Source organism: Cryptomeria japonica, chromosome 3, assembly GCF_030272615.1.
Source record: "Cryptomeria japonica chromosome 3, Sugi_1.0, whole genome shotgun sequence".
NCBI classification, from domain to species: Eukaryota; Viridiplantae; Streptophyta; class Pinopsida; order Cupressales; family Cupressaceae; genus Cryptomeria; species Cryptomeria japonica.
This window is the reverse complement of record NC_081407.1, coordinates 399338612-399482790: the sequence shown is the minus strand read 5'-3', so window position 1 is coordinate 399482790 and position 144179 is coordinate 399338612. Positions and strand designations below refer to the sequence as shown.

The 144179-nt window shown below is 36.3% G+C and overlaps 1 protein-coding gene across 1 annotated transcript; it reads left to right on the top strand.

Moving 5' to 3' along the window:
- The first annotated feature begins 58123 nt into the window (after positions 1-58123).
- On the top strand, positions 58124-125636 carry LOC131047877 (uncharacterized). Its single transcript, XM_057981685.2, has 7 exons — positions 58124-58342; positions 61782-62122; positions 62442-62596; positions 76742-76850; positions 120660-121229; positions 124617-124954; positions 125130-125636. Exons 2-7 carry the CDS (start codon positions 61966-61968, stop codon positions 125352-125354), a joined length of 1554 nt encoding a protein of 517 aa, XP_057837668.2. The 5' UTR covers positions 58124-58342; positions 61782-61965; the 3' UTR covers positions 125355-125636.
- Positions 125637-144179: the final 18543 nt, after the last annotated feature.

Here is a 144179-nt window from a genome sequence, read left to right as displayed (position 1 = left end):
CCCCAGTATCCTTGAGATACGTAAAGCCTTCGTTCTAAAGGTTGGGAAGCCTCCTGAGGGAGTTTATCACTAACGGCCAAACAAGAAGCTTGATTATGAACCTTAGCATAGAAACTTTGAGCCGAGTCAGTAACCAGACATTTTTTAATATCATAGTGCAAGGGTGGGGAAGAATTCGCCCCCAAGATCGCTCACCATATATCTCCCAAGATAACTACTCAATTGTGAAGTAATTCACTTTGAGTTAATTTCTAGCAAAAGGCAAAAAAATGGGCGCCCTCTAGGGGGTGACACAGTTGTTTGAGCTGACGGAGTATCGAGACTAGTGGGCTATGGTATTACTTATGACCCTTGAATAAAGAGTCTTTTTGAAGTGTATTCTTTGTAACCAAACCTGTTGAAACATTGGGGATTTGAACACATCCTCGCAGAACATACACTTATTGTTTAGATTAGACAAAAATGGTTATGTATTTGGTGGTGTGTCTTTATTTGTTACTTTAAAAAATCATCCATCAACATTAAAATCTTAAAGCAAAACACCAAAATCGCATAAAACAATCAAACTAGGGCAGTTTTAGTGTGTAAGAGCAACATCTTAGCATGTATCAACCATATCTTAGCGCATCAAATCTTATCCTTAGCACGTAAAGTATGCACAGTAGCGCTTCACCAAAATTTAAAAACAGTAGTAGCAGTTAGCGCGTTCTGAATACAGCTTAGCGCGTCAAAGCATCAGCTTAACGCATGAAGGTCAATTCTTAGCACGTAGAGTATAAACATTAGCGCGTCAGTGGCTCATATTAGCACATGATATTTTGAGACCAGATCTGAAACAAAATTTACTATCAGAAACAGTTAGTGCGTAGACCGGGGCAGTGTAGCGCGTGGGGTCTTTTCCTTAGCACTTTGAGAAAATTTTGTAGCCCATAGGGTCTCTGTTTTAGTGCATGGTCAAAACCAGAAAAACAGGGGGCAAAACAGAGGTAAATTTAGAAAATTTTGAAAACATTTTTGGAAACCTCCTTTCATTAGCTTGAACTTCGTCAAACCAGAATACTAAAAATAGAGTATTGAAAGCTATTTCTAAAGCAAGTTTCTAATCAAACAAAAGTTGTCTAGAATCTGAAAACTAGGCACACGATAAACATATCTATCCTATTAAAATTAGGGAACATTATCACAAGTGGCAAATAGGTCCTTCTTACCTCGTGGATTTTATCCCAAAAACACACTTGTTTTAAAACTCCAAGTTGTCAAATCAATTTTTCATATCAGGAAAGCTCTATTCCATATTAGTTGACGCACTTTGTCGTGAGGGGGCATCTAAACCTTCACTTTGATAAAGTAAAACTTGAGTTTCCAAAACAAGGTAAACTGAATCTAAAACAACTCAAAAGGAAACCATTGATCACTTGTGCATGACTAATCCTCATATTCTGAGAAGACAGAATATTTATCGTAGCACTAAGTTGAAGAAACAACAACCAAGTTCTTCAAAATTTGCCAAAAGAAATACATTTTTATACATCAATCGTCAACTCTTCAAATCTCATCGAACATTCCTTCATCACGTACGGCTCTATATTCAGAACAAATCAAACGAATTTGACAAGGAACCTTTGAAGACTAGAGCATTCTGTCAAAAAACCGCGTTCAATCAAAAAATCAATCATGGAGGAAAGATAAATCCAACATTCTTTCTTGACGAGTGCATCACTTACAACATACCCTGATTTGAACCACCAACCCCTGAGCAACGTATCAAAGAGGATTTTATCCCCTTTGTCATAGAAAGTTTCTACTAGATGCCTACTGTTACTCCCTCTCAACAAAACAAACAAAGTGAAGCACCACCGGAATCAAGCATGAATCGAAGGTTATCTAATCCCTTTGAAGGTCTGCATCTAGAGGACACTGAGATTTCTGAAGAACTTCTTCAAGAATGTCAAGAAAGTGCTTCATTTCTAAAACTTGTGCAAAGACTCAAGGAAAATGACAAAGAGAAATATTTGCTCATGCTCACAAGCAAAGGAGTTAAAATTCCAGAGGACTTAGACACAAACATTTTTAGAACTGTCTCTCGACACTATGAATATCAAGAATGACAAAGAGAAGAAGAAGCACGTGACCCTGAGCAAGATATCCCAAAGAAAAACATCCCCGAGCAAAACATATCATTCCATACACCATTTCAACCTAGGATTAATGCAAGGGAAGAAATCTTCCCTTGGCAAAATAATGCACCTTTGGTTGCCCTTACTCAACAAATGCAAATGTTACAAAGACAAATGCAAGACATGCAACAAGGGACAACAGTACGGTATTCATTAAATGAAATTTGTCCTTATCCATTTGACAGAAGATTGCACATGGTGCCCTTTCCTCCAAACTCAGACCTTCCCAAATTTGACAAGTACGATGGGAAAAGTGATCCCCGTGATCATGTTCGAGAATTCTGCACAATGAGTCTCGAATTTTCTCATGATGACACCTATTTAATGAGGTTATTCCCAAGAAGCTTGGGGGGACAAACAATGGAATGGTTATCCAAAATCACACCTCCTGTTAGATCATTTGATGAACTCGTCAACAAATTCATAACTCAATATTCCTATAACATTCAACATGCTATCACCATGTTAGACATTTATAACACCAAACAAAAAAACAATGAAGCATTCATGGTATTCCTTCAACGTTGGCGATGTATGGTTTCAAGATATCCCCGTGATATCCCTGAAAAGGAGAAAATGGAAATTTTCATCGACAACTTGAATGGTGAGATGAGTTACAGGCTCAAAATCTAATGCATACCATCTTTCACTAAATTAATTGAGAACGACATTCAAGTAGAAGAAGCATGTGTCAAGAAAGGAATGCTAAAATTCTTCAAAGAAGGAACAAGTTCATCAAATTACAATTACCAAAATAACAACAACCTGGACAAAACCAGATTCTGGAGCAGAAACAAAAACAATGGAAACAAAGGAGGCAATGAATCACATGATCCAAAATCTAAGTAGCCTGTGCTTGTATTATTAGGAAATCCTTAAGCTACAAAGAACCCCAAAGGTGCTAACCCAGACACTAACACTTATGCACCGAATACCAATCAAGGTCAACCCAACACCAACAACACCAATAATGCTCAAAAAAATCACACAAATCGAGGACCTAATAACAATTCACAAGGTCACACCAACAATTTTCAAAAACACGTCTACACACCACTAGGTCAATCACTGGAGTCAGCATTCAGAGAACTCCTAGCAAACAAAATAATCTCTTTACCAACCATCAGCAACTATGAACCACAAATCAAACCACCTTGGTGGAATGACTCGCACTTTTGTGATTTTCATCCAACAAAGGTCATCAAACAAATGATCGCATGAGACTGAAAAACATTGTTCAGGACATGATTGATAGAGGTGATTTAATGGTGGATGGTCTCAAGACAAACAGTGACCATGGAGCTTTTAAGAATCCTCTTCCAAACTACAACAAAGATGGAGCTTCAACCTCAAACGATACACGTGGGGCTCGTATCAATCACATCTACAATAACACCATTAATCATATATCAGTTGTAGACAATCATGTAAACATCATCACAATCCGAGATCAGCATAATCATGAATCTATCAACGTAACAACCAAAGCTCAAAAATATGTCTTGAAGGGACATACGTCAACAACAAGCACCATACCCAAAATACAATATGATTTAGTCAGCCAACTGCACAAAACTCCTACTCAAATATCTATACTAGAGTTACTAAAACTTTCGCCAAAACACAAAGACATATTAGAACAAGCGCTATTAGAAACAAATGTACCTCAAGATCTTAATGCTAATAAATTCCAAGCCATGGTTGCTCATATGACAGGACCTCATAATCTCACTTTTTCGGAGCATGATAATATCTCATTAAGTCGTCCACATAACACTTCTCTCCATATTGAAGTCATTGTCTATAAACACGGAGTAAAACGAGTATTGATAGATGGAGGAGCTGGACTTAATATATGTACCTTAAAACTTATCTGTGCATTAGGCTTCTCAGAGGAGTCTATTGATCCACGCAAAAAGATTACTATAAAGGCATATGATGATGAGGAAAGATCCTCTAAGGGAACAGTGATGTTACTGATTCAAGTTGGACTGATACAAAGAGATACTATGTGCCAGGTCTTAGACATAGACCTCACATACAATATTTTATTAGGTCGACCCTAGATACATGAAATGCAAGCAGTACCTTCTACGTATCACCAGTGTGTTAAATTTCCCTATAATGGGCAAGAGGTTTCTATATCTGTTATTCACAATCCATTTCAACATTATAATGCAATGGGGGCAGCCCAGGACAGTTTGGTTCCACATAATAGAGAGAAACAAAATTCCTCAGCACCAGATCTTCAACAATAAAAGTCTAACTCATTACCTGGAGATTTCAAGCAGAAAATGAAGATCAGAGAATAAGGCATGGGGGAATACTCTTTGGAACCCATGTGTTTGGCTAACTTACCAACATCACCTAAATCTCATGGATTACCTATAGCATCAACACAACAAGCAACTCGGCCCATCACCAAGTTTGATGGTACATTCATCCAACTTGGCACTCTAGCACATGAATCAGAGGAAAAGGACATCCTTAGCTAGTTATAAAAAGATGAAGAAGAAGATAGTAGAGAAGTTGCTATCGAAATAGTTATACCAACACACCTATATGGAAAAGGCTACTTAATCATGCAACAAATTGGATATAATGGCAAAGGACCTATTGGAAAGTGTAAAGAAGGTGTCACCGAACCAATAGACCTTCATTCACAGTTTAGTAGAGACAAAATAGGATTGGGCTTTGAACTCACTCTCCTACCAAGAAGGACACCACGCAAATATCCAAAACCTCAGTGGAAAGCAAAGAAAAAGTACAAGGGAGAATCCTGGCAAGAAGCACTATTTGAGTCAACAGAGACAATTTGTAAGGAACGTGAACATCAAGAAAAGAAGCAACATCATGGGGAGCCCATCATTCACAAGAAGGAAACATCCACAAAAGTAGATCATATTCAAGCACCAATATCTAAAAAAGCAGAATCATCTCTTGATAACATCATTCCTCCTCAAGGAGGGACAGTATATGAACAAATACAAAAGGTAGAAGCAGGATCTGACACAGAATCAGAGAAAACTATCAGACTTGTATCCATCATTAAAAACCTATTCTCACCATACAATATACCAGTTTACAGCACTAATAGAATCTGGGAGGATACCTCTGAGACTGATTCCAATGAATATGAATGGGGCAGCTGCTCTAATGCTACTGAAGATGTTGCTAAAAATAACAGCCATGCACCCATTTCTCAAGAAGCACGCAACACAGAATATAGAACACTTGAATTTGAGCCACAAAATATCTATGACGCCACAGAAAATGAGCAACGACATTATGAGCAAGTCTATACGGAAAATGATACCATCGAAGACCTCGATAAAATCCTTGACTTTTTTAACACCAAAACCAATCACGATGAAACCTCCATCCTGACACTTATAGTAGCAGAACTTGATCTGCCAAACGACTCCTTACCACTTGTCTTTCCCAACCTCATAGACTGGGACGAACCCAAAATACATGATATACCATTTTTCCTGAATGATGCATCTATTATCCACTACCTATGTACCGTTAACCTGGAAACAGACTCTACCAGTGAACAAAGTAACAACATCTACAACCTAGGGAGTGCCAAGTCTCTCAGTCACAAAAATGAATCAGATAAAGGATCTATAGCTGAAAACCAGTCAATGGCAACAATAGATCACAAAAAAGTAAAAATAAAGGACGCATTTGAAGGTGAAAACTTTTTTAAGGCACCTAAAGATGGGAGACTTGACACTCTTCCAGAACATTACCATGAGCGATCACCCATATTGATTGAGCCCATTCAATCCATCAACATTGGTACTACAGAAGCATCCAAAAACATACATCTGGCAGAATCTCTAACAGAGGAAGAAAGATTAGAATTTATAAAAAATTTCAAAGAAAAGCAAATCAACTTTGCTTAGTCATACGCAAATATACCTGAAATTGATCCCCAATTAATCATGCATCACTTGTCCATTACTCCAGGAGCTAAGCCAGTTAAGCAAAAACTGCGAAAGATGAATCCACATGTGGCACTCATGGTCAAAGCTGAACTAAAGAAACTACTAGATGTCAGATTTATTCGACCTATCGACTATGCTGAATGGATTTCCAACATAGTACCAGTGTCAAAACCTGATGGCAATATTAGAATATGCATGGATTTTCAAGATGTCAACAAAGCTTGTCCAAAGGATGACTTTCCTTTGCCCAGTATCGACATAATTGTAGACCTCACAGTAGGACATGCAATGTTATCCCTAATGGATGGTTTTTCAGGCTATAATCAAATCAAGATAGCCCCAAAAGATCAAGATAGAACAGCGTTTACCTGTCCTTGGGGAACGTATTGTTGGAATGTTATGCCCTTTGGCTTAAAGAATGCAAGAGCTACTTATCAACGAGCAATGACAACAATCTTTCATGACATGATGCATACCTTCATGGAAGACTATGTGGATGATTTACTAGCTAAATCCAACACCAGAGTAGAACACCTAAGCATCTTAGCAAAGATTTTTGATCGATTGGAGGAATTCCAAGTCAAGCTCAACCCTAAGAAGTGTGTCTTTGGGGTTACATCAGGAAAGTTACTAGGCTACATAGTCTCAGCTAAAGGTATTGAAATCGATCCAACAAAGGTACAAGCCATTATGAAGATGCCACCACCAAAGAATATCAGTCAGCTCAGATCTCTACAAGGATGACTCCAATCAATCAGGTGATTCATCGCTCAACTCGTAGACAAAAGTCTACCATTCAATCATCTGCTACATAAGAATGTACCGTTCAAATGGGAAACCAAATGTGCAGAATCTTTTTATCAAATCAAACAATACCTAATGAACCCACCGGTTCTAGTACCACCAATAGCAGGAAAGCCACTCATTCTATACATTTCAACAACAGATATATCACTGGGGGCACTATTGGCACAAGAAGATCAACAAGGAAAAGAATGGGCTATATACTACATCAGCAGGACATTGAACGGATATGAACTCAACTATACATTCATTGAGAAGGCTTATCTAATAGTAGTATTCGCATCTCAAAAGTTTTGACATTATATGCTAGCGCACACCATTAAGCTAGTTGCAAAAATTGATCCCCTCAAATATCTACTCAGCAAGGCAACTCTTACAGGCAGATTGGCTAAATGGGTCATGATTCTCAGTGAATTTGATATCCACTACATAGAACGAAGAACTATCAAAGGACAAGCAATTGCAGATCAACTGGCTGAAGCACCACTACCAGGAGAATAAACTATGCAGATTGAATTTCCAGATAGGGATGTTCTTGCTATCTCTACCAAACAATGGACCCTATACTTTGACGGATCCTACACACAACATGGCTCAGGTGCTAGCATTCTATTCATCACTCATGAAGGACACACTATACCAAGATCATATAGACTTATGTTTCCTTGCACAAATAATGTGGTTGAATATGAGGCGTTAGTTATAGGCATCAAAATGGTCATAGAATGGAAAATCACAGAGTTAAAGGTCTACGGAAACTCCTAACTAGTCGTCAATCAAATCAACAACGACTATTAGACAAAGGATGACAAGCTACTACCCTACAAGCAAATGGTGGATGACTTCAAACAATATTTTATACACATCACCTTCGAGCAAATACCAAGGTTGAACAACAAAGCAATCGATGCAATGGCTACTATCACTTCATTACTACAAATTCCAGAGCAATAGAGTCGTTACGAGTTTCTGGTAGAGCAATTGTTCTCCCCAACCTATGACCACTCTGAATCCCATGTTATCTATGCCTTGACTGGTTCGGATTCTTCTCTATATGGACCAATATATGATTATCTTAAGAACAACATCCTACCCATTGACCTATCCCGAAACCAAAAACGTAATTTTATCCAACAAGCCGCCCGTTATATACTTACTGCTAATACTTTGTACCGTCGAGATCTAAATGGTACTCTTCTTCGTTGCCTTGATCGTAATGAATCTGACTCCGCTTTACATGAGCTTCATGAAGGTATTTGTGGCACACATTCAAGTGGGACTACTCTTGCTAAAAAGCTTCTCAGAATGGGATATTATTGGTTGACAATGGAAAAAGACTCTTATCACTTTGCAAAAAAGTGTCCTAATTGCCAGATCCATGGCAATCTTATACATGCACTAGCACAGGAACTGCAACCATTCACAACATCCTGGCCCTTTTGTCAGTGGGGACTTGACTTGGTCAGAAAGATTCATCCTTCATCTTCAAATGGACATAAGTTCATTATAACTGCAACAGAATACTTTACCAAGTGGATAGAAGCAGTCCCCATGACCACAGTGACTGGGAAACAAATTGCCTCTTTTATCCTTAATTATCTAATCTGCAAATATGGTATTTTGAGTTCCATCATCACAGATAATGGATGACCTTTTAAGAACCAAGATGTACAAGAACTATGTGAAAAATTCAAAATCCAACATCGTTTCTCTACGCCTTACTACCCACAGGGGAATGGTCAAGCAGAAGCATCCAACAAGACAATATTGAAAATCCTAAAGAAAACAGGGAATGATGCAGGCAAAGATTGGCATATACAGCTTAATCCAGCACTTTGGGCATACAGAACGAGCATCCGCACACCTACAGGAGCTACACCATATTCATTGGTATATGGATCATAAGCTATTTTACCCTTAGAGGTAGAAATTCCATCTCTCAGAGTCTCTCTGAAAGGTTTAATTCCCGATGAAGAGTATTGAGTTAAACAACTACAAGAACTTGAATTGCTAGATGAAAGATGCCAACATGCCTACACTCATCTCAAAGCATATCAACAACACATGTGCAAAACCTACACTCACAAGGTCATTCCCATAAATTTTAAAGTTGGTGACCTAGTACTCAAGGAAAATCCTAAAAATCAGCAAGATTGGGAAAAGAAAGGGAAATTTGAACCTAACTGGTTAGGTCCCTATGTCATCATATCAGCCTATGGATCAGGTGCTTATCAACTAACAACTTTAGAAGGAGATGTGCTCGACGAACCAACTAACAACATCCATCTGAAGAAATACTACACTTGAAGAGTCTAATGCACGAAAAAAATCAAAAAATCAAAAAATCAAGAAAAAGAAAATAAAAAGGGCACAATAAAAGCAACTGGTGAAAACCTGGCAACAGGCGCTATTGTGAGAGGACAACTCCTCTATCTATATCCATATCATTATATCCACATTAAAGCACTATCGGCAATCGCCCGACATTTTTATCCCAAAATCCATTCAGGACATACTTAGCGTAGTCACTATCCTGGTTTATCCGTATATTCCTCCACCATATCTCACCATGGCTTGGTAATCACTGTACATATCCACATCGAGAGGTACACTTAGCTAGGGGCAATAATCATCAAAAACTTGCAGCATGTTCAAACCGTCAAGACTAGTTGCAAACTCAGAACATCATATCCAACAACCAAAAGCTCACACAAATCAAAAAGGATTCACAAAATACGATGGATGATTTTCTGAAGTATCAAATGTTGCATTTTGCATAAAGTTTTGACTATTTTTGCACTTGAACTTTTTGAATTGTTGGATTCTCTAAATTTTCTCCACAATGCTTCAAAGCTAGAGAACATCAGAAAACTCCAATATTTTCTTAGTCTTCTGTCTGTGAGGCGATCATTTGTATTGTGTAGATGCTTGTCTCGAGACGTGATTCACATCACTAAAGATATGATTCCACTTTACGCATACAAATGGTTTAATCTTGTCTGTTTATATGAAATCTGCAATCAGGTCGTCCTAGTTCAATTATACTTTGACGCTTGTGCTATCTTGCAAAATCAAACATCATATAAATTTTTCTCAGGTCATCATGGTTCAATTATACCATTATGCTTGTATAAATTTTCAACATATCCCAAAACAAATCAATGCTCAATGATGATACATATATCAAAAGCAAATAACATGTGGCTATATCGGGATGACAAATGCAGAATGAAGATGCTCGAAAATAATTAGTTGCATATCATTTAACAATTAGTTGCATACCATTTACAATTAGTTGCATATCACCTTACAATTAGTTGCATATCATATCATACATCTCATTTTCAAGATACATCTCATAGCATATCATATCATACATCTCATTTTCAAGATACATCTCATAACATCATACATTATTACATCCTATTCATTACATATCACATCACATGCATCTATCTAAGCATTACATCATCATAGAATAAACAAAAGCATATAGAAAGCATAATCCATAACACATCACATGAGGATCAAAGAAAATGGTGTCATATATATATATATATATATATATCTCAAAAAAATGATCAATGTACAAAATATGTCGTGGTTGTGCCAAAACCAAAACAATGATCAAAATACAATTGAGACAATGTCTCTCAAGTATGACTATCTCCTAAAGGAGACGGTCTCACAGTAGATGTCCCAGCACCTGGATCTCCAGGTGGATCATGTCTAGAAGTCCCTGTCACGCCTCTACTCTCTGACTACGACCCAGTCTCTCGGGATCAACTAGATCTCGACTGTGTGAAGCTCTGCACTCGATGCTCCCTGGGCACCACATCCTCATAATGTCTCCTATAATACTTCGCCTCCCTGATTCTCAAAGCTAGCTCTCTCAAGGTGTCTCTCATCGGACCACCTGTCACTGCTCTCTCCAAAACCTCTACTCGAGCCTCGGCTCAACCCAACCGCTCCAAAGCAGTATCTCGCTCTGTAGTTAGCTGTGTAATCTAACGCTGCTGCGCCAACATCTGTGCCTCCAAATGTTGCACTGACAGCTGCAGCGACCTGATCTGTGCATCCTCCACATGCGTAGGAATCCGCATCTGCAAGGGTACATGTGAAGGGGTACCCCCTGTCCCCCTACCTGTCCTCGGTGCTGGTGGGGGTAACACATCTGACCTCCTCCTTTGGGCTGGTCATCACACATCCTCATAACCTCCCACCGCCGCTATCACCTCCCCTACATGATCCTCTCCTCTAGCTCTAATCGCCAACCCTCCTCTCCCTCTATCTACGATTACTCACCACACAACTCTCTCTCCCCGTATCCCCCTATCTCCACCCTTATCTCCTCTCCTCCCCACCTCCAATCTCCCTCTCAATCCTCACCGACCTCGGTCACCTCCTCTATCATCTCCTCCATCTCCTCCTCCACCATCATCCCCTCCCTCATCTACCTCCTCCTCATCATCAAATGTTGGAATCATCTCAGCTGGATCAGATATACTGGCTACTGCCCATGTTGCGAAGAGTTCTGCAAACTTGTGATTCATCCCTGCATCCATGATCTCAGGGGCATAATCCCAAATCTGCCCAGCTAACTGAAAGAACTCCTCTACCGTCATCGCGTTGTCAATCATAGGACCCCAATCTGGGATATCCTATCTCCGTCGAGCATAAAAGCATGCTCCCTATGGTATGCCCTACTGTCGACCATACTGCTGCAGCACCCGACTATGCAAAAACCTCTCTATAACAAAGGGTGTCTGCCCTATCAGATACCTTGAATTGAAAATGTGAGGCATCTCCATCCCATCCTCAGCCCATACCTCACACCCTGTATATGGTCATCAGACAACCGTATCAATGTCATCCAGCACTCTCCTCCAATGCTCTAGTTAGCCCAGCTTACGCTGGACAACTATCCCCCTGTATCCATACGCATACGTGCCTCCAACAGGCCTATCTCTATTTGCCAGTGGCCTAGTCGCAAGGATATGGTCCCATGCCCACACCTGTAGCAGTGTCACTCTAGTCGATAAACTGTTGTATCCCAAGTACACTACCTCATGCAAATCCCTATATAAATGAGCTAGCATCGCTGACCCCCATGCAAACCGCTGACCCTGCATCACCATGTCCTCCAACACCAATCCCCATCCCACGGATAGTCCCTTCGACCTACGGTCGGGACATAGAAAACCACCAATGAAACCTGCTAGAACTAATGGCAGAAGAGCGTAATCCAAATCCAAGAACTCCTACCATGGGATCTCATACCCACAAATAGTGTCATCCTGGAATATCCGACATAGAGCCTCAGTCCCACCCTCCTTTGTTTGCTCATATGGTAGTAGTGCACCTACTACAGGAATCCGTAGAATTCGATAGCAATCCTCTGGGGTCACTATCATCTCCCCTGTAGCCAAGTGAAAGGTGTTCATGTCACTATGCCACCTCTCTGCCAATGTTGTCAATAAACCCCGGTTTACGATAAACCGAGGCATCTCTAGCAAAGAGGTCAAACCACATCTGTCAATAATATCCTTGTCTCCTTGTGTCAATCGTGGTATCAATGACCACGGTCTCGGAAATCACTCACGCGACTGCACTACACCAAGATGCTCCTGCCAAAAACAACGCAAGACCAATATCAGTTCCCTCATCAACACATGGATATCAAAATCAAAATCATCTCAAAAACTTGAAAACTTTGAACAAATCTAAATCAAGTTTCACATCATATCAATCCATCAAATCATATCAACTTGTAATACAACTCAAGTTTCAAAATCATATCAACTTGTAAAACAACTCAAATTTTACAAACGTATCAACTTGTAACACAACTCAAGTTCCATATCAACTTGTAAAACAACTCAAAGTTCCATATCAGCTTGTAACACAACTCAAGCTCCACAAATTCATATTAATCATATTCATATCTAAAACTTGAAAAACTTTGAATAAATTTAAATCAAGTTCCACAAAATATCCAAAATTACATCAACATCACTATCAACTTGAAACATTGCAAAACAAATCAAGTTATATCAGAACTCATATTGGACACACTTATCACATCAATGAAAACAAACTCAAAGACTGGCAACAATTCACTTATCCCCACAAACCTGACATCAACCCACAAAATTTTCTCATTCACAAAATCCCACTTTACCATCAAAATTTTTCTATATGTGCTAACCTATCCTATCTAGGCGCCAAACTGCATCTCACGTGCTACCCTGTTTTGTCGACGTGCCACCCGACCAACCCTATGCGCTAAACAAACCCTATGCGCTATCCTTTTCTTCAAATGCGCCCTCTAAAATACCCTATGCGCTAAGACCCTCTATGCGCTAAGACCCTATATGCGTTATTCTATTCCCTCCACACGCTGTGAATTTAACTCTATGTGCTAGGTTACATCTACGCGCTATCTAACCCTACCCATGCGACCTCCTACAAGCCCTATGCGCTATGTTTACCCTACGCGCTACCCATTTTACCCTCTGCGCTAGCCTATACACCCAGTGCGCTAACCTAACCTGACGCGCTACCCTAACCTAACTATGCACTAGACTAAAAAATTTGGACGCTACCCTATTCGTTAAACCCTACGCGCTACGAAATTTTTCGTATGCGCTACCCTTTCGACGTGACGCGCCAAAACGTAAAATCCGCATACAAAATTCAAAAAATGACCCAAAACGACAAAACCAAAAATCACACAGGGGTCAAAAAGGTTGACTTACCAATGGTCCATATGCGGTAAGCCTCTGATACCTCCTAACGGGCTCGAATCGATGAGAAGAATATGGAATCGACATGCTGACTTCTCTCCAAATGTCACTATCTCCAAAGTCAACAAGCACAAATGAGACAAAAGAAATTACCTTTTCCCCTTTTATAAGGTAAATCAAAATTAGGGTTACACAGAGGAACGTGAAAATCGCTCGTAGGGCCTCATACCAACCTGCCCAACATCATTATCAGGAGATGAATCAATATATGCATTCAACATAGACCAAAATTTACAATGCTATCAAAATTATCCAAATCAAATCAAATTTTCACAATTTTTTATTCATCTCCCGAGGGGGCATTATCAACATCATTTTATCAAATCTGGGGCATGACATATCTCAAAATGACATAAAAATTGATCATAATCAGGACGACACATCATTTTCTTTGAATCAACATGTGCACACATGTCACTTCAGAGAGGGGCAAAATGTAGACACCTAAAAGTTGCACAATCAATTAAGTGAATTTTATTCATTTAATTATTCTTAATTCTTCCTATTAATTAAATTAAGATTTAATTAATATACCATTCTTCTATCTAAGACATTTAATTAAATCCCCCTTCTAACCCATTTAATTAAATTTACATTTAATTTAAATCCCCCTTCTAAGCCATTTAATTAAATTTACATTTAATTAAAATTACCCTTCTTCTATCTAAGCCATTTAATTAAATTTACATTTAATTAAAATTCTCCTTCTAGCCCATTTAATTAAATTTACATTTAATTAAATAGTGTCCCCCCAAATTGAATAAATCTAATTTATTCAAATTACCAAGTTGCAACCAAATTTAAAATAAAACAATTAAATCTTATTATTCCTCACCCACTTGCATTTTCCTACATCTCCCACTTGTCTCCTAAACCCCCTTCCTAAATTCTTCTAGAACCTATCTAATCCTAATCAATTAGCCTAAACCTTTCAATCATTCCTTTTCCCTAAATTTGAGGATGTCACTTCTCAAATTTGGAGGAAAGTCTTCCAAATGCATTAAAGCCTTTATCCATTCAACAAGATAACTTGTTGAATGCTCCCAAATTTGAAAGGACTCTTACAAATTTGTCCCCAAAGTCTTCAAACCATTAATGGTCAACTAACTCTTAGTGGCATGGTTAGAGACTTTTTGCCTAACTTAACCTCCATCTAACCCAAGGGTCTCATCAAGCATTTATTGCTTTGACCATGGTTATCCCTTTAACCTTTGCACAAGAGTTTATCCTTTGGGTAAAAGCTTTATCCAATGGATAACTTTAACCTAACCTTAACCCTTACCCCCTAAGGTAACCATGAGGTCTTCTCAAGCATTTAATGCTTCTTACATCTCCTCTCAACCAACCTTATGTTGCCAACTGTCACCATTTCATTGGTGAAAATTGCGAACATGGATTGAGCAAACTTTCAAACTCAACCCTTGATTAACTCTTTCAATCCTGGCCATCCATTGCCCTATTTTTGCTATAAATAGAGCTCTCATTCCTCCATTTTCATATATGCAAGCTCCTAGTATCACACTTATGCTCAATTTTTAGCACATCTAGTCTCTCTTTGCAATAAGAATTAATCTAATAATCATTTTAGACTACTTCTTTCATCAATAACTTAATCATATAACTAGTATATCATATTAAGATAGTATCACTACTAATCTTGTCATCTTATAATCTAGTTCATTGCATTTGTAGGATCATGCATAGATAGGTTCTATTCTCATGTTAAAATCAATCAAAAGCATCCCTCGTTCTTGCATTTGTCATCCCTAAACCACTTTGCTCAGTGATCTGAGAGCAAAGACATTGGTTTGAGGGACCTTGTGAGATAGAGAACTATGGAACCAACCTTGGGAAGCTGTCATCCTTCATGACTCCATAGATTGCACCAAGAAGTCCTGTGGGTGTGTGGACAAGTCTCTTTGGGCTTCACTTTTCGCATTTTAAGTTCTATTGACCCACTTTTCCTGCATACAATAGTCATGACTGATGAAACTAAGACTATGTTGAATGAGGTGGAAGTGTTGCTTGGGGAAAATCATAACTATCATGTGCATTTGGAAAAAGTAGTAGGAATGTTTAACAAATTGCAAGGTGCACAACTGCCTGCATTTGTAAATGATAATAGAGAGGAAAAGACTGAGCAGGAGTGGGAACATGAAGCTAGGAAACTCCTCATGTTTCATGTTATAGACAAAGTGTTCAACAATGTAGACAAGCTTGAGGAGAGTTTGTTGAATTGATTTGAAGAGTTTTCATAGCTGGAGTTTCATGTTAGGATTGTGAAAAAACAAAATCCAACTATAGCCAATCAAAAATTATGAAGCTCATCTTAGGGCTTGTGAGGAATTCTTCAAGAAGGACAAGTAGTATGCTAAAGATGGCCATATAATAGGAGGGATAGCCAATGTCCTGTTGCATATCAATTGATAAAATAAGGGCCTTGCGAGATCCATATTGATCATGGGTGCCTTACACTAAGTTAAAAGAGACTGAATGTACTTTGGACATTGATCTTTCAGTCACGTGATATTTGCATTCCTTGGTATTCATGTTGATTTGGTTTTCAGTTTCTATTAGTTTCTCCTTCTCTGCTTATATGCTTTATACATCGTTGTTGGTCATGTGGTTTCCAATCAACAAATTTTGTCCCAAAGGAAATTGGTTATCAAGGTGGTGTGATACATCAACACTTTTAATAAACAATATCATGAAATGTTAGTATGAGGGATAAAGAAATTATATTCACCTCTTCCTCTAAGAATGTGGTTACTTTTTGAATGTGTAAAGGTGCCTATGCATATTCTATCCTAGAGGAGTCATATTTCAAATGACATGTGTATATTTGGCCCGAAGCTTGTTTGCTCCTTCATTCTTTGTAAGAAGGAATTCAAGGCCATCATCTATATTGGTTCTGAAAATTTATCTTGGATGAGTAGATTGTATAGGTACTAATATTTTTGGGTTATAAAGGAAGATTGCAAAATTTTTGTTGTTTTACAAAGAATTGTATACACAATCAAATTGAAAGTAATGAATATAATCAACTCAAAATTGTCTCCTATTTTGTGTATCTTTTGTGTATGAATTGATATATATATAGGATATATTAATTTGTCTTTGCAATTACTTATTCACGTGTATTGTGAATTATAGGTTTCTATCAACTTACTTTTGACAACGAGGGTTTCGAATTACCTCTCAATTCACTGCAGAGGGCATCCCCAAATTTGACTTCATTGCAGAGGGCCTTGCTAACTTGAAATTCATTGTAGTAAACTCCAAATTCCTTGTCCACCTTTTAAAAAATCTCCAAGTCCTCTCCAAACTATTTTTATCACCCATGCAAGTACCAACAATACTTATATGCCAAAACATTTTTTTAGGCACATGCATCGAATAGAGTAAATTGTGTCCATGACAATAACAAACATTAACAACATTTCAATTCCATTCCCATACCAACAATTATATATTTTACAAGTTGTCTGACTTAAAAATATAGACAAGTTATGTAAATCACTAGATAAATAGCATTTAGAAGAAATACTAAACAATTTATCAAGATTAGACTTCGAAACCCCAATTAAATCATTTATACATAGAAACATTTCATAGTAACTCTTGGTGGGTTTGTTTATTAGGGTATAGGTTTAATCCACTGTTCTAAGAAAAGGTTTCTATAGTTCTTCAAGTGTTTGTTGATTTTAGTCACTATTCTTCAAACTTCAATGGCAATTTTAAAAAAGAGTTGTGATTGTCTTTCAGAGTTCACTATCCTTGAAGGATCATGACTATTAATAGTGATATACAAAAATAATAGTGATTGTTCAAAGCTCAAAACCATGATATATGTTTGTATTGATATTTGCAATAAAGGAAAGGAAAGTGATCAAATAGTGGTCGAGAGTGTTTTTCAAAGAATAGTTATATGAAATGGATAAGCATCAATTTCTAATGTACAATAGTGATTTTATCCCAACGCCTAATCGAAGACTTGATTCTACTCATAGCATGCATACTTGTCATATTTATGACCTTGCACTTCTTTTTCCCCTTAATTTTGGGTGCCTAATTGGTTAGGAATAGGGCTTAGCGCTCTGGTCCTCCCAATTAGGACCCATTTTTGGGCCCCTTAAAGGTCACAACATTTTAGTAGGATTCCTGACCCCATGTCGGCTCATGTCAGAAAATTAAGTTGTTTCTCGATGGGAAAGTATAAAAGGAGCTATAGCCCTCTCATTTTGATATACATTTGAATACACACACATCAATTTAATTTGACATAGAGCAATCAAGCATTCAAGTTCAAGTGAGCAAGCAATCCATATTCTTTCAAGCATTGGAGCAGAGATAGGTCAAGATTCAAGGATTGGAGTTGACATTCATATTCTATGGTATTGAAGACTTCATGAAACCCTAATTCTATGTGGAGACAAACAAAACTTCGCAAGGAGATATAGCATTTGTGTTTTAGTCATTATTCAACATCTCCCTCAAAAGGAAGACATTTCCATTACTACAATTCAATCATATTTCATTTCTATTTCATGGTTAATTCCAAAACTGGGGTTTGACATAAGGAAAACCCCAATTCCCAACCTATTTCCCTTCTCTACTATTTGCAGGAACAAGTACGAAGTTGCGATCTTCAGAATTGGCTTTATTTACAGTGACGAATCGATCCCCCATTTGAGTGCAAAAAGTGTGGAGGACCAGGGTGACCACCACCATGGCCTTGACAAATCAGGAGCTCCTTTTGGGAACATATTTGAATACATTTACATTTATAAATACATGTTCTTGGCTCGATCCAATGACTATAGCTCACTATTCATGTGTTTTTACATCAATTCCTGCACATTTACCCTAATTTTAGCATTTTCACAATTCAGCTTAAAAGAGGGAAATCAAATCAAATCCAGTAAATCTAATATAATTCTCAGCACTTATCCTTGCTAATCTGTGTCTATATCCATTGGATTTACCCCCCTCTTTAATGTATTGGTCTCTAAGCAAAAATTAGCAGTTTTCATCCTTCTTGTGGTGGAAACCCTAATTTTTCACCAATACATTTTGGTGAACTTGACTCCTTACACCTATAATTTTGATTCATGTTCTTAAATTTGAGTGTTTATTCATTTCAAATTCAAATTTATATTTAAAAGTTTAAACTTTCATTAAGTTTTAAAAATTTAGAGGTTAAATTCACAAAAATCCTAATTTTTAATTCTGAAATTGAGCTTGTGGGTTGTTTAATTTGGATTTATTATTTCAGATCTGATTGTTCATTTAATTTAAAATCCAAATTTTCCCTTCTAGATCTCATTTTCAAATTGCATTAAATAATTTAGTGGTTGAATTTACAAAAACCCTAATTTATAATTCAAAGATTTATCATGTGGATTGCATAATTTATTTTCAAATTAATTTTCAGATACGATCTTTATGAATGTTATGATATGATCTAGATGCATTTATCTTTCAAAATCACAAATCAATTTTTTTAATTAATTGGTTAATCAATCATTTTTCGCAAAAAAATTATATTGCTTAATCACAAGTTTCAAATTCCAATTCAAATTTCCCTCCTCTGTGCATGAGTTTTACTACTATTACTCCTACCTATAATATTCTCATGAGAAGAATTTGTAGAATTAAGGCTTCCCAAGGTTTAATTACTAAGGATATGGATCCTAATTTGGATAACATATTTCATGAGAATGCGGGTGGTTCTTCTATTCCAATAATTGATGTTATGTATCCCCATTCCTTGTATAATTCTCATGATGAGGGTGAATCACTAACTACGTTTTTTGTTGACCAATTGGAGAAGATTGACAATGAATTTAAAAATCTTCAACAATGGATGAGTCAACAATACTTGGAAATTGAAGCATTCCCATTGATTAAAGGATTAAAAAGAATGGTTCATAGTGATAAAGTTGGGGTTGATTTGTTGTGTGGCCTTTCTCATATTGTTGACACTAATATGATGCCTATGAAAAGTTGTGTTGAAGTCCTTGGTTACACTAAACCTCCTAGTCAAGTTAATCATTCTATTTTTATGACTAGTGTGCCTACTTTGGCATTGTTGGTTCCCAAATCAACAAAATATTAAAACCTAAAAACTAGCCAAGTTTTATAATTAGCTTTAACACTGGACTTGGCCAATTGACATGAATTACTCAAGAAATGAGTAATTCTCCTACACTTCAGGCTCTGCAGGACCTAGGGGCGACCCTTTGCAATATTTATGAAAATAACACAATTTATTACAAATATTGCATACAATGGATAACTCTCAATATGTTTGGCCAGAGTACATAAAACTTCATCCAAATTTGGCTCTATTCTAGTTATATATCATTCATGCATATCTGAGAGTGAAGTCCCTTCTCTAATTCTACTCCTACAAACATGAAAGGTAAAATAATTTGAATAATATGATTGTTTTTGGAAATATATAAAACCTTTGATAGACAAGTGTCCAATCCCGAGTAATAGAGTCAAACATGAAACCAAAGTAGGAACCATATGAACAAGTGAAACTCAACTAGTGGATTTCAAGATGTTAATGACTAACATTAACAAATTCTTTCATCTTGTCATTTTAACTCTTCTTACAAATCCAATTTGTGCATCAAAACCACTTATATTTACTCAAAGTTTTTACCTCTTCCCTTCGAAGAGACCTATGAATAAACATCACTATCACAGAAAATACTATAAAAACAACTGAAAAATACCCTTGATATTTTAAAATTATATGGATCTGAATATAAAGCTTGAGATCATAACTGTCTAAACAAAGAGATTTAACTCTTTCCTTGAAAGAGACCAGTGAACAAACAATACGTCTACAACAGACCTTCAAAGTTGAATCAAAACTCCTTAAAGTATTCAATTCGTATGACCAAAAGTGTACAAATCTGGAGACAGTTCCATGATAATATCACTGCAATTTTACACATTGATTCACACCTGTTCATAAAATCAGATTACTTTATTAACATATCTTATCTGTAGCTTAAAATTAAACACTACCCGATTTACATTTTCCAAAAATGAAAAAAAAATGGAACCTACACCAAGACAAAGAAAGGAGAATAAAAATAAGAAGAAGAAGAATAAGCTTCCAGAGTTGATCATTTACTAACAACTATTCTTTTCTCCCATATGTGATATGCATTTGCCACTTGTTAAAATATTTTCCTCCCCTTTTCAAAATAACTAATTTGCAACTCACTATGTCTTATTTCCCCTCTTTGAAAAAAATAGTACTCCACCTTCATTTGTAATTAAGTATATTCCTTATTTCTACACTCTGTCTTTCATGTGAATGTATTTCACCCTTTATGAAAACAGAATTGCTCACCTTTTGAGTTAAGAGAATTAATTGCAACACCCTTTGTTTGCAATTGAATATACTTCCTTTTGTCTTATGTTCTTGTGAAGTAATATTTCACCTTATAAAAATAGTTTGTGCTACATTTTGCATCTTTAGTCTGCATTCACTCAGTCAAAATTCCTTGGTGAAGAGACTTTAACCTTGAGTGAAAACTCACCAAACTATTTACCCTTCTTGGGAAAATATTTTCACTTTACTCCTGCCACTTTATTCTAAATTTTATTTAAAATGAAAGCATTTTTATTTTAAGTAACTACCATTTTTCTTTGGTGCAAATCAATATTCCCCTTAAGTTTTCATCCTTTTGTCAATAAAATTTTACATGCCTGAGACTGTATTTTTATCCAGTCAATATCCTCTGTGAAAATGTTTCCACCATTTACTTTTCACATGCTTACATTCGTAACAAGTGAAATCTTATCAATTTGGCATTTTCATTGAGAGGTTTCAACTGATAAAATAATTTGGCTTGTTTCTGAGTAAAAATAAAACCCCGCCATTTTATCATTTTTACCTTACAGTGAAAACATTTTCCCACTCTTCCATGCTCACACCAATCATAATAATATTCAATTGCACACCATCCCTCTCCTATTCATTTGTTGCACATTTTTTCCATTATTGTTATCATAAAATGTTTAAAATATGTCCACACTATACATGGATCATTCACTGATACAGTGAAAACCATATCCATTAATTATCATTCCCTATCTCAGTCATATATGCACGCTATGACAACATTGTATTCACAAGCTGGATCATTGGATTTTATTTCAAGTATTTTTTATTCAATCTATGAAATTGATCCTCCACATAATCACTACTATTGGTCCAAGGTGTAAATATTTTGCAATCTGCATTCCATGATATGATATTTCTTCTTGAGGCATTCTAGTAGGAAATTTTGTAAGCTACCAATGCCTGTGCTCTTGAAATTCTCTATAAAAAAATTTCAAATCTATTTTGCACACATATTGCAAACATTGCATTTCATGAGACTACATTTCTTTGAGGCATTTGTGAACAGTTTACGTCCCTTAGTTGTGATTCCATATTTAACGTGTATTCCCACTAGGGCACTTGCAACTACAACACAAGAACCCTTATCCTTTATACTTTGATGGATGTTTTTACCATGTTCCAAGCCTCCCATTTTGAAATGGGAATGCTTGGAAATATCATGGAGTTTACCTCTACAATTATCACTGCATCTGCTTCTGAGTTTCTTGAGCCTTTTCAACAAATGTATTCTATGTATACCATGTGTTCATTGCAACCATGAGATGACATCTCTTTGAGGCATTTTGCTAAAATTTCATGCACCTGACCTTTAGGATTTTGATGGATGTCAATGCCCTGCTCCAAAGCTCTCATATTGGTGCAGGCAAGGAAGGATATGGGCAATGACATGGAGTTTGGATTTACTCTTGCCTATCACATTTGCTTGGAAACTTTTACAACTGTATCCAAAAATCCATTCTATTCTTATTCTCCTATCATCGCCTCCCATGAGATGACATCTCTCTAAATCATCTGTGAAACAGTTCATGTGCCATTGCATTGCATGCATGTTATGGCGTTTCCAACTATAATGTTTGATTGACTTCATTTATACATTAATGGATGTCGATACCCTCTTTCACAACTCGTAGGTGAAGGGAGTGCTGACAAAGGTCGTGGTAAATGGATTTATACCCGTCATTTGTATTTGTTATAAAGTTTCTAAAGCCTATTCAACAAATACATTTTTTATGCAAACCCTATAATCATGGCAATCATAAAGCCACATTTCTGTGGAGCAATAAAACAATTCACATGCTTTGTACATATTTCCATATGTTGCATATGTGCCAGGGCAATTTGCAACTAACAATATTCCTCTATTCTTTGATGAACACACATACCCTGCAATAAAACTTTGATTCATGACTTGCACAAACAACGAAGGCACTACCAAAAGTTGGAGGATTCGGCTATACATTTGTCAATTGCATTGGCTCAGAAAGTTTTTTAAAAATATTTTCACCGAATGTATTTTGTGCAGATTATGCCCTCATGAGACCACATTTCTTTCAAACACTGCACAAACCCTAGCCCTCTTCCCATGCAAACAAACTTAGGGCATATCCATCATTCACTTGAAGCTTTCCCAAATTCCAAAATGCTCTCAACGAGCCTTTGAGGGAATAAAACATGAGTCAAGGAGATTAAATGCCAATGGGCCCCACAAGTAAGCACTTCATGATATTTTATAATTATTCAAACTCATTACAACTTGGGCACTTACTAAAGTCTAATTTTTGCTTCACCAACAGACAAATGCTTCCTTGGTTCGTTGGATCAACTCTTCAAGCTTTGGTGTTTTATGCCATCTGTATCTTTGAGTTCAATTGTTTGTCTTTGTTTGCTATCTGATTTTTTTTTAGTAGTGTCATTGGGGTCACTCATGCAGATTGTTGTCTTATGTATCTTCGATAGACAAATGTTTTGTCGGGTAGTGTCGTCAGGGGCACTCATATAGATTATTGATCTTGATCATCATCTTGGCTTTTGAGGGGGTTCTTTGTTCACCATTATGGCATTGTCCACATTTTTCTTGATCTCAAAGGACATTCTTATGCACTTCATATAGTTACATCTCTTGTAATTTTGAGGGGGGTTTTATTCCCATTGGGTTTTCCCTCTTTCCTCTTTCCTTTCCTTAGGCTTTAGTCTCCTTAGTTAGACTTAAGGGGGGGTGTTAGTGCACAAAAATCAGCTTTTCCTTCGTGTTTTATGGGATTATTATTGTGGATTTCTATTTTAATCCATGAGCTAGATAAAACCATTTTTTGCTTGGTTGTTAGGCTAACTAAGGAATATCTCTGTTTTTTTCAATTTTATTCCTGTTTTTCCTCCTTTTTTGTTTTAACGGAGGCTCTATTTATTTTTTAATTCCTTCATTTGTAAATCAATCAATTAAATGAAAATACAATACAATCCTTATAAAAGGATATTAGCAACCCTAAAGGTGTGCAACCCTAAAGAAACCCTAAAGGGATAATGTGTATTTAATAATTGGAATAATTATTAAATACCTTCAATATTATTAAATGCCTAAGTTTAGCTTAAGTGTAGAGTATAATAGACTAATAATTAAATAAACAGTTATTAGCTAATACAAGATAACTCTAACAACCCCCCTTAAGATGAACTTAGGGAGTAGCTAAAAAATGAAATGCATGAAAGCAAAATGCAACTACATGAAGAAGGCAAATTTGGGTCCCGACAACAACCCTGGTGAGGTACCCAATCACAACCAAATTTCTATGAAGTAGAGAAATAAAGAAAACCACGTGGGAAAAAACTCCTCAAAAAAGAGATGGAATACAAGAGAATCATTGAAGCATGAAGAACCTGCAAAAACTGTCGATCTGAAGAACGTCTACTGAATAGAAGATCATCAGGTAGAGAAGATTGTAATCTGCATGAGCACCCTTAAATAACACTACTCGAATCAAATGGCAAACAAAGAAAAACAACTAAACTCGAAGATACAGATGACATAAACACCAAAGCCCGAAGAGCTGATCCAATGAACCAAGGAAGAATTAGAACAATAGGAGAAACCCCCCATAATGTGGACAAGGGTGAGGGATAGGTTCACTAAAAAGGAGGGCCAACAAGAACTACATGACAAAGAACCAGGAACATTGAAGGTGTAGAGAAAGTACATAGTGTCGTGGAAGGAACACTCACTTGACACACATCATGAGGCTAATGTCGTGAAAGGAACACTCATGTGACAAAGGTAGATGGCAAAAAAAGGCAAACATCAACCCCTCATGGCACATTATAATGTAGTGCATGTACAATAAGGCACAAGATGTGCAAGATCCCAAGTATACAATGCATAGTGTCACTTTATCTCAGTGCATTTGCATAAAGAAAATGCTTACAAAAAATAGTCTATAATGATCAGAAGAGACATAAGGCTAGAAATACAGAAAGAACAACCAAAGATGAGACATCTTACTCAAAGAAAGAGATCCTAGGACCTAAAACATCCAAGATATTCACTAGAGTGCTAAAAAGCAAAAAACTTAATAAAATATACCTGGAGGAGAATCTGGAAAGAAAACTCATATGAATGGAAAGAACATAGAACGAGATTTTCAATGATATAAAGTTTTTGAAAAACGGAGTTCGGATGCTCAAGTTATGTCTCCCGGAGTGCATAAAGGAACTTCTAGCTTTGACAGCAAAAAACACCATCAAAAAAGAAAAATCAAAAGATCAAACCTCCAAATCTAAAGAGAGCTCGACAAGAGCTTACCGACGATATAAAGTTTTTGAAAAAGCGCCTCCGTATGACCAAGTTATGACCAAAAGTAAAAACCCCTCTTTTAGGGCATAAAAAGGGTTTATATATATATATATATATATATTGATGAAAATTTTATGACGCATATACAGGTACAGGCGTATGATTTTTTGTGCCTCGTAAAGCATGTCAATGAAAAAATCATGGCCCAGATACCTTTGTCACCGAAATAGGTCGAATTATATGTCAAAATAATTGGAAATGCCCTTTAGAAGCCAGCGATGAGGTCTTTTTTGACCCAAACTGCTCTTAAAAAAATTAATGATTTTTTTGACGAATTTCTCGAAATTCATGCCAAAAAAAGGTAAAACAAAAAAAAAAATTTAGAACCCAAATTTGTCGAAATTTGACAAATTTATATAGAAATGGGGGGTTTTGGGCGTTTTGAGCTCAACGATGAGATTTGTTTGAGCCCAAAATGATCAAAAACAAAACAGCTACCCCATATCCAATAAAAAAGTTATGAAAAAAAGCTTGAAACCCTCCTCTAAAAAATCTTCAGAAAAATCAAGAACAAGTAGCAGCAGATGTAGGCTCTGATACCATGAAGAAGTTGAGAAAATACAAGTTCAAATATCCCAAGAACACCTATTAGCAAAATACCTGTCAAAAGAGAAGATTGGAGGCAAAAACACAATAATGGCTCTAAAGAAGAAGATTATCATTCAGAGAGGGAATCAATTAAATGAAAAAATACAATACAATCCTTATAAAAGGATATAGCAACCCTAAAGGTGTGCAACCCTAAATATGTGCAACCCTAAAGAAACCCTAAAGGGATAATGTGTATTTAATAATTAGAATAATTATTAAATACCTACAATATTATTAAATGCCTAAGTTTAGCTTAAGTGTAGGGTATAATACACTAATAATTAAATAAATAGTTATTAGCTAATACAAGATAACTCCAATAGTTACTCCTCCATCCCAATCCAACATGTCTGATTTCAACCCATCCACCAAACCAACCATGTCATCCTTGCAACAAAAAATTGCTTCCATGAACCAATCCAAGTTTAATGTGTCTGCATTCGATGTAGCAAGCCCATTATCTAATGACATTGTTTGTGTTGTCCTCCCTAAACATATAGAAGTCCCTCAATTAGAGCTTTATAATGGAAAAGGTGATCCCTTGACTCATGTAAAAACATTTCAAAATTTGTGTAGTGATTTTGCTCATGGTCAAAGACTTTTAGCTAAATTGTTTTCTAGAACATTAAGAGATAAAGATTGCAATGGTATTGTTCTTTGCCTCCTTATTATATTACATCATTTCAACAATTGGATAATGCTTTCATTCAACAATTTCACAATAATATTAGTCCTAAGATTACTTTGACTAATTTGATTCATTGTAAGTAAGGTTTTAAAGAAAAAGTGACTGATTTTATTGGTAGATATAAGCATTTGTATTCTCAAATTTCTTATCATATGCCTGATCAAGATTTCCAAAGAACTTTTATTTCTAATTTGCAAAAATACATTAGGGATAAGCTTCTCTTTTATGAGTTTACTTCCTTGACGTAGTTGTGTACAATACTTCATAACTATCAACTTCAAGTGGGTCAATTTGAACATTCTTCTTCAATGGCTTTGAATGATAAGAATGAAAGTGCTCAATAACCTTTTCCAAAGTTTAAATGGAACAAGGGATTCATCAAGTTCAATGACAACAATAATACACAGGTAGCAACTACAACAAGAGGTGTGCCTATCTAAGTGTTTTAGAAAAGAATTCACTCCTCTTTTTGAATCTTTGCATAGCATTATGACATAATTATTGAACAAAAATGTGTTGAAAATTTCTCCCATCAAACCAATTGACACATCCAAACCTTTGCCATCTTATCATGATTCCAAATCCTTTTGCCAATATCATCATCAACTCGGTCATGGCACTAAAAAGTGTTATTTCCTAAGGAGTAGAATTCAAGACCTTGTTGATAACGATACCATATTTGTAGCTGGTGTGAATGATAAATTAAATAAATCCGTAGCTCCTCCAAATGTTTACTAATCCTTTGCCATCTCATTCTACTAATGTGATTGAGTTTGAGCATCTTGCCTTTTCTCCTAATGATCTTGGCCTCGAGTCTAATAATGTGGTGAATCTTATTGATAAACCTACACCTCCTAAGTACCTATGCATTACCTTTGATCCTAGTGAGACTATTGAAGTGCATGATGGACCACCATATATCACTACAAAGATCAAGGACATACTCACACGAGGGGTGCTCATTGATCCAACGTGTATGGTAAATGTGATAAATGAAGAATACATTTATACCTTACAATTGCATCAAGTAACATATGACAAAACCAATGTGGTGATTAAGATCTTTGATTGTTTCTCTTGTCCTGCTATTGGCTCTATTACTCTTCCCATTGATGTTGGTACTAAGTGTTTAGACATTATTTTTTCTATGATTCCTACAGCGCATCAATTTCGTGTGAAGTTTGGACGTCCTTGGCTCTCTTCCATTTAAGAGATTTCTTCTACTGTTCATAAGTGTTTGAAATTCCCTCTTGATGCCCAAATCATAACAATTAATCATAGCATGTACCAACCCACGATGAAGTGTGGCAATGTTAATCTTGATTACTTTTGGTTTAAACAATTTGAACTGCATAAGCCTCACAATGATGCTCTATTTCAATCCTAACAAAAGTTGAAGAATGAGATGATCTTATCTTTGAGTAAACTCAGAGATCCTAAACCCATTTCTCTTCTTCAAGATAGACTTATTCTACCTCCTCATGATAGACCTAGTCTCCTTCCTACGCCCTTTATTACTCCTTTATATGTTGCAGTTCAACCTCCTACATCTTACAAAGGGAAGCACCCAATATCTCCTATCTTTCAACCTAAAAAACCTTCTATCGTGCATCCTTCTCTAAAGGAAGAAAAGAAGACTATTCCTATTGATCCTAAACCTTCACAACCCTTAGCTAAAACTAAAAGAAACCATTGTGTGAGAGAATGCTGCCAGAGACATCGTGCCAAGGCTCTTGAACTTGCTTCTCAACCCATTTCCTCCCCAAAGACTCCAAATGTTGATATGATACCATTTGTCCAGCCTTCGCCTAACCCAAGGGAGGAAGTTCAACCTAAATCTCCAAGACATAAAATGCTTGAGAAAAATGATGGTTCATGTTTCATTCGAATTAAAGAGCCTATTTTTATTAGTATTGATGAAGAAATGGATGAAAATGATGTTCATTAAAATAATATTGATGATAATTATGATAAATATGCACATGTTGATGTTAACAATGATTTATCTAAACAATTTTCACAAGAATTAATCCTAGATCCTAGTAACAGACAAATTGATCCATAATTAAAGCATGGTTCTTGTTTGGAACTTGTGGTACCTTCATCTACCGTGCTCGAATTTTCTCCTCTTGCATATTGTCCACCTTCCCCAAAAAATGTTGAGCAAGATTGGGAGGTGGATGACTTGCTTGATTAGCTTCATTCGTGTCATAGATCATCTCTTTCTCTCCTCTCTTGCGTATTTGTAACCTTCTTCTATTTGTTTCTCAGTTCCTCTATTTGTTGTCCCTAGTGTTGTCTACTCAAGGACGATGCAAAGCATTGAGATCCCTTTTGGTCTCTCCCATGCTGACTCAAAAGACACATGTTCCATTATTCCATTGTGGTTCTACTTTCTTTGGGGGATGAATACAATTCAATGCAAATAAATACATGATATACATTATTTATCATAAAATCATATTGACCCCAAAGTTAAGTAGAACCCTTTTGTGTTTTGTGATCATTTTCGTTTGATTTGTCCTTTCTTGGGGGTATATCATTGTGGTAACATGCTTGTCTTTTGGATGCATGCTACCTTAAAGTAATTTCTCTCATTTAGGCATACATATCACTTTAACATGGGGGCATACACTCCATTCAATATTTGTCTCATTGCATATCTTAATGCTCAAGTTACTTTGCAAACTTAGTCTTTTGCTTTGTAATTTAGGTATTTTTGTTTTCATGACTCATGGTAATTAAAACTTACTAGGCTATATTAATCATGGTTCTCTTTATCCTTCTCCTATGATGTCCCTTTTATCTTGGTCTTGAAGTTGTTAGATACCTAAAGTCCACTAGGGGTTTGGTGTGTCTTGCCTCTTTGACATCTTGATGAAAGCTTTCCAATGTGAACCTTTGTACTTTACCGATAGAATGCTTAGCCTCATACTCCTATTAAAGTGGGGGCTAAATGTAGCATCCTAAATTGTACTCCCTTATAATTTTGTCCTTATTTGGGCCCTTATCTTTGCATTCATGTCTCAAGGCCTGATTGGAGACTCGGTTATGCTCATACCATGCATACTTGTCATGTTTGTGACCCTACACTTCATTTTACCCTTAATTTTTGTACCTGGTTGGTTAGGACTAGGGCGCCCAGCACATCGGCCCTCCCAATTAGGACCCATTTTTGGGCCCCTTAACGGTCACAACATTTGAGCGAGAATCTTGACCCCGTATCAGCTCATGTCTAAAAATTAAGTTTTTTTTCAACGGGCAAGTATAAAAGGAGGTTTGTCACTCTCATTTTGATATATATTTGAATACACACACATCAATTTAATTTTATATCAAGCATTCAAGTTAAAGTGAGCCAGCAATAAATCTTCTTTCAAGCATTGGAGCATAGATAAGGTCAAGATTCAAGCATTGGAGTTGACATTCATATTCTATGTTATAGAAGACTTTATGAAACCCTAATCCATGTGGAGACAAACAAAAATTCACAAGGAGGTATAACGTTTGTGTTTTAGTCATTATTCAACATCTCCCTGAAAAGGAGAACATTTCCATTACTGCAATTCAATCATATTTTATTTCTATTTCATGTTTAATTCCAAAATCGGGGTTTGACCTAAGGTAAACCCTTATTCCCAACCTATTTCCCTTCTCTACTATGTGCAGGAACATGTACGGAGTTGCGATCTTTAGAATTGGCTTTATTTATAGTGATGAATTAATCCCCCATTGGAGTGCGAAAAGTGCAAAGGACTAGGGCGACCACCACCATGGTCCTAAAAAATCAAGAGCTCCTTGTAGGAATAGATTCAAATACATTTACATTCCTCAAATATGGGTTCGTGGCTCTATCCGACGATTTTAGCTCATTGTTCAGGCATTTTTACATCAATTCCTACACATTTACCCTAATTTTAGAATTTTCACAATTCAAATTAAAAGAGGGCAATCAAATCAAATCTAGCAAATCCAATATAATTATTAGCCCTTATCCTTGCTTATTTGTAGCTAGATCCATTGGATTTACCCCCCTCTTTAATGTATTAGTCCCCAAGCAAAAAAAAATGGTTTTCATCCTTCTTCTGGTGGAAACCCTAATTTTTCACCCATACAAAAATATCAAATTCATGCATAGAAGCGACAGTGTTCTCATGGAAGTAGTAGATCCAGGCAAAAGAATAGTCAATTCAAGGCAGAGGACAACGAAATCATGCAAGGAAGGCATTGAGATAGATGGAAAAAGAAAGAGTAAAGGCAAAAAGATAGGAATACAATCAATGAACAACAATTTCAAGTTGAGAACAACATATTGGTGTTTAAGAGCAAAGTTTTAATTCTGAATTTCTAAGGGTTGAGACAATAGCTATTAAATCTTTTAAAATTTTGAATTCCCTTCATAAAACTTTTGATGACTTATCAACAAATCAAGAGCAATGCATACCACATAAAGAATATTAGGTATGCTCTTTGTAACAGTGAATGAAATGTAACTCATGGATGATGCATATGTCCCTAGTACAATAAAAATCCCTTCAACAATGTGTTAATAACAAAGCAACAATCTGATGCATTACCTATATGCATTTGGAATGGAAACCCTACCTCTTCTCAGAAACTTTGTATAAAACTATTGTCTAAACATAAATCCAATGTTTCCTTGGGTGAATCCACTACTCCCTTCCTCAAAAATGCGTTATTTCTCATCTCCATTGTTATTCCTAGGGAAATATCTATTCTAATGTCCCATGATCTACTATTTCTTCATGCGCTTATGTTCACTTTGTTCACTTCATGGAAACGTTGCCCTTTCTCAATAAAGTGCATGCCTATTCTAGCAGATATTTGGCATTGAAATCAAAAGAAAACTTAAAATGCTTTTCCCTCCAACAATATGAAAGATAAAAGTATTGACTTTGTCAACGTGAGGATTGTGCTCATTTGAACCATTTTTAATTTTTTATTTAATGTATTATTTATAAATTTTAATGCAAACTTCTAGACAATTAAGTCAACTAGACCTTCAAAAGTATTGATAGGAATTGCCTTATAAATATTTGTGATTCATTCCTCATTTGAACCCCCTTTTTATAAAAAAATTAATGTGTTATTTGTAAATTTTAATGGAAAGTATTAGACTATTAAGTCAATTAAACCTCTAAAAGTATTGATAGAATTTGTCTTATAAATATTTGTGATTTTGAATAAGATGTTTTATTGTCATAACTTTATTCCCTTCTTGGATTTTATCAATACATTTTTGCAAAAAAAAAAACATTATATTGAGATATAAAACATTTGATAATTCACAAATAAGCATTCGATAAATATCTATAAGAAACTAGAAAATGACAATAGGAGATAGTCATTTATTTAGTCATTTTCACTTTTGTGACTAATAGTATATATGAGTAATGATGAATACTAGGAGGGGGGGTGAATTAGTATTCCAAAAAATATTGTACTTAAACACTTAAATAGTCTAGCAATAAACCGGTAAAATAGTTTCACAAACAAACCGGTTAACACACATGCAAACCACATAGCAAATAAGGCATTCACCCATAGAAGCACAATCACTATAACACAAGAGATTTTGACGTGGAAACCCAAATGGGAAAAACCAAGGTGAGATGAAACTCACAAGTAATTATCTGCAGAATAGTAACCAGACCGGTTAAGGTCAGACCGATTAAGCTCATACAATGTTCTTTACCAGAACAGATCCTATTAGGAATCTCAATCTCTGTTAGGAGATAAGTCCGATTAAAGACTACCTTGTGAGAGGATTTCAGATCCACAGATGTGAACCACCTTGTTAGAGGATTTACAAAGGCTTTTCTGGGCCTACCCGGTTAAGGGTTTCTAACTTTTCAAAGATGTGAATAATCAACAAGTGAATGATCTAGCAAATGGCACAGTCTGCTTGATTAGATCCATGGTAGCTCATTACTAGTGCATTTCAGCATTACTTCAGTCTTCAGTAAATCCACACTTTTTTAGAGCACACAAACTTGATCTTCTTAGTTAAGATCGCACATACAAGAACTTCGTCAACCACCAAAGAACCTAACAACTACACACATGCAAAACCCTAGACATGATGTCCTTAAAAGGAATTTGATTTCATGACGGTCCAATAGGATTACATTGCAAGTTCCTAGGTTCATTGTATTTAGACACATTTGGTAACACGACACAAAATCACCATCAAAGTGTCGATGGATGGTAACTCATCACAAAAAATATATCGGTTGGTAACTCATCACAAAGTATTATCGGTTTATACAACTTTACCGGTTACCGGTTGGTAACTCAGAGTAATACCAGTTTAATTATAAAACAGATTACCAGTCAAAAATGAAGACTGGGAAAATGATAACTGCTGCTTCTAGCTCCTTTGCTCCGCTCCGCTTGAGATCCTCAAACCGCTTGAGCTCTTCATATCGCTTGGGTCTTCATACCGCTTGAGATCGGTAAACACTTTCTGCTTAGCATCGATAGTCTAAAGACTACAACATAATGCCGGTTTGGAACAAATACCAGTTGAGCATAATTCATACATTCAAAAAGTGATCTCATAGCAAGTGTGTGTCCATCAATGACAACCATAGCATAATCATAAAAAATGCCAACAAGTAATAGTCATTTCTTTAGTCATTTTTATTTGTGTGACTAATTTTTTAGTTATATTTTTCACAAGATGATCAAATTAGTCATTTATAGCCGGGTTGCAAAAAATTAGTATAATTTAGTCATATTTAGTTGTCGTGACTAAAAGTTTTAGTCACTTAGCCATTTATTTGCAAAAATCTACTAGTGATTCCTCCTTCACCTAAGACGTACAATTTACACCATCCTTTCTATCATGCAGAGGAATATTTATATTGAGAGACCACTACCCTTAGGATTGTTGTTGTCTGTCGCCTCTTCTTTGGGAATGATTCCTTGCTAAAAATAATTACTGGATCAAAGGCTCGCTCATGCGAAAAGGTTTGGCCATCTATAAAATTAGGCCTTCACTAATCTTATGATCATTTTAAATTGGGTAATTAGTGAAGTTTTTAGCAGAGTGAGAACTTGTCATAGTAATTTGAGATGGATACTTCGATGAGGCTGATAATGACTAATGTTAAGAGGGCCTTTCCAGACAAAATTAACAACACACACCTTGAGAGTTTGCTAAATACTAATATTGACTTGATCATTGCAGCAGTGAAATGGGTTCTAGGAAAATCCTTCCTTGCCGACAAGGATAGGTACTGGGTAGACACAGACATTTAGTCTCTCTTTGTAGGGTCGTCATTGAATTTGGGTGGATTATTACCTAATATAACGAGGATAACATGTGGCATGTTTGAAGATGATCTCATTAGTAGATTGCACTAGGTTCTAGAGTTGGCACGATATGGAGTTTGTCTTCATGCAACCACTAACTTAAATGCCTTTGTGTAAAAGGACGTGGTCATGCCATGGATTCCCTTCATTAGTAATTTTCGTACCATGTGCATCGAGGAGCACTAGGACCATTCCGGCCTTGCATGTGATTTTCTGAGGAGGATTATGTGAGACAAACCAACACTAGATTTAGAGTGGATATAGGAATTTAGGGCAATGGTTTTTTTACTAGAACCTAGATTCAGAAGCAGACGAGTGGCCAGACAACTATGAGGATGAGGACAAGGATGATAGCGAAAATTCATCCAATTGACTTGGGCTCTTACTTCTCTTACTTTGTGCTACGGGTTCTAACCACAAACGACAACCATCCTTTTGTAATTTTGCCTCTTTTTGACAACAACACATACAATTTTATAAATACCAAATGAATAATATATAAAAATCCTTTATAACCTTTTATCAAATCATTATATGTGTCTTATTTTCTTTCCTCTCTTTGCCTTCTTTATGATGAATGCATAGAAATTGTAACTAAATTAACGCATAAGGCAATTTTTTCTTTACAACGTGTTGTTGTCTTCTTTTTTTTCATTTAAAATAAATAATTAAGATAAGGGCCACCATTCATTGTATACAATGACCAGTGAATCGAAAGAAACACCTATTTTGTGTGATACATTTTCTAACGTTGACGCTTTCTGAGTCAATTTGTGGGATTTTTGTGCTTTTGTAATGTCACTTCCATTTTTTTAAGAGAAACTTAAGGCACCTCAGGACGACGCCTAATATTGTCTTGGGAAACCACATCCATCTCCGACAAGAGAAAAACATGTGCACAAAGCACTTAGGGAAAAAAAAGTTTGTATATAATCGACCCTAAAAGGGTGGCAAATGCATAGTAGCACTTTTGGAAAGCAGTAACAACTAACCTAAACCTATGTCTAGCCTAAGCAAATACCAAGCTAAACAAATCCATTGACTAGATTCTGAAAGCAACTTCCATTTCTTCCTAATTTATGTGGCTTTCATGCTTATGGGTATGCGTTTGATAGGGGAGGGGTGATAGGTACTTTCTATACTTCAGATCTTCACATCTACTAGAAAATAAAAAAATTAACACTTGAGGAGACACTGATACCTAGGATTGAAAAGGCAGAGGAGCTTACCTCTAGAGAGTGACTTTCGTGCTTGAAGAGGGTAAAAAACAAGGACATCTTATCAACTTGTTGCATAGAATATCTAATGGGGCACCCATAAGGGATCCGTATGTCAGTCATGCAACATGAATAATGATCTTTCAGGGCCCATCCTTCCTTAGAGATGAGGTCCTAAGGCTTTGTGGTTTTTTCTTCATTGGGACAACTTATTTCAAGTTGAGAAGTTTTTCTTTTGTAGGTTTGCACCCCATTTCTAGTAATGAGTAGAAAAGTTCAAACTCATCCCAAAATTGAGCCTCATCTGCGTCACTTCATCTTGGTCTAGTTTTTGCATTTTATTTTTCTTTGTTTGATGATTGGGGCCTTTGACATGAGATCCTTTGTGTCTTTGAAAAGGCTCATCTTCTCAGACTATGGAGATGCGGACCCTTTGTGTTTCAATTAGTCCATTGCCATCTTCTACATTTCATTTCTTTGAATTTATGTTTGGTTGTGAGATATCTTCCCTCTACTAATCGTACTAGTTTTAGTTCCAAACATTGGTCTACCTTTGAAAAGCAAAATTACTTATGGATGCGAAATTTGGAGGGAAGGATTTTATCCTAGAGCGGGAGGGACTTTTCACCTTTTCTCAAAATGGTTGCCTCAAGGGTGGGCTTAGGCTCTTCTTGGTATTGGGAAAACCATTAATTCTTTAATGTCATCACTCAAGACACCTATGACTGAGTTTTCATTTGTCTTTCCTATTTTGCCTGCTATACTTGTGCATGATGAGCGAGCAACCTCTAGTATTGTAGCTTCTCAATTTTGATCACCTCTAGTTGTCTTTGAAAAATCACATAATATGTCACTTGCCCTTGGGCCATTAGACTCCCCAAATCTTGATGCAACAAACGAATTCATTAGGTACATTAGGAAATATTTGTGGGGACAAAGCTTCCAAAAATTTACTTGTCAAGTGCTTGGAATGCTTCTAGAAGCAGCAAATCATAGAGTGCACTATTTCTCTGAGAATCATAAATTTTTGGGTCCCACCAAGAATACCCGAAAATAAACCGTTGATAGCCAAAAAGGGTCATGCCTTTTGAAGGGCAGTCGAGAAGTTTCACGAGTGTGGGAACCCAATGCGACCTATGGAACTACCTCTGAGATTTTAGAAGATGGCTCTTTGTTCTCTAAAGAAGGGGTTTGGAAAGGGGGAAGAATGATTAAAGTCCAAACATAAAGATCTCGAAGAAATGAAAATAAACCTTTAATGAATGCAAAGCTTTTAGAACATTTTAAACATTTTGTGGGCAACATGTTACATAAGCTACTTATTTTGCGAATTAGGCATAATATGCCACATACTCTTCATTTTTTGGAAAGGAGAATAGAACACACAAATTAATGTAGACATAAGGTGTAATATTTTAATCCTAACCTGAAGAACATAAATGGACACTGAGAGGGGGGGGTGAATAAGTGTATTTTAAATTTTTTAACTATGTGTCCAAGGATTGAAACTGCAAATTAATCAAGAACATACACATACACACCCACACAAACTAAACCACAACACCAGATTTACAAGGAAAACCCAATGTGGGAAAAACCTCGGTGAGAATAGTTGTTGGAGTCTACTGCTCCAATCCAGCCTCATAGTAAATAACAGTTTACAATGTTTAGGGCACCAACCTAAGGAGAACCAACCCCTCAAACATTAGGGCACTAACCCAAGGAGCACCAACACCTGATTTTATGAACACCTACTCAAAGAAGCACCTATCCCTTCTCTAAGCACCCACTCAAAGATTTACAGTCATTGTTCAAGTTTACAATTGCATTGATAAAGCCTTGTTAAAAATGAGTTTTGTAACACTTACAAATTTCCCATATCATGAGAATGACTTTCTATGCCTGCTGAAAGTTTTCCTCAGTTTCTCCTCCTTCCTCTAGTTATCTTCTTCTCTCTGATACATCATTACTCTCCAGAATTCTTTGTTCTTACTCTATGCTGACACTATCTACTTCTGTAAATTTTCTTTGTTTTCTCTTGGCAGCTACACACTCTATCTCTTTCTCAACAACACACACCTTAGTTCTACTCGTTGAGATATATCATTGTTTTCCACCTCCATATCTATCTTGACAACCACACCAACCAAAATAAAATCTCATTTACAACTATGCTAGAATACATCAACTTTGTACACATCAGATTTTACTTCTACTGCAATCTTGAATATTTTATTCAAGCGAGTTGTCTTGGAGGTTTGTAACTCGAGAGATTTTATTCTTTGTCTTGAATAAGATCTCAGATCAGTTGCCTGAATTAAATGCATCTTGTCTATCTTCAAATCTTTCTACATACTTGGATTACTGAGTTTTATAATCTTCCTCTACCTAAAATAATCTGCAATCCTTCCTCTAGCCACACAACCTGCCTGCATCTCGGTCGCTATTAATGCATCTTTCATCCTCTATCGACCTATTTTAAAAAGGTTGACAACTACCACACTAGAATCCCTCATCACCAACTTTTGTGTATCTAATTCATTATGTGTTCATCAGAGAGCCTTGTGTCTTCTTATTCTTAATCTAGATCAGATGGTCAAGGTCGGTTGACCTCCATGTATATCATTTTGCCTATCGGCATGCAAACATCTTCTTATTCAACATCCAAGTCACTTGGACAATCCTAGTCAATTGTCCACTTGGACCTCTGAGTCTATCAATTGGCATACATAACCGCAAAGTCGGTTACAATCTTCAATTTTGTCAGAAAAATACCCTTTCATCCTTTCCACAAGTGTCCTCTAACTCACTCCGTACATGGCATGTTGTCAGGTCAAACTTGGTCAATGCCCATGTGGATTATCAAGCTACTCAGATCCATTGAACTTCATATTTTGGCTAACCTTTGTGTTATACGCTTTGCATGTATGTTCCGGGAAAAGCTTTTCTTCATGGCATGCTTTCACTTGTTAGCCCGCGCAACATTTTGTGTGCCTCTTTACCCACCTGGGATAAGGTCACACACTCTCTTTTCTTCGCTTTCTTTATCCTTTATACTCTTATCTCGCAACAATTTTCTTATTGTTGTGAACCCTCGCAGAATAAGGAATTCCTTAGTATCCTTCACTTTTTCTTATACCGCAGGCTTCTTCACATCCCTTCTTGGCCACTTGAGATAAGCAAGCCCTTCACTTCCTTTTTTTTTTCTTATCCCGTGGGCCCACCGACATCATCCTTGTCTCGTGTGGGATAAGCATCTTCAAGCAATCTCCCTTTGATTTCTTATTCCGCAAGACCATTTCTCTCCAAGTTTCACCACGCTGGATAAGGAGGCGCCTTTACTTTTGTTATCCCACATGACATTGTGTGAGCTTCTTAACCTGTGTGGGATAAGGGAATCCACAATCTTCCCCTCAGTTTCCTATCTCGTGAAATTTTCACTACCAGCTAATATGATGCGGGATAAGAGAAACAACCTTGTTCATCAAACTTAAGTTATCTCGTGCGATGTTCGTTGGTCATTTTTGACACTGTGGGACAAGAGGAAACATCTCTTTGCTTTGATCTCTTTTGACTATCTTATCCCAAACAACCATCGTTGATCACATTTGACAATGTGGGATAAGAGGGACCACCTTGTTCAACAAATTTAAGTTATCTTGCACGCTCTCTTCCCTGCTCATGAACACAACATGGAACCCATAGATACATGTGAACCAGACAACTACTACCACATGGGAATCATGACATACCAACCACAACATGTGACTCGATGACTGTTGCTGACATGACTGATATGTGAAGGCGATGAATTTGGTCGAAACCTCGATGATGAATCCGGTCGAAACCCCTACAACATAACATGACGTGTTATGCACTACTGCTGCCTGCATCATTGCAACCTCCCTTGACATCCTTATGTGCAACTGTTGCCTGCATCACTGCAACCTCCCTTGACATCCTTTTGACATTAATAACAATAATGCCAACAATATCCCCCTTTGACATTGATGTCAACACACTTGCAAAATCATTCATAGACCATTTCTCTAATCATTTCTCCCCCGTTGACAACAATGGAAAAGGGTGTTGCAACAAACTATCAATTGTGCATGATATTCCTCTTTAATTGTCTATAGCACCGATGCAATACATTAAAATTTTCCTTTACAACTTCATTTTGATGAACCATTATTACAATATAAAAAGCAGGGCCAATAATGCTTACAAAAATTCAGATCTCCCCCCAAGACTGTACATGAGGTTCAAGGCGGTAAGTGTGGAAACTATGCTCCCCTTGAACCCTAGACCTCAACTCAACATTCTAAAAATAGAAGGAGGGTGAGACAACACCCAATTTTTGTCTCAAGTACTCAAAGTTATCCTTGGGTAGTGGCTTAGTAAAGATATCAGCTATTTACTCACCAATACAAACGTATTCAACTTTCACTTCTTTCTCTGCAACCTTTTCCCTAAGAAAATGATATTTGATTGCAATGTGCTTTGTCCTAGACTGCATGACATTATTCTTTGATATATTGATTGCACTTGAGTTGTCACACATAATAGCAATAGGATCTAAAAATGATACCCGAATGTCCTTTAAGGTCTGTTTCATCCATAGAACCTGTGAGCAACATGTGGCAGCTACAATATACTCAGCTTCAGTAGTTGATAGTGAAATGGACTCTTGATTCTTTCTATGCCATGATGCCAATCTATCTCTGAGGAAGAAAGATCCACCACTGGTTCTCTTCCCATCATCTACACATCCTGCCCAATCAGCATTAGTAAAGGTTTGTCAAGTGAAATCTCTTTTCTTTGGATACCATAAGCCATAAGTGAGTGTGCCCTGCAGATACTTGAATATCCTCCTTACAACATTGACATGTGATTTCTTAAGAGATTCTTGAAATCTTGCAACCATACACACAACTTGAACTATATTAGGCCTTGAAGCTGTAAGATACAACAAGCTTCCAATCATGGCTCTATACAAGGTTTGATCAACAATAGGTGACTCATCATATTTTCTCAACTTGCATCCTATCACCATGGGGGTACTAACCAATTTGCCGACTTCCATCTGAAATTTCTTCAACATTTTTTTAGCATACTTGGTTTGAGAAATGAATATGCCCTTATTCTGTTGTGATATTTGCAAACCAATAAAATATGATAACTATCCAAGCATGGACATTTCAAACTTTGACTGCATCTAATCGACAAATTCTTTGCATAGAACATCTTTGTTACCTCCAAAGATGATGTCATCTACATGTACTACAATGATGATCATGTGGTCTCCATCTACCTTGATATATAAATTGTTGTCAGTGTATCTTTTTCTGAAACCTTGCTAATGGAGATACTTATCCAACCTAGAATACCATGCTTTAGGTGCCTGCTTTAGACCATATAATGTTTTATTCAATCTACAAACAAAGTTCTCATCTTTATGCAACCGAAAACCTTCAGGTGGCTCAATGTAGACCTCTTCTTCAAGATTGTCATTCAAGAATGCAGATTTGACATCCATTTGATATAATTTGTATCCTTTATGGGCTGAGAATGCCAAGAACATTTTGATTGCTTTAAGTCTTGCAACTGGTGCAAATGTTTCTTCAAAATCTATCTCTTCAACCTAAGCATGTCCCTTGCACACAAATATTGCTTTGTTCCTTATCACTTTGCCTTCTTCATTCGTCTTGTTCCTATAGACCCATTTAGTCCCCATGACATTTTTGTTTGCAGGTCTAAGAACCAATTCCCATGTTTTGTTCTTTACTATCTACTGCAACTCTTCTTCCATTGCCTTCATCCAATCTTCACTCTTGTCGACTTCATCAAATATCCTGGGTTCTGTCTCTTTCATAAGGCATAAATTTACTTGCTCAATGTTCCTAGATTTCCTTCTAATTTGCACACCATCATTTTTATTTCCAATAATTTGATCCTTAGGGTGATTCTTTTGCACATGTTTATTTGGGGCTTTGCTAGATGTTTCTTCTTCGCATTCACTCTCAAATTGATCTTCATCTTCAACATATGGTTCTTTAGTCTGAGTAATTGAGTTTTGCCTTCCTTTATGTATATTTTCATCTACTTTCACATGTACACTCTCAATTTCCTTATTTAGTCTTTTGTTGAAACACTTGTAGGCCTTGCTATGAGTAGAGTACCCCAAGAAGATGCCTTCATCACTTCTTGATTCAAAGCTTCCTAATCCATATTCATCTCTTTTGATGAAGCACTTGCTACAAAACACCTTGAAATACTTGACTGATGGTTTCCTACCAGACTATAACTCATAAAGTATCATTATGTTGTTCACTCTCAGTTGAACTCTATTTAATGTGTATACAACAGTATGGACTGCTTGTTTCCAGTATACATCAGACAAATTAGGTTCATTCAACATTGTCCTTGCCATCTCCTTGACTATTTTGTTCTTCTTTTCCACAACACCTTATTTTTGTGGTGTCCCAAGGGCTGACTATTAACTTCTGATTCCATGTCTTTCATGGTAGTCTTCAAATTTATTTGATGTAAACTCACCTCTGTGATCTGATCTTAAACACTTTAGTTTGTATCCACTTTCCTTCTCAACCATCTTCCTAAAGATTTTGAATCTTCCATGGGCTTGAGACTTGTCTTGCAGGAAGGTGACCCATGTCATCTTAGAGAAATCATCAATAAGTAGAATAAAGTATCTTTCTCCATTTAGGGCTATTGTTCTTGTAGGCCCACACAAATTAGTATGCACAAGCTCTAAAGACCTTGTAGTTGAGTACTCCTTGGTCTTGAAACTCTCTTTAGTTTTTTTTCCTCTTTGACACTCATCACAGAAAGTGATTGTTGGTTTGATAATTTGAGGTATGTGCCTAACATATCCTTTCTTGCTTACCTTGACAAGGTTATCAAAATTGATGTGACCTAGTCTTCTATGCCATAACCAACTCTCATCAACTTGTCCCGTCATACATTGAGACTCAAAGCATTCCTTAAGATTATATACATTGCCATATGTCCTTTTTCCTTCAACAACAAGTTGTCCATTTCTTTCTTTTCTGATTTGACATCCTTTTGAATCAAATGTAAACTTATATTCTTCGTCACACATTTGACTCACACTGAGCAGATTGTGTTTCAGACCTTCCACATAATATACATTATGAGCTTTCAACTTGTCATCTATGTTTAGAGTACCTTTACCCTTGATTTTGATTGATGTATTGTCTCCAAACCTCACTGAGCCACCATTCCAATCTTCAAGCTCAATGAATTTCTTCTTATCACCAGTCATGTGATTGGAGAAGCCACTATCTACTACCCAAAAGTTTCTCCTTTCAGCATGTAGGGCAGTTTGAACAATCAAACTCGACTCATCCTTATCTTTATCCTTTTCTGCCCAAACTTGTTTGGTTTCTTGAATCTTTTTTATTGTCCCATTCGGTTTTGATTTTGTATTGGGTTCAGAGGTTGACACTGTCTTCTTTTTCTTGGATGTCCTAAGCTTACAATGTTTTGCAATGTGTCCCAAGTTTTGACAATGATAGCAATTAACATTTACATTGAATGATGCATTTTAAAAACTATTGTAGAATTGAGGTATATTTTTGCTACACTCATAACTCCTATGACCGTATCCATTACAATGATAACAGGTAATAGTCATATCTCTAAGAGCAACAAATTGATTTCTACTTTAAAAACTAGGTGGAGATCTACACATGTCTACATTCTGCAATTCTATGACCATAAGCATTGCATTTATAACAGTAGACATGGAACTAAGGTACGTACCAATCATTATTGAAGTTGTTTCTCATTTGTCTTCTTGGAGTAGCTTAGTTTAGTCTTCTTGAGATTACCCTTCATGTATCCTTGACCTTTGTGAAGTCTCCATTATCAACATTGGCTTTTCTTTTAAGATCAACATGTTGGTTCCTTGACTGATTCTTTGTAGCAACAACATATGTCTTCTTCTCATTGGGCTTGTTGTCTGTAAAGGTTTGTTTGACTTCACTTTCACTTGAAGAGGTGAAGAGTATCTCCTTGTCTAATGAACCTTTACTGTTAGAACATTCTCCATTTTCAAATACAACACCATTTACATCCTTGTTGTGCTTCTTCTTACTTAATATTTTATCTAATTCTTTAGTGTTGTCTCAATTTTTAATTCTCATATTGAGTTCATCGTTGCACTTTTCAAGCTCCTTTATGAGATACACAATTTCTTCCTCCATCTTTTGATATTCTTTCTCTTTATTTTCTAAATCTGATTTAGTCACTTCATACATACTTCTAGCTTCATCCAACTAAGTGGTTAAAGCAACAAGATTGCTTTTTGATTCTTCAATATTCTTGTTTAGTAAGTCATGCTCCCTTATGACAGACATTGTATTTCTTGAACTCTTTTCTTACTTTGTCAAGTTCTTCAAGAGCACAAACCAATTCTCCTTTAAGGTCAACCACAACATCTGCATCTTCTTCCTCACTGTCATCTAAATTTTTCAGATTGACCACCACTATGTTTCTCATTAAGGATCTCTTGAGCCACGAAGACATTAATTTGTTTTTCATCTTCACTGTATTCCTCAACTGGTTCACTTTCATCATTAGAGACATCACTATCAATTGAGTAAAGAACTCTCTTCTTTTGAAAGTTTATTTTTCTTTGTTTAAAAAACCTTTTACCCTTATCCTTGACATCATCCACATAATTATCTTCCTTCTTCTTATAGGGACACTTAGCAACAAAATGTCTTATTTTACCATAGTCAAAGCATTTGAAAGGTAGCTTTCCTCTACACTTGTCTAATCCTTTCTTGAGCTTTCTAACAAAGTTAGCTTCAACAACATTTGATTCATCTTCTTCCTCATTGGTAGCTTGTTCTCTCCCTTTCTTTGTGGAAGTAAATGTAGCCTCTCTCTTTTAAGATTAAATGCCTACTATCCTCATTTCATATGCTGATAAGGAATCGAATAATTCATCCATAAAGAAGGTTTTTAAATCTTTAGCTTCCTCAATAGCAGAGACCTTTGTGTCATACTTTGCATTGAGAGATCTGAGTATTTTTTTGACAATAACTTCATCTTTGACTTCTTCTCCGAGTCCTTTTATAATATTAACAGTCTCATCTACTCTTTGGAAATAATTTGCAATCTTCTCTTCTTCCTTCATTTTCAGACCTTCAAACTAAGCTCTAAGATTTGCAACTTAGCTTCCTTCACTTTGACACCTCCTCCATATATTTTTTGTAGCTTGTCCCAAGTTTCTTTGGCAAATTTGTAGTGCATGACTTTAACAAATTATATTTCTAAAAGACCACTAAGAATAACATTGTTTGCTTTGGAATTGTATTCATATTCCTTCTTGGCATCTGGATTGGTAGAAGGATTTGTTGGAACAGTGTATCCATTTACCACAGACATCTAGACATCAAATCCAAGGGAAGACAAATAGGTCTCCATTATTCTACTCCATAAGGCATAATTGGTGCCATCAAATTTTGGTGTATTAACAGAGGATTCATTCCTAGCCATTGTGTTCACAAAGCAAGATCTACCCAAGTTAGAGAAAGCTTTTACTATGAGGGAACCTAGAGCTCTGATACCAATTGAAGAACATTAATGAGCACTAAGACGGGCGGGGGGGGTGAATCTGTGTATTTTAAAACTTTTAACTATGTGTGCAAGGACTGTAACTACAAATTAATCAAGAACATACACAACCACATAAACTAAATCACAACACCAGATTTATGAGGAAAACCCAAAGTGGGAAAAACCTCGATGATAATAGCTACTGGAGTCTACTGCTCCAATCCAACCTCACAATAAATAACAATTTACAATGTTTAGGGCACAAACCCAAGGGGCACCGAACCTTGAAACTTTAGGGCACCAACCCAAGGAGCACCAACCCCTGATTTTATGAGCACCCACTCAAAGGAGCACCTACCCCTACTCTAAGCACCCACTCAGAGATTTACAATGATTGTTCAAGTTTACAATTGAAATGAAAAAGCCTTGTTACAAATGAGCTTTGTAACACTTACAAATTTCCCATGTCATGAGAATGACTTTCTCTGCCTGCTAAAAGTTTTCCTTTGTTTCTCCTCCTTCCTCTAGTTATCTTCTTCTCTCTGATACAACATTACTCTCCAGAATTCTTTGTTCTTGCTTTGTGCTGACACTATCTACTTTTGTAAATTTTCTTTGTTTTCTCTTGGCAGCTACACTCTCTATCTATTTCTCAACAATACACACCTCAATTCCACTCATTGAGATATATCATTATTCTCCACCTCCATCTCTATCTTGATAGCCACACTAACCAAAATAAAATCTCATTTACAGCTATGCTAGAATAGATCAACTCTGTACACATCATATTTTACTTCTATTGCAATCTTGAATATTTTATTCAAGTCAGTTGTCTTGGAAGTCTATAACTCAAGATATTTTATTCTTTGTCCTTAATAAGTTCTTAGATCAGCTACCTGAATTAAATGCATCATGTTTGTCTTCAAATCTTTCTATGTACTTGGATTACTAAGTTTAGTAGTCTTCCACTGCCCAAAACGATCTCCAATCCTTCCTCGAGCCACACAACCTGCCTGCAACTCAGTCACCATTAATGCGTCTTTCATCCTCTGTCGACCTATTGTGAAAAGGTCGACAACTATCACACTAGAATCCTTCATCATCGACTACTGCATATCTGATTCATTCTCTATTCATCAAAGAGCCTTATGTTTTCATATTTTTTGTCCAGATTAGATGGTCAAGGTCGATTGACCTCCATGTATATCATTTTGCCTATCAACATGCATACATCTTCTTATTCAACATCTAAGTCACTTGGTCAATCCTGGTCAATCGTCCATGTGGACCTCTGAGTCTATCGACTTACAGATATGGCTGCAAAGTCAGTTACAATTTTTAATTTTATCGACAAAATACCCTTTCACCATTTCGTCAAGTGTCCTCTGATTCGCTCTGTACATGCTACGTCGTCAGGTCAAACTTGGTCAACGTCCATGTGGATAATCGGGCTGCTCAGATCCATTGAACTTCATACCATGGCTAACCTTCATGTTATACGCCTCGCATGTATGTTATACTCGTGCGGGATAAGCTTTTCGTCATGGCATGCTTTCACTTGTTATCCTGTGCAACATTTTGTGTGCCTCTTAACCCACGCGGGATAAGGTCTCACACTCTCTTCTCTTCGCTTTCTTTATCCTTTATACTCCTATCCTGCAACAATTTTCTTACTGTTGTGAACCCTTGCGGGAGATAGAATTCCTTAGTATCCTTCGCTTTTTCTTATCCTGCGGGCTTCTTCACATCCCATCTTGGTCACATGGGATAAGCAGGCCCTTCACTTCCTTTTGTTTTCTTATCCCGCAGGCCCATTGACATCATCCTCGTCTCGTGCGGGATAAGCATCTTCAAGCAATCTCCCTTTGATTTCTTATCCCACGAGACCATTTATCTCCAAGTTTCACCACACAAGATAAGGAGGCGCCTTTACTTTTGTTATCACGCATGACATCATGTGATATTCTTAACCTGTGCAGGACAAGGGAATCCACAATCTTCCCTTCAGTTTCTTATCCCGTGCGACTTTTTACTGCCGGCTAATATGATACGGGATAAGAGAAACAACCTTGTTCATCAAACTTAAGTTATCCCATGTGATGCACGTTGGTCACTTTTGACATCGCATGACAAGAGGAAATGTCTCTCCGCTTTGACCTCTTTTGACTATCTTATCCCGGACAACCATCGTTGATCACATTTGACAACACGAGATAAGAGGGACCACCTTGTTCAACAAATTTAAGTTATCTCGCACGATCTCTTCCTTTCTCATGAACACAACATGGAACCCACAAATACACATGAACCAAATAGTTGTTGTCACGTGGAAATCACAACATACCAACCACAACACGTGACTCGATGACTGTTGCCGACATGACCAACATGTGAAGGCGATGAATTTGGTCGAAACGTCGATGATGAATCTGGTCGAAACACCGATGATGAATCTAGTTGAAACCCCTACACGACTGTTGCTTGCATCACTACAACCTCCCTTGACATCCGTATGTGCCACTGTTACTTGCATCACTGCAACCTCCCTTGACATCCTTTTGACATCAATGATAATAATGCCAACATAACCCTAGGGCATCCGTAAAGGCCAAGCAAAATTGATAACTCAATTATTACAAAGATAATCCTTTCCACATTTTTGGTGAGGATGGTATAATTTATAACCTATCTTTATAAAATATGAAGGAGTAGATATAATATATGATCCATACTTCATAAACAAGGGAAGTAGAAAAAAAAAACACAAATTGAATAATAACCATGCATTCACTGATGGCACTAAGCATTACCCATAATAACACCAAAGGTGGCAAATAATAACCATGCATTCATTAATCGAATAATTAAGAGACTTTGATGGTTCCTTCATGTGATCCTGACATGTTGTGTGTCATCGCGACTCCTCTGAAAGAGTTCACTAAATGTCGTTCCAATTCTTTGCAATGCTGACACATGATGGGCTAACAGGAATCCTCGTCGAGCTAGTTTAAACCTTTGAAGGGAACGTGATCGACGTCCATGTGGTAGCAAAACCCACCATTGGATGCAATCAGTGAAAGATTGCTACTAACTTCAAATTTTTAAAGTCAAGAAATTGACTACAGTAGAGAAAGCTACAATTTTTAATTTTAAAATTTAATTTAAATAAGGTAATCTCTATAGAATAACTCATTGATTTTATTATCTATATTTTGAGAAATTTAAAAATTATTAATATATATATATATAGAAAAGTCAATTTATTTCCAATATTATAAATACAAAAATGAGAAAAAAAAATATTTAGAATAAACAATTCTTTTTTAAATATAAAGAAATCCCAAAAAACCTAAAAAATCTACCATTCTCAGAAATTTGCTCTTATAACACCAATTTTTTTAACCCAATCATGATGTAGATAAATAATTTTAAAATATATTATGTTTAAAATTTTAAATCTCAACTTTATAAAAACCTAGTTTAATTTGAAAACAAAAATAATAATAACTTTTGATGGTGTAAAACAATTGATTAATTCTGCTTCAATGAATGCGAGTACTAATAACAAAATCTTTTAAATGGAAACATGCCATGCTTTCCACTTTATATAGTGGAAATTAAAAATAAATTAAATCTAATGTGAAATTTGAAATCCAATTTCTACTTTATGTATAAGAAATTAGAAATAAATGAAATTCAATGTGAAATTCAATGTTTAAATACAAACATGCCCATATTATCTACTTTCTTTATTGTTGTTTTTTTGTTTTTCTTACATGTGAAATTAGAAACAAAAGAAAAACACATAGTAATTGTAGACGAGCGTCAATTTTAATCAAGGGAGATCTAATCCATTATGTTTTTTATTATTAGAAGCAACAAAACAAGGGCGTTGACCTTGTATACAAACAACCCATAGGCGACATAAAAGAAAAGGCAATAAAACAAGGGCATTGACCCTATACAAGCTTAGGTCAAGCAAGCCATTAATAGTAGGTCAGAAGATCACTGTTGAAAGGCTTGTCGAACCATCAACAACGCAATAGCAAAAAGCTAGGATCCCAACTCAAGAGTGGGAAGAATCACCCACAACACGGATCAAAAGATTTTTATGGGGGAAGACTTACCTTTTCGCCTATGACAAACAACCGTCCAAGCAATACTATTATTAGGAACATCATTTCAAGTGAGATCAAGCGAGCAAATCCCCTTAGAGTGTCTACCAACATATGGAGTAGACTATTGTTGATGACTAGGAGCATACTGTTGTTGTACAATAAGAGCAACAAGAGTAAAAACTTCAAAGCTAGAGGAGGCCACACTAGGAGGAGTAGGATCTAGGGGGAAACAAAGGCCACAACAATAGTAAGAGGGACCTCATCCTCAGAGGAGTCATCATCAACATGTGAAGAGTCATCATAATTAGAAGTGTCAATAGTTAAATGATCAACAATCCCATCTTTCCATCGAGTTGTAGTACCTTCACAACACAAGAGAGAGCAATCAGTAGCTAAGTAACTAGATGAGAAGCATCTACGACAATGAAAGGGGAGGCCCTCATAATCCAAAAATTGAGTCCATGGCCTATCCCCAGCCATAAGAACCACATCCTCAGGGAGACATAGATATGTCAATATCGATTAGAATGTGAGCAAATATAAGATGATCTATGAAGGATGTGGTATCATCCACCTTCAAGAAGTGTTTGATAGAGTTGCCAATGGCCTCATAACAAGAATTCTCCCAAAAATGAAGAAGAAGATTGAGAACATGAACCCAGACTAGACGTACATTGAGTGGTTCAATAAGAGGTTTTAAAGAATCTATCTGGGGTTTGATCAAGAGAGAGTTAACTCCCCGAGTCCACAAATTTCCCAACACCAAGTCATGATCATCAAAGGAAACAATAAAACAATGATACTTACAACCAAAGGCTTCCAAGAATTACTCACCCGACGATATAGATCCGGGACAAAAGGCCAAAACTTGATAAATCTGCACACCAACGCACAACGTTGGTAGAAGCCAACATTTTCTACCACATCTTAGCTGCAAACCACAATAGGGGAGGTCTTGGGACAAGGAAGAGGACAAGATTTCCCCTTGGGAGGAAGAGTAGCAACAGATTTGGTAACACAAGCAAAGCTCCATGCACTAGTAGAATAAAAAGGCTTGGGGGGGGCTAACACCTGCACAAGCCTTGGTCGAACCACCGATAACAACACCAGACCCACCCACAACTAGGGGGTGAGAGGAGGCACACAAACATGAGAGGCAGGAGAACCCACAGGTGTAGGAGAAGGGGCACACACACCATTAGTTGGATCCATAACCCACTCAACGTGAGAAAACCCCACAAAGGAGTGCACAGGCAAAGGTGAAATGCCCATATGCACGACAAGAACAAAGGGCGAAGTAGGGGCGAAAGGATCCTTGTTCAAAATGGACAAGGGACCAAGAATCATAGCCATTGCCAGAGCGAGATTCATAGTCGTTGCCATCGCTCATATTACAAATTTCAATCCATTATGTTTTGATTAATATGAAAAATAGGTTTTAAGGACCCGAAACCTTTAACATAGGAGAATAAGATAGTTCAGCATAGAGCATCCAGACCAACATAGAAACAACTTACAAAAGACTAGTAAAAAGGCCAGTAAACCGAACAGACAACAAAGAAAAAAACCAGAAAAAAAGACCTAAATAACAAACAACAACTACAAAGACTTGAGAAGATCAGCCGCCTTACTGACTAGCAGGTCATAGTTTACCGAAACAACTTTGAGTTCTTCAATTTCCTTGTTTCGCTTCTTCTCCTTCTTCTTGCCTCTGGTCCTCATTCTAGGTCCTTGCACCTCTCCCATACCTTTAGCGTCGGGTTCTAGCTCCAGGGAATCCTTCTCATTCTCCCATTTGTTGATCAGAATTTTGGTATTGTCAGCCGAGTCCTTCAAAATGTTATGGCTTTGTTCAACAATGCTTTTGAGGCATTTTTCAATTTTGTTGAATTTGTTGTCAGTTTCCACCATTCTCTGGTCCGTAGCATTGTCATTGGTTTTTATCTCTGCCAGGGCCTTCTCAAATTGCTCAAACCTAGGGTTGAAGGCGTCTCTAATCTCTTCAGCTCTAGCAACAGTTTTACTCAAATCCTCAACATATTCAGCCATAGATTTACCTTCACCAATATTGATTGTCTCCAGAATTTGAACCTCGTGACTCAGCTTCTTATTATCCTCTACAACTTTCTTGTGACTATTAATTAACCAATCGAGGGTGTCCACAAACCCTTTCAAACCCTCTGTAGGATGATTTGAAGGGGGGATTTTCTCACCAACATTGTCCTGTTCATTAATGGGAACATCTTCACTAGTGATCTATTCGACAATTCCACCAACCCTTTGATCAAAACCTTCCCCTATGATCTCCTCCACTTTTTGGTTGACGTCAGGATCCTTTCTTTGCACTTTATCCTCCAATTCCATTTCATAATTGTCCTGCCTTTTCTGTTTGTTCCATATCTGAATGAAAGTTTTAGTTTTCTTTTTCTTAGGGGACTGGGGTTCATCCTTCTCAGAGTCCTCAGAGACCTCCTCCTCCAAGGAGGAGTGAATCTAGAAAAGGTAGCATTAGTCTTGTCATTAATGGTACAGACACAATGATAATTAGTAATAGCCCTCCAATTAATACTTTTAATCATTATTTTGTCCATTTATGATCTTTGGGGTGCAGTTATATTGATCCATGAAAATGATCGATCTGATGTCATCGAGGAGACCCTTCTCACCCTTCCAGGTAATCATATTGTTGTGAGTGACTGTCACGTTGGCTGCCCAGTTAGCAGGGCCATTTGCTTCACGATAAATGTGGAAAATAAAACATTTATTGAAGGTGTTGATGAGATCTTTGGTAGCCTTTATAATGTTGTTGATAGTCCATGAAGGCTTAGAAATTTCTTTTAGGCATTTGATGATGTTTTTAGAGTCCCCCTCGATCCATAGATAGGGACAATTCCATCTTTTAGCTAGGAGAATGCCCTGGAGAGCAGCCATAGCTTCTACCTTGTGGTTAGTTTGGCAACCTATAGGGACATCAATCATTTCCTTACAACTACCATTTTCATCTCTGAGAATTGCACCACATCCTGTTGAGCCAGGATTGCCTTTGGCAGCTCCGTTGAAGTTGATTTTGAGCCAACCACAAGGGGGAGAGTGCCATCTAGCTTCAAGTCTCTTGCTTTGTTTAGAATTAGTACTAACAACACTCTTTAGATTCTAGGAGTTGAGAATGTGAGTTTCCATGGGGTTGATAGAATTGCATGGTTCTAAAATGATCCTAATGTTCTCCACAATAGCCCTTTGAATTTTCTGTAAAACAATAGCCCGAGTGAGAGAAGTATCCTTGAAGATGCGGTTGTTTCTTTCTTTCCAGATCCCCCACAGGATGTGAGGGAGTGAGAGCTGACACAAAGATCTCAAAGTGGGGTTAGACCAATGATAACTCCAAGAATGGAACAAATCTTGGACAAAGTTACGAAACACCCATTCCATACAAAAATTCTTAAGAAAACTTTCCCAAATTGAAGCAGTGAAGGAATAGTGGATAGCCAAATGGTCCACATAATCTTCCTCCTCGAGACATAAAGCACACCTTTTTGGGAAGATAAAGCCTCTAACCTTAAGATCGTCTAAGGTCAAAATTTTATTTTGGAGGATGGTCTAGTAGAAAATATTGATCTTTGCGATAAGACCCTTTATCCAGGCTTTAGACTAGAAGGGGATCTTTGAGGGCGTTGGAGATAGAACTCCATACATTGAAGAAACAATAATGTTGCCTTTGGGTTCAAATTTCCAAATAAGAGTATCTTCCTCATTGTTCAACCAAGCAAAAGACAAGTGTTTCTTGAGATTGATGAGGTCGGGGTGAATACCTTCAATGTTTTGCCATTTATCACCTATCCAATACCCCTCAACCAAGGAGCCGAAGACTCTTTTACAGGGGGCAGCAAAAGGAGCCCAATCAGGGATTTCCATCGAAGGCTTATCAAGCAGCCATGGATCCTCCCAAAATCTAACTTTCCTACAATTACCAACTCTCCATTCCACCCCTTTAGCAATGTTGGCTTTACACTTAGAGGCATGATTCCAAATGTGAGACCCGTTAATACTGAAATCAAAATTGATGAAAGAGAAAAGAGAAGAAGACAAAAGAGGATACTCACTTCTCCAAATTTTACACCACTCACTGTCATAGTGGAACAATCTCCAAACCTGTTTAGACAAAAGAGCTTCATTGAGGGTCCAGATTCTCCTCAAGCCCAGACCACCTTTACTTTTTGATCTACAAACCTTGTCCCAAGCCACTAAAGCCATTATTTTCTTTTCCTCTACCCCAGACCAAATAATTTTTTTTTGAATTTTTTCAATAGCATCATCATACTTAATTGGAAATCTAAAGAGGCTGAGGGCATAAATAGGAATTCTTTGAAGGAATGTTTTAAGAAGTTGTAGCTTTCCAGCCTAACTTAAGAGAGCACCTTTCCAACCATCAAGATTTCTTTGAAATTTATCCACCAAAGAACTCCAAAAGGAATCAAGTGGAGAAATGCCCAGGGGGAGGCCTAGGTAGGTAGCAGGGAGATCAACAATCCGACATTCCAAAATTCAGTTGATTCTATGTTGCCTTCTCTCATGATAGTTGATGAAAAACACTTCAATTTTAACCCAGTTGATAAGATGGCCAGAAGCAAATGCAAACTTACAAAGGGTGTCCTTCAGGATTCTGGCTTCCAAAATTCTTGAGTCCCCCATAACGATGGTGTCATCCACAAATTGCTAGTGGGAGCAAGTATGATTTGCAGAGGAGGGTTGGAGACCTTTAAAAAACACCTCTATTCACCATGCTTTCCATGGACCTACCAGAACATTCAACCATAATTATGAAGAGGATAGGGGAGATGGGGTCCCCTTGCCCCAGTCCTCTGGAGGCTTTAAAGAAGGAGGAGGGAGATCCGTTAACAAGAACAACAAAGGAGGAAGAGGAGATAAGCTACTTGAAGAGGTCCACACATTTGTTAGAGAAGCCAAAAGCCAAAAGGACCTTCATGAGGAAAGACCAATCAACCTGGTCATAGGCCTTAGATAGATCAAGCTTGAGAATAAAACCTTGTTTCTTAGCCATAACAAGGGAATGGATGTTCTCATGGACAGTTATGATGGAATCAAGAATTTGCCTTCCTGTCACAAAACCATTTTGCTGATGAATGATCAAAGATGGAAGGACTTTCAAGAGTCTGGAGGTTAGGACCTTGGAAATTATCTTATAAAAAGAGTTGCATAAGCTGATTGGCCTGAACTTATCCATAGAGTCAACACCTTGAATTTTGGGGATTAAAGCAATGAAGGTGCCATTAATTTCTTTCAGAAGTTTTCTAGCCCCAAAAAATTCTTTAACCTCACCGGAGACATCTTTCCCAACAATATCCCAGAACTCTTGGAAAAAGAACATATGGAAGCCATCAAGTCCAGAGGCTTTGTTTTTGATTAATGAAAAAGCAGGTTTTGAAGGGGCCCCGAAACCCTTTACAAGCAAGACTACGACAACAAAGCCACGAACAAAGAGAAACATAACGAAAGGAAAAAAAACAATGAAAAACAAAGGAAAACCCACAAAAGCCCCTAAAAGCCAGCAGAACATCCAGGAATCAGATTTTATCCAGGGTGCTGCTAATTTCCTGCAGCTCTTTGATGTTGTCTTTGAGGTTGGGAGGGTCCTTGGCCGCAACAGCCACAACTTTCTTGATACTGGCCTTGGTTCTCTTCGCAGTTCCGCCCGCCGGGGTAGCATCACCACCACTTCCAATCTGGATGGTCTCCTCTTCCAGGTCAAGATCCACAACCGGTTTAGGAGTATGGTCAAATACCTTGGCAATGTCTTCCAGGTTTTTGGTGACAGCAGTGAGGATACTTGGGATAATTCCCAATAGATTTTTCATTGCTTCTTTTCCCTCTTCCAGTGATTTTACCTTATTCTCCATTTCCTACTTCCAATTAATATGCTCTTTGTTTTCATCCTCCCTCTTTTTATCTGAATTTATCCCTTGCTTCTCCAGGTTTTTCAGGGTTTCGTAAGTCCAGGGGCTTTGTTACCTTCAAAAGAAAAGACAACATTTATGATCTTCAAATTCGAAGGGATTAAAGTTAGGAAGACATTCTTCTGCTCATTAATAAGGCAAGGAATGTTCTGAAGGAAGGAGTTTTGAACATCATCATCCAGGCTTTGATCCCTACAAAGAAGATCAATGAAGAAACTTTTGGCCTCATTTCTTATCTCCTCCTTCTTAACCAACTCCACATTGTCCACCATCATTTTTTTTATCCTATTAGCTGCTTTATGTTTGATTGTCGACATATGGAAGAATCTGGTATTCTTATCTCCTTCCTTCAACCAAATACATCTAGACCTCTGCTTCCTTCTTCTTTAGCAATGATTTCATGGTATCTTTTGAGGATCTCATTTTCTTCAACAATAGTCACGGTAGAGAATCCATCCTTCTGGATTTGGACCTGTATTTTATTGAGGTCTTCCTGAATTTTTCCTTTGGCCTTAAAAATATTCCCAAAGTTGGATTTATTCCAAGTCCTTATGTTGTATTTTATGCTTTTAAGTTTCTTCATAACTCTATACATGGCAGTACCCTACCTTGAATGTTCCACCATTCCTGAATTTTATGGGTTAGATCCAGATGTAAAGTCCACATTTTTTCAATCCATTATGTTAATACATCTCTCAACGTAATTATTATAATCACATTATGATATTGTAATTAATATTAAAATATTATTAAGATATGATTATATTTTTTATGTTTTAATATATTATTATTTTTAAATTATCAAATTATTATTATAATATTTTTATTTTTTATTCTTTCTTATCCTTATTCTCGAGAGAAAAGCAGACTTTATGTAGGGACACTTTCAATCTCCCATAGTTAATAATATTTAGATTGGGATAATTACTAAGTTAACCAGTTGCATGATGGAGATAAACAAATTGATTAGTTAAAACCAAAGTGATGATTGAGAGGTGGAAGTGAAGATATAATTAGTATTAAAATTAAAAATTAGTTAATCGAGGGCATGGAAGGAGAAAATAAAATAAAATAAATTAAAAAATAATATGAAAATATATTTTTTCACTTTTCATCACAAACATGTCAAAATAAAATAAATTAAAAAATAATATTAAAATGTTTTTTTTTTGCTTTTCATCACAAACATGTCAAACTAAATGCTTCTAGTTTTTATTAACACACATTTTTGCATCCATATGAGAGTATAATAGGCATGCGTGTAATTAGTATACTTATTTGTAAAAAAATATGTAATAAAGTATAAAGATAATATTTGTTTTTTTGAAAAAAAAGGGTAAAAATTTATTCAAAAAGAAATAAAGAGTACAAAGAAGAAGCCAATGGCTCCACCAAGATCACCAACAAACCACTAGACCAGAGAGGGCCCAACAGAGAGCACTCAACCAGACTTGTCCTCACTAATTAACCTATCTAAAGTTTTTAAGTACTTGGGGGAAAGAAGTCCCCGATTATCCACATCTCACCTATCCAAGCCCTTAGAGGCCCATTTAGCTAAACAATCAACCACCATATTCCACTCTCGAGGAATGTGACAAAAAGAGATCTGATCACCAAAATAACACAGATTTAGGATCTGCTTAACCACTAAAGCTAGTTGCCAATTAATGCCATCCAACTGCTTCCCATTCAACAAGTCAACCACAATCTGGGAGTCAGACTCACAGACAATCCTTTGCCACCCTAAAGAGACACCCCTTTCAACCGCCCGAAGGATAACAAGAGCCTCCATAAGATTATTAGAATGTTGACCCATATAGGTGGAGAAAAAGAACACAACATTACCATCCCCAACACATTCAATACCCCCAATTCTAGCATGCCCGGGGTTTCCTCTGGAAGAGCCATCAGTGTTAACTTTCAAAACACCATGTGGAGGAGGGAACCAAGGACCCACCTTGTGAATCTTTTGCTTCACCTTACCAACTCGTCTAAAAAGTGAGTGACATTCTCCTCCAACATCAAATTTTTAACAACCACCAAATCATTCACTTGGCCAAAACAGTCTCCCGGAACTTGCTAGTGATCTTTTTCCATAGGCAACTGCTCCCCATGGCGAGCTCCTGAAAAATACGTCGGTTCCTCTCTAACCAAACGATAAAAGTGGGGCCATTGTCCTAGACAACCTGAAGGAAAGAGGTCCTAACAGGTGGTCTACCCATTCTTTCCCATAATTCAACAAGATAGGTTGCATGGATTCATGCATGATTCCACACAACCCACTAGTGATGCCAAACCTCCCTAACATACTGACATTGAAAGCAGAGATGGGAAACACACTCCTCATTGTTCTTGCATAAAATACAGATGGAAGGGCCTTGGAACCCGCACTTGCACAAATTCTCCCAAGTCAAACACTTGTTCTGAACCACTTACCAAATGAAGAAATTACACTTAGGCCAAAAGAATGTAAAATCAATTTATATTTGATTGTTCTAAAGATAAATAATTGAGGGAGGTTTTTTGAAGACATATATTATTTGAATGAAAAAAATAGTTTTATATTGTATGCAGATTTTTCTAAAGGTAGATATGATAGTATATATTATTTAAATGAAAAACAAGATAAATACTTTACATAGATTTTTCCTAAAGATAGATATAGTAGTATATATTATTTGTATATTGGTTAAAAAGTTGTTGAGTAATGGGCATATTAGTTCAACAATTTGTTGAGGGAGGCGTCTTATAATTTTTCGAGGTGATCAATCGATCTTGAACAAGTGATCACCAAATAACTCAAGGTGGAGATAATCAATCTTGAAACTTACATGAGATGAACCCAAAATCCTTAACCAATTACACCACCTAAAGACTTGTGGTGCACAAGGACATAGGAGATTCATATGGAGGTTGGAGATTCACATGAATTACCGACAAAAACAAGCCGGGCTTTGAAATCTTTAAACCCGTCGCGACATCTGGTAAAGGCATTAAACTGCAGTAAGGTCCTACAAGCACTTTATTACAAAAACATTGACTCTGCCTTAAGATTCTGGTCACGTGCAGTAGCCCTCTAATATTCCCGTTGCAGCTCCGGAGGAATTGGAAATTGTGGGACCTCGGTCACATGCGACTCAAGTTGCCCGGTAATAGAAAGGCGCACGAATTCAAATAAAGATATTTTCCCAGTCTTACTCGACACTTGACTGGTGTGTGCTAAGAGAGGTTGAATGCGAGAAGCTACGCGGCTCTTTCCGCTCTTGCTGCTGCTGCTGCACTGGCAATGGTAAGCACAGCACTCTAAACGTTTTCTTTTGAATTTTCGAAGTACTTGCTGGTCCTCAAAATGTTGTTAGGGTTTTCGTAAAACTGAAAATCATGCAAGTAAAACTAGGGTTTAAAGATTTATGTTTCGCTTCCCTCATATTGAGAATGTTGATGAACTGCCGACTGCTCATTCCCTTGCATCGCTGAAATTTAAATTTGAAAAAAAAATTGTGGCTCCGTTGTACGAGGAGTCTTATCTCCATATATAGGCCGTGTTTTTAGGGTTTGAGCTTAAACTTGAATTTAGACTGCGCTCTTACGAGTGTCCCACATTACCATTACAGGAGTTTTGTAAATAACTTCTCTCTTCTCTTAAGCATTCTGTTCATTTTTCGAAAAATGCTCTGTGCTTCCCTGTTGGTTGTTGGCTTTTGTCGCTTAATTTTGCAGCCCAAGTTTTATGCTTTTGGGTTGTGCAAGTTTATCGTGATAACATGCAGGGAGTTTGAGTTTTTCTTAGAAGTCTTTGCTGATCTTAGTTTAAGATTATTAAAATTGTACAATTAGTTGAAGGGAAGTTATGATGACGTTGCTGGCTGCATGGCCTAGGCTCTAGATGCCATGATTTGTACAGATTTTTTTTCAGAGGAATCAGATAAATCTAACTGATAAAAAGAGAGAACACAGTATTCAACTTGGCGTATTATTTTTTGATTTTTCTGAATTCTGGTTGTATTTTTTTGAGTTACTTGTTACATTCTCCTTCTTTCACATATTACATACTTCCAAAAGGGATTTTTTTTTCGATTTTACAACCATGGAGTCCATAATAATTATGCGGATTTCTTAATTTCTATGCCACCATGCTTGATTATGCCCAATCTGGTCGATGGCAAAATTTGGGGATAAGTTTGTCAATCCAAGGGAATGTGATTCTAGTGACAATGCTTGAAAAATACAAACAAATAATATTTTAGATTGATAAAAAAATTGAGAATGGATAGAAAAATGAATATTAAATATTGAAGCCATCATAGATTGCGGAAGTAACTTCTTAATGAGACGGACTTATGAAAATTGGGATACAAAATTAGCCATCAAGCAGTTTCAGGTCTTGGCTCTCCTCTTTATGTTTCCCCATAAAACTTTCTAGTTTTTTTGTAATCAAGTTATGGTTAACATATATGCTGTTAAAGTGAGTGGCATATTCCAAATTATTGTATGAATTTACATGACATTATTTATAGAACATTGTAGTATGAGATGGGGACAAACAAAACCATCAATTTTCCAGTGAAAGAGTGGCTTCTTTCACGGAATGAATAAATTCAACATTGCTGCAGTTCCTTTAAACTTTATTAATACGTTGCTTTACTTTGGAAACTAATATCTATTGCTTTGTCAAATTCCATACGCTCCATTATATCTATGCTATAATTTCCTTCAGAACATGCTTTTAAAATTTCTGTATTTGAGGCTGTATTTCGTAAGATGTTCTTCAGCTTTGTTTGTGATGCTTGTACTTGGGTTCAACCTCATGGAAGTTGCATAGAGCTCATCCATGGTTTGAGTCTCACTGTATTTATTCAATTCAAATATATTAAGTTTCAAGCAGGAAGTTGTTGCGTGGAAAGAAATCTGCACTGTTGTCCGTTTGTCATTGGTCGATGCCAGTATGTCTTTTTTGTGCAAAATGTGGCACAAGGCCAATGGCAGGCACCAAAATTTGAACTTAAATTTTTAACTTGATATTTATATTTTAAAATTTATTCTATTTTTTAATAATAAATATATTAGTATCAAGTAAGTATTGAAGAACACTTTTGTGGGGACTGATGTCGGCCTCAAGGAAGAGGGGACATGACAGTATTGGAGGCTATAACTATAATTTCATTTGCTGACGGGCTGCATACCACTCTTCAAATTTTGTTTTAAATCATATCTGATATATTACAAAGTATTTAAATTTAAATTTTGTAATACAAATGCTCATCAATTATATGCATGTAAATTTATTAGGGTTTATTTCTTAATTTGAAATTTTAAAATTCAGAAAATACATACCATGTCTCTCTTAAATCTTGTTATAAATCATATCGGATATATTACAAAGGATTTAAATTTAAAATTAGAAATACAAATGCTCATTGATTATATGCATATAAATTTTTAGCGGTCTTATTGTTAATCTAAAATTTTAGAATTCAGAAAATTATAAATTATTCATTTGTTGTTTTATTTATTCTATATTTATATATTAAATTATTTGATAGTTTTTTTTGGGATCTGTTATTGGTTCCCAGCCCATTAAGCTAACAAGAGAAAAATACTTCAAAGCATAATAAAAGCATGTATCAACAACCCATGCCGGGGCACAACATGCATAAGCTAGTATATACTATGTATATTTATATTTATATTTATTTATTTTTAATATATTTTTATTGTCATTAAAATATTACATTTTGTGATTGTTTTTTATATTTTATACAATTGTACAACCAAACCTTGGGGAGAAAAGATTTGCGAACTGGCAACCCCAAACCTGAACTGGCAGCATAAAAATTTTGCCAAAATTTTTCAAACAATAAATCGTCACCAACAATAGAAATGAATTGACATGAAGGTTGAGTTTGGCCTCTAGACTTTGGGAACTTTCGATTTCCCAATTCACCAGCTCTTAATCCTTCCCAACTATCACTATTAATTTTGATACCAACTTGCTATATTTTTGGCCTATTGGCTTCTTGATAGCCATGTGTATGGCAAATAAAGGAGAAGCTAGAAGCTATGTTCTGAGCTTCTTCAAGGATGTTTCTGAGGTGTCAGTTTGTCATCAGTTTGTTTCTTCATTGCTCCAATAACCAGGATTGTGCTCCATCTCCAGCATGCCTACGTTAAATCGTCAAGGTGATTCTTAGACCAGCAATATAGCTTTGCTTCAATTGAAAGTTAGTATAGGTATGTGCAGCACATAGGCATTTATTAAGGACTCTGATTTTTTGCGTGTGTTTGTCAAGGTGATTCTTAGACCAGCAATATAGCTTTGCTTCAATTGAAAGTTAGTATAGGTATGTGCAGCACATAGGCATTTATTAAGGACTCTGATTTTTTGCGTGTGTTTGTTTTGTGCAGGAAACTTTTATTTTAAGTCATTTATATGGTTGAAAGCTAATTGCATCTCTAGCCAATTGCCAATAAACTCAGAATATTGATGCATTTCAGAGAAATTTTAGTAAATAAGTCAAATTTCTTTTGTATATTTTATAAACTGAGTAGCATCTGAGGGGGACAACATATGAGCTGAATATGACTTCTGTTAGGAAATAAAGGATCAAATTTTGAATGCAAAAACCTTTTTAAAAGTAAAGGTAAAATTTTGGATTTGTATGGATAAGGCCAGGAATTAAATGCTATTGTTTTACCATCTAACATTGAATTGCAACTTTGTCTTACAGATCAAGGAGAGGAATGTTGGTGTTATTTACTTATGTACTTCTGTGAGCAACTTCCCAGCCTCAAAAATGATAAAATTGATTGCTGTAGGTGCCTAGTTATTTGTTTTCTGTACACAATTGCCCTTTGGGTTTCCTCATAGCTTGTCAATATCTATACATTAAGTGAAACCCCTCATAGCAAAGGATGAAGACCAAGTCGAGGAAGTCTTCCACAAGAATTAGTAATGGAGACCAGGCATGCCTCAGTTCTAATAGGAGACGCAAAAAATTTCATCATGATCTTCAGGCAAAGGATAGAAAAGCTGCAGAATTGATAACATCTACACAAAAGCGTAGAATTGGTACGCAATATTCCTATATATAGTCACCTTGTAGTTTGAATTCTTTGTTCTTATGCATCTACTAGAGATAAGGTCAAGAAGGGGGACTCATTAAGTGGGGTAAAAAATTGTTAAAATATCACTTAAATTTTACATCTTGTGAATACTGTTTTCTTGGTTGTCAACTAGCAATATTTGCCTTTGCAGTAAAGCATCAATTTGCAATGATGGAAGACAATTTAATTTGAATTTTAGTGCACATTATTTATCTCATGTACGAGGTAATGATTTCTTTTGCTTGTATAAGATGAATGGAAAATCATTCCTTTTTCTGTTCCAGTTCATGTATCAACCGGCATTTTTTCTGCCAAGCGTGAAAATGTGCCAGGGAAAGGTGTCAAGACTCTTAATGACTCCGTGGAGTTGGCTGAGGATGTTTGTCGGGATCTGAGATTAGCATTTTCTACCATTGATAGACCATGCATTGAACGGAAGGTAATCTTTTTGTTCACCACCATTAGAATTTGAAATGTTTGCTTGGCTGGCTGGTGAATGTTATTTCTTTATCATTTTTTTATTTTCTAATCTTTTCAAAGAGCCATTATGGATTGATGAGTTTGGGTTTAGTTGAAAAGAGACACACATATGTGATTCAGTATACATTTGAAATAGTTTTTGTGTGAAGTGTTTGGCAGTAGTAAACTAAAAAAATTTATCAGGTTTGTTTGACTTTGGGAACAACTTTTTGAACATATTCCTGTTGTGTTTTAGTTGGTAATACTGTAATTCATCAGCTTTCGTTACTAAGGGTGGGTTTTGTTGGGTCTTCAGGATGTAGATCAGGATTTAGCAGTGTAACTCAAGGATTGCCTTCCTTGGGGTGGTGGTATGTGTTCCCTACCTCCCTGGAGCGTGTGTTTATTTTTCAGTGAGGTACCTTGTCATCTTGATAAATTGGGGGATGTGTCCTCTTTCAAACAATGGCAGACTAAGATGAGTGCTCTAATTTTCTCTGCAAAACAGCAAACAAGATATTGAAAAAACATTGACAGCAGCCCAGTAAAAGCTTCTAAGTGCGTGCTAGTTTTGAGATGGTCTACTACCATAGGTGTATTTCTTATGAGATTGTTGTCATAAGTTATTGAAGCTCCAAGTCAACCCCTTGATTAAAATTCTCACAAAAACAAAAATGGAGAGAAAGAGACAGAAAGTGCGTTTTAAACTTTTATAGGACATATACAGAAGAGCTTATTAAAGAAATGAAGAGCAAAAAGTTTGATAGTAGAGTGTTGGCATAATTAAAGACACTGAATTTTATTGCCAAGTATGATTTTTCCATGTGCCATGAAGATGAAAAAGATTGTTGTAGCAACCTAAGTACAGCCTTTTTATGTCCTATTGTTTTTGATTAAATCAAGTGAGTGTTGATGAACTGTGTTTAGCACTGGGAGCATGTATGCATGCCTCGAAAGTGTGGTAGAATTTTAGAGGAAAGAAGAACATCGATGACAATCCCAGTGGTGTTGGCTAGCTTTGTGTGTGGGTGTGTGAGATAGTTTCAGAGGTAAAGATGACATTGCAGTTATGTGGTATAGGCAGGAAGAGTCTTGTGGATCTGGGTGTAAGGTTGATTACTCTTTAAGTTTCAATTTCAAAGAGCATGGTCATCTCGTTGAAGTTCCTAATTGGTCTAGTTGCAGTGGAGACATAGTAATTATTGTGGGGTTTAGATTGCATTCTAGAACATAGAGATGAATTAATTTACCTATTATATAGATATGAATTTGGTTTTGCCTCTCTCCAGCGACTTGTTGGGCACAACATTTGTTTACCCATATGAACTGGTAGGATGAGGTTGGTAGTTAAGAGACATTTGCAGGTGTTTGCCACACACTTATTATTTTAAGACTTTGGAGGATGGATCCATGATGACAAGTGTGGATAGGAGTTAAACCAATTTCCCCATTGTAGCTAATTGATACTGGTCAGAAGAGTTTTTTACATAGGGAAAATAAATGCCCATGGTAAGTACCAAAGTTTATAGATCAACGTGAGAGTAGCCACTAAGAAGATCTTGTTGGAAGTAACATGTGAAGAGTAGCTTGAGCTGCTAGGTTAGAGGATAGGTGATGGTTGCATGATTGCATCCATATTGAAGAATAAGCACCAAATAAAAAAATAATAGTTTTTTGCGGCACTTAAATATCAGAATGAATAGAGTGCAGCAGTCTTGTGTAGTCGGCTTCCAAAATACATCGTATTGAAATGGGGAAAATGTTGGCAATAATAATATATGAGATGGAATATATGTTTTAATGAGCTCATGAGGTTCATTTAATGTGCTAAGCGTGATGGGGATGTGCACTTTGTACATCAGCTCATGACGAATGAGAGGAGTGTCAATAGAATAGAAAAGCCCATGCAATAATGTATCACTATTGTTGAAAATGTTAGCTAAGTTCGGATACCTGATTATCGAATTTTAATGTTGTCAAATGACAATTAAAATTCATATATGTATTATCTCAATTAATGCTCAATTAATTTGTTATTGGGTTGGACCCAAATGGAACGTGAGAAACAATTAACTATGTTATTGGGCTGGGCTCAAATGTAACGTGGAAAGGACTATTGGGCTGGACCCAAATACCTAACGTGGGAAAATGCATAATGACAACACAACATTAATTAATTATCTTGCAAGCCGACTTGAGGATGTTTAGCGCCAAAAGGATGACATATAATCCACTTGAAGATGAAGTCATTTACACAATCATTCTTAGCAAATACAATCTGCTATCCTACATTTAGCGAACTCTTCACTTGTGCCAATTCAGTCAAGGATATTGTTGGGCGAAGTTGTCAAGATCTTCTGCAATTTTGCTCCAGCCTATTGTAGTCATCTGCTGCTGATCTTCTCTTTTGGTCATCTACTGTTGATTAGGGCTGCATCCTTCATTACCTTGCCAACTTGCTGTTTGGACAGCAATCTGAGATAAGTCTGCTATGTTGTAATTGCCTACAATTGAGATAATACATATCATACTTAATGTTGGGTTTTTCACCTCCAAGAGGGAGGTTTTCCCAGGGTATTGGTGTCTTGTGTCATGTGTTTTATTGCTGTTACTGTTCTTGCATCTTGTGTTTTATTGTTGTTACTGTTTATACACAGTCTGATTATAATCAAATTGGTTACATTAACATATGATTGCTTAAAATTAACATGGTATCAGAGCTTTAGGTTCATTCAAATAATCAGATTACTAGTTGCCCTTCACTTTCAGTTTGCTGTTTTAGTTTTGCAAGATGGTTATAGATTTGAAAGTAGAGGATAGACTTGAAGGTGCCCTCAATTTTACATCATGGAAGGTTCGTGTCCTCCTTGCACTTGAAGAATTAGAGCTGTTACAGTTTGTGGAAGATATGGATCTGACTGAACCTTTGGATTCGGAAGAGCTCAAGCAATTCAAGAAGAATGCTCTCAAAGCAAAGAAGTTCCTTATTGATTCCGTGAAGGATCATCTTGTTCCAGTCATCTCCAAATTGAAGACAGCTCGAGAGATGTTCAAACATCTAGAAGGGATATATGAGATCAACGATATCAGCCGGACGCTCCCAATGAGGCAGCAACTTCTTCAAGTCAGAATGTGCAAAGGAGATTCAGTCATGTCTTTCATGAAGATTTCAGAATTGAAGGACAAACTCAGTGCCATTGGAAGCGAGGTTGTGGCAAGGATATTGTCATGATTGCGTTGAATGGTCTTCCTGACTCTTGGGATCCCTTCATTCAAAGCATAAGTGGAAGAGCTGAATTCCCTTCCTTCGATTGCCTCCGGTCATATTGCATTCAAAAGGAGTCTCACCTAGCTGCCAGAGAAATGCATAAAGGCTCTCATGGATGAGATCAACATGTGCTTGCATCTCAACATGTTAGAAGGAAGGGAGGCCATTGGAAGAAGAACAACTTCAAAAGAGATAGAGACTTCAGACCTCCAGCTTTCGATTCAAGGAAGAAGCCAAGGGATCTTTCACGTGTTCGTTGCTTCAGATGTGACAAGTTTGGACATTATGCCAAAGAATGTCAGAATTCGTCCATGCAAGGGGAGGCCAACCTGAATGAAGTTGCAAACTCAGAGGATAATGAAGACTATCTCTTCATTTCTGCTTTGTCCAGCAATGAGCCAACTGATAGCAACACTTGGTTGATTGACAGTGGTGCATCTAGACACATCACGGGATATCGAGAGCATCTCTCAGACTTGATGGAGAAAGAGTCCAATCTTCATGTGGTAATTGGTGATGATGCACAATATTCGGTAAGAGGCTTTGGTAGTACTTCTTTAAATTTAGAATCTGGTATGTCCTTGCATCTTAGTGATATTTTATTTGTCCTTGGAATTAAGAGGAATTTAATTTCTATTTCTGCCCTAGAAGATAAAGGTTATCAAATAGCATTTTCTGAGGGTAAAGTACTTGCATGGCCTAAGAAATCTAGTATTAAATCTGCTCGTGCTATTGGAAATAGATATGATAGTTTGTATAAGCTTTCAGCTAACCCCATTCGAGCACTCATTCATGAAGCTCCTGAATCTAGCGAGCTATGGCATAGAAGGCTCGGTCATCTTCACCATCAGGCACTTCCTTCACTTGAAAGGATGGTTAAAGGTATGCCTAAACTTAATCAATCTCATGATGATGCTTGCAAAGGTTGTGCATTAGGTAAGAACACTAAAAGTCCATTTCATAAAAGTGAAAGTAGAGCTAAAGAAAAACTAGCACTTGTTCATTCTGATCTATGTGGACCTATGTTTGTTCCTTCACCTAGCGGATTTCAATACTATGTTAAATTTATAGATGATTTTTCTAGAAAGACTTGGATTTACTTTCGAAAATCTAAAGAATCTGATGAAGTGTTAAGTAGATTTAAAGAATTTAAAGCTCTAGCTGAAAATATGTTTGGTAAAAGGATTAAAGTGTTAAGATCTGACAATGGAGGTGAATACACCTCAAGTAGCTTCAATGACATTTGTGCAGAAACAGGATTTTAAGAGGGAGTTCTGCATTCCCTACAATCCTCAGCAAAATGGTGTAGCTGAACGAAAGAATAAAACCATTGTTGAAGTTGCCAAAGCTATGATTCACGATCAGAACCTACAGATCTTCTTATGGGCTAAAGCATCCAAGACTCCTGTGTACATTCAGAATGGATGTCCTCACCGTGTCCTGAAGAACATAACTCCCGAGGAAGCTTTCATAGGAGTCAAACCAGATATCAGCCACCTAAGGATCTTTGGAAGTCCTATCTATGTTCATGTGCGAAAGGAAAAGAGGGCTAAGTTAGAGCCTTCCGGGAAGAAGGGTATCCTTGTTGGATATAGTGAATCTTCCAAGGCATTTCGCATCTACATTCCTGGTCAAAGGTACATTGAGGTAAGTAGGGATGTCACCTTTGAAGAAAATATTGCTTTCAAGAAATCTAAAGGTTCTCTTATTGATAATGATAAAGAAGTTAATGATAATCAAGATATGGATATTGATACTAACCCTGAGATTTAGAGGGAGCCTATTGAGCCTCCTGAACCTATTGAGCATGCTGATTCTCCTGAGCCTCTAGTTCCAACTGATGGACCTAGAGATATTGCAGTTAGCAAGAAAAGACCCCTTTGGGTTAGAAGCACAATTCAAGATGCAAAAAAGTTTGCAACTCCTAGTGGCACTTTCAGAGAAAGTAAGAGACCTCAGATGCTCCCTAACTATGTTGCAATGATGTGCAACAACATTGAGGCTGAACCATCCAACATAGAAGAAGCTATGAACCAGCAAGCATGGAAGTTAGCTATTGACGAAGAGTATCAATCCATCATCAAGAATGATGTTTGGGATGTTGTGCGTAGACCTAAATGTAAGTCTGTTGTTTCTTCCAAATGGTTGTTAAAAATTAAACATACTGTTGATGGTAGTATAGCAAAATATAAAGCTAGATTTGTAGCTCGTGGTTTTTCTCAAAAAGAAGGCATAGATTATGAAGAAACATTTGCTCATGTTGTTAGATATACTTCTATTAGAACTATTATAGCTAATGCTGCAGCCAAAGGTTGGAAATTACATCAAATGGATGTTAAGACTGTCTTCCTTAATGGTGTTATTGAGGAAGAAATCTATATTGAACAACCTGAAGGTTATGAGATTCATAATAGAGAGACTCATGTGTGCAGATTGAAGAAGGCTCTCTATGGCCTCAAGCAAGCTCCTAGAGCTTGGTATGAAAGAATTGATAAGTACTTAGTTAGTTTAGGATTTTATAAGAATGATGTTGACCCTAACATTTACTTTAATGTATTTAATGGTGAAATGCTAATTCTGGTTTTATATGTTGATGATTTATTTCTAACTCGTGAAGATAGTCTCATCATTAGGTGTAAAAAAGGATTAGCTACTGAATTTGAAATGAAGGATCTAGGTCTAATGCATTACTTTGTAGGGTTAGAAGTGTGGCAAAGACCAAATAAAATTATTCTAAGTCAAGGTAAATATACTATTGATATATTGAAAAGATTTGGTATGATGGATTGTAAATCTATGTCTACTCCTATGGAAACTAACTTGAAGAAGTTGAGTATTTCTGCAACTAACTCTGATTTTGCAGATCTCTCAGAGTACAGGTAGTTGATTGGATCCTTGATGTATCTAGTTAACACTAGACCAGATATTTGCTATGCAGTGAGTGCACTTAGCCAATTCATGAACCAGCCAAAGCATGTTCACTTGGTGGCAGCCAAGCACATCCTAAGATACTTGTGTGGAACAATTTGCAATGGGCTGAAGTATCCAATCAACACAACAATCAACTTGGAAGGCTACTCTGATTCTGATTGGGCTTAAAGTGTTACAGACAGGAAAAACACTTCAAGAATCTGTTTCAGTTTGGGTTCCGCTATGATCTCTTGGGCCAGTAGGAAACAGTCCTTAGTTTCATTAAGTACTGCAGAAGCTGAATACATTGCCTCAAGTGTGGCAACTAGAGAAGCAGTTTGGCTTCGCAAGCTTCTTGCTGGGTTGTTTGGACAACCTTGGGAATCCATTGTTATTTATTGTGATAATCAGAGTTGTATTAAAATGTCTAATAATCCCGTGTTTCATGGCAGGTCAAAACATGTGGAAACTCATTATCACTATATTCGTGATATGGCACAAAGAGGTGCTATTTAGCTGAAATATATCAACACTGATGAACAGGTTTCTGATGTTCTCACCAAGCCTCTAGCTCGGGTGAAGTTTGAGTACTTCAAAGAGAAGCTTGGAATGATGGAGAACACAACATTGATTCAGAGGGAGTCTCAATCTTAGTGATGCAATTCGGTTTGAATCTTCCACCCTTTGCGGGCAATGCAAGGTGGAGTCACCCTTTGCGGGCAATGCAAGGTGACAGTGTGTCCTTCTCTTGGAGAAGGTTGAGGTGTAAGACCTCTTCCACCCTCTGCGGGCAATGCAAGGTGGGTCCATCCTTTGCGGGCAATGCAAGATGGACATCATGAAATGAGTTCATGATATATATGCGTTTTACTGCAGGTATACTCTATGAAGCTTATACTTTCACTCTTGCGGGCAATGCTAGATGAAAGTCATGAATGGATCATGACATGTGGCAGTTATCCTCCCTAGCTAAGAGGGAGTGTTGAAAATGTTAGCTAAGTTCGGATACCTGATTATCGAATTTTAATGTTGTCAAATGACAATTAAAATTCATATATGTATTATCTCAATTAATGCTCAATTAATTTGTTATTGGGTTGGACCCAAATGGAACGTGAGAAACAATTAACTATGTTATTGGGCTGGGCTCAAATGTAACGTGGAAAGGACTATTGGGCTGGACCCAAATACCTAAAGTGGGAAAATGCATAATGACAACACAACATTAATTAATTATCTTGCAAGCCGACTTGAGGATGTTTAGCGCCAAAAGGATGACATATAATCCACTTGAAGATGAAGTCATTTACACAATCATTCTTAGCAAATACAATCTGCTATCCTACATTTAGCGAACTCTTCACTTGTGCCAATTCAGTCAAGGATATTGTTGGGCGAAGTTGTCAAGATCTTCTGCAATTTTGCTCCAGCCTATTGTAGTCATCTGCTGCTGATCTTCTCTTTTGGTCATCTACTGTTGATTAGGGCTGCATCCTTCATTACCTTGCCAACTTGCTGTTTGGACAGCAATCTGAGATAAGTCTGTTATGTTGTAATTGCCTACAATTGAGATAATACATATCATACTTAATGTTGGGTTTTTCACCTCCAAGAGGGAGGTTTTCCCAGGGTATTGGTGTCTTGTGTCATGTGTTTTATTGCTGTTACTGTTCTTGCATCTTGTGTTTTATTGTTGTTACTGTTTATACACAGTCTGATTATAATCAAATTGGTTGCATTAACATCTGATTGCTTAAAGTTAACAACTATCACACGAAGAGCTTTTTTTCTATTATTGGCATTCTGAAAATATCTTCTCAAGTTGATTCTATGTTAAATTAGTTTTATTTTTAAGATCAATTCTGTAACACAATTGTTGAACCTTGGCTTGTAAACAAGAAAATAACTCAATTGGAAAAGTAACTTTTTGTTTAAATACTTTAAATACTCCTTACCAACCGTTGCCGTCTTCATTCACTGTATATTAGAGGGTCAACAATATTGGAAGACATGGTTATTTAAAATCATTTTTGACAAATATTATTTTTAATGAAACAGTGAGAGATATGATTTTAAGTTTTAACCATTAACCATGTTCAGATATTTCATTTTTAAAATTATTTATTATAACTTTTTAAATTTATATATGAATTTTCAGAAGATTTTTACTTTACTATTTTTAATATGTAATAAATTAAGATTAACTACTGTGCTAGTGAGAAAAAATTGTAGGGATAGTGGTACTACTTCATGGGAATAACATGAAATGGAAGAAATGGGAAAAGATAAAGAAAAGCTATAGGAAAGAGAAGTAACTTCATAGAAGAATGATAGCGAAGGGAGGTTACAATATTCAGAATTTTGAGAATGGCTTCCAAGAATGCTGGTCCAAGCTCCCAAAAAATCTCAAGGATGAGTAGAGCTCATTAAAGACGTAGAAGATTGTTAAAACCTGCAAGAAGATGTAATATTATGAGACATCTTTGAAAGCTAGAAGAGCTGATTTGTAGAGTGCTGTATTTGTCAATTTTAGAAGGTGGGGCAAATGTGAGATATTCTAAAAAGCGAAAATGCCAAAGGAATTGGCTTTTCAAGTGTTCTTATATGGCTCAAATCTAAGTCACAGGATGCAGCGATTTTTCATGGATGAGGTTCGAATTTAATCGAATTTCAAACTTCTATATGTTGATGATTTATAGCTTCAGTCGGATAAAATTAAATGTTAAATTGGCCTTAAGGCCTTCAACATTTAATTATGTATATCAATCCGTATGTGCTATGATTAATATTGTTATATTACATGTTATGGGTTAACTAATTATACCGATTGCAAATTGTGGTTAAACGTCACTTATTATTGATCGCTATTGATTGACATGGCTCCACATAGGAGTCACGACTCTGTGGATGCGGTCCGCAAAAAGCATAGATATATTGGCACTATCATTTTTGGTGGTAGATAGATACAGCAGTCGATATACGAAGGTGAAGATCAATATAATTGCTGTCAATATCATTGATTGATATTATTACAAGTGCAATTAATATTCTGCAGATATATATAATGTGATCAGCATTAAAGTAAATGCTGAAATATATGTATAGATATTACTGTGAATAATTCAAAATCAGAGATTAATCAAAATATCAGTAATACAATTATATTCTGTAAATTGAATCATATAGAAATATAATATTGGATTAAATCTAAAGTGACAATAAAATTTCAAAATACCATATATATATAAATCCGATAAAAATAACATGGTATCAGAGCCAGGTTTCCTTCTATAAAGCCTAACTGCCTGAAGGAAGATCCGATTAAGATAAGATTGATATCCCCTTGAAAGTTTGCATTTTAAAATGACGAATGGAATCAGATTCGAAGATAGACTTGAAAGGTGCCTCAAACTATGATTCATGGAAACTACGAATGATGTTGGTACTAAGGAAGAATGAGTCAAAAACAATAATAGAGAATCCTTCTAAACCTGATGGAAAAGACGAACAGAGTCAGTGGGAAAAGAACAATATTAAAGCAATGGAGTTATTAGTAGATGGAGTAAAGAGTCATCTACTACCTATTATTACAAGGTTAGATTCTGCATATGACATGTTCAAAGCCTTGAAAGACATGTTTGAGATTAACAACACGAGCAAAACCCTCACACTTAAAAATCAACTTTCTAATATTAAAATGAGTAAAGAAGAGACTATCACTTCATATTTTATGAGGATAACAGAATTAAGGAACCAGCTCTCATCAATTGGTCACATTTATGATAATAAGGAGCTAACTATGATAACTCTAAATGGGCTCCCTATCTCATGGGAAAACTTTAGACAAGGAGTTAGTGCTCGATCCAAAGTTCCCAAATTTGATAGACTAAAAGCTGACTGCATTCAAGAAGAGTGTAACCTAATATCAAGAGGAATCATAAAACCCGTTAATGAAGATGTTCAAGTTCTAGTCTCTAGTTTGAAAAGGAAAAAGGACAAAAAGACATATGGTAATCGATCATTCAAGAAGCCTAGAGACTCCTCTAAAGTACAATGTTTCATATGTGACGAATATGGCCACATTGCAAGAACTTGTCCTCTCAAACTTTTACTACAAGCGTCCCTTGCTAAAGTCAGAAATTTAGACGTATGTTCAGAAAAATATGTTCTCTAGAAGAAACTCAAGATACCTTGTGATTGAGAGGGAGCTTACTAATAAAGATTGAGCACTTCTGAGGTAAAATTGTAAATATTGATTATTATTATTAATACTAATAATTATTTTATGGGCCCTGTGTAAATCATAAGGAAGTGATGACTTCCAAATGATTTCCACTTGTATTTTTTGAGGTTATTGGAAGGTGACGATCTTACAATAATTCAAGATTGTGGATAGAATCGTCGACTGAGGCAATCCACGTAAGAGCTTGTGGATAGAATCGCTGACTGAGGCAATCCACTTAAGAGCTTGTGGATAGAATCGCCGACTGAGGCAATCCACATAAGAGCTTGTGGATAGATTCGCCGACTGAGGCAATCCACGTAAGAGCTCATGGATAGAATCGCCGACTGAGGCAATCCACGTAAGAGCTTGTGGATAGAATCGCCGACAGAGGCAATCCACACAAGAGCTCATGGATAGAATCGCCGACAGAGGCAATCCACGTAAGAGCTTGTGGATAGAATCACCGACAGAGGCAATCCACGTGAGAGCTCATGGATAGAATCGTTGACTGAGGCAATCCACGTGAGAGCTCATGGATAGAATCACCGACTGAAGCAATCCACGTGAGAGTTCATGGATAGAATCGCCGACTGAGGCAATCCACACAAGAGCTTATGGATAGAATCGGTGACAGAGGCAATCCACTCAAGAGTTTGTGAATAGAATCACCGACAGAGGCAATTCACATCTTGAAACTATGGTCCCAAAATAAGCATCATATGATTTATGAATATTGCTCCCAATACCTTTTATCCTCCCTAGCTAAGAGGGAGTGTTGATGATTTATAGCTTCAGTCGGATAAAATTAAATGTTAAATTGGCCTTAAGGCCTTCAACATTTAATTATGTATATCAATCCGTATGTGCTATGATTAATATTGTTATATTACATGTTATCGGTTAACTAATTATACCGATTGCAAATTGTGGTTAAACGTCACTTATTATTGATCGCTATTGATTGACATGGCTCCACATAGTAGTCAGGACTCTATGTGGATGCGGTCCGCAAAAAGCATAGATATATTGGCACTATCATTTTTGGTGGTAGATAGATACAGCAGTCGATATACGAAGGTGAAGATCAATATAATTGCTGTCAATATCATTGATTGATATTATTACAAGTGCAATTAATATTCTGCAGATATATATAATGTGATCAGCATTAAAGTAATTGGTGAAATATATGTATAGATATTACTGTGAATAATTCAAAATCAGAGATTAATTAAAATATCAGTAATACAAAAAAATCGATTTTAATCGAATTTCCTCTATAAAGCACTGCTATCCGCCTCTAAACACAACTCAGCTGGTCGTGGGTATTCTTTGTATATGCTGTGTATCTATTGGGTCATGAGTGTCTGCAACTGCTGGGCCGCCCTCGGATTTTCTCCAACAAGGGTCGCTATTCTGATAATTTATTAGAAGTATACATATATTTAAAAATAAACAAAATTATAGAAGGCGAATTTTATCCAAATTTTTTTTCGAATTTTTCCCTTGTCGAATTTCATCCGAATTTCATGGCTGTCGATTTTGAATTCGAATTTGAACCTTGTGACTTAGGCTCAAATTGTGAGGATGCTATCATAAATATGGTGGCATCAAATTTGTAACAGCAATTGCATTATTGTTTAAGTAGAGACAGATTTACAAAAATAGATAGGAAAGATTAGGATCATAAGTTGGGCTACTTGGCATCTTGACGTCTAGTAGAAAGGTTAAGGAAATAACTAAATGTAATCTAAAATATGCTATAGGCATGGACACCAAATTAAGTGCATTATGTAGAGTGGAAATTGCAAAGCAGGTAGTTTCCAACTCCACAGGATGAAATTCTCAAGGTAATCTTTAACTTTTCATTTTCTAACTTACAAATTACTTAACTCATTACTCCATTATCAGTTTTTCTAATTTTCATTTACTTATTTTTATTGTCATTCAAATTTTTATGTTTTACACCGTTTTCTTTTACGAGCAATTGTTCTAGTTAGAGTTCTAGGCTTGGTGGATTGTGAGAAAAATAGAAAATCCCAATTGGTTATTTATATGAGGCCATTGATAAATCTAAGGCATCCAATGTTTTTATGGGTCTGATAAAACAAAATTAATCTATTTGGCACATAATTGATCATACGTGGAACAAACGACTTCATCAACACATTGAAGCTATGACCTATTACTTGAAACCAAAATTTTTCCTCTCCAGTTCCTTCAAGGTTAATGAGGAGGGGTTATGGATGGCCTTAACACATGCATAGAGAGGATGGGTTTTGACAAAGGCCCAAGATTCTGGATGAGTTGCAGGTTTACAAGGTTATAGAGGAGAGATTATTTTAAGTAGCTTCATGGATTTGAAGGATAAAAAAAAGTTAACTAAGTTTAACAAGTGCAGTTTTAGTTTAAGTTTACCAATTTACTTACAAAGTTATAAATGTTTCTGTGTAGATTTGTGGTCAGAAGATTATGGTGCAAAAACATCATATTTCAAAGCCTTTCCATTTAGCCTTGTAGCATTTCTGGGTGTGAGCATTATTAAAGCACATTCAAGGCCATTTACACAAAGGAGTGCAATAGGTTGACTTAAAAGCACCTGAATTCCTTATTTTGTATAGTATAACTTGTGTCTTGGTGCCAAAAAAGTGAAGGGAAAGGAGACACCATTGCATTGATCCATATTTGGATCAGATTGTCAAGGACGCAGAGCCCATTTTTTGTGTGGATGAAATCATTGAATTTTAGAGGGAAACAACATAGAGTAGGCAGTGGTGTAGATGGATGTAGAAGTGTCAGGATGAGTTTCATTGTATGATCATGATATGCTCAAGGATGTTATTGTTCTTTAATAGGAATTGTTACCATCCAGTTTGAGGGCACCCACAAAGCTGGTGAGGAGCTTTAGTCGAATGAGAAATTTCTGAAATATTTGTATGGAATTGTGATTTATAATGACGTTTTGATGTGCACTGTACTCTTCTTTGGTCTAGAATAAAGGAAAAACTACTTATGACTTCACTAGATTCAACTTTTTGTACACTATATAAGTTTATTTTACAAATTTATGCATTTTAATGTTCTGAGTCCTGAGTTTGAGTCAAATTTTAGTTTTGCTGAGTTTTTGCTGATTCTGAGTTTTTGAACTATGCATTTGAGACTCCATTACATAGCTGGCTTATGTTAGGAGAAATACTAATTTTTTAATTGTGATAATCTCTACACCATATGTAGAATGTTTTATTCTAGAGGATGGGAGATTACTTCAATCCGTTTAAACTTTAAATGCATGTTAATGTTTCCTTGACATTTGTGAGTAGTTCTAAAATGGTTTGGTAGAGCTGTAACAGTAACATGCTTTAAAATTCTTATTGCAGTTTCAGTTACTACTGTTATCATGCTACCATTTTTTCTCATATTTTTCGAAGGATAATTTACCTTAATGAAATTTGATCTATATGGGAATACTTGCTGCAAGTTCACATTAGCCACAACTAAATAAACGCTCAGGCTTTTCTATTCAGAATGCCTTCAATTTAAAGATCTGTTCATTGGTAGCCGTAGGATTACTCTTGCTTTTTGAGTTCTTACAGATCTTATTTTGTTTCTCATTAAGCATAGTGGTATAAAATCTTTTAAAGAATATCTCTTGCAAAATGTTTAAGTTGCAGTCCTTTGGAAAATGCATTTTGTGTGAAAAGTAATAAAATAATGAATTTCAGGTTTGTATTCCGAAGATTTCTCCACCTGTTGTGGAAACCATATTTTCACCTGTTTACCATATCCCAGCAGATGCTGCAGGTGGAACATTGACAATTTCAACCAATATAGGTATTTTATTTGACATCTAATTTTGACAACTACTTTTTAGATTAAATTATTTACCAGACGTGTGGATTTAGTGGTCAATGTGCTATTAAACTATCATTTTTTGGTGTAAATTGTAAAACACTGCTTGACTAAAGGTGTCTTATTTCTTTTCCTGAATGAAATGGTTATTATTACATATTAATTCCCCAAACAGAAGAACAGGCTGGAGGAAGGGCTAAGAAAGTAACTAAGGGACTTGATATGAGGTGCATGTAGCTACTTTTAATGAAGTGCCAGCCTGACTAACAAACTAGGCTTCTTGTTTCATGATTTACATAAATCTATATTTGATAAGAAATCATATATTTTTTATGTAATGGGCACTGCAAGATAATTTTTTTAGGTGAGATCACTGTGGGTATTCTTAGATGGCCATCTGCTACCAGGAAGTTCTACTATATAGTGTCAGCCTAGATACATCCATGGTCCAAAGATATACACATGCTACACTGGTCCAATTCACTTTGCTCCCACTACCTATATATCGATTAATGGAGTTCAGTTCATGTATATTTGTACTTTGTAGTAGAGAATGGGTTTGGCATTTCTAGAATCCCTTCATTTTTTAATACACAAGTCTGCAAAGTACAAGAAACATAAAAAGGGAAGCCTTTGTGTCATAACAACCTGAATCCATAGGGCACTTGGTAAAGGTCGAGTTATCCAACCTGGGTCATTTGTTTTCATTGCACTATCAGTGATTACCAATTTCTGATATTCAACAGCTGTCATAATTCTTCTGAGCCCTGCTTCGTTCAGATTCTTGGCTTTATTATTCTGGTGGCAGTGGGTATGCCTTAGAATAATGCCAGTTATGGCGCCAACTTCATTTCAAGAGCCTGAATCAAAATTTTTGATTTGCTGCTTTTCTTTCTAATCAGAAGAGAATTTCATGGTGTTGGAACAGGGTGCATGTAATTCATGTTTGTACTGTAGCCTCTGATCTCATTTCCTAAACCTTGCGGATACTCCTCTGTCCCTCCCTGAGCGTGCCTATCCCCGCATCCAAAATGGATATGTATCCAGTAGGGCCTAGATACAGGTCGGATACTTTATCCATGCATGCCCAAAAAATCTTGATTTTCCAACTGTGCCGAATACTATGTGATTTGATTATTTAAAAAATTTGATGTAAATCTTCCTAAATTTAATTTAAAAAAACTTCATTTATGCAATTCTTTTGAAAAAAATGTTATAAACAAAATCTACACCAAATGAGAAAGACAAATGAAATGTTTTTCTATTTCAGTAACCAATTTTTTTGGTTAAATTCCCAATGCAACTCTACTATTTTTGCATATTGTAAATTGTTAAATCAACTTATAATTATTTATGTAGCAATTATGGTCTCTATTGCTTTTGAAGTAATGAAAATCTCCTCTAATAACTTACAAAATTGTGTTAAATATATGTGTATGTGTTTTTTATATACACACACACACATAGATATTTATATATATTCTCACTCACATACTCACAAACACTACATTTTTATTATTATATATATTTTTATGCATACACATCTTATTCACTTTTTCTTCTATTATTATCATTTTTATTATTATTTTTTATTTATTTATTTTTTATTTTATTTTTTGTTTGTATATGTATGTATATATACACAATCTCACACACACTCGCACAATTATATATATATATATAGGTGTGTGTATCATTATATTAAGGGTTAGTATCCATATTGAGGGTCTTAAAAAATGGTGGTATGCGTATCTGATACCATATACGTATCTGTGTCCATTGTCATGTTTCCGTTTCAGTTTGATATGTTTTTGATAGCAATAATGTATTGATTAATAATAATATTTAACTGTATTTGATCAATTATGATTGTTACCTATTTAATCAAGATATTAATAATATTTAATTACATTTGATCAATGACACTTGTTATTTATTTAATTTAAAAAATATATTATCTGATCAGTTAGAAACTAGAAGCGGTTAACATTAACAAATGTGATAACGGAGGGGTGTGTTTGACCTTAGTCATTAATAAAGACAAATCGCTGCCCCTGTTGTTCCTTACCAATCACTGCTAACAACAGACACGTCTCCCTAAATATGTGCGACCTTTGGAAGGATCATGTCTTTACATCAACTGAGGAAGACTATAAAGAGATGTTCCCAGCATGGAACTGGAATAGGGGCAAAAGCAGAATAAAAAGGTATGAAGAAAATAAACTGAAAAAAGGAAGAGATTGATTAGAGCTGGAAGAGCAGATCGATCAAGGATTAGAATTATTATAAATTGCAATCCGCATTAATTGGGGTATGCATTATGGTTCATAAATTTAAGTTACTAATTTGAGTGATAAAAATAGATGAATAATAAATATATATAATTATTCATTATATGGAGTAATAATGAATATAGGTATCTCCCAAGTGGTGGTATTGATGGGTGTTCATGAAACCCTTGGGCCAAGTGTTGGTATTGATGGGCGTTCATGAACTCTTGGGCCTACTTGTGGAGGTGCTTTCAAGTGCTCTATTACAGTAAATCCCCATCCTCCATTAGGGTTAGGAAATAAGTAAGGATGAGGCTTAATTATAATAATTGTTGATTGTAATATGAACAATTAATTGTCTCTAGCATAATAATATGAATTAAGGCATAATAGTGCATAATAATGTATAATGATGCATGCTAAACAGGCAATCCTAGCAGGGGACATTACATCCATGCAACTTTGCTTGACATTTATCTTTTATTGTGTAGTATAGGTGCAGTTCATGACAATTTGTAAAATGCAACAAGCAATAATTAACAGACTCTAGATTTTAGAACTACTTCTAATAGTTCAAGGCTGTCAAGGGGTATGTTGAGAGAGGGGTAGTGTGAGGTTTTGCCACCGTCTTTTGTTACTGTATATTGTGCTAGGATAAATAGTGAGTAAAGGCAAGAGCAAAATGGTAGTCTTCCTTTAGTTTCCTAACGAATATTTTGAGATACCAATCTTGTGTGGTTTTGGAAAAATGTTGTGACACATGTTTTTGGTTGAGATGTGGGCTAGCAGTCTTCCTACATGAATGCAGAATATTTAATGGCAGAAACTCGTAGTAGAAAATTGTGATTCGATTTCCTGTGTGCAGAAGTTGTAATCCCCAAGGCATTGGGAATTTATGGAAATGTAATTTGGTACATTGAATGCTTATTGTGCTAAATATTGAAAGGCGGTCTATCCCTGTCTGGAAAGAGTGTTTTTAAGACTCTGGTGAAAGCCAAATAATTGCACCACACAACAAGTAGAAGGCTATAAAAATTCAAAATCCTTAAACCATTTACAATGACAGTATGGGTTTTGTCAAAACTAGGACCAGATTTTGTCGTGCCAAAAGAAAATAGGAAATATGGGTAAGACTTAAATTGCTACAGCTAAAATTGGCATTTGCTAAATTTTTTTGGGGCTTGTAGGAAGAGTTTGTCTACATACTTGATTGTGGTGAAGTTACAAATACTGCAGTATAACAGGCATAGTGACTTGCATATGATAATGATCTTGCAGGTTTTACAGTACATTATTTATGTCGATTCATATGTGCTGGTGTCGTGACAACAAGCGCAAGTCATTTGAAAAAACTTGGAGCCGCACATGTAGTTAGTGTTTGTTGGAATATGAACAATGATGTAAGAGCACATGCGCCAAAGCTAGAGTTCATGCAGCACAATCTGAGTGTAGTATAATGTCTTGGAAGATGGCACAAGGGACTATAAGCAGTTAGGAAGAATGTTATGTTGGTATGAGCTATTGCAAGTGAGGAGCAGATACAGGTGGTTATAATGGAGATATACATGTATAGTGATAGCATCAAGGTTGTAACTATTGATTCATAGTGCATCGTAGTGATAGAGTGTGCAAGCAAAATGCCTATGTGGAAACATCAGACACTTGGTATTTAATGTGGTATGCTAGTGTCATGTATGGTCAGATTATGATTGCATGACTCTTGGTATTCCATGGATTGGTTAATGGTTAGATGATTGATATTCCCACAAATATGTCAATAAATATCATCTTATATGAATGGAGCAAGGTTGCTTACTCTGTTGTACAGGCTGAAAAGAATAGTATTGGATTGTACGTTGTTGCTGTGTAAACATTAGTGATTGTAGCTGTAAAAGGTTCCAAAGAACTTTTTGTATTGAATTGGTGAATAATAACTTTAAATCTAAATATAACCATTGTAAATCTAAAGATAACCCCAACCATACTAATTTATTTCCAAAGGGGAGAATTTGGGCCTAGTTTTAAGTGGGGTCAGCTCTTAGAGGTTGAACTGATTGCCGCCATTGTAATTCCTATTGCAACAAGTTCAATAAACAACATAGTCGAAACAAATGAAAATAAATACACACACACACACATAATCTAACCAAGTTAAAAAATTTAAGCATATTACATATAATTATATAAGAAAGGAAAAAATGAAAAGAAAAAAAACAAAAAAGTCAACGCCTTTTGCAAAATTCTCTCTACAATTTCCCTTTGTAGTGAATGAGCTTGTACACACGCGGAGGAAACCAATCACTTTGGAACCTTCATTGATCAATCTTCAATTTTATTCGTTTGATGGCAAGTAAGAAAGAAAGTTAAGCTAAAATAAATGACTTTTTTGTAGATTAGTTGGATATGCCTCTACCCTTCACTACGCGTGTGTATCCTTGTATTCGATACAATGTGGTTACATGTCAGATACTATACTCACATGTGTTAAAAAAATTGTGATTTTCCAATCATGCCAAATATTGCGTGATTTTTTTTTTTTTTGGTTCAAACAAAACCTACACCAAATGAGGAAGACAAATAAAATGTTTTTCTCAGTGTTCCACAACCGTTGGGGATGCGGGGACGGGGGACAAAGAGCCTAAGTTTGGGGATGGCGGTGGGGAGGGGGGAGTGGGGTGGCGGGGTGGTGGTGCTGATATAGTTATTATGCCGAGAGGCATCTACAATGACATATAAATATCTGTAAACTAAAAATTGATTTTGAATAAATTTGACGTGTAGATGACAGGTAAATGCATGCATGTTTCAGTTTTTTATGAGTATTATTTAATTACTCTGAATAAAATAGAATCATTGCTGCTTGTCTCTAAGTATATGTAACTGTTACATCTTTAACGAGAGTGAAAGAGTGCATCATTATTCAGCTCCATGTCCTTCTTGACAACTAATAAACTAAGTTACCGGTTCGGGTTCAGATTTAGATTTGGATACGGATTCACGGATTCGGCAATTTTTTTTTCTTGGGTAGGGGTACGGGTACGGGTTTGTCCGTACACACACATATATATTATATATACATATGTCATATATTATATATATGTTCAAACATCAAAATTATAAATATATATGTTCACAATTCAAACATACAAATATGAAACATACAATGTAACTTTCCCATACAATGATACATAAATGATAACAGATAGATCATAAATCATAAATCCATAATTGAAAATGCTAGTAAATATTCTGATATTCATATATCGTATATGTAATATCATATTCATAATTTGCAAAAAAGATAATATTCAAGTTTCAAGTTTCAAAATGTGAAAATGTCATGACACAGTAAAGTATAAAAAAGCATTAAAAAAACTGTTTTTATTTTATTTTTTTGTTTTTTGACCCATGGGCCTTGTTTTTGGAAACCCATGGGCTTGGGTTCACTCGTGTCCGCCTAGGTTCGAACTGTGTCCCACCCAGGTCCTGCCCAGGTGGCTGGGCAGGACTTGGGTGGGACCCAGGTCGAACCAGGCTCGGACCAGGACCGGGCAAGAACCAAGACCCGGACCTGGCCATTTTCTGCAAGAACCGGTGTTTGAGCTAATAAACATGCAAGACAATTATGTGATATCTCTTGGCATTATTTTACGTATATTTTTTTAGGTTGGGTAGGACTCGGGTGGGACCCAGGTCGAACCAGGCTCGGACCAGGACCGGGCATGAACCAAGACCCGGACCTGGCCATTTTCTGCAAGAACCGGTATCTGAGCTAATAAACATGCAAGACAATTATGTGATATCTCTTGGCATTATTTTACGTATATTTTTTTAGAATATAAGTATACTAGTACATATATTTATATAACTTGAAAAACTAGTTGTGAAAAGATGTAATAACAATATAAGAATTAAATTTCAAATGAAACTATAGGAAAGTAGTAAAATTATAAAATAGCAAAATTTGAAATACTAAATCTAAATATGAAGATATCTTGAATGCTAATTGCTAAATAAAATTTGACAAATGAAATTGTCAAATTGGAGATTTCTATTATATAAAAAATATGAATATCTGATATCACAAAGTCTATAAAGATGATCACATGATACATCATTACAACGAGTAGCAAATAGTAGTAGCATTACAAAAGACAAAATGCGTAAATGTCAAAACTCAAAATGTAGTGAAGGGAGGCCTCTAATCATCTGCAAACTCCTCATCGCTGGAACTGTTGGACTCCCCACGATCAAGATCCCTCAAGCTAACACCAATCAGCCATGCATTTGAATGGTAGGATCATCCCCATCAACCCGTGATTGCTCCTTTGGCTCTACATCCCATTGTGCCGTTGGACTCTCTTTGTACACAAGTGTCTTGCTGTCCATGAGAGGTAAAGCACTATGTATAGCCACAAGCTTCTTTGCTCTCTTAGAGGCAAGTCTGTTCCTCTTAAGAGAGTGGATGAAGCTATATGTAGATCGGTTCCTCTTAGCAGTTGAAGAACTAGAAACCTGGGATAGCATACAATTCGGTCACAAATGTGGGTCATCCTGTGCCATAGTTTCTATATCCATCTTTGCTGCATCTTAATAACCCCTAAGAGTGGCAAATTTTGTTCACTCGGTGCGAATTATGACGGCATCTCTAGAATCATACATCTGTATGCATCTAATTCACCTCGCTTTCACCTCATCATCCTAAATCGGTGTAACTCTACTCGGCCTAGCCTTTTACCACTTAGGATTCAAGGCATAGGCAACCATATGCAAGGGAGTGTTGAGCTTGTCCCATCTATGTTGAATGATTGGCCAAATGTGCTCATTGTAGAATGCTAAAGTGGGGTCCTTCACTCGCACAACATCCCTCATTTGGTCAAGCATAGAATCGATGCACTCATACTCCTCTCCAAGATTAGGTGCATCCCCATCCCCATATCTGATGACCTGGTAAACTGGAGCAATGATGGAGACAATCTATTTTGCAGCAGTCCAAAACACATCACTCTTCATTATCTCCTTCACCCTTCTCCCCTGCTCTGTCTTGGCCTCAGCCCACTTATTCCACTCTGCTGTCATAACCATGAGTTGCAGTGCCTCTTGCAACTCAATCATTCTCTCCAAGAGAATGAAATAGGATGCATATCTGGTCTCAATTGGTTTCAAGAAGTCCTTCGAAAAGGTCCTGAAGAGTGCATGTGAAGTGTGGTGGTTGCAGATAAACATTTGCACATCTCTCGCATCGCTGACCACTCCTCTAATCTAGTCAATCTTCCCCACGTCCTTGAGTGCATTGTTCATGGCATGCACACAACATGGAGTCCACCAAATATGTCTATAGGCTGCCTATGCACACAATATGGAGTCCACCAAATATGTCTATAGGCTGCCTCAATAAGTTTCCGTGCTACTCTACACACATGGGTTGCATCTGTCACTACTTGGGCCACATTTTGTGGCCCAACCTCCTCAATAGCCTCCCCGAGGACCTCAAATTGAAAATCAACATCTTTTCGATGCCTTGTACAATCAACTGCTTTGAGAAAGTATGGGCCCTCTACACGTGTGACCATGATGTTGATGAGTGGATGATGGCTAATGTTTGTCCACCCATCCATAACTATGCTGCATCCAAAGGCCACCCAACATGCCTTCATCTTCTCCATCAACACATTGATCTTAGAATAACTCTTATCCAAGATCAAGGTCCTCAATTTGGTTTCACCTGGTGGCACATATGTGTTGGCCGCGGTCAGCACCTCTTGTGGATTCGCGACATGGCTTTCTCCCGCCTCTCGTGGATCCTTAACTTTGTCCGCTCTCTCGTTCACTGACAGCTCGAGCTTTTGGTGTAACGGCAGCGGTGATTCCAACAATTGGTATCAGAGCGCTAGGTCACGGGTTCGAATCCTAGGAGTTGCCCCTGGAATCCTCCGTTGGTGTGGAGGGGGGGTGCCCTTGTAATCCTCAATAGGTACTGAGGGGGGGATTGTTGGCTGCGGTCAGCACCTCCTGTAGATTCGTGACATGGCTTTCTCTCGCCTCTCGTGGATCCTTAACTCTGGCCGCTCTCCCGTTCACTGACAACTCAAGCTTTTGGTGTAGCGACAACGGTGATTCCAACAATATGATGGTCCTCCCTTCACCACCATCGACATTATCTGCCTATAATAAGGAGATTGAGCTACATGAAATGGGATGCCATTGGCAAAGAAGAACCTTCCAATGGAATCATCTATATCATCTTTTAGTTGCACATTGAACAAATCAGCTATGGGGTTACTTTGCATCTTGTGTTTCCCTGTCCCCTTAGCCTCCCATGATTGGGCCATGGCATTGGAAGTGGAAGTGGGTGAAGGTCTAGACATCACTCCTCTTGTATGCAATGTATGAGAAGAAGTATGTTGCACTTGTCGGCTCTGCTGAAGGGCTGCCCTAGCAGACAAAGTAGTAGGGACTGCAACTGGACTGTCATTTGGAATGCCCCAAAGTTTGTTGATCTCAATTCTGTATTGTATGTTTTTTAGGTTCTTCCAAAAAGCGACATGGATCCACACCTTCTCCTCTCCAAAAAAGAAAGTGTGCATTCACTTGGTGATGCTACCAAACCATGTAAGACCACAAATGTTGCATTGCCATTTCCTTGTACCCCCACCTGTACTTGATATGTCTTGTATTTTTGAAGAAAACTGTTTTAGAGGAAATTTAGGATCATAAGGACCCCTAGCATACTATGCCAATAACTCTGAAGGGCAAATTGTACTAGCTGGTGCACTTGCCATGGAACTAGATTGGACTCCAGGATCAGCCCCATGGTCACCCCCCTCAGCGTCAGGTTCATAATTTGAATCATTTCCTCTATGAGAATGGATTTCCATCTCATCCTCACTCATGTCATGAGAGCTCATTGTGATAGTGACACTGCATTTCACAAAATACCACATTTGTGTTCAGAATTCATTGTCAATACTCAATAGTCAAATATATATTCATAATTCAGAATTCATTGTCAATACTCAATATGCATTCATAATTGAAAATTCATTGTCAATATGCCAACACTTGTTTGATTTGTTGAAAATTTGACTGCTTTGCTTAAACAATTATCGTTGGAAATAAATGTTTTTATCGCTCGTATCGCATATCCTTCTCTTTTAAATATATGAATATCATATGGTAAGAGATGAAATATTTGTATCGTTCCCTTTTAAAGTTTTAAATATATCATATAGTCAAACATGAAATATGGCAACTGTAGTCACACAAATCTGTCCAGCTTAATTAAATAAATATTTGTTATTTATTTGATTAAAAATCCACTAGCCATCAGTTAATTAAATTAATATTTAATTAATTTATTCCCAAAACATTCTTCTATTAATTAAATAAATTATTCAATTTATTTTAATTAATTCATTAAATCAAATTCCAATCAATTAAATAAATAAAATCTATTTATTTAATTAAAATCCCCTTTTTCTCTTTTAAATAAATTAAATAAAACATTTATTTAAATCATTATCCCCCTCCACTTGCATTTTCCTACAAATGCAACTTGCACACATTTATTGAAATAAATTAATTTATTTTAAATAAAAATCCTATTTTCCCTCACCCACCAAATCCACTTGCAAAATCTAATCCCCTTCTAGATTCTTCTTACCCCTTCCTAATTAGCCTAATCCATCCTCTAATTATTGTCACATTCCTAAGCAAAATGAAGTCATTTCTCAAAGATTCCAAAGTCTTTGAAAAGCATTTAATGCTTTATGTGTTCAACAAATTAACCCCCAAAGTCTTCCAAGACCACTAATGGCTCTTACATGACCATTTATGGCTCTTACATAACCATTTATGGTTATTTCAAACTTGTCCCCCCAAACATTTATTGTTTTGACCATATTCATCCATTTCATATTTGCACAAGAGTTTATCCATTGGATAAAAGCTTTATTCTTTGAATAAAGAGTTTATTCATTCAACCAACCTTGATTTTAACTTCCAAAGTCATGTCAAGCATTTAATGCTTATTCCCTCTCCTCTCAACCTATCTCACATTGACACTTGTCATCCTGGGATTGGGTTGAAAGCCCTCACATGGATTTGAAATCATTCAATCTTGACCCTTGTTGAGATTGCTCAATCTCAACCATCCATTGCTCCATTTTTTCCTATAAATAGAGCCCATTTCTTCATAATCCAGATCCTGAAAACTTGTATGCATTTAACCTATAGGCATTTTTAGAGAGCATTTAGCATAGCAAACTCTTATATTGTCATTTTGGTTAAAATAAATCATTTTAGTATCAATAGCTTAAATATTACTTCTTTATTTACATTTAGAGCAATATTTCAATCTCAATCTTCCATAAGCATCCATAGTGCAAAAAGCTGCTGAGAGCTACACTATTTTGGAACTTGGAGAGGAGAGGAACAAGGGAGAAGGAGCTAAGAGCATGCTAAGAGGCATTTGGAGATGCCTCATTATCTTTATTTCATTAGTTAGATATATTAGCATGATTTTAGTGTCTCTCTTGATATGCCTGTTTAGATTAGTTTTAGATTGAATAACACTAATGATTTTCTTGTGTGTTTTGTGTTGTTTCTCTTAGACTAACCTTGTCCATTTTGCAGGGCATCAACAACAATATTATGAATTATCATCATTGCCTTTTAAATTTTTAATAATGTTGTTATATGGAGCCTAATCAGACTCAGAGGTTAAATTTTCCCCACTTTTATTGCCACAGTTCCCTCCAAATTATTTTATGTGCATTTAATTGATATTTTCTGCATGCAATTCCTAACAAATAATTGGAACAATTTCGGGCAAATAATTTGGGGCCCACATTACGAAAATGACATTTTATTTTTCTTTAATAGTTTTTACCATAGAAGCAACAATCTGCAAAAAAACATGATTATACTCGATTAATCGTTGATCGAGTGTCTGGTCGATTAATTCCCCCCAAAATCGTGTTTTGATCGGTCAACGATTTTTTCGGGTATAATCGGGCAAAAAATCGAACAAATTAGACGTGATTAATTAGTAAAAATCGCCAACGCAGATTAATAACCCGTGAAAAACCTAAAAAACCCTGCGGAAACCCTAAACACGATGTGTAATGTTAGAAAATGTGAGATTTTTTATAAATACGCGGAAGGTGTTTGTAAATTAACGACGGAAGCCACTGTGGGGTTGCAGAATAGCTTGACGGGAAGAGAAGAGGCACGGGAGCTCGATGGGAAGAGGTCGTGCCATTGCCAACTGACGGGAACGGGAAGAGGTCGCACCATTGCCAACTGACGGGAAGAGGTCTTCTGCAATTGCCAACCGCTAGGTTTTTTGCCGAATTTGTTTTTATTGAATGACATCGGATTTTTTTTATGTGATTTGCAGTATAAATTTATACAAAAAATACATTATTTTCTGTATTAATAGAGTATTAATTTTTCTATATTAATTTTATGTATTTTATAGAAAATTAATACAAAAAATAGAGTATTTTTCTGTATATTTCTTTATTTAATATAGTATTAATTTTTCTTTATAAATTTTTTGTATTAATTTTCTATATTAATGGCTGTATACAGAAAGTATAGTATTAATTTCTACAGAAAATAGAGTATATATTTTTTGTATTACTATAGATTAATGCAGAAAATATATACTCTATTTTCTGTATAAATTTATACAGAAAATGTAGCCACTATTAAAAATTATTACAGAAAATATAGCCACTGTATAAATTACAGTGGCTATATTTTCTGTATAAATTTATACAGAAAATAAAGTATATATAGGAAATTTATACATAAAATATTTAAAAAAAAATTTATGTATATGTTTTTTGTATATATATTTTTACTCTATTTTCTATATAATAAAAATCATATTAAACTCCATTTTCTCTATTAATTTATACATTTTAAATTTTACAGAAAATAGAGATATATTTTTTATAAAATGGGTAACCTACCACTGAAACCCTACTGCTCAACCATATCACTTAAGAATTTGCTTGTTTGGGTTTTTTGTAATAAAAACCAATTCATAAGTGAAGGAACAATTAGGATTCATGATACATTTGGCAGTTACTATACTTAAGCCCCAATCCTTACTTATTTCCTAATCATCAATCCTAACAAAGGATGGGGAATTACTTGTCATTGGGCATTTGGAAACCAGTCTACTGAACATGCTTATGAAATTGTGTCTTTATTATGACTTGTGACAATATGAAGTCTTAGCTTTGCCCAACTAATATTCTATTTGATCTTGATTTTGATATAACTTTGCATGGCATCTTCCAATTGTTAACTAATAATCATCATGGACTGTCTTTTTGCTCATTATATTATATATTATTGAAGGTGAATGTTAGACTTGTAGCTTGATACTTTACACGGTAATGTTATATATTATTGAAGGTGAATGTTAGACGGTAATGTTGTCCTCCTCCAATAGTCATTTAACTCTTCTTAACACTGCTCTTAACATTGTCACAAACATTGCTCTTACATCTACCTTACATATCATTGATTCTGTAAGTGTCAAAGGTCTGATATATGTGCCCATATAACTGTGTGTGACTTCTACTATTAGTTCTTTGTCTTGATGTCGTAAATTTATGAATTAATGTCACAGTTGTTTGTGGTCATCTACTAGATTATGTATTGAGCAATGATTGAAGTATACCATTGGTGTAAACTTGAAATTCAATTACATTTAGGTTTCCAATTTCCCATGTCAATGTAATTAAAATGCAATTATTATACACAAGCCCAACCCTAGATCCCTCAAAAGTTTAAGACTGAGTGTAATGTTTTTACAGATCTGATTCTTGATTAGAATGCCGCGTCAAAAAGACTTTGCGTGGACACATTGCACAACAGTTCCTGGTAGCACGAAGGTCAAGTGCAATTGGTGTCTAGAAGAGATCAGTGGTGCAATTTATCATTTCAAATGGCATTTGTCCAAAGAACGAGGAAATAACACCGTGATATGCAAAGCATGCCCTGCAGATGTCTCGTATCAGGCAAAGCAATCTCTTGACGGGATTGTTGAGAGTAAGGCCAAAAAGGCAAGAATTGGGGTTGAACTAGGTTCTAGTTCTGCAGATCCCAGGACAAACCATTTGGGTGAGGAGGATGGCGAAGATGGGAGTTTCAGGGAATGTGGGTCAACTCCTAATTCTATAGCACGTGGACCAAACAAAGGTTTAGGAAACATTAATACTTTCTTCCAACTTCGTACTACACCAGGATCACAAACCACTTTGGAGAGTATAGGATGGAGGAAAACTGTCACTGAACAAGCAAAGAAGGCAATTGGTAATTTTTGGTACTCCTCTCACATGGCATTCCATGCTTCCAGAAATCCATATTGGCAACCCATGGTAGATGCTATTGCAGTCGTAGGACCTGGGTTTCAAGCCCCATCTTATGAGTCATTGAGGGTTAGTATGCTGAAAGATGCAGTAGAGGATGTTCAAGATGTTGTTAAACAACATCGGTTATAGTGGGCTAGAACTGGTTGCAGTATCATGTCAGATGGTTGGACAAATAGAAGGAACCAAACTCTCATTAACTTCCTTGTCTCTTGTGAGATCGGCACTGTTTTTCTAAAATCTATGGATGCATCTAATATGATGAAATCCACAAATGCATTTTTTGAGATGTATGATGTGGTAGTTATGGATGTAGGGCCACAAAATGTGGTTCAATTTATCACAGACAATGCTGATGCTTGTGTTGCTGCAGGGAGGCTTTTGACATATAAATACCCTTTCGTGTTTTGTACACCATGTGCAGCACATTGCCTTGATCTAACCCTAGAGGACATTGGAAAAATAGAATGGGTTAAGGCGGCCTTTCAGAAGGCTCACAATGTTACCAAATTTGTTTATAATCACACGAGGGTTTTGGCTATAATGCGCTCTTTCACAGGAAGCAAGGAGCTAGTTCGACCAGGGGTGACAAGATTTGCAACATATTTCCTTGCATTACAAACATTATGTGAACAAAAAGGTAATTTGAGGCGAATGTTTGTTCAGCTGAGTGGATGGAGTCTGGCTTCACAATTCAAGCAAATGGCATAACAGTGGCAGAGTATATGCATTCTACCACCTTTTGGGAATCAATTGAGTAGATTGTAGAATTTTCAGAGCCTTTAGTAAAAGTCTTGAGACTAGTGGATGTGGAAAAACCCCCCATGGGATATGTGTATGAGGCCATGGATAGGTCCAAGGAGGTGATAAGGAGTAAGCTGGAAAATAACAAGGATAGGTATATGCCATTGTGGGACATAATTGATAGGAGATGGGATGGACAGATGCACAATCCTCTCCATGCTGCAGGATACTTTCTCAATCCTTTGTTATTCTATAAGACTGACTTCTTGGAAATTGATGCTGAGATCAAACAAGGATTCTTCAAGTGCTTGGAAAAAATGTTTCCCGATTTGGAAAAATTTGATGCGGCTACGATAGAGTTGGAAGTGTACAAGCATGCTAAGGGTTTTCTCTCTTCTAGGGCTGCTATACAAAGCAGAAAGACTATTCAACCAGGTAGACTATAGACTTTTAACAATCTCTTTATTTTGCCAACATGCTCATTAAGTTCATTAAGATTATAAGCTATTATTAGTCTTACAATATCATCTCCATATGATGTGTTTTTCAGCTACATGGTGGGCTTCTTTTGGAGACGAAATACCAAATTTAAGGTGGATGGTGAAAAATAAATTGAATGAATGATTCAATAATCGGATAATTACATTGAACGATATACACACGTATATATAGAGGTTACAAGACGACGTTCTAAATCAAGAACAAGTCGTTTAAAGTGAACTACTAAAAAGCTAAATGCTAAATAAAGCTTAAAAGCTAATTAACTAAAAAGAAAAAGCTAAATGCTAAATAAAGCTTAAAAGCTAATTAACTAAAAAGCTAAATGATCATTAAACAAGGAACTAAATATAGGTGACTAAAATATAATTAAATATTCTAATACCCTTCCTTAATAGTCATTCTATCTCCTAACTACCCTACAGAAGACACTACAAGTCTTTTGATCACAAACGAAAAGAACACTCTGCTGCGGTGGAGACCCTCCCTGGATCTGAAAAGTGTTAATGACCAAGAATACTAGAATCCATCCAACCTAACGTTGGGTAACCAAACTGAAACTTGAAACCATGATTTTGAGGAAAATCGGCAAACCCTTTTGCAGAAGAGTATCAACTCCAAAACTGACTGCAAGATACCATGGTTGCAGATGTTCGCCTTGGCAGGTGTGACTCAAACTAACTGCAACAAAGCACGATTTTGAGGAAAAAACCGTCAAACCCTGAAATGGGAACCCTCAAAAGAGAATTTACGATTTTGAGGAGAAAATCGAAAAACCAAGAAATCTGAGGTTACAAATCATCGTTTTTGTGGAAAAAACGGGTAAAACCCAGATAACTAAAATCTTACGCAAATATCATGGATTACAGATGAGATGATTTTTAAGGGAAAATTATAAACCCTGCGAACAATTTTCGAGGAAAAAATCTTGAAAACCCTCCCTTGATTTTTGTGGAAAAAATAAAAAAACCGATAGACAAATTTTCAGGAAAAAATCGTGAAAACCCTAGGACCTGTAAGACGAGGTCTGACCTAAATCAATCTGATCAAGGCAACGATATTCAGATATCGTGAACATGCATTGTTTCCAGGTGTTGTGGCAGTTGTTGAACTTCTGTCTGTGTTCCAACATGATGTTGGTCAAAGATGTCATCACGAAAATGGAGGTTGAACGAGGTCAACCTAGTGAAAGCATGAGACAGAAGAATCTGATTCAAAAATCAGAATAGAAGTAGCTGCACAAAAAATTTGAAACCCTGGAGGAGAATTCTGGCACGAATTCTAAGGCGCGAATTTTGAGGTTTGGAAGAAACCCAGAACTTAAAATTTTTCTGCAAACTTAAAACCTTGAAATTTTTCCTGAAAATAATCAGAAAAAAATAATAACTTGTAGAAAATAAAAAAATACCTCTGATTTTTTTGTAAAAAAAAAAGAAAAATATTGACGATTTTTTTTTCCAAAAAAAGGCAAAAAAAAAAGGGCAGAAACCCTAGGTCGGGTGTACAGCATAAACAACGCCCACAGAATTAGTAGAAATCATTGACTGTTTTTAAATTCCAAGGCAATTTGCTGGCACAAAATTTGAGGCACGGAAAACGAGGCGACCAGAAAAATCTGAGATCAACCCAGAAAAGCTCTCGAAAAACCCACCAAGAATCTAAAATCAAAATACAGATCCGACTGTTCAAAAATTGAGGCATGGAAAACGATGCACCCAAAGAAATTTGATGACGACCAAGTTGAGGTCTCAAAAAACCCACCAAGAATTTGCAACCAAAATAAAATTTCGACTTGAACTGAAGGGTCAAAACCCTAGTCGAAAATTGCAGAAACCCTAGGAAAATTTTCAATCTGCAAAAAAAAACTCCAGGTTGCAGGGCCGAAAATCTCTAGAACCCCCAAAAAAACATGAATTGCTGCCCAGCACAAGAATTCACCCACGAACTCGAAACCCTCAAAAAGCCTTCAAAAAAGCAAAATCGTTTTTTAGAAAAAAACAATAAAAAAAAAAACTGGAAAATATTCCCAAAAAAAAGGGCCATGAATTTTGTTGTCCTCATTTTTGTTTTCAAAAATGAAGGACCATTACATGAAATTTTTGTGAAAAAATGAAAATTTTTACTCTATGGCACGCTTCCCGAGGCAAAATTTTGACTAATCCTTGGATTGGCTTAATCCTCAGTCCATCCTCGAACTACGTTTCGAATTTCATCAAATTCTGGGTTCGTTTGCTATGTCTTTCCTTCAGTCAGGTTTTAAAACCCCAACTGCAGGTGGAGAATTTTCTTCAAACTGCAAGTTTTAATGATATTCATTGTTTTGGTCTTTGTAGGGGAATTTTTGACCAATTACATGTGCACTTTTATTTCAAATATGTTACTTGTAATTTATTTTAAGTTTCCCCTTTGTTGTTTTTATCTTTTTATTGTTTTTTGGTTTTTTTTAAGTTAAAATAGGGATTTTTTGGCTCAACTGCAAGTAAACTTGCAGTTTGGTCAAAAAACCCCTACTTTAATGGTTTTTGCATGTAATAGGGATTTTAAATCCCCATTACATATGTGCAAGCAAGTATAACTTGTTGTAGGTATTTTATTTCCCATTTACAAGTATTTAAAACTTGCAGTTTGCTCCAAAAAACCCGATTTTGCCTTGTAAGTGAAAAAGTGACAATTTAAAACTTGCACTTTGGTCCAAAAAACCCGATTTTGCTCATAAAGTGCATTTTTGAAATTTTAAACTTGCTATTTGGCCAAAAAATCCCGATTTTGCCTAACATGTTGAAAAAGTGAAATTTTAAACTTGTCATATCCTCCAAAAAACCCGATTTTCATTGTTTCATACATTTTAAACTTGCTATTTGTTCCAAAAAACCCGAATTGCAAGGAAAAACATGTTTTTTGAAGATTTTTAGCAAATTTTTGTGGAGATTTTTTGGGAGATAGAAGGCGTTTTGGATTCCTTCCTATTTCCATGCATTTTTAGACACCTTTCACGCCACATGGAGGTTAAGTTTGCTGGTTTTTAGGTTTATAACAGCAAACACGTTTTTGCTAAAAAACCACGTTTTTCTTCATTAAAAATGCCACGAATCAGCAATGTTATGAATCGTTTTGGCTTGGTATGCTAAGGTATTGAGGTTAGAAAGAGTCTTGGCCATTTTCCATGCCATTTTTCATGCATTTGCTGCCACGTTTTTCAGTTTTTGCCATTTTTTCAAAAACGTGGCTAGGGTTTTGGAATACGGTTAATTTCTTTTTAAGAGATATTCTTCTTTATTTCAAAGATTGATTATCTTTTGGAGAGGCATTTTCACATTGGAGCAAGGTAAGATTTATTTTCTTCTTGTTTCTTTTTTCTTGTTTTCTTGTTTTTTTCTTTCTAGTTGTAAATTTGTAAATGGTTGGTTCTTCCCCAAAAATCAGATTTTGTGAGAGAGATTTTCCCTTTTCTAAAGCAATTTTAGAATTGCATTGTTCTTCCCCATTTTCCCTCTTTACTTGTATTCGGGATTTTAAATTCCGATTACAAGTTGGATGAAAATCATTGTTCTTCCCTTACGGATAAAAGATTTAACCATCTTTTTTTTGAAATCCGGGTTGCAAGTTGAAAGTTCTTCCCATTTTTGCATTGGCAAAGTTCCAAGTGATCTTCTTGAAATTCATTTTTACCTATCCGCTTCCAATTCCCTCATCCGTACATACCAATTCATCCACTCATTTCACACCTTCATTCGTTTTCCCCATTTAAAGTCTACCTGCAGTCATCCATCCAGAACCCGAAATTGGTCCAAAAAACACTTGAAAATGAGTTCTAAAGGTCCAATTACAAGTGCAAACTTGTGTTTACCCATTACACATATGAAGTTGCATGTTTGTTCCCCGCAATTGCAAGTAATGCTCTTGTTTTTCCCACACATGTAATGCAGCTTCCGAAACCCGAAATTCACTTGTGAGCCCATTTTTGCATCAATTTATCCCTTCCCTTGTCAGTCCGGTTTGCACACACGATCTACCAAATCAATGGATTAAGGCATGGGCCTTATTTTGCAAGCAAATTTCAAGAATGAAGGATGATACAAAGAAGAAATACAACAACAATTCATGGTTGAGAACATAGAATGCTTTCAAGACAAAGATGGTCATGACATGAAAAGAGGAAGGCAGCCCGTTCCCTCTTGAAAAGCTAGTACTACCCCAAGCAAGAAGATAAGGATGCAAGTTCCCGTTCCGGTTCAAGATGTCTTTACCAATCTAGAATACTTCAAGTTCTAGCATCCTGAAGCGACATGAAGATCATCAAAGACAAAGGATGATGCAATTAGAGTCGTGTCTTTAGACACATGGAATAGTTTTAGTTATGCATTTGTAATTTTGTTTTGACAAGTTACATGTAAAAGTATTTTTTGTAAAATGCAAGTTACACATTACTTGCACTTTTGTAATTACATGTAACGCAACTACAAGTTGTGTCCAATTAGGACTGTAGTTGAAATAAGTCTTAGGTAGTTATTGAAGTCTCAGTTAGTTATTGAATGAGTCTTGGTGGTTGAGAGAATCTCTCAAGTTAGTTAGGATCCTCCCACCTTTTTCTCAAGGCTCCTCTTCTATAAATACTGGAGGAGTCTATTGTAATTTTTATCTTTTTGGAAAGCAAGCAAAAACTCTGCCAAATTTACAGCAAGAAGTCTTTGAGCTTATGAATGTGAATTGAAGGTTTTGGAAGAATAATAAAGAAGGATTACTCAAGTTTTGAGTCTTTGAGCTACATGTTTGAGTTTGAATCTTTTTATTTCTTCTATGCAAAGTGTTTCTAAAGGAGCTTAGTCCAATCTGATTTGCAGTCTTTGAGCTGCAAGTAGAGAAGATTAATTAGAATAGGAAACTCTCTTGAAGGAACAACAAGTCTTTGAGCTTGCGTCCATTCTTGAGGAAAATTATTGTTTGATAAGAAATAGCAGCAAGTCTTTGAGCTCGCATTATTTCTTGTCTTTATGTTGAAAGAATAGATTATTCCAGTCTTTGAGCTGTTATCTTTTATTCATTGTAAATTTTAGTATAGCAAAGGGTAGATAGGACTTCCAATAGTCAAGTCTTTGAGCTTGATATTGCTGTCCCGTCCCGAAGGAAGTGACGGAAGTCTTTGCGCTTTCAGGAAACTTCATTTCCTTTCTCTCATTTCACTTGAAAGTAATTACTGCTGTTCATATTCAATCGCTATCCTTTTCTGTGAAGAGAAAAGGATATTGTCTTTCTTGAAGAAAGAAGGAAGACTGCTGTCCCATCCTATTTTTATTTCAGTTTTAGTTAGATAGGGGGAGCCTTCCCTTAATTAGGAGAGTTTTTACTCGTGTGCTGTGGTTGAAACCACAATTTTGTATATTTCCCCTAAGTGTACAAAATTTTCAACCAACAGTTTTTTGGCGACTCTGCTGGGGACACGGACGCATTCGGAAGCCTCACGCTTTCGTTTGAAGATTAGTGTCTTGTTGGTAAAAAAAAAAAAAAGAGGAAATAACTTTTGTTGGGTTTCCTGCTGATCGAATGAGATTTGAAGTACTTTGTTATTTCTGTCTATATAAATTTGTTTGGCCCATCCGAGACACCAACATTTTCTTGGGTCTCTACTGGGGACACGGACGCATTCGGAAGCCTCAAGCTTTCGTTTGAAGACTAGTGTATTGCCGATTTAAAAAGGAAATAACTTTTCTTGGGTTTTTGCTAGGATACGATACACATTCAAAAGCCTCACGCTTTTGTTTGAAGTATACCGGTATGCTATTCATTGTAATTCCTGTTTTTGTAATTTCTCAAACTTTCACCAAGGATATGTTAAATGGCTGTTCAAGGTCCTTGGGGGAATGCTTTTGGTCCGTTGAATTTGACTCCGCCTATGCATGCTCTTCCTGATGGTTCGAGGAAGAACTTTCCCAAGTTCTTTGGAGATGAACATCAACACCCTGATGAACACATTGCTGCTTTCTACATAGCATGTGGTGTTCATGGTGTTGAACACGAAGATGTATCTGTAAGATTATTTGTGGATACTCTCCAAGGTATTGCAGCTAATTGGTTTTATAACCTTTCTGCTGGTTCGATTATATCTTGGGCCACACTTAAAGACAAGTTTGAAGAGAGGTTCAAGCCTGTAGAAGATGTGCATGCATTGTTAGCTCAGATGGCTCAAATGAAAAAAGAGTCACATGAACCCATGCGGGATTTTGTGGCTAAATTCAATAAGTTGTGTAACAAAATTCCAGTTGTTGCTCAGCCTACCGCTGCAAATTTGAAGTGCTTCTTCATCAATGCTCAAGTACCAGAAGTATGTTTCTTGTTGAGAAGGGAAGTTCCAAGAGACCTTGCAGCAGCGCAAGCCTTGGCAATTGATATTGAAGATAATCTTATCCTTGCTGGTAAGATGAAGATAGAATCAAATAGGTCCAAAGAAATCTCTTCATTGGGATCATGGGCTACCAAGAGAATAGATCCCATGGTGCAGAAGTTGGCTAATGAGTTGATTGCCCTCAAAAGGCAAATAGCTCAAGGTGTATTCTCTTCCCCTTTTGTGCAACGTAATTAGTGATATGAATATAAACAATGAAAATCTATTTCCTGCAATTCATGTGTTAAAGTGTATTTTATTTGCCTACAATATCTCTATGCTATGGAAATGCCCTAAAATATATAAAAAAAATAGTTTTTGATTGTTTTTTTGCAATTTTTTACTTTTTTTTCTAAATCCGATTTTTTGAAAAAATCTTATACTTTTGTTTTGCCGATTAATTCCCCAAACAATTATTGCTTCCTTGTTTTGTACTACCCCTAGCTATGGGGGACGTCCCCATAGCTACAAAAGTTAGGTTATTTCATGCTTTTTCAAGGAAACTTGAGGACGCGTCTCTGGCCTGAAAACCCCCGTCCTTGTCCCAGGGACGTTTCGGGGACTTGGGAACAGCCAGGGGGCGTTTCCCCCCTGTCCCCAATCCGTCCTGGGGATGGTCAGACGTTCCCCACAACTGGGGCAAGCATCCCCCGTTTCGGGGACGTCCCCTCCAAATTCCAGCAATTTGGGGACAGGGGGGAAACGTCCCCTGGCCATTCCCAAGTCCCCGAAACGTCCCTAGGATTGGGACGAGGGTTTTTCAGGCCAGGGACGCGTCCTTGGGTTTCCTTGAAAAAAAATGAAATAACCTACCTTTTGCTTGAAAAATCTCTCCAAAATGTTGTAGAACCCTCTTCCTCCTCTTCTTCTTTCTCTTTTTCACTCCTCTTACACTTGCATTCACTCTTTTCACTCCTTCAATCACTATTTTTTGTGTTTTTTCTCCCCTTCACCCTGCTGTTACAAAAATCAGAAGTAGAAAAATGAGCGAATTCACTAATTTTAGGGGTTTTATATTGCATAGTGCCCACGTCAAATTAGGTTATCCCCCCAACCTAAAAAAACAAAATTATTTTTAAAAAAAATTTCGACGCTTTTTTGTTTGCTTGGGCGAGAGACTTCTGCGCATCTCCCCACCCCTTGAGAGACGCTTGGACGTCTCCCAAGGAGTCTTGGAGACGTCGAGACATCTCCAAGACTCCTTGGAGAGGCCAAGTGTCTCCTCGTCTCCAGTGGAGCACTGGTATGGCGGGGGATGCCACGTCCCCATCTCCCAGTTCCAGAGATGTCCCTGGGCCCAAGGGGGGGAACATGTTTCCGTGGAACGTGTTTCCTTGGAGAGGCCAAGGTGTCTCCTCGTCTCCAGTGGAGCACTGGTATGGCGGGGGATGCCACGTCCCCGTCTCCTTGTTCCAGAGATGTCCCCATCTTGGAGATGGGCCCAAGGGGGGGGGAACATGTTTCCGTGGAACATTGTTTTTTCTATTTTAGCGACCCATTTTTTGGGTTATCTTCCAATGCGACTACTATTTTTTGCATATTGGGGGTTGTATGTGATACCGTGGAACCTTGGTTTTCAAAATATAAAATAAACTGAAGAATTCCTAGGCTAGAACAAAGCAAGTGTATGCCAAATGACATCTAGTTCTGCACTTTGAGATATGCTCGCTAAAGAACAATCTTGGAAGCTTGGACAAGCTTGAGACCTGTTGACGTGTTTTTTATGACTATGTCGAACACAAAATAAATTTACCAACGGTCACCTTACTCTCTCTTGATCAAAGCGCGATTGCATGCTAAGATTGCAGGAAATTCAAACAGTCGACTCCAAGGTTCCTTTATGCTACGGAGGTGACTCGGTTGATGTGATTGCTAGTAATCCAAGGGGCCCTTCGTTTGGATCGTTCTTTCACTTCGTTGCTGTGGCTGGAACTCCATCATCAGATATAGCGATTTTGTGATGCTTTTGCTTCGAACGAACTAAAATAAACTGGAAATAAAGGGGAAAGGGTTTAGAAGGATCTAAATCTACTCCTAAGGGCAATGATATCAATGAATAGTGCTTTAGTGGACAAATTCCGAATAAACCAAGCTCTGCTTCGCCAAGATTAACTACAACTTCGCAAGAACCGATGCAATCTTCTGAGGATGTTTAAGGATTTTCACATTGAGAAAGTGCATTTGAATACCCAACACAGCGCAATCCAAATGACTATTCACAATCGAACTAGGCATAAATTTGGTGGTTCAGGCTGACTTTGCATTGCACCTTATAATCAACAAGATGCAAAAAGTATGAACCATAAAAATTCATCAAACACCATTACATTCTTCATTGAAATTAAAGCACTTTATCTAACAACTGAGAAAATAAAATTCTACTCTAATTGAGGAAGGTGAAACCATGCAAGTTTTAAAAAATAACTTAAGTGGACACCATCAGAGAACAATGTTTCACTGTTATCATCTCAAAAACTTATCAGAACAATCTTATACAAGTCTCCCTCCTGCTTTACAAATGAGGGGGTCACCCCTTTATATAGGCTTCAAGCCTTGGCTACTTGCAAAACCCTAATTAGGGTTTTCCCCTAAAAGATTCCTCACACATGATGCAACAAGGTGGGAATCAGCAATTAATGACCCATCATGCCCATATACAATTAATTTTATGTGCCCAAAATGGCATCCATCGTGCATTAAATGCACCACTTCTTTCAAAGTCACCTAATGTGTAATAAATGCTCCATCATCTCCTTAATACGATAGTTACATGCGAAAGATGCTCCACCATTGCATTAAGTACGACAACTGCCATGCAATGAATTAGCCTCCACCATGGTCAAATATTCCAGCAATGAATGCGCCACTATGCCTTCACGCGACAACTGTATGCAAAGGATGCTCCATTGACTCAACATGCGCTGACCCGACTGCCACTTGGTGAGAAACCCTTGGAGAGAGAGACAAAATTGATCCATGAAGAATTTTCTTGAAGTTTTTCAAACTTTCTTGCTCTGGAAGAGATTTTTAATGATTTTCCACCATTTCCTATTTTTTAGGAACTTTCCAAAAATAGGGGTTCAGGAGAGAAAATTCTCTCATGAATCCAAATTTGAAAGAATTTTGAAATTTGGATGTGATTTGATACTCGAAAATGGATTTTTTAGAATTTTTCCCGAGGGGAAATTTCTTGTTCAGTCCATCCTTGATTCCTTCCTTGCCTTAGAAATTTTATCACTAATTCATCCTTGGGTGCGATTTCCTCCTTGCTTGGAATTTTGTCTTGAAGGAAGGAATTTTTTCCAACACTTAGTCAATTTTTCACCTTTCTTGGAATCCTGTCCTGAAGGAAGGAATTTCCAACACTTAGCTAAATTTTCACCTTTTCCAAGAATTCTTCACCTTGGGCGCATTTCTTTCTCGAGGAAAGAATTTTTTTGAATTCTTGAAGTTTCGTTTTTGAACCTTGATTTTCACGATGTGCTTCCAACCTTAGGCGCATTTCGGAATTGGAGAAGGAATTTTGGAAATTTGTTCCTTGAGGAAGGATTTTATGTGCTTTTTGAGTTCATCTTGTCACGATGAGGTTTTTTTATCAATTTGCCACATTTCCTATATTTTAGGAATTTTCCTAAAATTTAGGACCCGGGTCCAGGAGAGTGAGAATTATCTCACGATTCCAAATCTGCAAAACTAAAAATTGGATTTTTCTAAAAATTTCCTGAGGGGATTTCCTGCTTTATTTCATTCTCGACCTTCAAATTCCCCTTTGCCTTGGAAAATTTCCATTGTTGGGCATGGAATTCACCTGGTGATGGATTTTACATCGTTTCACGAATTCCATGGCATATGGATTTTGGCGCCTTCTCGACTCCTTGGGCGGAATTTTGACCTGGTCTTGGATTTTACGTAATTTCATGAATTCCATGGCACATGGATTTTGGCACCCTCCTGACTCGTTGGGCGGAGTTTTGACATGGTCGTGGATTTTACATAATTTCATGAATTCCATGCCTCATGGATTTTGGCGCCCTCTTGACTCCTTGGGTGGAATTCTAACCTGGTCTTGGATTTTACGTAATTTCATGAATTCCAATGCACATGGATTTTGGCGCCCTCTTGACTCCTTGGGGGAAATTCTGACCTGGTCTTGGATTTTACGTAATTTCATGGATTTTGGTGCCCTCTTGACTCCTTGGGCGGAATTTTGACCTGGTCTTGGATTTTACATAATTTCATGAATTCCATGGCACATGGATTTTGAACTGATTTTCCGGACTTAAGTGATTTTCAAGCTTTCCATTCCCGGACTGAATATCCACACAGCCAAATTTTGATCACTTTGCCTGCTCTTTGATTTTCCGGATTTAGAATGATTGTGCATATCTAGGCTTCAGTGTCAGCCTGCAAGGACCTGCCACAAGTAGACTTTCCAAAAATAGAAATTTTTTCAAACTGTCAGTGTTAGAGTAAAACAAGATGCAAGGACACTTTCTAAAAGTATAAATTTACTAAAAATAGAAATTACTGAAAATAGTAAGTTTGATTTTTGGCAAAATGAAGACATTCCGGGAGGTAGTGAAATCCCTAAAAAATAGGAACTTTCCAAAAATAGAAAGTTGCTCAGAATTCGTTCAAATTTCACGTGCTGGTTCCTTAGGGGGTTGTGACTCCATTGCAACTTTCAGTTTTTCCAAAACATTAAAGGAAAGACCTCAAATTCAAGTCTGAAGGTCAAAACCTTAATGGACATAATAGGCTCTAGACTTGGCCAAATTTGCTCGAATGAGCTGCAGACTTGATCAAATTGACCCCCAAACACCTGCAAACTGAGGAGACTGACGAGAATGCTGCTAAAAGACCCAACAAAAAACCAAAAGACCGAGAGGGCCTATAGTAAAAAGTAGGGGGTCCCCATTTGCGATGGGGCAATGTGTGAAATGAGTGTCAATCTGAGATTTTATAGATAAACCAATAGTTGAATGAAATTGATGAATAAAATAATGCTAAATGCTTGTAAGATAAAGTGTCCCTCATTATTCTTTGGTTTGAAGAATGATTACTGAAGGGGAGTTGTCAATCAGTGACCACAGATTATCAAACCAAACTTGCAGCAGTGAAGGATCTGCTAGTCCTTTGTGTTTTTTGGTTTGCTAACCCAAACTAAGGGAGTCAGTGAAAATACAGAAAACTAAATTGAGCCGAATATAGCTAAAATAAGGGGATTGTATAGCATTTACAGAAGAAGAATACCTATGACTCTAGCTGCTAGAAATAAGCAGATTATCAGGTATGCCTTTCAACCTGATGCTTCAATTTCTGTATTGAAATGGACCCCATAGTCCCTGTTATCAGTATGATGGGCTTCTTGAAATAAGTAGATTATCAGGTATGCATTTTTAACCTGTTGCTCCAGTTCTGTATTGAAATGTGCTCCATAGTCCCTATTATCAGTATAATGAATTGCAATTTGCCTGGAATGTAGTTTGCTATGGTTCATACTGAGAAGAGTTCCGTGAAGATTAGAGATCATATGGAACACTTCTCAGGTAGACTGTAAGATGTTCATGATTCCATATTGAAAACAACGGATAGATAACTGATCTTTATGCAAGGATTAAAATGCCCTTAGGTCCTTGGTTCACAATGCATTGTTTTCTGGCTTGGATTCCTTGGCTGTTCCAAACTGTTCCTGGGATGTTGCATTATTATATGGATTGCATCCCACAACCAGACACTTGCTGAGAACATATACTTAACAAGGGGGATTGAAAGTCAAGGCTGATCTGTACTCCCGAGTGATAGTTGAATATCAGGTACTCCAAGGGAAATTCAATTGTGCATTGCTTTTCCATCATGGTGTGTCCTTATTAAGTTCAGATTCCAGAGGATGTAGCTGGAAAACAATGCAGCTTATAGGGAGCAAAGCTCTTGTTGCTTGTTCAAACCTTGCATTGGTCATTTTGTTGATTACATAGGATAGGTTCTCAAATTTTTCAGTGGGGTATGCTTTTTTGATCTACCCCTAGTTTAATTGAGAATTTCTTGTCTCTAGACTATACTATAAAATTTGGAGGAAGGCCAGTAATATTTCGATTGACTTTGTTTATTGCTGCATGGCAGACATTTAGTTTTAGTTTGAGGTTATGTTTTATGAAAATGAAAGTGCAAATGAAAGCGATGTTCATTATCCTACCACTCATGCAACTCGCATTGTTTTGAAATTTCTGTGGTGTATGTGCTTTTTTTGGAATGTCTCATTTTTGCGAGAGCTAACTATAGTGGAATATTAGCCCATTGGATCAAGGAACCTGTCATGGCAAATATAAATTTTTCTTCTTAATCTTTCTTTACTTTCTCCTCATAATTTTAAGCGGTAGTGAGGGATGTCATATCTGATTCTCTTTGAGCTTTCAGGTATTCACGTAGATCTGATGTAATTCTTGCATTTTTGATCAAAACTCTTAAATGCCGCAATTAAGGCATCAGATCTACTAGATAATCTTTCTTTATTTGTTAGAACTCCATATTTAGTGAGTGGATCAGAAATGGGTTCTTTAAAATTTTATTAAATATCTCTTCACAATAATGTGTTGTATGTTGTAATTTCATGGGTATATGAGGGATAATATGTATTGGTCAGATATTTGTGCTGGCTAAATAAATCTATTTTGAATTTGTGTAGGTTTTGAGCTAGTTTATTTAATGGTTAAGGTTTCTAGGAACAAGGAACTGTATAAATCATAGATGGAATACTTGCAGAGTACTCGGTGTCAAAACTCGTGAGTTTTTTTGCTGGGTGAGCATTTACGCCATTGACTCTCAAAAGAAACTTGCCAATTTTTTTGGCGAGTTCCTCACAAAAACTCGGCGAGTTTTCGGGAAAAACTCGGCTGCATTAAAAAAAGAGGCTCAAACATGTCAAAAAATTATCTAATTGTTTTTTTCTTGTTACTCTCATTCTCTTTATCAGTTTATATACATGAAATATAACATTTAAGTATAAGAAAGAAAATTCTTATACTTGAAGTTATATTTCATGTATATATTGGCAGGATGTTTGAGAGTGGTTTCAGATCTCCAGGAGTTATAATGCAAATTCTAGGTTTTAGAAGATCTTCTATATTTTCAGACTTAGTCAAATTTCAGTAGGCTCCTATCAGCATTCACTAGCTCTCTCTATCTCACACACTTTATCTACCCCAAATTCTAGACCTATTTATCTTTTTATCACTCTTCCTCTATCCCCTCTCTCTAGCACTCTCTCCTCTCTCCCCCAAGATCTAGAGCTATCTCTCTACCCCTCTCTCTTTCACCCTCAGACTTCCGTGAGGGGTGCTACCCTCAACCTTATTTTGGCAAGGTGGAGGAGCCACATCGGACTCCTAGGACTATACCCTCTAGTTCTATCTCTCACCTAGTTTTCACTAGAGCTGGGAAGAGGAAGATGCAAAATGTTTTGATGTAGTATTTACTTTTAGTTTTACAAAAACAATTTGCTATTTCATTTTGTTTCAGTCTATCAGCCATCAACATTCCACAAGAGGATGCCATTTTGTACCCAATTTGCATTTAAATCAATCAAATATATCTAGACTCAACTTGTTTCTTTTGTGTACTCATTTACTGACTCATTGGATGCATCTCCTCACTGAATTTTGCAAAAAATATGCATTTTTAATTAAATTTAAGCAAATTTTTAAGTTGCCGAGTTTTTGCCGAATTTTTTTTTTCGGGCCTTGGCGAGTTTTTGTTTTTGGCAAGTAGTTCAACTATGGTATAAATAAATGTATATAACTCCATCAAGGATGTGGTATGGAATGGCCCCCTTGGCTAATTGATCTTAGTGAGAGATTTCGTCTGAATACTTAACCATAGGTAAGGTTTTGTGTCTCGTGTTGCTGGTCTGTGTGTTTAAGCATAACAAGAGTCATTTGCGAGTAGAAGGGGTGCAATGTTTTAAACCAGCAAGAGGTTTAAGCAAGTTGATTTCAATTTTCTAGATTATGATGCAACTTCATTGTATTCTTTTGGTCCTCCAAGAGTCATTGATAAGACATCTATGCTGGAAAGGTCAAGCCAAGACTCACCTAAGATATTCTGGGTTCAATGAAATATCTATTTTTGAAATTTAAGTCAAGAAGTACTATAGATATGATTATCAAATGACATCATCCTCTCGATATAGATCTCTAGGCACAAAATATTACATGAAAGGTCATGTACACGAATTTATGACACTATAAAGTTATTTCAATTAGTAATTATTACATCAATTAGGAAAATTAAGGATACCTGACAAATGTCGGCAAAATATATACATGATTCAGCCCTTATTTGAAAACCTTTTAGGCTCAAGCAATACTGCTTCCTGCCAACATTAAGTAGTTTATTTGTGTTTTCAATTCAATGGTTTTTGATCACTTGGATGATTTTGCCAATTCTCACTTTCATATTTTAGTTTCATCATGAGGAGCACAGACTCCCTTTTGGCACCAGGTGACCTCTTTGCTTGAATAGTTGATTACTATGGAATCTTATTGTTGCCTTTGTATGTGTTCACTATATATGAATTCAAATTTTCATGAAATGATACTTCCACAATAGAAAGTGACATCACCATCTCACAAGAATGAATCCGACACTACTTAGGCATCAAACAAATAATGTAGTGCTTGTTTTCTTAAATATACTCTGCCAAATTGTAAACTTAAACTGGTGCTGTTGAGTTTTAACTTTTTTACAAATTCAACAGTCCACTCATCTGTGGGACTCAATTCTTTAAAATTAACCAAAACATTTTGATCAATGCTTCATAGATGAGGTCAATTTGGTTTTCTAAATCAAATATATTATTAATTATCTGTTGCCTGATTTTGATCTTGACATTGAAGTAAATTTAATTCACTTGTGTGAAATTAGTCATTGTATGTATTTGTAGGCTTTCTTTGGAATCCCAATTGACTTCTTTGGTGCTAGTGGTGTGATTATGTTATGCCCCCTCTTTGATCGTTATTTATAACCTAAATGAAGCAATTATTGTTATAAATTAATGTAAATGATTATTTGAAATTATTAGTATTTATTTATTAAATATTATTATTAATATTTATTGATAAATAATATTTTGAAATATCCAAATAAAGTAAATTAATATTATATTATAAACATTTATAAATATTAAACACAAATATAATAATAAATAAATTCAGAAAATATATGGTAACAAAAATAATATAAAAACTGCCTTTATCCTCATCAATAACCTGCAAAATAAATCAAGCCTAAGTGGACTGCAGGTGTCAGAGTTGTCCCATAAGCTGTAGACAATGGTTATTAGTCATGAGTATCAATAATAAATTGGTTAAGTAAGTCTATGATAATCACATCAATCATTAGCGACTTAAGGAGAAGACTATCTATGCTGCCAAGCTTGTAATATGCATACTACAGTGATATGAGATTTAGAAGAAAGCAGCAATCAAACAAAGAAAAGACGGGACAGTGAATATAACAATAATAATAATATATCAATGAGCAAAGAATCTGTTGGTGTTGGAAATAAGCCACACTCGGACCAACGATGGACTGGTCCAAGAAGGGCCAGTAGCTCAGTGGTAGAGCACTCCAGCAGCGTATGGAAGGTCCTAGGTTCGAGTCCTAGCTGGTCCATGTCTCAACATGGTATCAGAGCCAGGTCCAAGCTAGGAGCCCCAAGCACACGAGAGGTGTGGCTTAAGGGGGGTGTTGGTGTTGGAAATAAGCCACACTCGGACCAACGATGGACTGGTCCAAGAAGGGCCAGTAGCTCAGTGGTAGAGCACTCCAGCAGCGTATGGAAGGTCCTAGGTTCGAGTCCTAGCTGGTCCATGTCTCAACAGAATCAACGACATTTACTCATCACTGATAATTCCATGGACATATTAAGAATAACATAAGTGCTAACGAATCTATCCTATAAAAGAAAACGAGATGTTATGCAGTGAAGAGAATAAAGACTTGGCCAATATCGGTGTATAAACAGCCAGGGCTCAAACTAATATCCATGACTGGCCATGAGATAATTACAGTCAGCATCAAAGAGGAACATGTTTTTTGATTGAATATAATAATATTATTGATGGAGATATCTCATCCCGAATAATCAATATAATCTAATATAATCCAACATGATTACATCTACAGGCAGCGATGAAATAGAGACTATCGTGTGCCTAGCGATTCATTAACAAATTATCATTAATAAATCGAGTATATGCAAACTACTAATGGAGAGACATGATTAGGAAGAGACCTGTCTCTTCGATAACCAAGAGATACAACCATTCCATCGTGCAAGATACATAAGGGAAGAGTATCAGCGATGAAAAGAGAAACACACAAAAAAAGAGGAGTGAGCGCCAGCCAAAAGTCTTCCAAATTAATCAAAGGAAGGTGCGCCTCAGGTATGGTTTTCGTCACTCATAAGAATGATAATGTCTATTGTTTTATATTACAATGTAATACGTATATATTCAGTAAAACAGAAATAACCACCGTATGACAAAAATGTTATTAAGTTACAAGCAGTAACATCCTTGTCCTTGGCGGTATGCACAGGGATGTGCTTAATACGCATGCTTAATATATGTAGCCCACTGATGTTGTATGCAGAATTTAATTATAATAATAACATAGACTGCAGTTGGTATAATAGTAATACTTAAATTCATAATAGTGGCAGACCAGATCTGTTTTGCGTCAGATCTGTCTGCCCTTTACTACCCATTAAATATATTAATAACTAATACTAATAAGGTATATTACAGTCCTTTTTCTACCAAGGCCTTAAATTTCTGGAATACAGGAAACACATGATTTCTGTCTAAGAAAGTACACCCACATTTTACGACTGTAATTTACAGGTCATTAAGCAAACATATCAATAATTGATTATATTATTTAATTAATTAATTAATTTATGTGTATATAATCAAGTCAGTATATATATATATATATATATATATATATATATATTGATGCAATATCAATAGGGTTATAAACACATGCATTTATATATATACATAATGTCTTAATCAGACAAATGATAATATTAGATTGTAATCAGAAAGAGTTCATAAGATAATAAATGGAAGGAGAGTATGTTTATCCTTGTTAGTACGGCTAGTGTTTAAGAAGTTGGGAAAGGAGATGATTTCATGTAGGGGACATTATATATATATATATAGTAATGATGTAATATCAATAGGGTTATAAACACATGCATTTATATATACACATAATGTCTTAATCAGACAAATGATAATATTAGATTGTAATCAGAAAGAGTTCATAAGATAATAAATGGAAGGAGAGTATGTTTATCCTTGTTAGTACGACTAGTGTTTAAGAAGTTGGGAAAGGAGATGTTTTCATGTAGGGGACATTACAATTGGTTTTACACTTGCATTAAGAATTATGGATGTATGATAGATGAACAATTTATTTGTGAATAGTTAATTGATTGAGTAGTGGAATATCACTGTTTGGATTCATGTTAAGGTGGAAATGTCTCCTAAGATAATAAATGGAAGGAGATTATGTTTATCCTTGTTAGTACGGCTAGTGTTTAAGAAGTTGGGAAAGGAGATGTTTTCATGTAGCGGACATTACAATTGGTTTGACACTTGCATTAAGAATTATGGATGTATGATAGATGAACAATTTATTTGTTAATAGTTAATTGTAATGAACCTTTGCTGTACCTGCCTTGCCTTTCTGATAATTAGGGCCTGATCTATCCACCGAAGGTTGGATTTAGGGCCACAAAAGGAAATTACGGTTTCCTGCAACATTTAGATATTTTATTTTATGTCAGCAGTAATATTAGATCGGTGGCATAATTATTGCAGCACAAAATACATACACGACCCATTCTAGATTTTGAGGACTTTCCAGGTTGGCTGGGCTACCCATCCAAACCCATCCCGTCTCTTAGGGCTAATAGAGCCACCTGAGGATGGGCCTAGCATACCCCCGACTTGCACTCATTATCTTGAATGTACTAACAAATAGAGAATATCAGGAAGATAACAAATGCATACATAAAACATAGATTCATGACTATATTACTTGGTTAACATTTATCCATTATATATAACTTTGTAGGGGCTAATTCATTATATTTGTGCCTAGTTGCAAAAACATGACTATCATTAATTAGTATTTCTTTTCGCTACATATTAGTTGTGTCTGAGAATGAATGAATTATTTTTATTCTTTTGTCTATCACTAAAGTGTATTTTAATGCAGCATTCTAAACCTGATATTGCAGGTTACTTATCTAGCGTGAAGATTAAGTTCATTTTACCCTTTTGTACATTATAGATGTGCTTAGTTCATTTGGTAAGACATTTTTAGGCATGGAACTGATTTAGCAATTAATCTGGGTTACTAGTTAAATTATATTAATTACTGTTATCTGAGGAATGAAAACAGATTTAATACAACTGGCACAAAACATACTTCAACATTTCGACATTTAAGTGGATTGACCTGGGGACGTACCAGCCTACTGGTGATGGGAAGGAATGCTTACTAGGTGCTGGTTCTTCATCGTTGGGAAGAACCATCAACTAGCCCTTTTACATCGTCTGCTGACTGATGCATTCCCTAGGCAATCCTCATGGTTGTCTAGGCATCATACATTATGAAAACTGAAATAAATATTATTACTGAGTAACGAAGTTACCTGTTGGATGCTTCTCCTTGTCCTTCTCTCCTTGTCACTCCATCTCTTGTGTTTTCTTGGGGTGCGGTTTTATACCTCTTTGAAACCATGCGATTCCCTTTGAAACGTGGTGTCTATTCCGGAGGTGGCTTGGGAATGGACGCATCCTTTCATTACTATTTAAGATAAAATGTATTTTAAGTGGTAAAAATAATTTATGTATTGAATATATATATATATTTATGTACATGTATTGTTTAATGTTTCTAATCATTGCTTGCTGTCTACATGGGAATATGATAGTCCTCCCCCCTTACATTGCTTGTCCTCAAGCGATGTGGAGATTTGGGTGGTTGAAGATCTCTTCACCCACCCAGGTTGCATCCTCCTCCGGCAACCCTTTCCATAAGATCAAGTATTCTACAATGTTTTTACTCTTTATTCTCCTTTCTCTTACGTCTAAAAGGGCTTCTGGCTCGAGTGTTAATTTTCCCTCGTCATCTATTGGAGGTAACTCCTTGCATGGTGATACCTGCTGCCCTAATGCTCTTTTTAATCTAAACACATGGAATACATTGTGGATGCGGCTGCCTGGAGGAAGCTCAAGTTCATATGCTACCTCTCCTACCTTCCTTGATATTGGGTAGGGTCTGTAGAACCGTGGCTTCAGCTTCTCTGCCCCACTAGATTTCAGCGAAGACTGCTTGTAAGGCTGCAACCGTAGGAAGACTAAGTCCCCTATCTCAAATGATCTTTCAATACGATTACGATCAGCGTATATCTTTTGCTGATTTTGGGCTTGATGTATGTGATCTTTTAGAGCCCTTAGGATGTCCATGCTTTCCTGAATAAAATCCTTGGCTCGTGGTACTTGACTTTCTGGAGTAATTAGTGATCCAAAAGAGGTGGGTTCATAACCATAAAGTGCTTTGAATGGGCTCATTTGGATAGACATATGATGTGTAGTGTTATAACAATATTCTCCTAAATGTAACCATTTGATCCAAGCTTTTTGCTGCCCAGTCACATAATTTCTTAGATATCCTTCAATCCATTTGTTGACGATTTCAGTTTGTCCATCGGTTTGGGGATGATAGCTAGTACTTGGAGTGAGACTAGTCCCCGCCATCCTGAAGATTTCTTGCCAAAATTGCCCCATAAACCGGCTGTCTCGGTCACTTATGATATTTTGGGGAAGCCTATAAAGTTTGAAAACTCCCTTAAAAAACACTTCTGCTACTTGAGATGCTTGGAATTTGTTTGTTATAGCAAAGAAGTGTGCATATTTGGTGAGACGGTCCACAACCACATATATACAATCTTTTCCTTCGGCCTTGGGTAGGCCGGTGATAAAATCCATCGAAATGCTTTCCCACTTCTGGTCGGGAATGGGCAATGGTTGTAGCAACCCAGCTGGGTGGTTGAGTTCTGCTTTGTTCTTCTGGCACTGCGTACATTCTTGTACATATCTTTGGACTTCTTTCTTAAGTCCTTTCCAAGAATACCGTTCTCTGATTTGTTTATATGTCTTATAGAACCCTGGGTGTCCTGCCAATGGATTATCATGGTACTCTTTAACTATTACTTCCTTGAGTTTAGAGTTGGGCACCAAGTACAACCTGTCCTTATATAGGATAAGCTCCTCCACAACTTTGTATTCTGCATGACTTGATGGGTCCCTCAAGATCTCACTAACAAAAGTGTCCTTGGCGTATTCTGCCAAAAGATCATATTTCCAATCAGCATTTATAGAAGTTATGGTATTTATTTGTTGCTTCCTTGATAAGGCATCTGCTACCACATTGGTTGTTCCTTTAATGTATTCAATATCAAAGTCATAAGCTTGTATCCTGCTGACCCATTTTTGTTGCCTATCATTTAGATCCCTTTGGTTTAAAAAGAATCTTAGGCTGTTATGGTCTGTCTTTACATGGAATTTGGTGCAAACTAGGTATTGGCGGAATTTGGCTAGGGCATGCATGATGGCTAACATCTCTTTATCATAGACGGGGTAATGCTTTTTTGTTTTTGTCAGCTTACGGCTTTCGAAGGCTATGGGGTGTTTCTTTTGCATGAGGACAATTCCAATCCCTTCTCCGGAGGCATCACATTGTAGTTCAAAAGGAAGGGAAAAATCAGGGATAGCTAGGACGGGGCATGCACTCGTAGCCTCCTTTAGACTTTCAAAAGCTCTTTGGGCTGCTTCGCTCCAAGTGAAAGCCCCTTTCTTAGTTAGATCAGTGAGAGGGGCTGCCACTTTGGAGAAACCCCGTACAAACCTTCTGTAGTAACTGCATAACCCCAAGAACCCCCTTAATTGTGTGAGGGACTTAGGTCTAGGCCACTCTCTGATAATGGCTATCTTTTCCTCATCCACGCTAACCCCCTTCGCATTAATCTTATGTCCTACATATAGGATTTCCTCCATTCCAAACTCACATTTGGATGCCTTAACATAAAGTGACTCTTACTCTAGGATCCTTAATGTGTCCTCAATGTGTTTGAGGTGCTCCTCCCAAGTTTTGCTGTAGATCAAAATGTCGTCAAAAAAAACTAGGAGAAATTGCCTTAGCTGCTTGCGGAAAGTATGATTCATACATGACTGAAATGTTGTTGGTGCATTGGTTAGACCGAAAGGTAGAACCAAGAATTCAAAATGTCCATAGTGACACCGAAAAGCTGTTTTGTGGATGTCCTCTTCCCTCATCCTGATTTGATGATATCCTGATCGAAGGTCAATCTTGGAGAAATATCTGGCTCCGTGTAGTTCATCAATCAGCTCATCTATCCTTGGGATTGGGTACCTATTTTTGATGGTTTTCATATTTAGTGCTCTGTAGTCAATACACATTCTTAGAGTGCCATCTTTCTTTTTAACAAGTACCACCGATGATGCGAAAGGGCTGGAACTAGGTTGAATGTGTCCCATAGCAAGTAGTTCCTTAATGGTTTTCTCAATTTCTTCCTTATATTTGTGAGGGTGGCGATAAGGGGTAGTGATGACTGGTTTTGCCCCCTCTTCCAATTCTATAGTGTGTTCAAACCCCTGTTTGGGAGGCAAACCTTGGGGAATTTCCCCAAACACCCCTTTATATTTCTCCATGATGGGTTTGATGTCCATATGCGTGGATTTCTCATGAGTATTACTCTTATCTAGTATCATGCATTGGGCCACCCATTCTCCTCGCCCTTTTCTAAAAATTTGCTCCAATTTCTTACAAGAAACCACTTTAGGGCTACCATCAGGTAAGCCCTTGAGAGTAACTTCCTTCCCTTCATTCTGAAATCTAATTATTTGGTTTGGGAGATCAAACATAAAACATCCCAGTGAATAAATCCATGGAGTCCCCAATATGATATCTGTGTCCAATGGTACCACGTAGAGATCTTCCCTTACCGGGTGGCTACCTATTATGAACTCCAACTTAGGTACCAACTTAGTGCATTGGACCCTTGCCCCTGTGGCTGTTGCTTCTTCGAACCCCTTAAAAGTTTGTGTGGGTAATTTATGCTGCTTGACAACCCTTTCATCAATGAAGTTATGGGAGGCTCCGCTGTCCACAAGTGTGACTACTTTCTTCCCTTTAAGCAAACTCTTGATTCTAAACAGATTGTGTTTAGCAGCATGGGTGATAGTGGCAACTATGGCTTGATCTTCCTCCCCCAGTCTCATCCTTTTGCTAGGTGGCTCTTCCTCATCCTCATATGGTGAGGCTTCTATTCTGTGAGCCCGGCCTTGACATTTATGGCTCCTTCCTTCATAGGGTTTTAAACATGTGAAACAAAGTCCCTTCTTTTTAAGGTCCTCCAAGGCTGAACACATATGTCCCTTTTCTCTCTTTCCCTTGCAATAGGTGCAAGACCTTACAATCCCTTCTTGATTGTGTTTACTGTCCTTGGGCGGAGGTTTGGAGGAGTTGCCAAAGGGCTTGGTCTTGTCCTTGGGTGAGCTTTCTTCAAATTTCATAGCTTTCTGTATAGCTTCATCTAATGTTTGGGGTTAATGGGCACTCATTGTGCTTTTGATTGATCCCCTTAGGCCTTCTATGAATAGGTAAGTAAGCCTTTCTTGTGTTAGACTCGGTACCATCACTACTAATTTCTGGAATTCTGTGGCATAGTTTTCAATAGTCCCCTGCTGCCTTAGTTGGGTGAGCTCTCGAAAGTACCACTCAGGATAATTTTGGTCAAATCTTTTTATGAGCTTTTGGGTGAACTCCTCATATGTGTTTATAAGTTGATGTCCTTGAGTGATAAGGCCATGGTGCCACCACTCACGGGCAACTCCGGATAGATGAAGTATAGCAAATTTAATGGCATTGGATTGAGTCATGGGGCTGAGGGATAAATAGGTATCCAATTTTTGGACCCATGACCTAGCTGATACCTTGCCTTCCCCATCATAGTTGGGGATAGTCACCTTACTGAGCTTGTTTTGAAGCTCTTTATGGGCTGGAGGATGTCTTTCATTCCAGCCTAGTGTCTTTAGTTTGGCATCACAATAGTCTTTGAAGGTTACAAGATCTCGTAGTTCGGGATCCAACCCGCGTTAGTCTACAAGGATTTGATCTACATTTTACATGGGCATGTCATGGTTATCATCACTTATTGGCGCTTCCTCAGGTAGGAATGAAGGTCAAGTGGGCCTTGAGCTGGTGTCCTTTGACGGGGTGGGGTGGTGGTTTTCAGAATGATTGGATTGGGCTTCTTTGGTGTTATGGTTGCTTATGTTTTGGAGGGCCTGAAGGACTAGTTGGTTATTCCTCTCATTCTGTTCAATGAAGGCTTGCATGGTTCTTTCAGTTTGTTCCCTTGGTGCTTGAGCGGTTTGCTCCATGAGGCCCTAAGTTCATTACTAGCTTGTTCACTCATGTCGTTGGCTCCTTTTTTTCTCTCTCTTTCTAAGGCCCTACGGGATCTTTGGCTTTGTTGCATTAACTATTTCCACAGGGTGGCAAGAAGGAGGCTCTGATACCACTGTAATGAACCTTTGCTGTACCTGCCTTGCCTTTTTGATAATTAGGGCCTGATCTATCCACCGAAGGTTGGATTTAGGGCCACAAAAGGAAATTACGGTTTCCTGCAACATTTAGATATTTTATTTTATGTCAGCAGTAATATTAGATCGGTGGCATAATTATTGCAGCACAAAATACATACACGACCCATTCTAGATTTTGAGGATTTTCCAGGTTGGTTGGGCTACCCATCCAAACCCATCCTGTCTCTTAGGGCTAATAGGGCCACCTGAGGATGGGCCTAGCATACCCCCGACTTGCACTCATTATCTTGAATGTACTAACAAACAGAGAATATCAGGAAGATAACAAATGCATACATAAAACATAGATTCATGACTATATTACTTGGTTAACATTTATCCATTATATATAAATTTGTAGGGGCTAATTCATTATATTTGTGCCTAGTTGCAAAAACATGACTATCATTAATTAGTATTCCTTTTCTCTACATATTAGTTGTGTTTGAGAATGAATGAATTATTTTTATTCTTTTGTCTATCACTAAGTGTATTTTAATGTAGCATTCTAAACCTGATATTGCAGGTTACCTATCTAGCGTGAAGATTAAGTTTATTTTACCCTTTTGTACATTATAGATGTGCTTAGTTCATTTGGTAAGACATTTTTAGGCATGGAACCGATTTAGCAATTAATCTGGGTCACTAGTTAAATTATATTAATTACTGTTATCTGAGGAATGAAAACAGATTTAATACAACTGGCACAAAACATACTTCAACATTTCGACATTTAAGTGGATTGGCCTGGGGATGTACCAGCCTACTGGTGATGGGAAGGAATGCTTACTAGGCGCTGGTTCTTCATCGCTGGGAAGAACCAACAACTAGCCCTTTTACATCGTCTGCTGACTGATGCATTCCCCAAGCAATCCTCATGGTTGTCTAGGCATCATAAATTATGAAAACTGAAATAAATATTATTACTGAGTAACGAAGTTACCTGTTGGATGCTTCTCCTTGTCCTTCTCTCCTTGTCACTCCCTCTCTCGTGTTTCCTTGGGGTGCGGTTTTATACCTCTTTGAAACCACGCGATTCCCTTTGAAACGTGGTGTCTATTCCGGAGGTGGCTTGGGAATGGACGCATCCTTTCATTACTATTTAAGATAAAATGTATTTTAAGTGGTAAAAATAATTTATGTATTGAATATATACATGTATTGTTTAATGTTTCTAATCATTGCCTGCTGTCTACATGGGAATATGGCAAAATGTCTCCTAAGATAATAAATGGAAGGAGATTATGTTTATCCTTGTTAGTACGGCTAGTGTTTAAGAAGTTGGGAAAGGAGATGTTTTCATGTAGTGGACATTACAATTGGTTTGACACTTGCATTAAGAATTATGGATGTATGATAGATGAACAATTTATTTTTTAATAGTTAATTGATTGAGTAATGGAATATCACTGTTGGATTCATGTTAAGGTGGAAATGTCTCCTAAAATATTTAGTTTGAGTCATAAGTATATTGAAAGATTAATTATGGTGAGACCATGCCTAAACCTAGTAGGGGACATTACAGATTACCCTCTTTTGGATGGTCGTTTTCATTGTTTTTGTCAATGCTAATCATTGTTTTTTTTTATTGCTTTTGGCCTCCACTAATTATCTTTATACATTTGGGTAAATTTTGAAAAATTGTAAATTTAGTTTTGAATTTGTTGTAATTTTTTTTTTCCATGTTATCATTGGAAATGTCTTGTGTTGTGTTTGCAATTTTCTTTCCATAATTTCCTTGCTGAATTTTTCTTCTGCTCTGCTTTGTGTTCATATTTCTTAGAAGTTCCTCCAATTTACTTAAATTTATTGCCTACGGCCTAAATGGAGACAATTATTTCTTGGTCATAACATCAGGCAATATCTGTCTTTCTAGATGCTGATGTAAGATGCTAATCTGCCTCTCAAATACTTACTGATCTATCAACCTAAATCGAAGAAAGAGAGTATTTTGTACAAAATTACACTGTATAGTCTTGAAAACTTACCCCTTGTTGCTAGAAACATTGCTACTTATTAAGTTTCCCCTCACAACGAATAAGGTAGAAATTTTCCCGGTAACAAAAAGTGTTGCCTGTAAGTTATAGTTGCATATTCTCTTGCCAAACAGATGTGTGATTGGTGATTTTCAAATTGAAAAAAATGAATCTACTGGTTACTGCCAAACCTCAAAAGAAGGAAGCTAAATGCCACAACCAATTGTTGTGTTTTTGAGTATCATGTTGGCTATCAAACTAGGGATGGTTCAATGTAGACCCTTGTCAAATACTGAATGCAGTTACTAGGTTCCACAATGACACTGATGATTTTGAGTGGATTGATTTTAAGAGATTCATGTTTTCTAGTTCCTCGTTCCTACATATATTTTAATCATTGCAATCATAAACCAGTAAAACATCTTTTCAAAGATTGATAAATCATAATACTATGCATTCAAATATAGTGAACCTTTTCCAATGCCACTTTTGTTGCCTAGAGCTCACTAGGGCTTCCTCATAGTGCAACTTGGATCATCTCTCTGGTCAATTAGTTGTGGACAACTATAGTTTTTAGTTGGTTTATTTGTCAAAACTATTAACTAACATGCCAAGTTAGCTTTATAACAACTCTTAAATAGTGGTTTGGTGTTGACTGGTTCATTTCTTTCAAAGGGGTCAATAGCAGTCAATGATTTCAAGCAAAACCTTGTCTCTCTAGATTTTCTTTTCTATGCTAGTTTACATTATTTGAATCTTGTTCCCCATTAAAATATATAGATGAATGAAATGTTCGAACAATTTGGCAAAGTTTCATATGACACACAAGTGGTAAAATTCGTATCCTTTATACAAAGAGCCTCATGCCTAGAAATAAGTGTCTTATTGACTCCAAGCCCTCCATATATTCCAAAACACTGCAAACTGAGATGGTTTAACAGCAAACTCACCAAACTTTTTTTATGGGAATGCAACCCTTACTAGTTCTTGTTTTTTTCTGAACAACTAATGAAATGCTATTCTGCAATTAGAACTTTCCAAGGCTCAGATCCTTCAAAAGATTTTAGGATCCACTTACCTGCCAGGTTAATGCCTTGAAGTTTCAGATCTTTAGGGCCCAATTCCCTTTCTCTTGTGATGGTCAAATCTATATCCAATTAACAGCATGCCTCTTGTGATGACCATAGAAAGCCACAGATTGTTTTCTGGATTTGTCAACTTGATAGCTCCCAAGTCCCAAAGAGCCAAATGGAAGCATATTATATACTGAGAGAAGAAAGAATCTTTTGACAAGTCTGAACTCTTCCAGGTAATGAAAGAAAGTGACTATGCCAATTCATTTTTTTTAGGAAAATGCATTTCCATTTGTCTTTAACATTTAATCCTTCCAAGCACGTCCACACAGACATCCCAAAAGTTTACTTTGTATGCCAAGTGGGTGTGCTGATTGGCCTTAATAATGAATGAGTGGCTCAACACACACACATCCTAACAAGTTATTTCGTATGCCAAGTAGGTGTGCTGATTGGCCCTAATAATGGATATGAGTGGCTCATAGTGCTTGGGAATAGTGATATGCCTCCCACCAGAGGGTCTCTGTGCAAAGTTTGTACCCTTCGTTTTGCAGGTCATGACCTACTGCAGGGGTAAATCTAACCCTGTGTGTGTGTGTGTGTGTGTGTGTGTTCATTGGCCTACTCAATAATGAATTCCCATAGGAGTTGCTGCTTGGTAATATTGATCTGCCTACTAGTATTTGTCTTGGAGCCTCGGGCTGCAAGTGGATTAGCATCAAGTTCTTTATTAGAATACCTGTATGATAAACCAGTTACCACAAAGACACCAGAAAACCACTTAAGGGAGCTTCAGTTATTGGCTTCTTGTTGGTTTTCATGTTTACATTGGGTACCAATGGCTTACTGTGGTCATAGCCCTTTCTCCTCTGAGGTTATCCTCCTTGTTGTTTACAGTTTTACTTTAGTGAATGTGAGATTCGTAGGTTCTTTTGTTAGTTTCTTTTGTATATGTTTTTTAGTTTTCTGTTGTTGATGCAATGGTCACTCAGTTGCTATTGTTGGTTTGTAAGCCAATAACAGTCCTATTTACTGCTCATTGTTAAGTAGATACTAATAAATGTTTCATTTCATTTCTCCAGTTTGGCCAGTATATGGTAGATTGGATGGTTTTTAATTTTGTAAATTATTGTTTTTTTATCAGCTTTGTCTTAACAATAAACGAAGTTTCAGCTGTGGCTTGGACACTCTTTTAAATGTAGTGTTTCCACTGTATTTTATAAAAAACCCACGATTCTCATGATTTTAAGAATATGGATGATGACCTTTTAAACTTAAGTGTTCTGTGTTTGAGAAATCACTGCAACAAATTTGACTTGCACTCTTACTTTGGAGCTCGGTAACCTGTTTAGACTGCTGAAATTGTCAAACATAGTGGATGATGTATCAGAAGATTGTTAGAAGCAAAAATGTCATATCATCTTAAGTTGTTGAACATTCTTATAATATTACGCTGACCTCAAAGATGATAAAACCGTATTTATTTTTTGAGTGAGGTTGAAATTATTTGTGCTAACCATTTTTTTATCCTGTAGCGGGCATGATGCCAGTTCCTATTTTCTAATGTGAAAGTTTGTTAATCTTCTCATTCTGGCTTCTTGGTATCTGGAAAATTGTTTACCTCATTTGTTTAGTATAACAGGCAATATTAGAGGATAAACATGATGAGTTACTTTTAGGTTTCAAAACTTATATCAATATTCCTTTGCAGTTGAAGAAGGGGGACTTCTGGCTCAGAAAAATTATATGGCAGATGACAGAAATGGTAATGGTTCTACACATGAAGAACACAAAAAGAGTTCAAAGGATACATCTAGAGCAGGGAGCCAACAGGATGGGGATGTGGCTAGGCTTTCTACTGATGTGAGAGAGTTGGTCCAAACTCCTTCAAGGAGTCCAGGTAGTCTGCATGAAAATGAGCTGGTTGGTTCTCAAGCAACTTTAGATGTTAATCAGAATATTATTGAATGGCCATTTGTGGATGAAAACAAATCACATGATCATAGACATGATTCAGAATCAATTGAAGAGGGTTTGCTAAATTCTGTTGGGGCATCCGTGTTTCTTGCAATGCAACAAACTAAGTCATTGGAGTGCAATGATGAAACCAATCAGGAGTCCAGAGTTCCAGATGAAGAGGATGATTTAGATGACTTTGATCCATATTTATTCATTAAAAACTTGCCACATCTTTCAGAAGTGGTTTCATCTTTCCGGCCTATGTTGCTTCCAAAGCAAACACGGAGATGTCCACCGATCACGCTAGTCTTAGACTTGGATGGTAGGGCAATTGTTTTGAACTTCTGCACTCATGGCAGTTTTGTTGATATATTTTCTCAGAAGTTTTTTCTTTCTTCAACCTAATTTTGTTCTGTGTTACAGCTTCATTTCATATTCTAAAGACAAACAGGTTGTATTTTCAATTTAAGAATCCAAAGGCAAAAATAATATGTTTGTGTTTGTATTTTATTTTTGATCAGTTCTGGACAGAAAGTTTGCATGTATGTTCCTTATTATATTTAATATTAACTTAAATTTGGTTAGCATGGAATACTATGGATTGCCTTCCCTTGCCTTGCTTATGGGTTTGCGTTATGGTGGTTAAACGTAATTTGTAAAAATGATGAAAACGACAATTTGTAGAAAGTAAAATCAAAACAAATGCTTTATTTATTTATTTTTTCTGAAGCATGAATACATTACCATCTATTTTTTTCAGTTGTTTATGATTGCTGGTTGGCTATTTACGAAGACATGTTTTGGCTACCTGTAGTCTTGTAGTGATTAGTCTACACATCAATATTTTTAGGCATGATTGTGTGGTTTGCACCCCTGCCCCTACTTAAGTGCATTTGATCTGTATCTGAGTGCCTCAATTCCATTCTATGTTGTACCTAATGAATCATGTACTGTCTTACAGTTTTGTTGGCCCAGACTATGCTCTCCTTTATTTAGTTCATATGATATTTTTGCAGAAACTGCACATATGCTCCACTTTAATTTAGATATTCCAGTTTTGTGTTGGTATACTCATGTTTAAAACATACTGGTCAGGTGGATTTATTAAACTTGTTTAATGATCTATAATCTGAAGAGCATACACTTATACTGACGGGTGGGCGTGGGGGTGGGGGGTGAGAGGGGGTTGGGCTACAATTGTTTACTTGACAACCATATTAACAGCAACAACAGAAAATACACAAGAACACCAGATTTATGTGGAAACCCTTTTGGGAAAAAACCATGGAGAAAGAACTGCTTGGATCTACTGTCCAAATCCAGTCTTAGCAGAAATAAATGATCTTACAATATTTGCAGGCACCAACCCACCGAAGACACCAATCCCCACTTACAAGTTTTGTAGGCACCCACCTACTAGAGACACCAATTCCCAGAACTGAGCACCGACTCAGCAAGAGACACCAATCTCTTGTTCCAGGAGGCACCAACCTCTTTTGCTTTCTGAAAATCACTTCTTCAATGGATGATGTGCATTTAGCTCTACTCCAACAACCTGCTTGTTAGAATGATATTAACTTTTACTTCATATTTTGGACTCGAATCTTCTTCACTATTATCTGCTAGCATCAAAAAAAGATCTGCTTTGCATTTAAGTTTGGTCTGCTCTGACTAACATGATACATTGTTGCATTCAACTCGGCTAGCTTGTTCTCATCACATACATATCCTTATTCACCTCTGCTTTGCTCTACATTCAATCTGCTTTGCTGTGCATTAATTCTATTCTGCTCTTGAAATGATGAAGCATTTTCACACTCAATCAATCACACTTCACTTGCAAAACATTTATCCTTTATAAATCCCTTTTGAGTGCTAAAATTCAATGCAATAAACACATAGGTTGGCCACCCTTTTCAAACATGACTGTTACCAGGTCGGCCAAACACATTATGCTCTGTTTGCTTCAGAAGAATTTCCAACTTAAGCATCCCAGGTTAGCCAGTCGAGGGTTGGGGGTTGTAGAAGGTCCAATGGTCAATTATCTTAGACTTAAATCAAATGCCAAATAACCACATCGGTGGTCAGGGATCGGACATCCCCCATAACACTTTCCAAAAGATGCTTTCAACAGACACTAAGCACTAAGTTCGGAAACCAACAAAAAATGCAGTCATTTTGGGGGTTGGGGGGTTGGACCAACCGCCTACCTCATCCCAACAGACGTACAAATCAACTGTTAGGCCAAAGGCTTGAACTCCAAAACACGACAGACTTAAACTCATGAAGCTATGTTTAAAAGTCAAATCACTTTGACATCAATGACTCTTTGACAAGTTCCTACAATCTCATTTGCAACAATCTCCAACAATACATCAACAACCTTTGACATAAATTACAACATTTCCAACATAATCTTCATCTCTTAGGTTTTTTGATTTTTCTAGATTGTTGTACACGTTGCTCAAGTATCAAATCTGTTACGTCCCCTTTCTAATTTTTTCAAGTTTGGGAATGTCTGGGTCACTTTCCTAGTTTGGGTGGGATTTTGGAGTCTTTCATATTGGCATACCTTTCCTTCACTCCCCACGACCGCACTTCCTGCTTCTTTATCTCTTCCCGAGCCTTTGGACTTATACTTCTCCATTCACCTGGCACCCTGATTCTTGGTTGCTCCAGTTATACGTTCCCCTTTCGACCCTCAAATTTCTGATGACAAGCTACCTTTGTGGAAGTGCCAGCAGGGTACCCTAACCCTTGAATTGGTGTACCCCTGCTGCATTGTTTCTGTAGGCATTCCAGTCCACAGACCTCTGCTGTATTGCATCCTAACATGTTGGAATCTCATTTTCCAAGCCCTCAATCTGTTCAATTGGTAAGTGTTTCCCTGGACCCTTGCCTTATGGTATGCACTTTCATAGAACCTCTCCATTTGAACAGGGAAATTCACCAATTAGGACTGATGAGGGATGCCATTAATGATTAATGGGCTCAAATTTGAATGTAAATTGGCAAGAAACTGTCAATCCACTCTCAGCATGTATGGACCCATGCTAGACCTTCAACTCCTATATAAGACAGGCAATTCTATCAATTTAGATTATCTTTCATTATTAAACCAACACACCCATACCCTAGTTCAAGAACTTGTTTATGAAAGCCCTTAGATTTAGATATCAGAGGACAAAAACCCTTTGGTTTCTGGAGGGCAGCTTCATATGGAGGTTGCATCAGTATTTCAATTTAGAGTTCTACAACAACGTTTTTGATATTTCAACAGTTTGGTCATTTTCTTAGTATGTTTGTAATAACTGTAGTCTTGATTTTTAGCAAATATTTATAGCAACAAATCTATGTAATCATTTGAATGATTCCAACGACTTTATATGTGCAAACTTGTTTGTTTTGGTATTTTTTGATGTCATCTTGACTATTTGTACATGCTTCAATTTCCTCTTGTGGCATACTATTTTGCTTTGTGAATAATTTTTGTGTTTTAAACTGTAGATTTTGTATGCTACATCCTGAGACTGTAGAAAATAAATTTGCTTCCTTTTCTTTACACAAGTTATATGTAAATGGCCAATGGCCAGGAGTGCTGCTTTCTATTGCGACTTACTTGTACATATGTATATTGCATTTTCTCTTAGGAGCTCTATTAAATTAATGTTGTAGATTGCTGATGATTATATTTGATTGGCCAAAACAGAGACCCTTGTACACTCAACACTAGAGCATTGTGATGATGCAGACTTCACTTTTCCAGTTTATTTCAATTTGAGAGAGCACACAGTGTATGTGCGATGTAGGCCTTATCTCCAATTGTTTATGGATAGGGTGGCAGATATGTTTGAAATTATTGTATTTACAGCTAGTCAAAGCATCTATGCAGAGCAACTCTTAAATGTTCTGGATCCTAAACGGAAGCTTATCCGTCACCGTGTATATCGTGAGTCATGTGTATTTGTAGAGGGTAACTATTTAAAGGATTTGACAGTTTTGGGGCGTGATCTTGCACAAGTAGCAATTATTGACAACTCACCCCAGGTATGTTTTAGTGCTCTAGCAATTCCTTCTCTAAATTCTTTCTTCAGTATACATGCATTTATAGGCATTTACTTATTGATGATGCTCATAACAATATAACATAGAAGGTTGACAAACTGAATGAATATCTTTCCATGCTTCTTGCCACATGCGTTCTGTTTGATGTTTATTGCAGGCATTTGGATTCCAAGTAGACAATGGTATTCCTATTGAGAGCTGGTTTGAAGATCGTTCAGACTCTGCTTTGATTTCATTGCTTCCTTTCCTGGAAACATTAGTAGGAGCGGATGATGTTCGTCCAATCATTGCTAAGAAATTTAATCTTCGTCAGAAAATAGCAGCAGCCATAGAACACACATCATTTGGAAACAGAGGGAATATGTTTGATCAACACTCTTGAGAATGCATATGGTTGTATTGTATTTGTTATAGCACTGACGATGTTTATTTAAATCTGTTACTGCATAATAATTTTTGGCTTTTTTTTATGTTACCATTCTAGTCCATTGGTCACGTGTATGGATAATTGCATGTTCACAGTCGTTTCATTGCACATAATGCAGCTTGCGTTGTAATTTCCAGAAGCTTGTTGTCATGTTTTTTGCCTTGTAAATCAATTTGGCTGGGTGGCCAATGTTTTTGTTATATAATAACAAGTGTTTAATTGTCGCTTCCAAATCAAGGGCTGTTTAACTTAGTTTTTGGTGCTCAAAAGAAAAGAAGATAAAGTACTTTTCTAAGCTTATATTTCAGGTTCCTTTCTCTGCCTGGCTATATGTGTATTGTGGTTGCGTAATGAGTTGACCGACCGGGAATCTTCCTTTAATGCAAAACGGAGTAAGTTGGTAGCTTTGTCACGAAGGAAAAGTAATATTTATTATATCAGGGTTTATAAATAGTACATTTATAGACATAGAAATACATAGTATAAGCTTTATGGAAAGTTATACGAAGCAAGATTTTTTGAATGACTTGTGGTTTTTTACACTTGGGTACTTGGACAAGTGAACTCTTTTGAAATCAAGAAATTCAGTTTTAAGATTGCACTTCCACGCTTCTAGACACATCATAATGATACCTCATACATTTTGATATGCAAGCATGAGAGGTACACATTTTGTAGATAATTTTCATAGCATGGATGAATATGAAATTGATCAAAATATGTATCGTGGACAATAATGCAGCATGGTTCATTTACTTTTGCTTTTTGATTCTCAAGTCTGCTGGCTTGCAAGGCAAATCACTTCATTTAAACTTTTGGGATCTCTCACAATACACGATACAATCGTTGAGATTGAGTGGAGTGTAAAGATTTGCATTATTTGGGGAAATTTACTGACCGTTGAATGGAAGCCAAAGTTACTAGTCTAGTTCAGACAGATGTTTATACATAATTGACAATTTTTTTGGGTGCCATATTGAATGTTTTGCTATCTGGCAAAATTCAGGTTTCCTTACGAACTTTAGATATGATATTATATTGATGAACTTGAAAAGTAATGGAGGAGGTTGATTGTTATTTTTTTTATATTGCTGAAAATTAACAAAAAATACAAATAATACGAGTTTGCAGGTATAGAGCAGATCATGGTTAATACAATGTCAGTGCCAGCAACAAAATGTTAAAACTCTTCCGCTGGCTTTAACTCATCCTTATGATGGATCATGGAGTATGATTCGGAGCTAAAACTCTAGAAATTTTACTTTATTAACAAAATATTGTTCAATACTAAGCTAAAGCAGAAGTTTGAATTAGAGACAAAAATTGGTTCCAAACAAAGACTCGCATGAACCTTGCTACACACAAGACTGATCTGGATAATTAACAATAAGTAACATTAGACATTGTTCTTTTGTTCAATAGGTTAGTCATGGAACTCTTTATTACACACCTCTTGGGTCATTTTCATTTGCACAACATTTGGGCGAGAAAACATTACCTTATGATTAATGAGTTCATTGATAATTCGTCCCTTCATGAGCAAGGAACTTCTGATCTAGCACGTTGAGCCGAATCATCATCAACAATTAGGGAGTTAAGAGAATTTAAGAGTCTTATGTCCTAATCTTCTCTTGTCCCAACCCTTTCTCACGAGAATTGTAATAATAATACTTGCTTATTTAGTTATATAATCTATGAAATGTTCTTATTAGGTGTGTGCTTATCATACATTGGTTGTATCTCATAAGTCAATCTCTTTGAGGTATTTATATTGAAGTTGTAATGAAAGAGAATCATCTTGAATTTTATTTCGTATCAGAACATTGCATTTAAGGATGTTGATCTTTGAAAGAGGTCATTGATTCTTGTCTTAGATATTTGAATAAAAACATATTTGCATCTGTTTGAGCAGTGCATTCATTTTCACATGAATTGCTTCTATTCGTTAATATTCTATTAGTAGATCCTAATAAGTGGTAGCTTTGCTCTTTTTATGATTAAGTTGCATAGTAACGGCGATTTAGAGGCTTATTAGAACTATCTACTAATTCCTTTCACATTGCCTTGATGAGACGTGGTGCTTAGAAAGTGTGTAAGTAGTGGTGTAAAGTTGTGAAAGTAGTGGCGTATTAGTCATTTTTGGCCAATTCGCCTTTATCTAGTAGTCTAGGTTAGAAACCTTATATTGATGGTTTAAAAATATACTCTAATATGGTTGTTACTTTTGGCCAAGAATGTTGAATTAGCACGAGCGAGTTGGGATTTGATCATCAATGTCCAAATTTGAAACGTGTATTATTGAAAGTTTCCACACACCTTTGGGTATCTGAGAAGACCCTCTATTGTAAGAAAAAACTTTGCAATAGGAAATCATTGATACCTACAATTTGTAGTTCATTGGTTAGAGGTTAGTAGGAGGAACTTAACTCTCTTTGTACATTACTAGAGGTGGGATCCTTGAAGTTAAAGCTACAAAATATCAGGTTGGTTCACTATTAATGAATGAGAAATGATGAGGAGTGAGAAATGATGAGGAGCTTGGACTTATTCATTTAGCATAAACCTTTATAATGGAAGAATTGTCCAAATTGGGCAAGTTAGGTTGCATTGATAATTTTGACAATATATCTAAGAGTGCATCATCGAATATGTGGTTTACATTGGTGATCTTGACAATATATTTAATAGAGTGCACCATCAAATGTGTGGTTAGATACAATGAATAGACTATTTGTGAAAATAGAAAAAACTTGGTAGGATTCAATGTACTCCTAAAATGGTCTTTGCTAAATTTGATGGTTTTGACCTTGCAAGTTGATTATATAGAGTAGATCTATATTTTGTAGTACACCAAATCCCCATAGCATAAAAACTCTACATTGCATTTTTCAACTTGGATTGTGAAGCTATTTGATGGAATCAATGGTAATAAAAAAGGTATGATTTTCTCACATGGAATGAATTTTGTAAGGAATTCCTAACTTGATTTGCCAAGTGAGTATGAAGACTTCATAGGTGCATTAATTAAATTACAAAGGTCCAAGATGATTTTAAAAAAATTGGCAAATTAGACGTAATTTAGTGGATGAATGATAAATATTTAAAAAAGTTGTTTTTATCAATGCTTGAACAAAAACATCCATATAAAAGTTAAAATGATTAAGCTTGCCAAATTAATGGAATCTTTTAAGTTGTTAAACTAGTAGAGGATAATTTTGTAGTCCAACATTGTACTTATAAAGCATCACAAGCCAACACTCAACAAACGTTTCACCCCACAACACAATAAGGGACCTCACCACCCATCAAGCCCCTAACACACAAAGAAATGGCCTCTCAATGAGCAAAGGAACCATGCTACACCTATATTGAGAAGTATGTTAGGGAAAATATATGCATTGAATATAAACATACTCATAGATGTGGAGTTTTCTTTTCATTTGGCATGTAGGATGGTTAAGACGATGGTCTAATTAGGAACAACTTGGAGAGATGGGTTTGAGTGATGATTCAAACTTGAACTTTTGATAAATGCCTTAGTTGAAATCACCACGCCTCAAACAATGAAGGTGTTGGGATACTTAAAAGGGAATATATTAATCATTCAATGTTTGAGACATTACTCATTATTTCATTAATCCTTGAATGGTTAAGTAGATAGTGTGTTGTGTGTCCTTACAATAATTTTTAGGTGATGATCACCAATGGGGGCACACTAGCTTTATAATGACAAATGTTGAAATTTATAATTTCACAATGGATTACACCACAATTAAAAATTTTGCTAGGTGGGTGTGACATAGTCTTGGGTGCTTAGTTACTTCACACTTTGAAACCTCATCTTATGGGAATTTGTTGAATTATGTTATAATTATTTGCTAAGGGACAACAAGGGTTTGATACTTGGTTCTAACTGATTTATTAGCTCACATTGTTCAAAGAGTTACTAAATAAGTGATTCAAGGAGTTGTGGCTCAAGTTATGTAAAATAATGACACTAGATAACTCAAAGGTTTCTCAAAACTTGCAATTACTCCGAGACAAGCATTCACAAGTATTCGAATCATACCAAAGGCTATTGCCTTGGTGCACACAAGATCATGCAATCATATTAATTCTAGTTAATTGACCCCAAACATTCGCCCACAACACTACCCCAATATGCATAGAGCTTAAGTTGAGAAGATGACCCAAGAGTCAATGTTGGGTTATTCGACTATATTATCCCTTATTCCTCCTTTCTGCTCCTAGTTTACAAGAAAGATGAATCCTTGTCGTTGTGTAAGGACATTTTTGAATTCAATAAAATCATCATTAAGGACAAGTTCCATGTTCCTACAATTAATTAACTATATGATGAGTTGCATGTGCCTTTCTTCTCCAAGCTCGATTTACGACATGGATACCATTATATTTTCTTACGAGAGGAAGCTATTCCTCAGACAACTTTGTACATTCACGAGAGCCACTTTGAATTTTTGGTGATGTCAATTAGCCTCACAAATGCTCTATCCATTTTTCAGCATTTGGTGCATTACATATTGATCATTCATGCTGCTAATTTTTTATGATATTCCTGTATACAGTAAGACCCGTGAAGAAAATTACATGGACTCGCACTAAATCTTGCAACTTCTTTTAACAAATTACTTATCTAGAAAGCACTCCAAGTGTTAAGAGAATGTATTTCAGGATTCAATTGTGTCAACTTATTTTTCTTTTCATCGTTGACTTGGTAGGTTCATATGGTTTTATTTCTCTTATGGTTTTATTTCTCTCTGTTTGTTTGTTTGTTTGTTTGTTTGTTTTTTTCTTTTTTGACCTTTTTGTTATTTTTTGATCTTCTTCTTTCGATCCACATGTTTCCTTTCTCTCACTCCTCCCATCCATCTTTTTATTTATCCTGGGTTTGTAACTTTACATCTTATATGAATCTTTTGGCTCTCTTCATCCTGATGATGGATCATAGAGTGTGATTTGAAGCGTTGATGCAAAATCTTGAACACAATTGAATCCAAAAACAAATTTCTCTTGATATTATGGATTTTTGAAAACCCCAAGTGTTCTTTTGGTATAATGCAAATGGAATATATTGGGTATATTGTCCCCAGAAGGCATTAAGGTTAATCCTAGGTATTTTGAGGACATGAAATATTAATCTAAATCATAAGTTCATAAAAGTTTCTTGGGATTTTTAGGTCTCATATTATATTGTAGAATTTGTTTGAGACTAGTAAAATTATAAATCTTGTAATTGGCATGTAAGTGAAAATGCCTTTGCCATCTAAAGCAACACAATGCGCTTTAAAACTTCTTAAACATGTGATGTGTATCACACCACTACTTGCCATGTTATATTCTTCACAATCATTTGTCATTGATATTGAGACTTCGGGGGTTGGGATTGGGGTTGCATTGATGCACATAGGAAGACCTTTGACTTTCACTAGTAGGGTACTTATAAGTAAAAATTTAGTCAACTCCACCTAAGATGATCCAAAAGAGTTAAAGTTGGGTTCATTCGACTATATTAGTCCTTATTCCTCTTTTGTGCTCCTAGTTCATAAGAAAGATGAATCCTAGTCTTTATGTAGGGACTTTTCTGAATTCAATAAAATCACTATTAAGAACAAGTTTCGTGTTCCTAGAATTGATTAAATATTTGATGAGTTGCTAATGCAAGAGCATCCACAATGGATAGGATATTCAAATTTGAATTTAGAATTATCCTTCCTCAAATCTTAGAATATTCCTTTTGGGTGTAAAGAATGGGAGATTCAAATTTGAAAGACTTGCTATTAATACATTTCAAATTTAGGTGCCTAAGCACACTTGGCAAAACATGCCTATTTTGGGTTTGGGAAAGTCTTGAAAGTTTCTATTTTGTCTAGTTATGGACGAGGTAGTCATTTATAGTTGAGGGGGAGCACTTTAGGAAATTTTCTAAATTCATTTGTAGTCTCCTTATTTTGGGGTGATAATTTGCAAATTGGAACCACCCACAATTTTGGAAATTTTGGTGGTTAAAAGACAAGTTTAAACATTTTTGTCATTCCAAGTTCTTCTGTCATTTGGTAATTTCTATTTGTAAGACTAGTTTAGCTCTTCTTTTACTTCTTCTTTGCTTTGATCTCCCTGGTTGACTAGAGCACCAATTGAGGTAGTGTTGGATTTATTTTCTTCTTGAGTTCTTGTCATCTCGAGGGTAGCAAATCCCCTCTACATTTTGGTGAACTCAACGTGAATGCCTTATGTTGGATCTCTTCCTCCAAGGGTTTGATGCATTCGATAAGGTGTTCTCAGAAGATGACTTTTATATGTTGGATGATGTCCTAGATGACTTTCTAGAGGTATCTCCTTCCAATCATAGGTTTGTTAAGGTTGATCCATGAACATCATCGTTGTTTGTGTTGCCCCTGTAAGGCCTAAGAGATTGAATATTCATGTTATTGCTACTAATCTTTCCTCAAAGAAAGTTAGGTCTATTTGTGGTGTCTTTTGAAAGTAGCTCTCTTGATTTGTTCACAAGATTTACTCAATCTAAGGATGCTTCTTACAATACCATTTCAAATACATATAATACAAGAAGAAATAAGCAGAATTTTGATCAACCTAGTACTTCTTTAACATCTTCTTAGCTCGACCTTCCTCGAGGATCGAAGCCATAGCCAAGCAACCTAGTGAATACGATCTTATTCAGCAACTTCATGTTACTCTTTCTAATATCTCACTATGGGTTTTTCTTTAGAATTCTTCAATGTATCAAGGTATGCTTCAAGAAGTTCTTCAAAAGATCTTGTTACCTTCTTTCACTAGACTGGTGGATGTGAATGTATTGATGGACCATATTCATGCGGAAACACTGAATATTACGTTCTATCCACATAAAGTTCATGATAACTGTTTATGTCAATGGTGTTGGTATTATACATACTCTCATTGATATTGGTTCAACACTCAATGTTTGTAGTTTGAACTTATTGTCGAAAATCAAGGTTGATCCAAATGCTCTTGTTGCATCTTCCTTGTTTATTCATGGCTTTGATAATATTGGTAAGACTACTTTGGGCACTATTATTTTGCCTTTAAACATTGGACCAATTACTATTCCAACCCTAGTATATGTAATGCTAGGGCCTTTGCCTTACAATTCGTTTCTAGGTATATTGTGGCTAAACACTTTGGGGGCAATTTCATGTACCCTTCATGGTTATGTTAAGTTTGTTGCTAATAATCATATAGTTACAATCAAGGCTAACCCAAATGCTATGCACTTATGTCAAATGGAAACAGTCGATCATACCGTGATTACACCCTCTTTTCAGAATTACATTCCATCATTGTCTTCTAATTTAACTACTTTTGTGGTATCCCCTAAAAAGGAAGCCCTGAAGAAATAGATTGTATCTAAAGAAGAATAACCTAAGAAACAAGATCCTCCCAAAGAGGACCCTCCAAAGGTAGATCCTTCTAAAGTAGAGAGTCTTAAGTCTACCCCTATTCAATCAACTTATGGTTCATCTCTAGCTAAATCTTCTTCTTTATCTAAGATTAATTCATGTTTGGGCGATGATTGGGGGTCTTTATACTTTCATTGATTCTCATATTGGTGAATATAGATGAATCCAGTCCACTTGAATATTCCTAAGATTTATTTTTCCTCGGCTACAAAAGATGATTATGCATTTATAAAACTAGGTGATACTAATCATGTTGATCATCTTTTGGTTGGAAGTATGTGTTGATGTGGTTGTCATTGATGTCAAACTTGTTGTTTTGGATAGTTGTTGGTGCAGAAAGTCTATGGTGCAGAGATATCTTGTTGTATTGGTGTTGGAGTTATTCTATTGGTTGTTCCAAAAGTGTTCAGGTCTGGGAAGTGTTGTTGATGTTGCTTGGTATTGTTATCTTCTTTGGTTATGTTTTTGGCATTGTGGATATGCTAGTTTTGTGGTCTTGAAATATCATTGTTTTCTCTGGATGTTGTGGTATATTTCATTGCCGGTTGTGATATTCTGTGTTAATCCTAATTTTCTGGTCCGGATATGATTTGTGGAAGGTAATTCAATGTATTATGGGTCTCACCATAACATGTGGAGATCATGATAAGAGTAATTTGCATTGGAGAATTGTTTTGGCCCGTTAATTGTCTATATAGACATGTTACGTGTTGGAATGATATCGTTTATTTTTTGGTGATTGCGGATTGGTGAATTGATCTTAGGTGGATGTGTTTTGGTCCCCTCTTTCTGTTGGAGTGGATCTATGTGTGTTTTTGGTCTAGAAGATGTATCTTGTTTCAGGTCGACTTGATTTAGGTTTTGATGATCTATCTTATATATAAAGAATGCATGTGGTTGAGTTGTGTAGAAAGAGTGAGTGTATGAGGTAGAGCATGTGATGCGAAGATAATACATGATATTCAATAAAGAGCTGAGAAGAAGAGTTGTGTTCGAATGATATGCAAGTTGTTTGAGACTGTGGAAAAAGTATGAGACTATGTGTTGACATATGAGGTTTGAGTTGTGTGTGTTGATGTTGGTCACTTGATGCAGAGTTCAAGGACAACTTCATGATTCATAGGTCCTTTTTAAAAAAAATCAATTTGTTGTATCTTGCCATGTTGTAGTTAACATCAAATTTGCAAGTCATTTGTGTATCTTGCCATGTTGTAGTTAACATCAAATTTGCAAGTCATTTGTGTATCTTGCCTCAAGAGCAGTTAGCCTTAGTCTGCAAGTCCGGAGAAGTGAGCTCATTCATTGTAATCTGCTACACATAGCGGATATATTTTGTGGGCAAATGGACACCATGGTTTTTCCCTATTTGGGTTTTCCACATATGAAATCCTGGTTTTGATGTGTTGGATTTATGTTGTTGCTTAAATTGTTTATGTGTTGCATTAATTTTGGTTTAGACTAATTCACCCCCCTCTCAGTCCTGCCTTGGGTTCAACACTTTACTACACCAATCCTTTGACCTCTAGAGAGCTGAATTGCATCTATAGGGTGGGGTTCAATATAATTGATAAATATGGCTATGGTGCAAGAGGTTGTAGAGCTAATGAACAAGGTATTAGAGTTCCTTTAGAGCATGAGCTCCATCATCATAATATCTGACTTGGATACCACACTACATCCCACAAGGCAAAACCATGGTTGAACGTCAACATGATTTTGCTGAGCCTCTTCCTCTTAAGATTTTTTGTCTTGAGCATGTTGATACTACTACAATGTCCATTGAAATCCCTGAGATGTTTTCTCTTTGATGGAAGCCCTCGAGGAGTTCTTGGGTGTCTATTCCAACTTACCTTCTTATCACCATAAGTGTCATTTGCCATATTGCTTGAATAGTCAGTCATATTTTGGGGAATTTGTTTTGAGTATGAATAGGGAGGATTCTCCATCTCATGACGAAGAGAACACATATATACCACATCATGAAGACTATAATACACTTCTTAAAGGAGATACTATTGATGTTATCACAAATTCTAAATTTTCTGGGAAAGTAATTAAAATTGGAAAATACCTTTCCTTGGAAGAATCTAGATCACATTTTGATCTCTTATGTCATTATTTTGATAACTTTGTTTGGTCATATGAGGATATGCCTAGAATTGACAGGTCAATAATAGTTCATAATATTGTCCTATGTCCCAATGCCGAGCTTGTAAAGGAAAAAAAATCGTAAGATGAATACCAAGGTTGCATTGCTAGTCAAGACTAGGTTTGAAAAGCTTTTAAAAGATGGTTTTATCCATCCATTGACTATTCAACTTGGATCTTGAGTATTGTTGCTGTTAGTAATCTTGATGGTTGTATTCACATCTATATCAATTTTCAGGATCTTAATAAGGCTTCTCTTAAAGATGGGTTTCTTCTTCCAAATATCGATATGATTGTGGACTCCACTACAAGCCATGCTTTACTCTCCTTTATGGATGGCTTCTTGGGTTATAATTAGATCCTTATTAACTCAAAAAATCAATATAAGACTATCTTCACCAACCCTTGGGATACTTTTAGATATGTAGTCACACCGTTTGGATTGAAGAACACAGGAGCTACCTATCAACGAGAAATGACTCATAAGATCTTAGAAGATCACATTGATGACATTGTGGAGAAATCTATGACTTGTCAAGATCGCGTTAAGAATCTGTCTTATCTTCGAAATGCTTCTACTATATAATATGGGATTCAATCTTTTGAAGTGTGTCTAAGTTGTTGACGTTGACAATTTTTTTTGGTTTTATTGTCTTTCTTTGTGGAATTGAGGTTGATACAAATAAGATTGATGATATTGTTAATATGCCTTCACCTAAAAACATCTCACAACTCTGTAGTTTACAAGGCAATATTCAGGCGATTTATAGATTTGTATCTCAATTGGCCAATCATACCCTTGTATTTATACGTCTGTTGAATAAAGATGTGCATTTCAATTGGGATGATGAGTGTCAAAAGTCTTTTAATTTCAACAAGATTTACTTTGCCAATCCCCCTATTTTGATGTCGGCTATGCAGGATAAACCTTTCCTTCTCTACATTTTAGCATTGTCTAATGCTTTGGTGGCCTTATTGTCTCAATAGATTGATGATGGAATGGAAAGGACAATCTATTGTATTAGCCGTGTTCTTGTTGACTATGAAACTCAATATTTCACCAGGGAAAAACAATGCCTTTCTTTCCTCTTTCCAACGTAGAAGTTAACACATTATCTCATTCATGTGGATTAATGAGTGGTTGTTAAAAGTGATCTCCTTAAGCATCTCATTTAGAAGATGATCTTTTTGAAAGGTTAGCAAAATGGGTGATGTTGCTTTCTAAGTACAATCCCAATTTGGTGACTTGTAAATCAATTAAGGGTTAGGATGCCATTGATCAGTTGGCAAAAGCTCTCTTGTCTAAATTGTTCCCTACTCTTCACTTGTTCCCTGATGAGAATTTATTCATAATGGATTGGGATCCTATACAGGAGATGTAATTTGGTGGGTCAATATGTCAAACTAGTGTTGAAGTAGGTGTAGTCTTGATCTCACCTGAAGGAAAACTAGTTCCTCTCTCCTTTCAAATTGAAATCCATTGTATGAACAACATCGCTGAGTACAAAGCCCTTAATGTTGGTCTGCATGCCGCGATTAATTTTGATGTTAGATGTATTCATGTTCATGGCTATTATGAGCTTATCGTGAATCAAATCATGGTAACATATTGCGCTAAGTAGTCTAAGTTATCTTAGTATAGAGATTTATCTTTGACTCTTCTTCAACATTTTTATTCTTATATTATTGATATCATATCCAGGAGAGAAAATTGTCACATAGATGCAATGACAAGTACGACCTCCCTTGCATGCCCTAACCATAGTGAAAACAAATATCACTTTGTGGTACACGTTCTTTGCTGTCTTGTTGTTTTTGATCAACCTGAACTCGATGGTCTTATGTATTCTCACATAGACTTGGGGGAATGGTTTTCTCATATCTAAAACTATCTAAAGTCTAAAATTTTCCCCAATGATGCTAGTAAGAATACTCACATTCAAATTTGAAAACTTTCAGCTTGCTATATCATCTTATCTAACATTCTTTATCATAGGTCTTACAATGTTCTTCTTCTTTGATGTTTAACTAAAGTTGAGGTATGCCTCAACCTCTAAGGAGCTCATTTAGGCTTTGTATGTGGACATTTTGGTGGTAAGTCTCTAGTTCACAAATTAATTCACATGGGATATTATTGGCAAACAATGGAACATGAATCCTTTGACTTTGTCAAGAAATACCCTCAAGGTCAACAACATAGTAATCTCATTCAGGCTGATGCACAAGAAATTCAAGCTCAATCCTCTCCTTGGTCATTTCAAACTTGGGGACTTGATATTATTGGTAAGATTTCTCTTCCTTCTTCTAAAGGACATACCTCTATCATAACAACGATGACTTTACAAAGTGGGTCTAAGCTATCTCGCTAAGATCCACTATTGCTGAAACAATCTATTGTTTTCTTCTAAACAATATCATTTCTCATTTTGGATTGCCTTCTACCCTTGTTTCTGACAATGATACTTTATTTCAGAACAAGGAAGTAAAATAATTTATTGAGAAATTTCACATTCAACATCGATTCTCTATACCTTACTACCCTCAATACAATGGCCAAGCTTAAGAATGCAATAAGATCATTGAATAAATCTTACATAAGACTATTAATAAGAATGGTAAGGATTAGCATATTTAGTTGACATACACAGTATGGGCCTATTGTACAAGTGTTCATATGACTACTGTGACTACACCCTACAACCTTGTGTATGGTGCTGATGCTATCATTCCTCTAGAGTTAGAAATTCCTTCTTTGCGGGTTTCCCTTAAGGGGTTAATTGATGATGATACCTACCTTACTCACCATCTCAATCAATTTGAGTTTCTTGATGAGCGCCGACTCAAGGCCCTCTAACACCTCCAAGCTTATCAATTTTTTTTTATCAAAATAGTATAATCAAATTATTCTTTCTCGCACTTTCAAAGTTGGTGACCTCATTCTTTATGAGAATCCGAGAAATGTAAATGTGCCACCTAACCAAAAGGGAAAGTTCAGTCCTAATTAGTTGGGTCCTTACATAGTCACCTCCATGTTTGGTTTTGGTGCTTACAATCTATCTAAGATGGATGGTACATTGTTGAAAGAGCATGTAAACACCATGCACTTGCATCGATATTATGCATAGAATCTCATATGTGTCATAAGCATGTTACTTAGAATACTAAGATCATCATGCTATCACATTCCTTCATCAACACATTCCCACATTTTCATGTGTTATGGTGTATACATATGTATGGTTAATTTCTTTAGTTAGAATTTACACACACACACACACACACACACACACACACACACACACACACACACACACACACACACACACATGTTTTATTTCTATGCATGTTATCTAGATCTTGTTATATTAATTCATTTATCATTTTAGTTATTTAACATATTTATTTATTTAAAGATAAAGCATGTATCATATATCACCCATCTACGTCGTCACATTATATTAGATCATCATAGTTTTTAATCAAGCATGTGTATAACATATGTACAATTAAATCATGATGACATCTAATCTAATCATACATCATGTAAGCATCCATAACATACATGAAGTCAAATGCATGCATCCATAAAAATGCAATTGATGGATAAATCAAGATTTCGTATATATCTCTTGAGTAAAACATTTATGTTGATATAAGTTTATCATGTTGATTATAATTAGAATACTAAAATATCAACCATCAAGGAATGATGAATTACCCATGTTCTAATTTGCAGCCCCAATCCAACACTCACACCCCACAGTCTCATGAGGCAACAAAGATAAGAGGGCAAGGGCATCACCAACACAATAGATCTACCAAATCGGCCTATACTAGAATAGACCCAGATCTAAGGTGTAGGGAAGATGATTTGAGGTGAATTGTGTATAGGTCATGGAAAAAATGGTGTGAGGGGAGGTATTTCCATCCCATTGGATTTGACCACAATAGGAAACCCCAATTGTGGAAAAGGTATAGGTAGTCGACCTATACCTACCTGACATAATAAGATAGTCTCCAACCTATATCTTTAAATTATTATTTCTTTTACTCCAATACCACATAGGAATTTACCTCTATTGAATCTTATATAAATAACATATTTATATTTTAATTGTAAGACTTCTTTTCGTCTTCTTTCTCTCTTATGATTTTTATCACTATAAATCTTATCACTAGTATACCCCCCATTCATTTATTATTATTTCTATTATATTTTCTTTTCTTGTGATCTCGACATTGCCAGTTCCCGTTGTGCTTATGCTTGGTGTCTACATTTGAACAAGTTTAGAGGTTCATGTGGGATGTCACTTGCATTCAATCAGAGATTGCCATGCCAGAATAGAGTAGGGTGCCTCTAACACCCATAGACAATGTAATGGAAGACACATCCAAGAGTTTGATAACATAATTTTTATCCTAGGCCATCACCCTTTCTCATATCCTAATAAATATTATTATTATGTAATTTTTAAAATAGATCTAAATTTATTTAGCCATGCTCAATCTTTTCCTCTATCTTTTATTTATCTTGGCACTCTTTTCTATGTTTATATATGTATTATTATTAGGGACAACCTTTCCATTTACAAACCGAATTTAGGCATATTTTACCTATTATATTCTCTTTTCTTTAAAAAAAATTGTAACCAAGTGTAGCCTATAATTTGAGCTCTGCAATATGAATATAAAGCATTTACTTGGGTATTCCTGTAAAAATAACATACCATTTTCAATTTTTTATAGATTAATCATTCTAATGCAACACCCTTCCATTAATCTAGTATGAGCACAATACAAATCTCTATTTACCTCTTTTTGTTAAGCAAATAAATGCAAATTCAATCTTATGGTTAGAGAACTGAAGGGGTTTTAAAACTACGAGAATTTTTTCTTAGAAAGGACAATCATATAGTTTACTATTTACAAAATACAACACACCCTTCCAAAACACACACACATATTTTCAGTGTGCAAGAAATATATATAATTTAGTTCTAAATATGCAATCATGGGTTTAGGTGATTATACCTGCATTTGCATGTAGTAACATAAAACACCTCATTGGATAGCTCACATCTCTTTTTATTATTATAGTAGGTCTAAATGTGAAATAAAGTATGAATAATATCACTCACTTCTTGACGACATAAAATGTAGGTTCAAGTAAACATTTGACTTTCTTTCTCTTTTTGTATTAAATAAACATAAATAAAATTATAATTTTTGATCTAGTTAAATAGAACAAAATTTTAGTTTCATCAAATAAAATAAGAGTAAAACAAGGATTTTATTCTTTTTTCTTTAAAACAACATTATAATACACAAACTAAATTGCTAGACTTGAATAGTCCCAATCCATATCCACCATGCATAAAAGGTGTGCTCATAAACAAATTGCTTGAGTATTTACACTATCATACTAGAAGACCCCCCTTTTCTTTTACTTCTAAAAATGCATCTTCCAATAGCTATTAACGAAACCAAGTTGCAGATCTATTACACATGCATTTTGTAGGACTCAAGGGAAGGGTTTGCACAATTTTACAACAACAAATTTAAAACGTTGATATTATTGCAATGCAAATAGATTTATCTTCTACCTAGATTGAGTAGTCAAAATAGGTTGTTATGTAACAAACCACATATACAACTCTCTAAAACATTCTTCTAATAACTTATGCATAAATTGAAGGTCCTTCCATAGCCTTTTTATGCCAACTCACAACCAATGTTGGAAAACCAGGCACCCCTGAGGTGGGAGGTAGCTGTAATGACCCAAGAAACATACATGCAATCCAAAGATAGAGGAGATAAACAAGTCACTTATACTAGCAATACAAATACATCCAAATGATAGGATCTTTACAAACACTTGAACCAAGCCATGGTTTGAAGAGGGAGAGGTTAGAGGATCATGACATGGAAATTTTTTTAATAAGACTCTTGCAGCCCAATACCTATAGAAGTCCGACGAGGGGGGTGAGTCCTCAACATTTATCAACTTTACATCTGCAATTTCACACTTCTTTTTCTTACACACAATTCACCCAAAATCTACAAAAGGGTACTTATACCCAAAACTTCCCACAAATAAGATGGTCCCCATGGGATTTCTCTCCCTCAAATCACACACGTGGGTTGCTCTCAGCCATAAGGGGAGCCAACTCAACTTCATACACACACACAAGAATTAAAACAATACAAACACACACATATATACTAGCATTAACATGCATGAATCAAATGACATGGTAAGATACCAACCTTAGTGTATTCCCACAAATAATATAGTACCCATAGGATCTCTCTCCCTCAAATCAAACACATGGGTTTCTCTCAACCATAAGGGGAGCCAACCTAATTCAACACACACACAAAATTGAAACAATACAAACACACACACACACACACACATGTATACTCTAGCATTAACATGCATGAATCAAGTAATATGGTAAGATACCAGTGACCTAAAATAGCAATGCCAAGTTAGAGTATGGTTGATTGAACAAAATCCTCCTCTCAAGCCTTCCTTTCTCTATACTTAACCGGAAACAAGAATTAAACTCTTTCTTTTCCTTCTTTACAAGTTTCTTTAGCAAAACTCTCATTTCTCACTACCTTCTCATTAAAGAGGAATGGTTCTAAGTGTATCCCTCATTTTCTTGTCTCGTCTCATAAATGGGGTTCAAGACCCAAAATAGATATAGGGATGGACCTTACCATACCCTCATCCCCATTGATTGATCTCCACTATATCCATTAAGTTGGTGTAGTATGTCATGCACACAACCAGATTGAGGTGTTCAATGGGGTAACCCTATGTCCTAAGTGAAGGCTCATTTAGTTATCAACCAAGGAGGCATTTTCAAAGATGAAACTTGCACTCTATGTTCAATAAAGGATTTCTAATATTTCTATCATTACATGAAGAAAACATACTTATCTACTAAAAACATAAACAATGCTAAAAATGGAAACTAACACAATAATTATTGCAGGTACATCTAACAATACAACTTAAAATATTAGAAGTTGGTTGCAACTAGGACTCTTAACTATTGCTACATCAACACTATTGAACATGAAATAACAACTAAAGATTAACAATAACTATTAACTATGTTCATGAAACTAAATAACAAAAAGAAAGACATAGATTCACATTACCTCAAGTGGCCCTTGCTTGAGGAATGTAATCTCCATGAAGGTTAATAGTACACTTTAACTTAAAGAGTAATAATCATTCAACATTATCAATTCATGCTCAGAACAATCAGAAGATAATTATGCAAGAGATCTAGCAAAAAAAAATGTGTTGTCTGTATTGTATCTAATGAGTTAATACAAAAGTAGATTGATTCTTAAAAAAAACAAAAGATTCTAAATAGAACGACACTTTCCCTTTTTAAAGAATTCAAAGAAATTACACCATTAACTTCTTCGAACTGATACTAACAACTTTCATTTCTCCCTAACACTAAGGCAACTTATTCTAAGAGAGAAAACAAAAATAATAGATTAACCATATAGGATTTTTTTTTAAGAAAAAACTCTTTTATTGAGCAGTAACACGGAATCAAGAACATTGTCAATTAATTAATTCAAGATTACTGATGTACAATTTCATTGATCTCCATAATGTAATAACTCCCCAACGTCCATGGGAGAAACATAATCAACAATGATTCTTCTTCAATTGTAAGTCTCCCTCTCCATGTTAACTACTTCCACACATGTTGACAGGGTTGCACCTGCTTTAGCTGTCGATGAAACATAAATATGTCGACTTCATCCAACTCGAGCCTCCTTCAAGCTGCATGTTAGTTTTAGCAATGGAAATAATCCACATAGATTAACATTCATAACATTTAGCAACATATCATCCATTAAAACACATTGCATATTCATTTCAATATACCATATATATATGATAATTGACAGTAGTATGTAACTCACATGTAACTAAGGATAATTCAAACATATAATGTCTAATTTAGATAATCTAGTAAAGGTCTACTAAAGTAGCAAGAACACAAGTAAACTTAGAGACATTAAAAGGTTTCATCACCCATTTTTGTCACTTGACAAAAGTGATATTTATGAAGTGTCTTATATGAGGTATGACTAAAGTTTTGACCAAAAATCAATGCCCAAACCATATGTGACTGACCTAGGGTCAAAAAAATGAACAAAAAACACAAATAAAGACCTTTTTGATCTGCATCCAAATTTTTTTATTTGAACATAAAATAACCCTTAATTTAAAATCATAATTTACTTCACTTATTAACTTTTTTTTCTATTAAAGATAAAGAAAGATCATTACAAAATATATCAGAACTAGTTTATGAATGAACACATGTCCATCCAAGAAACAATAACCTGCTACAACAGATTCCTAGTGAACTATACAAAGACGAAGAGAATCAAAAGATTATACAGTATACATCGAGCTACAACAAATTTGCTTAAAAAATACTAACATTATATGATACTTGATTTATCAAGATAGATACTATTGTTTTAACCATCTTATCCAACTAAGAGGCCCCTCCATTCATCTGATTTCCTCCCCTGCTTGCATGTGAACTAAATATGGATGTATGAAAACTTGTGCCACCGAAAGTGCTGGATTTTGGAGTTGTAGTTCCCTTTCTCTCATGAAGCTATTCAATCCAACTTCAAAAGGCATCCTTTCAACATCCCTCCTAGCCCATGTAAAATCATGGGAGATTTCCGACGTGAATACCCGAACTGTGCTGTCTTGGAGAAGTCTTACAAACTTCCTCCTAGAGAGTTTCAATGCAATAGTTACCTGCAAATCAATATTATGAAATGAGTCTCCTCAAAGACTCTATAAGTGCTTTGCTCCTACTATTAAACACATTATCATTTTTGTATTTCCTAATAATCCGAAGTATTTCCAAAGAAAAAATAGACCAAAAGGGGTTGCAGTCTTTCTTCATCCTAGGGATAGAACAAAAAATAATATCACGAATATAAAAGTTTGAATCAATGGATAGACCAAAAGATCCCCGAATTTCTTTAGTAAAGAGACAGTAAAAAAAGACATGTTTAATAGATTCAGGCACTCTACAAGAGGTGCAAACACTGATTTAACCATCAGGTTTCAAAAAATTCACTTTGTGCAACAAGAAATGCCAAA

What these genes read in the sequence shown, in the direction of transcription:
- LOC131047877 (XM_057981685.2), top strand. Translation starts at nt 61,966, where the DNA reads ATGAAGACCAAGTCGAGGAAGTCTTCCACAAGAATTAGTAATGGAGAC. An exon ending in GCTAGTCTTAGACTTGGATG is followed by an intron (nt 121,230 to 124,616) that starts GTAGGGCAATTG and finishes TGGCCAAAACAG; the next exon opens with AGACCCTTGTACACTCAACA. An exon ending in TTATTGACAACTCACCCCAG is followed by an intron (nt 124,955 to 125,129) that starts GTATGTTTTAGT and finishes TGTTTATTGCAG; the next exon opens with GCATTTGGATTCCAAGTAGA.